The 144179-nt window shown below is 49.8% G+C and overlaps 1 protein-coding gene across 1 annotated transcript; it reads left to right on the top strand.

The window, feature by feature from the left end:
- Positions 1–31029: 31029 nt before the first annotated feature.
- LOC126531927 (glutamate receptor ionotropic, kainate glr-3-like) lies at positions 31030–142092 on the top strand. The gene is made up of 8 exons (XM_072287675.1): positions 31030–31157; positions 120473–120563; positions 134305–134466; positions 134955–135072; positions 136307–136524; positions 138534–138823; positions 141409–141608; positions 142088–142092. The coding sequence occupies exons 1-8, from the start codon at positions 31030–31032 to the stop codon at positions 142090–142092; spliced, it is 1212 nt and encodes a 403-aa protein (XP_072143776.1).
- The last annotated feature ends 2087 nt before the right edge of the window (positions 142093–144179 follow it).

Below are 144179 nucleotides of genomic sequence, written 5' to 3'. Positions count from 1 at the left end.
AGCGTCCCACTGGCGTCCACAGAACCAGTGCAAGATCTCCCACAGGCAATATTACACTACACACTCGTTTGTTCTGGGTCTGTATACAGCTACTCCCCAGTGTCGCAGATTGGGCATTGCATAGGGGGGGGGGGGGGGGGGGGCGGAAACAATTGATAATTGAGATACAATATACAATGATATACAACATACATTGTAAGTCAAATATTCTTATATGAAGTAGTACATGCAATGCAACCTTTACATCACTTCGAATTTGGACAACATCATACGCCAATAATTCTTACATTATACAAACAATAATCTGACTTCTAAAGAAATGCAGGAAGAAATGTTAATGTTATTAATTTACAAATGTTTCATTAAGTGCTTGTTTGAATATAATGTGGTCAGTTATTTCACCTATATTACTTGGTATATGATTCCATTCCGAAATGGCTATGAAAACTGCAATAGTTTGGTACGTGCAAATGGTTGTTCGACCTTAAATTCGTGATTGATTCGTGAGAATTTCCTTTTGGCTGGTAAGATGTGTGCCTGAGAGAATATATTTGGTTGATGAAAAAGCTGATGGAAGAAAGTTAGCCGAGATATCTTCCTTCTAGTCTGCAATGGGATGAGTCCTAGGTCATGTTTTATTTTGGTGATACTTGAATGTTGTGAATAGTTACCTGTAATAAATCGCGCTGCCTTGTGCTGAAAAGATTCTTATTTGTTAATAAGATGCGTTTGGTGCGGGTTCCGTATAAACGAGGCATACTCAAGCTTTGAACGAAGTACGGTGGTATATGCAAGAAGCTTGGTATCACTATTAGCCTGACGAAGCGTTCGATGAATGAAGCCGAGAGATTTGCATGCAGCGGAAACAATACTACCCACATGATTATGCCAAGACAAAGTCGGAGAAAGATGAACACCTAGATATTTAAATGATTCTGCATTTTCTAGAGCCTCACCATTAAGAAAGTATGTGTGTTTCGTAATTTCACTCCAAGTAGTAAATCTCATAAGTTTAGTTTTCGAATTATTTACGCTCATTTGCCAGTCTGAGCACCATCTTGCAATCTTGTTCAAGTCATTTTGTAATTTATCACAATCACCCTTACATTTTAATGGCCGATACAAAACGCAATCGTCGGCATATAACCGGATTTCTGAGTCTATACCCTGATGAATGTCATTTATATAAATTAAAACTAGAGTGGGTCCCAAAACGGAACCTTGAGGGACACCGGACTGAACAGGTTGAAATGACGAACGGACATTATTTATTACGACAGCTTGTCGTCTGTTACTTAAATATTCTTTAACCCAGTTTATTACTTTTTCGTCAACATTATACAGCTTCATTTTATATATGAGGCGGTTATGAGCCACACGGTCAAAGGCTTTAGCAAAATCTATAAATATGGCGTCAGTTTGTGTAAGTTCGTGAAGGTTAAGGTGAATGTCTGTAGTTAGTTCAAGAAGCTGGGATTCACATCACCGGGCTCGTTGAAAACCATGCTGGTTTGCAAATAGAATGTGGTTGCTAGCCATGTACTGCATGATTTGAGAAGATAATACGTGTTCAAACAGTTTGCATACAACAGACGTAAGGGATATAGGCCTATAGTTTGTCAGCTTGTTTCCATCGCCGGTTTTATATATTGGTATGACATGTGCCAATTTCCAGTCGTCTGAAATTTCGCCGGTGTCGAGTGACTGTTGAAACAATAGTGTAAGTATAAGAGCAGAATTGTGCTTTGTTATTTTAGTAGCTTAGTACAAATACCGTCAGGACCTGGACTAGAAAACGATGGTAAGGGCTCAATAGCTTTCACAATACTGTCCCTTGTCACAGTTATACATTCCATAAATGGAGAACTATCAGAAAACTGTGTTGACTTATCTAGGGGCTTTTCTTCACTAAATACACTACAAAAGAATAAATTAAACCGTTCAGCAACATCCATGACATCAATTGCAGCACCAGACTCAGTGTCAAAATATTTTGCAGGTGCGGGAGAAATGAGTATCCAAAATTTCTTTGCATCTGTTTTTAGAAATTGCGAAATATCCTGGTTGAAAAACTTATATTTGTCAGCCTCAATATGTAATGCACTTTCTTTAGAAAACGATAAATATTCTGCCTTAGTGTCAACAAATTTTGCGCTTCTTGCCTTTCGAAACAAACGTTTCTTTTTATTCAGATATCGCTTACTCTCGCGGGTAAACCATGGCATGTCTGCTGTTTGATAGATGCATTTTTTTGGAATGTAGTTCTCCCGGAGTCTTAACAACTCGTCGCGAAAACGAATCCAGTTATCTTGCAGCGAACAGTTTTCATACGTTTGCATGAATGAAAGGTAAAATTCAAAAAGCTCAGAGTTGAAGCTTTCGGGATCTGCTTTAGGATAGTCATAAATCTTTTTTTGTCGCGGTTTCTTCATGGTCTGCGTTTTAAAGGTACAATGTATGACACGATGGTCACTGATATACTCTAGTAAATCCACGGTAACACGTTCGGAGTGTGTTGTTAGAAGCAGATCAAGAATAGCATTGTGCTGCGTAGGGATTTCGATAAGTTGAGACAACTGAAAATATTCTAAAAGATCAACAAAATCTGCACAATCGCGTGTCTGGCGCGTGCTAGGGGATTTCAAAGAAGACCACTCTATGCTTGGAAAGTTAAAATCGCCGGCCAAAATTATGGGAGGGTTATTATATTCGGATTGAATGGAGCCTAATACAGACTGCAGTTCCTCAGAAAAATCTTGTCGAAAGTCAGGTAGCCTATAGCATGCTCGAATAAGCAAAGTTACAGCTGGTAAATAGCATGCAACCCAAATAGTTTCAAGAATGCTGTCAGTAGGTATGTGTTTTACCTTTATATGCTTTCTGATGGCTATTACGATACCGCCTCTTTTTCTATCCAAACGGTCTTTACGAAAAACAGTGAATGAATTTGAAATTTGTAACTCAGAATTGCTAAATTCAGGAGTTAACCACGTTTCCGTTCCGATTATAACATCTGCATTACAAGCGTGAATGAGGGAAGTAAGCTGATCTTGTTTGTTTAGGATGCTACGAAAGTTGGCTCAAATTATAGAAAATGTAGGTGTTCCACTGTCTTTCTGCACGTGGCGACTGCGTCATGGGTTTGCATTTCGCTGGAAACTTTCCACGACCCTGCCCTCGGAATGCTGGTACCGATATAATTTCCTGCCTATCTTTAGCTTATCCAAAGATAGCTTAAACCTTTTATCGGGTTGACAATTCGCTCGTGCAAAGTCGCGAAGCTGCTTGCGCACCAATTGTATTCGAGGTGAAAAGTCCTCATCTATCCAAACCTTTAATTTCAAATTTTTTAGCTTGAACACATTAGCCAGAATACTGCACTTTGTCTTGTAGTGCAGAAACTTCACTATTACTGACCGGTGCTGCCCTTGCCTGCGAGATCCAATGTGACGTGCACGTTCAATATCCGTTAACTCGAGGCCAAGGTGATCTCTGCAGAAGCTTCCAATGACAACTTGATAAGCCTCGTAGTCTTCTTTCTCTGCCTCGGGCAAGCCTTTCAATATCAATTTCTTTCTGCGCATGCGATTGTTGATGTCATCAACGATTTCAACTATGTTAGGTTCAGAATCCCGCCTATCAGAAAAGGATGAAAGATCGCTTTTGATGTCATCGACACATTTTTTGACTTCGGATAACGCTGTGGCATTTCCCAAAAAATCGTCTAGCGAAGCTTCCACTTTCGAAAGGCGTTTCCTAAGGTCAGGTATACCTGATAAAATGTTCTTCATCTTACTGCTAATTTCCTTTTGAAATTTTTCACGCGCAGACTCGGCATACTTTAGCGCATCAAGAACCTCGTCTATCTTGTCAGGGCCGGGATTGACTTCAATGTCACAGCAGCAGATTAGGAGGTGAGCCGCAGAAAACTTAAGAACAATTAGTCGCCCTCTCGGGCACCATGTAGCAAAGAAACCAGCAGCGGCATGAAAACGAAGCCCTTCACTACAGCTACACTGTAGTCGTTGGCTATGGCTACCTATCCACGCTCAATATGTGACAATGTCAACACCCATACTGTACACATATAATCATAGGCACTGGGCTAGGGATTTGCGGCGTGCACTGAGGTACAGTTTACAACGCTATGAACCTGTACTCACCTATAAAAGGCAGAAGAACGATATGGTGTCTTTAGGATGCATGCATCGTTACCCGTTTCCCTTTAGGCAGCAGTGAGAGAACTGAATTATTGTGATCTCTGACCGCGCTTTGGAAATTAACGGGGAATGGTACGTAGCCGCTTTGGCACGTGGATAAAATTAAAATGATGTCTGAGTCAAACGCAACATTTCTGCTTCGTAATTCATGTCCCGACATCACAAGTACTGAGAGGAAAAAAAATCGTAAATAGAAGGCTAATCAAAAACATTATAAGTATCCAGCACAGCAATGACACTTTGCTATTTTGCGCGTACCAAATAGACAGAGGGATTATAACGGAGAGCGCCAGTGACACACCTACAACCACGTGACAATATCGCATTGAAGGCTGGCTGTATCACCTATGATAGTTCGCTTTAGAGATGACCGTTCTCCACAACGCAATGTGAAATCGTCAAAGGTAGGTTAGCTTGAATGACGGATCACTCCTAGATATTGTAGAATACGCAGTATGAAGCATTGCGTCATACTACTGTATTATCAATGTTTCAGTTAGAAAGCATGCCCAAGCTGAATTAATTTTTTATCATCGGGTTCTTGCACTAGTCACTCAGTGATCGTCAAATATACCGGTGAATAAAAAAAAAAACAAGAGAAGAACGTAGAAGAAACATACACAACGCTGTGTAGGTCCATTCCACGTTCGTCGCTTGTTTTTTACGAGCTGATATCTGACGATCATGCATGACCAACTAGCCCGAATTTAAGCTCTAGGGAAGTTACTCGGTGAACAGCAAAAAGTAAGTTGACGACTACTGACCGCTGTTCTGCAGTAGAGAAGGCTTCGTTGTCCACTGTGGGCTTTTTTTTATTGCTTCTGGTAGGCGACTGTTAGAACGGTGCTCTTCCATGTACGATTTATTGATGGAGAGACTAAGAGCCGCATTGCTTTTCGATTAAAAGAAAGACGGAAGTGATTGCCCGGCGCTACCGCAAAGGAGCTATTGAAGGTAAATTCCCCGGGAGAAGTATGCCACCGAGAAAGCATTTTGCCACCGATAGCTTCATCTTAGGAGCATCGCGCTCTGACGATACTGAATATATTATGAACACGCCAAATCGCCGATTAGTCAAATCGTCTCTCGGAAATAATGAACCGCCGGACATTTCAATTGGCCTTCGCATATGCATTCTTCGCACGCGAGTGCGCCATAAGAGAAGGGTACGCCAAGGTTATTGCCAAAAGTGCATGCTATTGCGGCAAGAGGGCATGCCCTGCAGAATTCCAGGAAGAAGTGTCTCTGAGCCTGGGCGTTCTGTGATTTCTTCCTAAGTACGAACACGGAAGACTATGAATGAAAGCGGTGAGTTTTTAAACGTTGTTAAACACATGCCTTAGGACTAAAAAATTTTCCATATTGAGCGTTTAGAATCTTTTAATTATCTCTTGGAAACACAGTTTTGAATGCTCTCGGAGTGAATCTCGACCAATAAATACAAGTGAAGCAATGTTTAAACTGCTTCAAAATCAAGATAATATAAGTTCATCGTCGTGAATGGGCACTAGCTGCTTACAAATAAAGCACAAGCAAGAACACATAGGTTAAGGCATATTGCTGGTCGATGTAACAGGAAACCTCTGGAGGTATAAGTGCGTACGCGACAGTATTTTAGAAAGAAGTCTCTCGAACTCTTTTCATCCTGTTTTTTGCTGCTACTTAGGAATAGATAAAACAATGAATGAAATTTGTGAGTTTTAAATGTTAAAACCATGCACTCGGATAAAACCAGAGGTCGGAGTGGGCATCGTTGTAACGATCCTACGAAATCGATGGTTTGAAATATGACCCAGTAAATCTGCCATAGAAGTAAAAATTAAACAATTCATAAAGCTCCTGCCGGATAAAGAGCACCTGATTGCGTCGATGTAAACGCGCGTCTGTTTCGAACCAAGGAAGAGAACATGAACGCAAAGTGTAATAATAACGCTCACCGTCGCAAACTAAAAATTCAGGAGTTCGAGGTCACTCGGAGTGGAGCGCTGGTGGATGAAGGCTCGTTCTGCGGGATACCAATACTTGTGATCTCGAGGCAGCCAGTTTCTTTAGTTGCTGATGTGAAAGATTTCAAGCACCAAATCTTATAGCTTATTACCTAAAGCGGCTGGGTGCAATATACTGTGGCCTTCTTGAGATAGCACTCCAAATACTGTTCAGACAAAATTCAGTGTTGTAGTTTAAAGCACACATTACACTCACGATAATATTTTTCTGCTACCACCTTGAGAGCGAAGACTGCTGAGGTGTGAGAGGAGTTAGGACAATAATTTGCCACATATTTGTTCCCTGGATAGCACCAGTATCGATAACAAAGATTGCAGGTTTGGGTGCGATGTGGCTTTTTCGTCACAGAAATATACAGAGGACAAGGAAGGAAAACGCCACACCGTTATGCAAATTTAGCAAAAATTATTTGCAGCAATGCGTAAAATCTGTAAAGTTTACAAAACTAAGTGACTATCAGTGCGGCGGGTAACATTAACGGGCCTTATCACAACCTTTCACGTTAGTGACGAAGGGACAATGTGTGTCGACCCGCCGATATTCACTGCCTTTAAGCGACAAGGAACGCAAATAACATGTCAGGATGAGACAGAATGAGCCACTATGAATGAGCTTTTCTAAACACACGCGCTGGTGTTGTGTTTGTGTAACCTTGCTATGACTGCTCGGAGAAATTTTTGTTGATAACTTTGCGCATTATTGCAATATATGTAAATGAACAAAATAGGAAGATATAATGATTACCAGATTAGAAGATACTAGAAGAAGGGTTAGAAACTTTTTTGGCCCCGACAGAAATATTGCAACAATCCTAGGCATGAGTGATGCGCATACAGCGCTAAATATTTACGTCGGTCTTACTCGTTATTTTTCTTTCTCCTTGATTTCATTGGATTGATTCATTTAAATGGATTAGAGATGCCTTGTTGGGTACATATGCGCCTAAATTACATAGTATTATTAGGTTTGTTAAATTTAACATAGTTTTCTATCTTTTCATGTTTCTCTAATGTGACATATATTGAGATATCGCTGTACTATTTAAAAAGACACTAAAGCGAAACAGTAAATCCGTTTAGACTAATGAAGCACTGTTTGAGAACCCTGCAGGCAGTCATTTCAAACAAATAGTTTGATTATTAGACGAGAAAATCAAGGTCCAAGTATCAGTATGTGAGCGCCGGTACGTCAGTGTGACGTCAGGGATTCCAAAGTATGTTTTCGCATTTGGGCGGCGTTGGCTGAATAAAGCTTCCAGAAACTTGCCATGTTTAATATTTAGTTCCTTTAGAACACAATGTAGTCAATCTGTACCGATGTATATAATTAGTAGGCCCTAGAAGATGCCATAAAAATCCATGACGTCACAGCCCCAGGCTCGGCAACTTAACTAGGCGTCGCCACCGTATTTCGTTCTTGCGCTTTGTCTGGCTTACCGAACGTCTTATCGTTGTGAGAGTGGTGTTTTTGGTGTTGTAGAACGGTAATTTACTCATGCAGTAGAAATCATTTTTCACTTTAGTGTCCCTTTAAGGACGTGTTTTCCTCCTGCCATCCTATTATTTTGCCTGAAGCTAAATTTCCATTTTTTTCGGCTTTCATGTTAACAGATTCTTACGGCTCATGATATTTTCAGCTTCTATTGATATTTGCATGAATCATAGTTAGCGGTAACGCAGCGGTACTCGCATAGTGTATTTCTGTATTGAAAGTTTGTGCAGAAATAGAAAACATGCACGTTTTCGTGATATTTTAGTGATATTGAAACTACGCTAAGAACAATTAGGAGAATAATGGGCGAGGAGAAATTTCTTTCCTGCAAACCATGACCTATGTCCAGAAATTACACTTGATTCTCGCCTCTTAGGGTAGGAAAGCTTGGAAAGTAATGAAAGTTCTCGTTTTCATATGAGGCATTTTTTCATTGAAATCAGAATATTGTAATCGCTGTCGCTGGTGTATTCAGCCCTACTCAAACATTCGTTCCAAACGAATAACAAACGTCAAATCGAATAAAACTTGGAAATTCGCACAACATCAGTCATAAAATCAAGCCGATAGATAACAGGAGTGGGAGGCATTGGGTTCGCCTTCACTGAGCATATTAATAGTCTGCCGAAGCTTATTAATGAACTTATTGGAACATCGTCGGCCTGCAATGTGACAATCTTGCATTTCTGCAAGGGAGGCAGTACTGTTCCATTTCTTGGCGCGAGCACAAATACAACACTGAAGGCTGATGAAAAGCTTACTCTACGCCTCTGGCTTCAACATACAATGTCAGATTGAATTTGTAATTAAGGAGATGACAAGGAACCTTTCTGAGACAGTAAAACACAGGGAGAAGCAATCTGATGAAATCTGGAAGTCAGCTGATTCTATCCAACCAGCCATTGCTAAATAGTATAATCGGGCGAATATCGAATTTTGCAATATGAACAGTAAATATCGAATATAGAGTATTCAAACGCAGGCGCATATATCAATCGAAAATCTACCAATCAAAGTTTATTTCACCAGAAAATTCTGCATAGTCTTCAGGGCTAAAAGCTGCTCTAGGCAGCTTGACTGAGTCCCTGAAGACCCTTACATCAGCAGCATACGACGTTCACAGCATTCGCAGCACATATATGCATATCGGATCATAATTATAACATATTTGAGAATTACTGTAAGAAAGTTTACGTAAGGATCACTTGAAGTTAACATACAGAGTTACACTAGGACTTGCATCAAATGTTTATTACAGCATAAACATCATCGTATAAAGACTTTTGACTGCAAAAAATCAAATAGAAGTAAATAAAGAAAAATCCGTTAATTTAACAGGTTTCACAAACAATGAAGAGTAAAAGTAGCACTGATAACAGATATCGTGCAATGATGACAAGACCAAAACAGGATGCAATTGGTACAGGAAAGGCAAAAGCTACGCAAACAAGACACATGCACGCCATTCCAAAGATAACTATGCGACAGCTATTTGCAACATTGGTGTGAAGAACTGACATAGCTGTCGTCATCTAAGAGTAGTTAGTTCAGGAAATTTGTTTAGAATGGATGGTAAATTGAAGTGGAGTGCCTGTGAGTTGTAGGTGGTCTGTTAACGGGGAAGAGACCATGTTAAAGTATGACGCGTAAGCCTATTAGGGTAATTAGGTGTTAGGTTTGATAGAATTACAAGGAATTCTTTATAAGTGTTGGAAAAGAAGAAGCATCGGAAAATACGAAATTTGTATAAGTGCTGTACCCGTATGATACCGTATTCCTGAAACACCGTTTCAGTTCAAGCCTGGTAGGAAATGTTTGCAACATGGCGAAGAATCTTTTTTTTTGCAAAAGCAAGTTTTTATTTAAGGTCTGTTAAGTTGTGGTAGCCCGGACTAGACTACAGAAGGAATGCTTATTTCAGTGTTGCTACGTAAAATGCTTGTACTGACTAGTGAAAAATAGACACCCGGCAATCACGGACGAAGAAGATCAGTTTTAAACAGAAGATTACTATAATTGCCATCAAGGTAACATCAAGGTAACTGCACGAATAGCTGCTTGACATTTTCAGCGACCGGTTGCAAACAAGCGTACGAAGAATGACGGGCTGGTGCACGACTAGCCTTCCGAAAACGCTAAATGAATGGTTATTGAAAAAATATCAAATTCTGTTGTAAAAAGAAAAAAAGAAAAGCGGCTGAAGATTTGTCTGTAGTAAACACAACGAAAGGCACGTTATAAGGAAACGATCACTGGCTGTAGGGTAAAAGATAAAAGCAGCAACATGAATAGACTGCCTAAAACACAAATTGGCAGACCAGCAGTAAAAAGTGACCGGTTGTCATGTAATGGAGCAGAAGATGGGGAACCGAGGGACTCGATTTGTGTTAGGCGCAGCCATATGAAGTTAATAGGTAATGACGAAAAGGAAACCATAGGAGTAATTATTGGCAATTTTTGAGGGAAATGAGTAAATTGAAAGGTAAAGGGAAATAAAAGTGGCGGGACACAGTTTGTTGCTGGTGGCCGCCGAACCCACAACCTCCCGCTTAAGTGCGCGTTGCACTATTAACTGTGCTACGAGGACGGCTGTTCCCACATTCAGGCTCTTGGTATGTGCGTGTACAAGTTTTAACTCAGCGAGTGTTAGCCAGCGCTACACTTCTGCCACGAAATCTAAAACAAGTCCTGCATTACCCATTACGTTTCTGAATCATATCGAAAGATATTGTCGTTTTTTACTTGTGATAAATTGTCATACATGGCTCAGCAAACGGAAGACGGTGACCGTATTTCAGCAGTCAATTGTTCCGAAATATTTGGTTAGTAGCGATAGTACGAAATGCGGAATAGTTCAATTTCTAATAAGAATTGAATATTCCACACTAAATATACGTATTCGTATTCCAAGCTTCGAAATTCACCCACTCCTACTCAATAATTTGGAATTATATATCGTAGTCGCAGAACGAACTTATACAAGTTATCACGAGGCGGTTCTGGGCATTCTGTGACCGAGAAATTGGTAGTTTCTACCAGAACGATGAAGATGTGAGCAAAAATGACTACCTGAAGCGACGACATTTTTTCTTGTGTGTTGTAGCAGACATGTAGAAATATTAAATGTAGGAGGGTATGTGTACGCCTTCGTGGAACTGTGTGCTATCAAGACTTCTTATTCCCCATTAATTGCCTTTGTACAGTTCCGCAAAGGACAAAAGCAGACCATCACTGCATAAACCCGACTATAACGCGAGAAAGAAAGCAAGAGTGCTGCTCATTTTGTGCTCTCAAGGATGGACCATAATAATGTTTTCCAGATCAGTGGTGTAACTTATGTCACTTGCTAAGCCCGCCTAAAGGACAAAAAGCGCACGCAGGCTTTGTTCTTTCTAGTCGCACGCGGACTTCGATGTTTAGGGAGAAAAAAAAAATGCCGCTGAAATAAATGCAAAGCGATTGGGTAAGGGCCATTTTAGCAATTACCACTTTTTATATGTTTGAAAAGTACCAAACATTAACTTCTGCTTCAGCCAAACCTTTCTTGGGAAAGAAGGTTAGAGTTGCGGCAATGCACGTAAGTACACCTAATTTAATAAAATTAACGAGGCCTGAATTTGTGCTTGAGTCGTGCGAACGTTAAGACATTTTACACTGTTTTCTAACATGTAAAAAAACCTTATGAGAACCGTCTTAACAGCGCATGCTGCCTTGTATTAAGTTATATTAGCTGAACAATCTACTTGCAATGCTCGTCTAATGTGGGAATATTCAAATCAAATTCTATAAATACACAAACAATTAGGTTGCAATATTGAGTGAAGCTAGCAAAGTGTAACGAAACTCATTTTCTTAAATTTCCGTAAAATTCGCACGCTCTGATTGAGAAAATGTGAAATTTAAGCATATCCTATTAGATGCTGTTGTAATGTCAACGATAAAAATTAAACTTAATAATCCTTGGTGTACACAGGAAGCTTGGCTCGTTAGGTATATTAATAGAAAACGTAAACCAAGTGGCATTCCAGAAACGCTTGCTGAATGTAGCCCTTACATTTATTCCCGAGAAGAGAAAGTTCTTAAAATCCCGAAGAAGTTATAATTTTTAGTGAATTTAGATTCACACCTTTAGCTCGCAATAACGACCCATTTTTTTACCTTGAGACGATAGGTAGTCCGGAAAACTCACTCTTATGAATGCACGTGAAAGGACATGCACGTGCGAGAAAGGCACTGATGTCATTGGTGTGCGACGCTCTGGCGGAAAATGCGGCCTCCGCTATATCCCTTTGTCATGTTTTGGTTCGTTTTGCGAGCCAAGAGTATACGCGTAATTTTCAATTGAGACCCTTAAGGTGAGTTGGACATACGAGTCCCATTTTTCGAAAGAGCCATCTAGTATCAGCGGAACTAATGCCCTTTTAAAAGTAAAGGGCTCCTTGTATAGAAGTGAAATTAGTTGCAAAGGAAAAGCTCTAAATGCATTGTTTGCTTATACCACATAATACATTGAGGGTGTTTTCGTTCACGAAAGAATCAGTAAGAAATTATTTTGTCCTGAGGCACTAGAGCAAGTCAGTGGGACGTACAAGTTCCATGTTTTGAAATATCATTTAGTATCAGTAGGACAAATACGGACATCTATGTTAAATAAACGGCTTTCTGTAGATAAATATTATCTGTCGTGAAGTGTTTGCAAAGAAACTGTTGTCATACTATTGTCGTGACCACATCGTGGTCATTCTTTCGTCGTGATTCCACCTCCATCGTCGGATTCTTGTCTCCAGTCCCCGCCACGCCATCATCACTTACATTCGTCGTCATCCCATCATACTCACGCTAACGTTGTTATACCATCTTCGCCATTTAACAATCACCATCCCATTGTCGTACGGTCGTCGTCATAGTGCCCTGAGCTATGCCAGTGTGCACTTAAACATCCGGCGAGCGCTCGAGCATCGGTGAGGCTCGTAGTTTTTTTAAACGAGAACGCTATTAGCCCCGATATATTTAAGTGGCGCCCTCGCGCGTGTGATATCAGCGGAGGCGACACCGCGCTCTTGCAACGCGAAGGCAACCTGACGCCGTCGGCCGAGCTACTCTGCTCAAATCTGCACGAGCAAGCGTACGTACCTTATCTACTAGGTCGGCAAGATTAAATCGGACGCCGCGGAGCTTGGAATGGGAAGCGAGCGCTGGAGGAAAGGGGCGCCCAGGTGAAGAGGAGGAGCGCGCGGCTGGGGAGGGTAGGCAGAGTCGCGCATTGCGTGGCAGGGTTCACTACCCGGTACTTGCTACGGACTCTGTGTGCGCTATGGATGTACCGGGTTCGTCTGGCGATCGAGAGGCCGAGTACCGAGCGAGAAAGACGAAGCAGCCATGCAAGCGGCGATAGGCCGAGCGCGAGTAGACCGATCCCGAAGTCGCCGGCAAACGCTGCCTTGTCAATCGTAAGCAGTTTCCCTGCCTTGCCTTCTGCCTAATTGAGCTGCCGTTTTCCTTCCACGTACAAACTACGACTTCTTGGAGAACTCTGCCCACCTGTCATCCCAGGCGACTTCAACGTGCATCCCCAGCTACATGGAGGCACGAAAGTCGACTTCAGAGGCAGGAGTCTTGTCTCCTTTGCCGCCAGCCACGATACGTGCCGCTTAAATACCGGCAGCTCCACACATCGGCAGCACACGGCATATAACAGCTGCTTTGACTTAGGGGTCACGGCACTTCGCCGCACGCACTGCAGCGTGCTGACACAGTGTTCAATCTCTGTCTCTTTCCTCGTTGTACGCACGCTTTCCCTTACTCCCCAGTGTAGGGAAGCAAACCGCACGCTTATCTGGATGACATCCCTGCCATTCCTGTCCTTGCTTTCTCTTTCTTTCTGCCCGTCTGCTATTAAAGGGACCCTGAATTATCCCTCCGGTTTGGCAAAAAGAAACAGTGCGCGGAGAGCATAGGCTACTGTGAGCATCTCAGACAAATTTTGGAGTCGTGCGCGACGCGTGGCGCTTAGAAGCGCTAATGTGACCTTTTTGTAAAACACTTACATCTTAACAGAAGCCCCCTCCTGACTCTTTTCGGGCTGCTTTATTTCCTAATATCGCAGATTCTCATACGCGGCTGCTATTGGCAAATAGCTGACAGCAGTCATGAAGGGTGATTAGATTAGGACGTTTCTTCACCCTTTTATTCTACATATATATATGTGAAGTTTAATAAACCAGCTGAATTAAGCGAAAATCTACTTTCGAATTTCAATAACTATTCATTACTTCCGAAAAAAGGAGTCGACTATCGTCTGCTTACACTCGGCCATGACTGCTCGGTATGAATTACGCTTTGGCCACCCTGCTTATCGGTGTCGTAGTCGTTGGTTCTCGCTAATTTAGACTAGTTCTGAACACTCAACTAGCCTCTAACAACGCGAACCTATGGTCAGACCACACGAACATTTGCCAGTGCGCGCTCACTCCTGGCCGCTGCTGGTTAGACGCTTTCGCAGACTTCGCATCGTATTGAGCTTTAGCTAACGCTTCGAAATGCTGAATTCGGATGCAGATACTATCTGTCGGTCAAGCTGGGGCAGGACAAAGCCGGTCTGCGGCTAGTATAACGCGCACTCTAGCCTTGTCCTGTGTGTACTTGCGCTCTGCTAAGTAGCGCGGCCGCTGCGTGGTGCCGCCACTAGCCCGCTGGCTGAGTGCACTGCTGCTCGCTGAGGACAACCGCGTTTGGCGCACCGTAGGCACCAAAATCGGACGCAGTGGCGTTGACGTGAACATGCAAAATCATATTTGAACTTCGCGCCACGGTGACGTTCAACAGGTGGAGCACTATGGGCACGCCCCGCTACGAGACGTCAATTTGAGGCACGGAGGAAGGAAACTAAGGAGAGGCCCTGACGTCACTCTTTGTGAAGCAAAAGTGAAGCCGGAATTTGGCGTTGCTCATGGCGATGCTCCGCCTTTTGGGCCACCCTCCTCTCTTGTTTACATCTTTCGCGAAACCACGCCGCGCTGCGCGTGGTGTCGCGCGCTCGCGCAACATCTGGCAGAGCACGGTGCAGGTAACAAAGCGCAACAAGACACGGTGACTAACGCAAACCCGCCCACTCAGCGCCTTTGCCACGGCCCGAAACCTACCAGAGCAACACGTGTGAGCGCTCAAAACCATAACAACGCCGCCATTGTGGCCCAAAAGGCGTGGCCATACAACAAAAAAAAATAAAAAAGCAGCAAAAAAAAATGAGAACCTACTACGTCATTTCCGCCACACTTTTCTCCTAGCGCGCGGAGGGGGTAGGGCCTCTCCTTAGTTTCCTTCCTCCGTGATTTGAGGGATCGCCAGCCGTTTGTGCGCAGGCGCGAGTAAAAGCGGGCGCTGGAGAGAAAATCTGGGGGCTTTTGCTCGTTGGACATATGACTCTGCCTAAGCACTACCGAGCAAGTTTGCTAGAGCGTGTTTTTGGTGTTTGTCCCTAGGCGTGCCGGCATTGCGTAGTAGGGTGGAGTTTGTTTACCCTCGGACGCTGGCGGCCGGCGCTGTAAAATAGGTGAAGTAGCGGGTACTGATGCCTGATATTGGCGCCCGCTGTGTCGGACAGAGTGTTTTGCACATGCCGCGCTCGTGCTAAGTCAGTCGTGGCGGATCATAGCTTTCTCGCGCCTTACGGTGACGTACCTTGTAAATAACATCACAGATGTTTCTGTGGGAGCAGTAGCGACCGTATATATAGTAGAGCTCGGGCCGCATATATTGAAAAACTTCGTGGGGTGCGGTAGCGCTGAACTTAGGGTCACAAGTTGGCGGCTGAACGTTATTATAATTATTCAATCGGGATTTTTACTAATTGTAACAACGTGTCATTATTTCGCATTATTGACAGCGCCTCCAGAGCGGAGGCGCTGTCGCCGAGGCCTGAGTCTGCCAGGGGTGTATAAGATCGTTTAGTCCGCGAGAACGGAACGCCAATTTTTTTATGCGAACACCCCCAGGCCCGCTTCGGCCTACGCGGCTACAACCCACGGGCCGCCCTGCTTTCAGCTTTGATGGCCCCGATAGCCCTTGGGTGGTGCCCTGGAGATCCTGCGGCGCCTGCTTTATTATAAGTACAGGCGCTCTCCTGAGGCCTCTGTTTGCCGGTCACATTTCCCCTCCTGGAGCAGTGCTTGTAAAAAAATCCAATCTATTGTCGCGACGCAAAAAGCAGCCCGCGACTTATACAACACCAGTCAGAACACTGCCCCTTCAGACACAGCGTTCGCCAAATGGGGTGTCCGCGCCCACTGCCTCACCGCGCTGGCAGCCAGCGGCTGAGCGTAAACAAACTCGACCGCATTCCGCAATGCCGGCATGTCTGGGGACAAACGAATACAACGTGTGCCAAGAAACCTGCTCTGTAGTGCCCAGGCAGAGTCCTATATTTAAGGAGTAGAAACTCCCAGATTTTCTCTCTCGCGCCCTGCTGTTACTCGCGCCTGCGCACAAACGTCTGGCGATCCCTCAAATGACCGTCTCGTGGCCCCGCTCCGCCGTAGCCTTCGCAATGCAAGCCTTCCAAGAAGGAGTCAAAGCACCGTGAAATGTTTGTTTCATTGTCATTACCTCAGCTTGAGCTGAACGCATGGAAGTACATCTTGTAGCAGAGCATTTATGAAATAGTGTATTTTTATTTCAAATGCATGCATCGACTGCTGTAAAGAGTGGTTTAGGGCCCCTTTAAGAAGAAGCTTTAGCTCTAGAGCTCGTATCAAATTCGTAAATGGGAACGGAGAAATTGTTTTTTTTTTCTGCAATCACTGCACTGATTTTTATAGCCTTGTTGCATTTAAAAACAAATAGCTTTAAACGTTGTAAATGTAGGAAGCAGATCTTTATTTACGCCGTCAGTGTTTACAAAAGTTTTAAGAATTGCATTATTTAGGAGAATCTCAAGTACCACGTTTTAAACACTCTAACTGCGTAATAAATAGCAATACCACAATTACGCAACCTGCACCCATTAATTGCTATAGAGAGGACAAAATTCATGTTCTATATACCGCTTTATAAAATTCCAATTTCATTGTATGACTTTGACGATACCTTTGTAAACATTGTAACTACTTCCCTAAGCTGTAATGTATTTGTCTAACGCTTATTACACTACTGCCATAATTGTTTTTGGTGCGAGGCTACGGATTTGTTAACATTAAGCTTGATTTCTGTTAAACATGCCAATTTATGGTAATTACAATAATTCCAGAACCTAAATAAAACTCCTACTTCCTAGAATCCCTAGAATTGAACGTATTGTCTCAAATGCAGCAAACGACTTTCATATAATGGTCCGGCAGTCGTGTCATGAAAGAATTCTGCTTTATACATGTATTTTGAAAAGAGGAATCGAGGTTGGTCCGAGCTGAAGGTTCCTCTTAACTCCAAACGTGGACTTCAAACCTGAGAGTATGCTCGCTGCTGCTGCCTTTCGTGGAGCTTGCAGCAAAACATCGGTCAATAGTGCGCTTGTATTGTCCTTTACAGGGTATTTCCTTTTTTTCCCTGCCTCTGTTGCAAAATGAATCTCCCCCGTCTACCTCTGCACACAACCGTGCCTAATATAAGGAGGCCTTTTCGCAGTGGATTCCTTGGCTGCGTTTGAATTTCACCGGTGACACGCACGCCGAGGATGACGTGCAGATGTCTGGACCAATGGCCAACCTCTTGGACCAGCTGGCTGGCAATCTCGGATTCACGTGAGGCTCATATCTGTGTATGCTTTCGCGTACCGAAGCCATGTTGTGGGCTAAACGCCGAAATGAATAGAAGTTGAGTCTGTTCGCTACTTGTACATAGTAATATGCATATATATGAGAAACATTACATTTAAAATAAATATTATTAAGGGGGAAGATGAGTGCAGAAAAGAAGTCGTCATGAATTATTCGCCTTATATGAGTAAAAGAGGGCGTAAAGGAGGTGTGCGCAGCCGAAAGAACTGAGAAGCTTCGCTAAATATGTCCCGAATCATCTGAGCGAATACTTCGCTATACAGGGTGATCATATATAAGCTTTATAAAATCTTTGAAAATTGACTGCGGCCAAAAGCATATTTATTGTTCTTGAGCTGGACTATTCCTTCCTATAGCACCACAAAAATAAACACGTTGTTGCGGCTCCATATGATAGCTTTGCGGAGCCATCGGATCCAAGAAATCAGAAACTCAGAAGTTGGGAAATCAATAACCAAGAGGTTTACTGGCGCTCGAAGAAAACTCATTTGCATAGCTGAATAAAATAAACAATAAAGAAGTCAAGTGTTCATCAACGAGCGCCTGGATGAGCCTCGTTCCCATGGGCCAGAGCAGCTTCTTTTTTCTCCGCACCGTCATCATGACACATCTGTTCAAACATTCCCTCCTGTCAGTAGCGAATCACACAGGTCACATCCCAACAGGCCGACACCAATTGAAGAAGCAGATACAAAACTTCACAGACGGAATAACCAACTGGCAACCCGTTCCTCCCCCCCCCCCCCCCCTAATTTCCAGCGGGCACAAAGGCGCAGAGAGGATCTGGCCGTGGGAATGGGAGAAAAGATATTTTGCTCTCAACTGGTCTTCTCCACTGCTTCTCGCTAGAGGGCAGGCACCAGTTCGTGGCGCTCTGTAGGGTGGGCAACACAGCAACAAAGAACGTTAAGCGGAAAGTCAGAGAGGCCAACATAATCTCATGGTTGCCGGCAATGGAAAGGAAACCTGCCATGAGTAACTATATAAGAAGAAAAAACGAAATCAGGAAAGAAACAATTTACGATGACTCAAAGGGAAGCTCATTACTTTTCGAAGCGAGATCGGCGTGCCATAGAACATGCACCTATACAGCGAGATATAAGAAGGAAGAAGAAGCATTTGCTTGGCTGCGGTAAAGCGCGCGTGTTCCATCGGTGCCTGCTCTGCGCTTAGGAATTGCGTTCCTCGGTTCTGGCTTCTCCTGCTTTGGGGGCTTAGGTCACGCATCGGGTGGTATTTTCTTTGCTCAGCTTGTAGTTTTACATTACCTTGCTTGATGTCTGTAGCATCACCTGGCTACGGGGCTTACCCGTGGTCAGTCTTGGTAGCTCCTCAGGAGCTGCCGCTTGAGTTTTTCTTCGCAGTGGAGCCGGTACTGTTCCTGTGGACACGGTGCCGACCGACGGCAGTACGATCAATATGAAAAACCCAAAAACAATTCAGGGCGAATTCCAGAAGGCCTCACCGCAATTCCGACATATCCGAGAGGTCCGTCAGTTCGGCAGAGGTGGTATACTATGCTGCACGCCAGATTACACCTGTGTCAAAGAACTGCTGAATTGTTCCACATTTACTTCCCATCCGGTGAGCTGTTTCGTACCACCACATCTCGCATGCTCTAGAGGCATTGTTCGAGGGTTGGACGTCACTTTAACCCCTGAGGAGATTTTAGAAATGTTCTCGGTGGCTGGCGTCATCTCCGTTTACCGGTGCAGTCGGGTGATTGAGAATAAGAAGATACCGACATAGTCAGTCATAGTTACATGTGCTAGGACGATGCGGCCAACAGAAATGAAGGTCTGGCCCCTAATTTACAAGGTAGAAGCTCTAGCAACACCCATTCTACAATGTAAGAAATGTTGGCGATTTGGTCACAGCGTCAGGGGCTGAATATCTACACCCCACTGCCGTGCTTGCGGAGACAGCCACAGTTTTAGTGATTGTTCCTCCAAACAACAGAAATGTTGTCTCTGGGGTGGTGGTCATTCCGCCAACTAATCGAACTGTTCTGCAAGATCACAGGAAATGCAAAGTGTAGATGTAATTGAAAGGAGACGTTGCTCACGCCGTGATGCTGTAGTTGAGGTCCAGGGGAGGTCTAAGGTATATGCAGGAGGGACAGCCCGTCAGCAAAGGGTTGCAGACTCAGCCCTTTCCGATTCTCTTGCGACAGCCGTCGAAAAGGTGTTGTCAAAAGCTATGGAACGATTAACATCAAACCTGTCGGAGACTCTAGCTCAAGTGTTGACATCACAAATGATTCAGCTTTTCAGTCCATTAGCGAGTGCTAATGCTAGCTCGCAGATTATTACATAGACCCTAATATCGAATGCTGAAGAACTAATGGATCCTTCGTAAGTTATTGCACAAGACGCAGACAATGCGAGGCCATCTACTTCAACTCAGCAGACCAACAACGGATGCTTCTCTGGATCAGTGTCGGAAAACAACCAGGATGTAGAAATGAACCTCCCGACTCTTAAACGCACAAGATCACCTAACGATAACTCATCGATCTCTGTCCCGCACTCAAAAAGCAAAAAATATGTGAAAGATATTCTTTCCAAGTCGGATTGCATTCTTAGCTCTTCCAGCTGTGACCCTCAATCAAAACCAAAAAAGTACGGTAAAGACAGTCTTTCGAAGAAAGTTTTTTTAAAAGACTATATTAGAGCAAGCGGTGTCTAAAGTAGGCAATAATTCATCATACGTTATTTGACGGCATTACAGTGGAACTGCCGTTCCATTATTTCTGCAGCTACCGATTTATTATATTTTTGCTCACAACTTCCTCCTGACATTAATCTTTTGCAGCAAACTTGGCTCTACAATGGCTAATATTTTCATATAAGAATTATGATTTATTTCGATTGGACCGTCCATCGAAAGGCGGAGGACTTGTTTTCTTGATAACAACTAAAATATGCCACAAAGTAAAAATTTTCTAACAGTATATGTCTGCGGAGTGTGAAATACTAGCAATAGATGTAACTATTCCTGGTTGTTCCCCATTTTCCTTAATTAATGCATACTTTCCCACAGGTGTGCTTCATACTTGTTTCCCCAATACAGTTGTCAAATCTTGTAGGAAAGAAATTGTGATAGCCGCAGACTTTAATTCGCATCATGTGTCTTGGTGTTTCAAAACGGACTCACGTGCAAAGCGATTGTCGGACTGGGCAATTATTCATAATTTTTGTTGTTTAAACACGAAGTCAGCTACCTTTATTCAGGGTCTTTCTAAATCGGCATTGGATCTAACATTTGCCAGTTCAGGAATTTCCGTAACTTCCGGGTCTACTGTCGACTCAGCCTCCAACAGTGACCATCTACCTATTAGGTTTAATATTATCTGCCCTGTTATTCCCCGGAAGTCTCCAATGCGTACTTTTGTCAATTAACAGAAATTTCAGAGCATCTTGAAAACGGTCCTCAATTCCCAGAAAACAGTACCCAATGACATCAAAGCCATGAGGCTTTGCGCTGTAGTAAAAAGTTCCTTCAAAAAGTCTCAATTTATAGTTAAAATAAACAAAAGTATACCCCTCCTTGGTGGAATTCGGATTGCACGCGGGATTATAGAAGACGAAAAGCCGCGTGGAAGAAATTACTTTACAATCAGTGTCCGAGTAACTAGAGTGATTATAAATTCGCAGTTGCTGCGTTCAAGAGAACAGTATCGAATGCCAAACACGAGTATGACGAAATACATCATGAATTCCTCTCTAAGCCCCTCAACAAAAAAGCTCTGTTCAGATTCCTTCAATATAGAAAATTCATACCAACACCAGCGAATACTGAATCGCTAATACTTTCACCACGCGAGTTATCTGCTTCTTTAGAATTAATAGGAAAGGGCTTAGCGCAACGCTTAACATCACGTTTGCCGAACGGGCCACTAATGCCTCCCATCGCTGACGACTTTGTGGAAGTAACAGTGTCAGAGCTCTCTAATGACCTTAGATCTCTGCCTGCCTCAGCTCCAGGTCCAGACGGCATTTCCAATGCCATGCTAAAAATGTTGTTTGAAATGTCTTCTGATGACATTCTGAACACAGTAAATTATTCCCTAGAAAATGCTTGGATTCCACCAGAATGGAGGACAGCCAAAATTCTTCCGCTGCTTAAAAAATAAGGAGCTGGCTACAACCATGACAACATTAGGCCTATCTCTCTTACGTCAAATATGGTAAAACTAATTGAGAGTTGTATATGATCGTATGATGGATCATATATCTGAAAATTCGTTACTGAGCCCAAGTCAAACAGGTTTCCGGCCCGGTCTCTTCATTTAGTGTGTACATGTAGATTTGGAAAGCCGCGCCCAACTTGCTCAGCATAGAAAAGAAGTTAGTGCTTTAGTGACATTGACATAGCAAAAGCTTATGGCAGCGTTGAGTACTGTCTACTGCTGGACAGATTACAGTCCTACAATTTTTCAAGATATATAACGGCATGAATTTTTGAATTTCTAAGAAACAGAAAATTTCATTGTTTTCAAAACGGCTTTTCTTCAACACTGTTCAATGAAACGAGAGGGGTGCCCCAGGGGGCTGTTCTGTCTTGTATACTATTTAACCTGTTGATGTGTTCAGTACCACTGCACCAGGATGTGAATCTGTATGTCTATGCAGATGACATTGCATTTTTCGCGACAGCTAGAGACATCAATTCCCTTCACCTGTCTTTGCAAACGTACCTCTGTACTCTACAGACGTGGCTTCATAACCTGCACCTGTCACTAAACGTAAACAAAAGTGCAGTCCTTGTTTTCCCGCTTTCCGGGCCGTTACAGTTATCATTAGTATATGAACAGAGAACCATTCCTCTGGTAGAGTCGCTTAAATACTTGGGTATCATATATTACGGAAAACATTACTGGCGTTCTCACATAGAAAATATTGGAACGAAGGCGACACGAGCGGTAGGTTTACTACGTAGAATCAGTAACTGACGTTCTGGTATGCGAAGTGACACATTAATTATGATTTATCGTATGTATGTACGACCGATTCTAGAATTTGGCTGTGTTTTCTCTGGAAGTGCAAAATATAAATTAAGACCCCTTCTGTTAGAAAGAGAAGCTCTTCGACTATGTTTAGGTCTTCCTAAATTCGTTGCTAATAATGTATTATACCAGGAAGCGCGTCTACCTACTCTTCACACACGATTCCGCATGCTTACAGTTCAGACCTACTTAAGAGCTTATGATTCCTCGCTACGAAGTGGACATTATGCATTTATTAGTGAACCAATTACATTTTTTGAGACCACGTGGTCACGGTTCCATACCCCACAAGTTGTATTTGTGCAAGCAGAATTAGCAGCTTTAAATGTTCCCCTTAGAGAAATAATTCTGTTTCATAAGTCTCCGGGGTCGCTGAAAATTGAATCTGCAGAAATTTTTCCGCACAATGCGAAATTTCTGCCCACAACAAATTTGAATGACCGTTTAGAAGATTATTTGGCCCGTTTCAAAATAAACGGAATAGCGACTGATGCTTCTTCATATGAAGAGAAGGCAGGCGTGGGTATCTACTCACCATCCCTCGATTGGTCTTTTTCACTTCGCCTACCAGATTACACATCAGTTTTTCATGCCGAACTTCTGGCAATAGTTCTTGCCGAGCGGAAATTACCCGTTCATATTACAAGAGTTATTATCGTCACAGATTCTCTATCTGTATGTAGCGCACTTACTGCGTCTACAAAGTCGACAACCGGGAACACGTTTTATTCATTAGCTCCGCCTCACTTAAGTTTAGTGCATATAGTATGGGTCCCTGGCCACCGAGACACTCATATTAATGAAATAGCCGATTCCTTAGCACGAGCTTCTTTAGCAGGTCCTGTGCTATTTGTACTGTCGGCAATTGCGCACGTAACTGCAGCCAGATATAGGCAATTTTTTTTGAGCTAGGACAAAAAAGCTCTGTGATTAGCAAAATCTTCAGATTTTTTGCACCTAAATTATTCTTGGAACCGGCAATGGTGTCCTAGCCGGAAACTTGAAGTTTCATTTACTAGGCTGCGTTGCCGTATTCCAACACTTCATTTTTACTTGCACAGATGTGGTCTGGCGGTATCCCCTCTATGCTACTTCTGCAATGAACCGGAATCTATAGATCATTTTTATTATCATGTCGGCGGTTTTCTACTCATCGAAAACCACGTCTAGAAATGCCACTTCAAAATTTAGGATTAAACTTAAGCAGTACTTTTAGGATTAAATTTAAGCAGAGCAACAGTTTTGGGATATAGCCACATGAACGTTTGCCTAGCCCTTTACAATTTTCTATGGGGCACAAAAATAATGCCTTGTTATAGTTTTTAGTTTCAAGAATTGATTTATTTCTACTTCAAGCTAGAAAAGTCAAAACAGTAAAAGCACGAATTCACATTTAAATCTTACTATTATTATTCATAATTTACCTTACTCAAGCATAAATATATCCTTTTTTATCGCTTCTTTTCTTTTAACAGTCCTATCAACGCAAGGCTTATTTATTTTCCGTTTTGTTTCGTGTGTTAATTATTTATTAACCAATTTATTTTATTTATGGAATCATATTACCACCCGATTCATGGCCTATACCCCAGAGTGGTTTTGTGCCATTAACTGAGGCTTGATCATCATCATCATGGAGCATGTTTTATTAGAATGTGAAGACGTCTACCCAGCGGTCGATTTAGGCACCACTGGCCTCCTTAAAGCCCTTGGGTTCAGCGAGAGCTGTGGAAAAGTAAACATATCCACAGTAGGGATTAGTAAGTGGCGATTGGAGGATTGGTGGAATAAAAGTAGGCAAACGACAAAAAATGGGCACGTACAAAAGCACACTCCGCAATGGGGGATCAGAAAATGTGGTTGTGGGAGTTCATAGTGTTTTTTTCATTGTTTAACCTAGGTAGGACATTAGAGAGTATAATAGCAGGAGTTTGGAGGCGCAACCCACCGCCCCGTTCCAAAGGGGACGCTCATAACAACCATCCATCTATCGATCCATCCATCCGGCTTTCTTCCAGGAAACGACCACGAGTCATTAGCGTCGTCTCAGCCTCTCCTGGAGTGGCAACTCTTTCTTCCCTTTGTGGCGCTTCTTCTCTCGCGTGGGGAGCTCGTCACGGGAAAATTAGCAACGCCGACCATCGCGTGGGAACTATCCTCCGGTTATCTTCCCACCATGGCTCTCGCATTCTATTCTTGCGCATGACAAACAGCATGTTGTCTACTGCAGTCGTAACAAGATATTTAACTATTTACCAAAATTCACTACGTAACTTTTTAAGTATTTACTGTACGGCAGATATTACAATTTAGGAATTAACCGATTCCAAAATCGTGAGCGCCACCAGCACGGAAAACAAAGAACGTCGCGCCACGCCGTTTCGTTGAAAAATCGGGCCTGCGCCGGCATGCAGTCCGGGCTCCGCGTATCGATACAACCTGCTTCGTGCGTTTTTTCGGTGCTTCCTTGAATTGGTTTCAATGTGTGGGTTATAATTGAAGAAAACAATATACCCCTCCCGTTTGCGCACACGGGATGGAGACTGGACTTCTCGAAGTGCTCGGTAACCAACGACGGCGTTTGGCAGTATCTGTCCTCGAACACTTCGACCCTTCGTCAGGCGCATAGAGGCTGGGCGCTACATGACGATGGCTACGTGGCAAACCATATGACACACTTCACCACAGATGATCCAGAATTTCGACTGGTACGAGCCGCGTGCAAGAATTCCTTGAAGATGGGCATCGTGTATGTGGTGTCGGCGTGGCACGCGAAAGATGCGGGCGAAATCATCGGAGCTTATTGCCGGTGCATCGCCGGCTAAGGTAATTTTTTTGTACGACGAATATTTTTTTTCTTTACGTAATAACAGAATGCGTTAAGCGGCAACGTGCTCCCCTATTGTAAGCATGTTTATTTTTGTAATGTAGTGATGTCATCTTGACTTCGAGCTTTTACGAAAGCTGTATGTCGAATGTTTCATCCGTTCAAGAGACAAGCGGTAACTGTCGCCGTATTTTCGTGCCAGCACCATCGTGCATCTTATAGATAAAAAAAGGCTCTGAATTCTGGCCACACTGTACGTTGCGCGTACTACGTTTGTTTAGTTTGAGACGTTTGCGGAAGAGGCATCCCGATGGCGTAAACAGCGCATGCCGTTCCTTTGTAGATAATAGGCACATGTTAAGCACATGAAAGTTTACCTACGTTGGCTTAATCCACATGGTGTCGTGCTTCCTTAGGAAGGCGAGTTGATCAAGTTAAAAGTTTGAGTCGTGCCTCGTGCGTTTGTTTTATATTGCGTTGGTGTGCCAAATTCTAAAACAATTAAAACAAGCCCTCTCTACGCGTTAAGGCCACAGAGGCTCGACGGCGTAAATGTTCCGAGGCAGGTGCGATATATTTACGTTAGGGTAAGCTGCGCAATTTTGTCGTATAGGCGCAGCGAGACATGACAGCACGTCGCAGGGTTGCATCTGAGCACTGCTAACCTGGAGACTAATGAACGCAACAAACAGCCATTGTGCAAGGACATGCCATGCAAATGGATAATACCGCCAGACGGTACGACAATCCTTATCAATTAGTGCAAATAGTTGCATGATAAAGCCCTCTCGTCATAATGCAAATGCATCGAGCTTTAGCATGGCGAACATCAGTGAAACCACAGAGTCAAAAGTCATGTTCACATAAGCAGTTTATTTTTGAAGCATCAGAAACAACGAAACTAGGAAGACGCGTTGAACTTTCTGGCTTGCGAATATGAACATTTTGTACATATTAGACGCGTACCTCTTCATTTTGCACTGCAAACGGGCTAAAGTTAATTTCTTTGAAGAAACCAAAAGCAACAGTGGCTTCGCATTTGGTTTCCTGCATAAGTGAAATCGTCAAAAAGCTACTGGTTTTAACCCGCCGTGGTTGCTCAGTGGCTATGGTGTCGGGCTGCTGAGCACGAGGTCGCGGGATCGAATCCCGGCCACGGCGGCCGCATTTCGATGGGGGCGAAAACACCCGTGTACTTAGATTTAGGTGCACGTTAAAGAACACCAGGTGGTCGAAATTTCCGGAGTCCTCCACTACGGCGTGCCTTATAATCAGAAAGTGGTTTTGGCACGTAAAACCCCATAATTTTTTAAGCTACTGGGTTTGTTGCGAAGCTTACCACGCATGTTTTTTTTTTAATGTAGAGAGGAAGCCAGCACCACAAATGCGGCTGACGGAGATCGTGTTCCAGAAGCATGGAATAAACAGACCACTCAGTCAAAAGAGCAAGAGGGAGTTCAAGCTGTGCAGTTCTGTCGTACCACCACATCATCAAGATGACATATCATTAAAGCAGAACCTGTTGGCCTGCTACCTAGCGCTTCAAGTACTACGGTACATGAAACCAGGAGATGAGAACCCACGGAGTTCAAGAACCACCATTCGAGGTCTTAATTGGAGACAATGAAAAAGTTTGGCGCAATAGTTCATTGGCATCGGTTAATTCACACATGGCGTCAATCATGCCCCTTTTTCAATAGGAGAGGTATGCAATATGTGTAAAAACAGCAGTGAAAACAGACAAGAAATCCTGGCATGGTGCTAGAATTGGTCGTCTCACTGCATTCCTCTTTAAGAGGATGAGCCGATGCCTAAAGCGTGAAGGTATCTTGAAGACACTGATCTATCCTAGTGATAGGGCAATGTCTGAAACATTGGTGTATGGGCGAGCGCATGAGAAGGAAGATCTTAACGAGCACACAGTCTTGTCGAAGCTCTGAGACAACAGCATCAATATCCATGAAACAGGACTTCCCATGTATAAGGGGTACCAGTTCCTGGCGGCCTGACCAGACAGGATTATCAGAGTGAATGGGGAAGAAGGCCATCTTGAGGTGAAATGCCCCTTTTCTAAGCGAGGACTGACAACAGAGGAAGCCTGTCCAGACAAGAAGTTCTGCTCCGCCTTCCAGAAAGGCGAGGCAGTTAAAAAGAGAGATCACCACTACTTTTATCAAGTGCAGACCCAAATGGCTGTTACAGGATATAAGTCGTGTGATTTTGCTGCGTGGATTGAGTTACGTGATCCAATGAAGCCACATAAAATCAATGTCGAGTGCATTGACTTGGACCCCGACTTCTGGGAGCTGTGAAGTGCTTCCTAGATTGCTCCACTTTATGAAAGATGCACTTGTGCCAGGGCTCCTCTCAGGACGTGTAAAGCGCCTAGGGAATCTGTGCACTTCAGGCCAGTATGTATGGCACAAGCTGGTTAAGAATGAGTTTTATGCGTGCGAACCCCAAGGCATGCTACGAATGAAAGTCAGAAAACTAAAGTGTTCTCCAAAACAAGTCTGGCATAAGCTGGTGGTGGTCAGTGCTGCATTCCAAATAAAAGTGTACAAATACCAAGTGGCTAAAAGAATGATGAGAAGTGCTAGAAGTTTTTATTATAGTGGTAAATACAGAAAATTTGTCAGGGCTAACTACAACAGGACAAACAAATTCTGTAAAAATCAGACTACCAATGGAGCAAGTAAAACATACTACTCTTCTTCCAGCTATGTTTATGAAAATTTAATTTACACTTTTTATTAGAGGCTACTTGAAGTTGCTTAAGAAGCAAACCATCCTGAAAACTTGCTCTGCTATGTTAGTCACAGAGATTCGGAATGCCTCATCAAGAATATGGAAACATTTAATGCGTGCTATAACCCGCACCACATGCACCCTTGCACATGTAATGCGACGAGCTTCTTCTACAGCTTGAGGTGGCATCTGTGCCTCATATGGGTCACGAAATGGTGGCTTTTAGATATTTATCCCCTGGGCTAAATAATGGAATGTAAAATCTTTCTCAACCATTACAGCATTTCCAGGCTGTGAGCTATCAAGAAACCCTTGATCTCTGCAGAAATGTCTTGTCCGACGCTGATCCTCCCCAAATTAATGAAGCATAGGCAATATAGGCCTCTGGAGTGCAGTCTATTAGTACTGTATAAGTATTATAGTGCTTGTACGTTGAAAATGTTTGCCGCTGGGCTTGAAAAGAAGAGGGACGTCTATTCGAACTTATGTGGCACCCAAGACCAGCCTAGTATTATCAAACCCTTTGAATGATTTTGGAACATACTGGGCAACATCTTGTCCTTCGAAGTCCCTGGAAAGGGAAATGAAATGGGGGGACAAGAATGCAGTACAAGCTTGACAAAAGTATATGTGGGTCGAGCTTTATGATGCAGTATGGTGTTCTAAAGAATTTCGATATGAATAACACGAAGTTTACAAAACTGCAATGTGCACTTTCCTAAAATCACAGGAGTTACTGTACAATATTGACACATCCGTTTCTAATTTTCTTTTCTTTATTTTTCTTTATTCATATATTTCTCCGCTTTGCCCGAAGGCGCTAAAGTAGGGTAGTTACAATCTTGCAAAAAAAACAAAAGAAAACATCATCATTCACACTGAACACTCGCAGTGTGCAGTGGGATTTTCATTGTTTTCATTATTTATTTACCGTGATATGTGATTTAATGTTAAATAACCCCCTATGCAATGCCTGTAGAAGGCCTTTAGGGTACATGAATAAAAAAAAAAGATCTTTCAAGATTACACTTGTTTCGAACTATTTCCCAGAGTGGAGAACGAAATACATGGGCGTTCAACTTATTTTTGTGCTTCAATGCATAAAAAAGCGTTTCGTTAAAACAGTAAGTGGAACAACAACGCATCTTTACGGCAAGTTTGGTGGCGCGTATCTCGAAACTGCCGTCATTCTGGAAATTCATTACAAGTGGAAACGGCTTGTACGCTCACCGGCTACATTTCGTTAATTGAGATATGTGACATAAAGTAATTTATTCAAAAGGTAATTACTGGATTTTTGTTAATCACTAAATATGTGTTTCGATTTATCGTGGAAGTAATGTCCGCCTCTCTGAATGTTTCAAAACAAATTACTGAAGGAAGGAAAAAGACCGCAATGGGGCCAACTCAGCGGAGTTGTTCCACATGAGCTCCCGATTCAACCTGAACTTCCTGCAGACTGCCAAATGGGAGCGGCAGAATGTCTGCCTCATTCGACGCAGCTCGGGAAGCAGCATTCAGAGAGACCATCCGCAGCGCCATGAGTTCATTTTTCACAGATTCACACACTTTGACAACAGCAAAGCGGCGGCCTCAAACGAAGCCTACGGAGGATTGACAAGCTTTGCTCCCCGAGGCCACGCGCCTCGCGCCTAGGACACGCGCCTCCTGCCCGTACCAGAGCTTTGAGACCGAGCTTCTCGCCTCGTGAAACACCATACCGGCCCTTTGAAGACGAAGTACGCTTAATTGCTTACTCAAGAGGGAGTATCAAGCGGAGGGAGGGGATATCTCCCCGGAAGTAGTTACTCAAGATCAAGGTTAGCAATCCGCGGGGGCCAGTAGAGTTGGCGCCAAAAGGCGCACGGCGGACACTAATGTGCCATCGCCGCAGCTGGCAGCGCGGCCGCGGCAAATCAGGCGGTGCGGCGCTAAAATCCAAGGTACTACGAGCGGGATGGATGCCGTCAGTACCTCGAGATATCAAGATTGTGATCAGGCCTCGAGGTATAATCAATATCTCCAAGATTGGCGCTGTTACGCTGGCTGATGCAATACTAGCCGCCACTGGCATCAGTCAAGAAGATCTATGTAACTCTATGTCGGAATGTGCAGCAAAATATGGCCGGCAGTACTCCCAAGCGCGAGAATGCGAGCCGCTGCTTCCGGATGAGTCAGCTACTCATCTCGCGCAAGGTATATGAGCTCAGTGCCTACGACACGGCCCCGCACTCCACGTGCAAGGGGGTGATCCGCAACAACCCCCTTCAAGGCGACCCTGACATCATCGAGGCCAATATTGTTAATAGCACTGCTCCACTCGCTTTAGCTGCGAAGAGAACAGCCACAACCGGCACGCTCATTGTCCCGTTCGACGGGAATTGTGTACCGAGCTTTGTCAGGTATGGGCCGTTACTCATGCAGTGCTCGCTTTACCGCAAGCAAATTGACGTGTGCTATACGTGCGGCCGCCTCGGTCATCGCGCTGACCTGTGCCCCACTCCCGGTGACACGATTTGCCACGGCTGTGGTGGCCCTAGTCCCGATGAGCAACATCAGTGTACCGCCAAGTGTAAACTCTGTGGTGGCCAGCGTATCACGGCTAGTAAGGACTGTGCTCAAAGGTTCAAAATCCCGTACATCGTGCGTCGTCGTCGGAGCAAGCGTGCCACGATGGCCGGTGCCCCTTCGCCGTCCCCTAAGCGGCACTCCGACACTGCGAACGAGTTCAAGACTTCATCCACCCCAGGTGCTCACCGCAGAGGACGCTCCCGTTCCAGGGACCGCTCGAGAGGCCGTTCCGTATCCAGGGGCCACTCTGCCTCCAGGGCCCATTCCGGCTCCCGCCGCCGTTGGTCCAGAGTATAGGCCTGTTCCCGGGGACCCTCCGGTTCTCGGCCTCGCTCCAGCTCCTGGCCGGGGCACGACACGTCGCGGGTGACGAGGTCCCACTCCCGCATGCCCACGGCCCTTAGAAGCAAGAAGATGACGCTCTCCTGGGCCAACAAGGTTCGAGGTGGACGTGTGGCCCCAAGAGGTGACAACCTGCGTCGCGATTCGCACCACGAAAACGAGCTCGAAGATTTGTGACGAGTTAACGAGCAGTTGGCAAAAGTAAAAGCGCAGGTTAAGCAAGAAATGAGCAGGCTAGCGGCAGAGATGGCGGAGATTAGGAAACTCGCGCTTTCACCATCCACGGTTGCGGCGAGGAATGTTACCGGAATTGATGTGGTGCTTATAAAACCAACTATTATAAAAAGCAATATGCCTGCTAATGTATCAAAATTTATTCTTAGTGTGGCCACAGTCAGCCCATCTATACCTGTTTGTTTATTATGCCGAAAACTGAAAATTATTCTCCTCAGATCTTCTTTCGACAACGTGGGCAAAAATGCAAATGCTTGAAAGTTAGTTTGAGTGAGCAAGGGTTTCTTTGCGACTTCGCATTGTTAGAAAAATGCGCGAAAAATGATAGAAATTATCTACCACTATATCTGGCTTCTCTGAAAAATGTTCTAAGAAATTTGCAGGTGCCGCAGTATTGCCTCGGAGCGTATTTATTAAAGCCGAAGTTTTTGCTTAATTTTTGTGTGCTTGATTAATTATCTCTAAGAAATACCGCCGTTTTGTTGTTCTCAAGAGAGCAACTACTCTATTCCTTGCAACCTTTTATACCGTTTTCAAGCCTTGATTTTTCGGCGAACGCCTGCTCCTTTTCCACAACCAGTCTCTGTAGGAAATAGCTCTCATTATGTTGGCCGTAAACCAGGGGTAACCTTTCGTTTGTTTTTAGTTATTGTGTACATACCAGAAAACAGCTGCTCACAAAATTTTTCATAAACTTTACCATAATTAGAATCATTAATCATTTCCACCCAGTCAAGCTGTGCAGTCAAATAATGTGATGTTTTCCTGTTGAAAATCTGCACTTATACTTGATTATTATCATGTTTTTCTTCTGATTTGTCGTTTTCGGGCAGGAGTAAAAGTGCATGAAGGTGACAAGGGACAAACTTGTGATCTGCTATCTTTTGCCTAATGATACATGCCGCTAAAGAATAATTCGGTGCTCTTATAGGTTTGTGGTCTAGACAGGAGGATACTAGTGTATTTTGTAAGGGTTGATTTCTAGTCGCTTGTGAGCCAAATGTTGATAAAATGGAGAGGTAATCCACAGAGTAGTCGAACTGGTGTTCAATATAATAATGTTTAGACCACCCACCAACCAAATCTGAGCTGCGGCTTCGTGGTCTTCCAAAATTTCTTCAAGCTTACGCAAGGATCGTGTGAGACTGTTGTTAGGCGGAAGATAAATAGCTAGCAACAATATTTCCGTGTTCGTAAGTGTGATTTTACTGCCGAACTTTCGACGTGTTTTAAATAAGTGCCCGTAACCACAGTGTCATATCTTCTCTTAACAAACAACGCTAAGCCACCTCCTCAAGTTTCCTGTCGTGACATAAAATGGGCTTTGTAACCCTTTCATTTGTATATGTTAGTGCAATCCTCTGGTACATTTGTTTGCACTATTATAAATGCATCTACTACATATGCGACTGATTCCGCTACCTCTCTGAATTCCTGCCAATATTTTCTTAGACCTGATATTAATACTAATTACTGTGAAACCGTGTTCACGGCTGGTAGCAACTATATATTTGAACACATTGAAATATGAGACAAAAAATTCGTTGCCATGTTGTTTATGAAATTTTTAAGAATATCTGCTAGATTCTTAACTCGGATCAGGGTGCATCTTCGTCCTTCTTCACGAAAATATTTCCGCCCTTAGCCCGCAAAAATGTGTAGTTTTTTCTTTTGCTTTAGTTTTAGCTCAACAGAGCAGATTTCGGTTCATTCTTGTCAGATTATCATTGATGAAAAGCCTCGCACCTCTCAAATTGATGCAAGCGTCTTAATTTCCCCCGCGCATGAAACCGCGCATCGCTTGTGGTCACGGAAGAATAACGTACTAGTACTGTCGGCTTTGTCTTATATTTGTTTGGTAAGTGATGCACCACCTCGATATCAGTGCTACAGAGTTCTGATAGTTCCAGTTTACTGGCTATGTTCGATAAGACTTCCTTTAGGTTTTCCTCGTGTTTGACAGGTAGCCCTCCGATTTCCATATTAACGTTTCTGCCATACTGTTCGGTTTCATTTAGATCCCGTTGCAGCTACTGCAGCTGCTCCGCCTGTGTTTCGAGTTGCGTTTTCAGTTGAGCAATTTGTGCTTCACGCGCAGCTTCCCGCTCTTTACTGGCTGAAAAGGAGACTGTTTCTTCTAGGTCTTTCATTGCCATGCTAAAATTTGTGAATTCTGCTTTCAGGAGGAGCAGAGATTCCACTTTTCCATGTAAAGTCAGCAAAGGGGTTACAGTTTGCTTAATACCTGCCAGCTCTGACGTTACCGTAGTTTCTGAAGTGTCTTCTTCTGGTCGAGTCGTACTCGTAGACTGTGAGCCCGCCCCCCCTCCTTGCTTTACCGCGCGACACATTTTGCACACCCATGATTCACGTGTACTTTGACTCTTCGTTGCTAAAGCATTTTGAGCTAGACCAGAGCATTGAGGACCCAAATAATAATAATAATAATAATAATAATAATAATAATAATAATAATAATAATAATAATAATATTATTATTATTATTATTATTATTATTATTATTATTATTATTATTATTATTATGCAGTCGGCGGCAATTCTTTGCCACAAACTGACGTTTGTCTTTGCCCAGGAAATCCGAAGGATCATGCGTCGTCCAGCCCGGTTCACGCAGCCATCTTCCGCTAGCACCCAAGTGCGATAATCGTGGTATCAAGCCTGCGCAGCAAGATTGCCTCCCCCCCCCCGACAAGCCAGGACACCAGAGGGCCGCTAATCGTCTCACCGTCACCTATAAAAGCACGGACTGATCCACAGCCTTCTGCAGTCGGCGGCAATTCTTTGCCACAAACTGACGTTTGTCTTTGCCCAGGAAATCCGAAGGATCATGCGTCGTCCAGCCCGGTTCACGCAGCCATCTTCCGCTAGCACCCAAGTGCGATAATCGTGGTATCAAGCATGCGCAGCAAGATTGCCTCCTCCCCCCAACCGACAAGCCAGGACACCAGAGGGCCGCTAATCGTCTCACCGTCACCTATAAAAGCACGGACTGATCCACAGCCTTCTGCAGTCGGCGGCAACTCTTTGCCACAAACTGACGTTTGTATTTGCCCAGGAAATCCGAAGGATCATGCGTCGTCCAGCCCGGTTCACGCAGCCATCTTCCGCCAGCACCCAAGTGCGATAATCGTGGTATCAAGCCTGCGCAGCAAGATTGCCTCCCCCCCCCCGACAAGCCAGGACACCAGAGGGCCGCTAATCGTCTCACCGTCACGTATAAAAGCACGGACTGATCCACAGCCTTCTGCAGTCGGCGGCAATTCTTTGCCACAAACTGACGTTTGTCTTTGCCCAGGAAATCCGAAGGATCATGCGTCGTCCAGCCCGGTTCACGCAGCCATCTTCCGCTAGCACCCAAGTGCGATAATCGTGGTATCAAGCCTGCGCAGCAAGATTGCCTCCCCCCCCCCCCCCGACAAGCCAGGACACCAGAGGGCCGCTAATCGTCTCACCGTCACCTATAAAAGCACGGACTGATCCACAGCCTTCTGCAGTCGGCGGCAATTCTTTGCCACAAACTGACGTTTGTCTTTGCCCAGGAAATCCGAAGGATCATGCGTCGTCCAGCCCGGTTCACGCAGCCATCTTCCGCCAGCACCCAAGTGCGATATTCGTGGTATCAAGCCTGCGCAGCAAGATTGCCTCCCCCCCCCCGACAAGCCAGGACACCAGAGGGCCGCTAATCGTCTCACCGTCACCTATAAAAGCACGGACTGATCCACAGCCTTCTGCAGTCGGCGGCAATTCTTTGCCACAAACTGACGTTTTTCTTTGCCCAGGAAATCCGAACGATCATGCGTCGTCCAGCCCGGTTCACGCAGCCATCTTCCGCCAGCACCCAAGTGCGATAATCGTGGTATCAAGCCTGCGCAGCAAGATTGCCTCCCCCCCCCCCCCCCGACAAGCCAGGACACCAGAGGGCCGCTAATCGTCTCACCGTCACCTATAAAAGCACGGACTGATCCACAGCCTTCTGCAGTCGGCGGCAATTCTATGCCACAAACTGACGTTTGTCTTTGCCCAGGAAATCCGAAGGATCATGCGTCGTCCAGCCCGGTTCACGCAGCCATCTTCCGCCAGCACCCAAGTGCGATAATCGTAGTATGAAGCCTGCGCAGCAAGATTGCCTCCCCCCTCCCCGACAAGCCAGGACACCAGAGGGCCGCTAATCGTCTCACCGTCACCTATAAAAGCACGGACTGATCCACAGCCTTCTGCAGTCGGCGGCAATTCTTTGCCACAAACTGACGTTTGTCTTTGCCCAGGAAATCCGAAGGATCATGCGTCGTCCAGCCCGGTTCACGCAGCCATCTTCCGCCAGCACCCAAGTGCGATAATCGTGGTATCAAGCCTGCGCAGCAAGATTGCCTCCCCCCCCCTCCCGACAAGCCAGGACACCAGAGGGCCGCTAATCGTCTCACCGTCACCTATAAAAGCACGGACTGATCCACAGCCTTCTGCAGTCGGCGGCAATTCTTTGCCACAAACTGACGTTTGTCTTTGCCCAGGAAATCCGAAGGATCATGCGTCGTCCAGCCCGGTTCACGCAGCCATCTTCCGCTAGCACCCAAGTGCGATAATCGTGGTATCAAGCCTGCGCAGCAAGATTGCCTCCCCCCCCCGACAAGCCAGGACACCAGAGGGCCGCTAATCGTCTCACCGTCACCTATAAAAGCACGGACTGATCCACAGCCTTCTGCAGTCGGCGGCAATTCTTTGCCACAAACTGACGTTTGTCTTTGCCCCGGAAATCCGAAGGATCATGCGTCGTCCAGCACGGTTCACGCAGCCATCTTCCGCTAGCACCCAAGAGCGATAATCGTGGTATCAAGCCTGCGCAGCAAGATTGCCTCCCCCCCCCCCGACAAGCCAGGACACCAGAGGGCCGCTAATCGTCTCACCGTCACCTATAAAAGCACGGACTGATCCACAGCCTTCTGCAGTCGGCGGCAATTCTTTGCCACAAACTGACGTTTGTCTTTGCCCAGGAAATCCGAAGCATCATACGTCGTCCAGCCCGGTTCACGCAGCCATCTTCCGCCAGCACCCAAGTGCGATAATCGTGGTATCAAGCCTGCGCAGCAAGATTGCCTCCCCCCCCCCCGACAAGCCAGGACACCAGAGGGCCACTAATCGTCTCACCGTCACCTATAAAAGCACGGACTGATCCACAGCCTTCTGCAGTCGGCGGCAATTCTTTGCCACAAACTGTCGTTTGTCTTTGCCCAGGAAATCCGAAGGATCAAGCGTCGTCCACCCCGGTTCACGCAGCCATCTTCCGCCAGCACCCAAGTGCGATAATCGTGGTATCAAGCCTGCGCAGCAAGATTGCCTCCCCCCCCCCCCGACAAGCCAGGACACCAGAGGGCCGCTAATCGTCTCACCGTCACCTATAAAAGCACGGACTGATCCACAGCCTTCTGCAGTCGGCGGCAATTCTTTGCCACAAACTGACGTTTGTCTTTGCCCAGGAAATCCGAAGGATCATGCGTCGTCCAGCCCGGTTCACGCAGCCATCTTCCGCCAGCACCCAAGTGCGATCATCGTGGTATCAAGCCTGCGCAGCAAGATTGCCTCCCCCCCCCCCGACAAGCCAGGACACCAGAGGGCCGCTAATCGTCTCACCGTCACCTATAAAAGCACGGACTGATCCACAGCCTTCTGCAGTCGGCGGCAATTCTTTGCCACAAACTGACGTTTGTCTTTGCCCAGGAAATCCGAAGGATCATGCGTCGTCCAGCCCGGTTCACGCAGCCATCTTCCGCCAGCACCCAAGTGCGATAATCGTGGTATCAAGCCTGCGCAGCAAGATTGCCTCCCCCCCCCCCCTCCCGACAAGCCAGGACACCAGAGGGCCGCTAATCGTCTCACCGTCACCTATAAAAGCACAGACTGATCTACAGCCTTCTGCAGTCGGCGGCAATTCTTTGCCACAAACTGACGTTTTTCTTTGCCCAGGAAATCCGAAGGATCATGCGTCGTCCAGCCCGGTTCACGCAGCCATCTTCCGCTAGCACCCAAGTGCGATAATCGTGGTATCAAGCCTGCGCAGCAAGATTGCCTCCCCCCCCCCCCCGACAAGCCAGGACACCAGAGGGCCGCTAATCGGCTCACCGTCACCTATAAAAGCACGGACTGATCCACAGCCTTCTGCAGTCGGCGGCAATTCTTTGCCACAAACTGACGTTTGTCTTTGCCCAGGAAATCCGAAGGATCATGCGTCGTCCAGCCCGGTTCACGCAGCCATCTTCCGCCAGCACCCAAGTGCGATAATCGTGGTATCAAGCCTGCGCAGCAAGATTGCCTCCCCCTCCCCCCCCCCCCGACAAGCCAGGACACCAGAGGGCCGCTAATCGTCTCACCGTCACCTATAAAAGCACGGACTGATCCACAGCCTTCTGCAGTCGGCGGCAATTCTTTGCCACAAACTGACGTTTGTCTTTGCCCAGGAAATCCGAAGGATCATGCGTCGTCCAGCCCGGTTCACGCAGCCATCTTCCGCCAGCACCCAAGTGCGATAATCGTGCTATCAAGCCTGCGCAGCAAGATTGCCTCCCCCCCCCCCGACAAACCAGGACACCAGAGGGCCGCTAATCGTCTCACCGTCACCTATAAAAGCACGGACTGATCCACAGCCTTCTGCAGTCGGCGGCAATTCTTTGCCACAAACTGACGTTTGTCTTTGCCCAGGAAATCCGAAGGATCATACGTCGTCCAGCCCGGTTCACGCAGCCATCTTCCGCCAGCACCCAAGTGCGATAATCGTGGTATCAAGCCTGCGCAGCAAGATTGCCTCCCCCCCCCCCGACAAGCCAGGACACCAGAGGGCCACTAATCGTCTCACCGTCACCTATAAAAGCACGGACTGATCCACAGCCTTCTGCAGTCGGCGGCAATTCTTTGCCACAAACTGACGTTTGTCTTTGCCCAGGAAATCCGAAGGATCAAGCGTCGTCCACCCCGGTTCACGCAGCCATCTTCCGCCAGCACCCAAGTGCGATAATCGTGGTATCAAGCCTGCGCAGCAAGATTGCCTCCCCCCCCCCGACAAGCCAGGACACCAGAGGGCCGCTAATCGTCTCACCGTCACCTATAAAAGCACGGACTGATCCACAGCCTTCTGCAGTCGGCGGCAATTCTTTGCCACAAACTGACGTTTGTCTTTGCCCAGGAAATCCGAAGGATCATGCGTCGTCCAGCCCGGTTCACGCAGCCATCTTCCGCCAGCACCCAAGTGCGATCATCGTGGTATCAAGCCTGCGCAGCAAGATTGCCTCCCCCCCCCCCCCGACAAGCCAGGACACCAGAGGGCCGCTAATCGTCTCACCGTCACCTATAAAAGCACGGACTGATCCACAGCCTTCTGCAGTCGGCGGCAATTCTTTGCCACAAACTGACGTTTGTCTTTGCCCAGGAAATCCGAAGGATCATGCGTCGTCCAGCCCGGTTCACGCAGCCATCTTCCGCCAGCACCCAAGTGCGATAATCGTGGTATCAAGCCTGCGCAGCAAGATTGCCTCCCCCCCCCCCTCCCGACAAGCCAGGACACCAGAGGGCCGCTAATCGTCTCACCGTCACCTATAAAAGCACGGACTGATCTACAGCCTTCTGCAGTCGGCGGCAATTCTTTGCCACAAACTGACGTTTTTCTTTGCCCAGGAAATCCGAAGGATCATGCGTCGTCCAGCCCGGTTCACGCAGCCATCTTCCGCTAGCACCCAAGTGCGATAATCGTGGTATCAAGCCTGCGCAGCAAGATTGCCTCCCCCCCCCCCGACAAGCCAGGACACCAGAGGGCCGCTAATCGTCTCACCGTCACCTATAAAAGCACGGACTGATCCACAGCCTTCTGCAGTCGGCGGCAATTCTTTGCCACAAACTGACGTTTGTCTTTGCCCAGGAAATCCGAAGGATCATGCGTCGTCCAGCCCGGTTCACGCAGCCATCTTCCGCCAGCACCCAAGTGCGATAATCGTGGTATCAAGCCTGCGCAGCAAGATTGCCTCCCCCCCCCCCCCCGACAAGCCAGGACACCAGAGGGCCGCTAATCGTCTCACCGTCACCTATAAAAGCACGGACTGATCCACAGCCTTCTGCAGTCGGCGGCAATTCTATGCCACAAACTGACGTTTGTCTTTGCCCAGGAAATCCGAAGGATCATGCGTCGTCCAGCCCGGTTCACGCAGCCATCTTCCGCCAGCACCCAAGTGCGATAATCGTAGTATGAAGCCTGCGCAGCAAGATTGCCTCCCCCCTCCCCGACAAGCCAGGACACCAGAGGGCCGCTAATCGTCTCACCGTCACCTATAAAAGCACGGACTGATCCACAGCCTTCTGCAGTCGGCGGCAATTCTTTGCCACAAACTGACGTTTGTCTTTGCCCAGGAAATCCGAAGGATCATGCGTCGTCCAGCCCGGTTCACGCAGCCATCTTCCGCCAGCACCCAAGTGCGATAATCGTGGTATCAAGCCTGCGCAGCAAGATTGCCTCCCCCCCCCTCCCGACAAGCCAGGACACCAGAGGGCCGCTAATCGTCTCACCGTCACCTATAAAAGCACGGACTGATCCACAGCCTTCTGCAGTCGGCGGCAATTCTTTGCCACAAACTGACGTTTGTCTTTGCCCAGGAAATCCGAAGGATCATGCGTCGTCCAGCCCGGTTCACGCAGCCATCTTCCGCTAGCACCCAAGTGCGATAATCGTGGTATCAAGCCTGCGCAGCAAGATTGCCTCCTCCCCCCCCCCCCCCCCGACAAGCCAGGACACCAGAGGGCCGCTAATCGTCTCACCGTCACCTATAAAAGCACGGACTGATCCACAGCCTTCTGCAGTCGGCGGCAATTCTTTGCCACAAACTGACGTTTGTCTTTGCCCAGGAAATCCGAAGGATCATGCGTCGTCCAGCCCGGTTCACGCAGCCATCTTCCGCCAGCACCCAAGTGCGATAATCGTGGTATCAAGCCTGCGCAGCAAGATTGCCTCCCCCCCCCCCCGACAAGCCAGGACACCAGAGGGCCGCTAATCGTCTCACCGTCACCTATAAAAGCACGGACTGATCCACAGCCTTCTGCAGTCGGCGGCAATTCTTTGCCACAAACTGACGTTTGTCTTTGCCCAGGAAATCCGAAGCATCATACGTCGTCCAGCCCGGTTCACGCAGCCATCTTCCGCCAGCACCCAAGTGCGATAATCGTGGTATCAAGCCTGCGCAGCAAGATTGCCTCCCCCCCCCCCCGACAAGCCAGGACACCAGAGGGCCACTAATCGTCTCACCGTCACCTATAAAAGCACGGACTGACCCACAGCCTTCTGCAGTCGGCGGCAATTCTTTGCCACAAACTGTCGTTTGTCTTTGCCCAGGAAATCCGAAGGATCAAGCGTCGTCCACCCCGGTTCACGCAGCCATCTTCCGCCAGCACCCAAGTGCGATAATCGTGGTATCAAGCCTGCGCAGCAAGATTGCCTCCCCCCCCCCCCCGACAAGCCAGGACACCAGAGGGCCGCTAATCGTCTCACCGTCACCTATAAAAGCACGGACTGATCCACAGCCTTCTGCAGTCGGCGGCAATTCTTTGCCACAAACTGACGTTTGTCTTTGCCCAGGAAATCCGAAGGATCATGCGTCGTCCAGCCCGGTTCACGCAGCCATCTTCCGCCAGCACCCAAGTGCGATCATCGTGGTATCAAGCCTGCGCAGCAAGATTGCCTCCCCCCCCCCCGACAAGCCAGGACACCAGAGGGCCGCTAATCGTCTCACCGTCACCTATAAAAGCACGGACTGATCCACAGCCTTCTGCAGTCGGCGGCAATTCTTTGCCACAAACTGACGTTTGTCTTTGCCCAGGAAATCCGAAGGATCATGCGTCGTCCAGCCCGGTTCACGCAGCCATCTTCCGCCAGCACCCAAGTGCGATAATCGTGGTATCAAGCCTGCGCAGCAAGATTGCCTCCCCCCCCCCCCTCCCGACAAGCCAGGACACCAGAGGGCCGCTAATCGTCTCACCGTCACCTATAAAAGCACGGACTGATCTACAGCCTTCTGCAGTCGGCGGCAATTCTTTGCCACAAACTGACGTTTTTCTTTGCCCAGGAAATCCGAAGGATCATGCGTCGCCCAGCCCGGTTCACGCAGCCATCTTCCGCTAGCACCCAAGTGCGATAATCGTGGTATCAAGCCTGCGCAGCAAGATTGCCTCCCCCCCCCCCCCGACAAGCCAGGACACCAGAGGGCCGCTAATCGGCTCACCGTCACCTATAAAAGCACGGACTGATCCACAGCCTTCTGCAGTCGGCGGCAATTCTTTGCCACAAACTGACGTTTGTCTTTGCCCAGGAAATCCGAAGGATCATGCGTCGTCCAGCCCGGTTCACGCAGCCATCTTCCGCCAGCACCCAAGTGCGATAATCGTGGTATCAAGCCTGCGCAGCAAGATTGCCTCCCCCTCCCCCCCCCCCGACAAGCCAGGACACCAGAGGGCCGCTAATCGTCTCACCGTCACCTATAAAAGCACGGACTGATCCACAGCCTTCTGCAGTCGGCGGCAATTCTTTGCCACAAACTGACGTTTGTCTTTGCCCAGGAAATCCGAAGGATCATGCGTCGTCCAGCCCGGTTCACGCAGCCATCTTCCGCCAGCACCCAAGTGCGATAATCGTGCTATCAAGCCTGCGCAGCAAGATTGCCTCCCCCCCCCCCCGACAAACCAGGACACCAGAGGGCCGCTAATCGTCTCACCGTCACCTATAAAAGCACGGACTGATCCACAGCCTTCTGCAGTCGGCGGCAATTCTTTGCCACAAACTGACGTTTGTCTTTGCCCAGGAAATCCGAAGGATCATACGTCGTCCAGCCCGGTTCACGCAGCCATCTTCCGCCAGCACCCAAGTGCGATAATCGTGGTATCAAGCCTGCGCAGCAAGATTGCCTCCCCCCCCCCCGACAAGCCAGGACACCAGAGGGCCACTAATCGTCTCACCGTCACCTATAAAAGCACGGACTGATCCACAGCCTTCTGCAGTCGGCGGCAATTCTTTGCCACAAACTGACGTTTGTCTTTGCCCAGGAAATCCGAAGGATCAAGCGTCGTCCACCCCGGTTCACGCAGCCATCTTCCGCCAGCACCCAAGTGCGATAATCGTGGTATCAAGCCTGCGCAGCAAGATTGCCTCCCCCCCCCCCCGACAAGCCAGGACACCAGAGGGCCGCTAATCGTCTCACCGTCACCTATAAAAGCACGGACTGATCCACAGCCTTCTGCAGTCGGCGGCAATTCTTTGCCACAAACTGACGTTTGTCTTTGCCCAGGAAATCCGAAGGATCATGCGTCGTCCAGCCCGGTTCACGCAGCCATCTTCCGCCAGCACCCAAGTGCGATCATCGTGGTATCAAGCCTGCGCAGCAAGATTGCCTCCCCCCCCCCCCCGACAAGCCAGGACACCAGAGGGCCGCTAATCGTCTCACCGTCACCTATAAAAGCACGGACTGATCCACAGCCTTCTGCAGTCGGCGGCAATTCTTTGCCACAAACTGACGTTTGTCTTTGCCCAGGAAATCCGAAGGATCATGCGTCGTCCAGGCCGGTTCACGCAGCCATCTTCCGCCAGCACCCAAGTGCGATAATCGTGGTATCAAGCCTGCGCAGCAAGATTGCCTCCCCCCCCCCCCTCCCGACAAGCCAGGACACCAGAGGGCCGCTAATCGTCTCACCGTCACCTATAAAAGCACGGACTGATCTACAGCCTTCTGCAGTCGGCGGCAATTCTTTGCCACAAACTGACGTTTTTCTTTGCCCAGGAAATCCGAAGGATCATGCGTCGTCCAGCCCGGTTCACGCAGCCATCTTCCGCTAGCACCCAAGTGCGATAATCGTGGTATCAAGCCTGCGCAGCAAGATTGCCTCCCCCCCCCCCGACAAGCCAGGACACCAGAGGGCCGCTAATCGTCTCACCGTCACCTATAAAAGCACGGACTGATCCACAGCCTTCTGCAGTCGGCGGCAATTCTTTGCCACAAACTGACGTTTGTCTTTGCCCAGGAAATCCGAAGGATCATGCGTCGTCCAGCCCGGTTCACGCAGCCATCTTCCGCCAGCACCCAAGTGCGATAATCGTGGTATCAAGCCTGCGCAGCAAGATTGCCTCCCCCTCCCCCCCCCCCCGACAAGCCAGGACACCAGAGGGCCGCTAATCGTCTCACCGTCACCTATAAAAGCACGGACTGATCCACAGCCTTCTGCAGTCGGCGGCAATTCTTTGCCACAAACTGACGTTTGTCTTTGCCCAGGAAATCCGAAGGATCATGCGTCGTCCAGCCCGGTTCACGCAGCCATCTTCCGCCAGCACCCAAGTGCGATAATCGTGCTATCAAGCCTGCGCAGCAAGATTGCCTCCCCCCCCCGACAAACCAGGACACCAGAGGGCCGCTAATCGTCTCACCGTCACCTATAAAAGCACGGACTGATCCACAGCCTTCTGCAGTCGGCGGCAATTCTTTGCCACAAACTGACGTTTGTCTTTGCCCAGGAAATCCGAAGGATCATGCGTCGTCCAGCCCGGTTCACGCAGCCATCTTCCGCCAGCACCCAAGTGCGATAATCGTGGTATCAAGCCTGCGCAGCAAGATTGCCTCCCCCCCCCCCGACAAGCCAGGACACCAGAGGGCCGCTAATCGTCTCACCGTCACCTATAAAAGCACGGACTGATCCACAGCCTTCTGCAGTCGGCGGCAATTCTTTCCCACAAACTGACGTTTGTCTTTGCCCAGGAAATCCGAAGGATCATGCGTCGTCCAGCCCGGTTCACGCAGCCATCTTCCGCTAGCACCCAAGTGCGATAATCGTGGTATCAAGCCTGCGCAGCAAGATTGCCTCCTCCCCCCCCCCCCCCCCCCCCCGACAAGCCAGGACACCAGAGGGCCGCTAATCGTCTCACCGTCACCTATAAAAGCACGGACTGATCCACAGCCTTCTGCAGTCGGCGGCAATTCTTTGCCACAAACTGACGTTTGTCTTTGCCCAGGAAATCCGAAGGATCATGCGTCGTCCAGCCCGGTTCACGCAGCCATCTTCCGCCAGCACCCAAGTGCGATAATCGTGGTATCAAGCCTGCGCAGCTAGATTGCCTCCCCCCCCCCCCCCCCGACAAGCCAGGACACCAGAGGGCCGCTAATCGTCTCACCGTCACCTATAAAAGCACGGACTGATCCACAGCCTTCTGCAGTCGGCGGCAATTCTTTGCCACAAACTGACGTTTGTCTTTGCCCAGGAAATCCGAAGGATCATGCGTCGTCCAGCCCGGTTCACGCAGCCATCTTCCGCCAGCACCCAAGTGCGATCATCGTGGTATCAAGCCTGCGCAGCAAGATGGCCTCCCCCCCCCCCCCCCGACAAGCCAGGACACCAGAGGGCCGCCAATCGTCTCACCGTCACCTATAAAAGCACGGACTGACCCACAGCCTTCTGCAGTCGGCGGCAATTCTTTGCCACAAACTGACGTTTGTCTTTGCCCAGGAAATCCGAAGGATCATGCGTCGTCCAGCCCGGTTCACGCAGCCATCTTCCGCTAGCACCCAGGTGCGATAATCGTGGTATCAAGCCTGCGCAGCAAGATTGCCTCCCCCCCCCCCTCCCGACAAGCCAGGACACCAGAGGGCCGCTAATCGTCTCACCGTCACCTATAAAAGCACGGACTGATCTACAGCCTTCTGCAGTCGGCGGCAATTCTTTGCCACAAACTGACGTTTTTCTTTGCCCAGGAAATCCGAAGGATCATGCGTCGTCCAGCCCGGTTCACGCAGCCATCTTCCGCTAGCACCCAAGTGCGATAATCGTGGTATCAAGCCTGCGCTGCAAGATTGCCTCCCCCCCCCCCCCGACAAGCCAGGATACCAGAGGGCCGCTAATCGTCTCACCGTCACCTATAAAAGCACGGACTGATCCACAGCCTTCTCCAGTCGGCGGCAATTCTTTGCCACAAACTGACGTTTGTCTTTGCCCAGGTAATCCGAAGGATCATGCGTCGTCCAGCCCGGTTCACGCAGCAATCTTCCGCCAGCACCCAAGTGCGATAATCGTGGTATCAAGCCTGCGCAGCAAGATTGCCTCCCCCCCCCCCCCCCCCCGACAAGCCAGGACACCAGAGGGCCGCTAATCGTCTCACCGTCACCTATTAAAGCACGGACTGATCCACAGCCTTCTGCAGTCGGCGGCAATTCTTTGCCACAAACTGACGTTTGTCTTTGCCCAGGAAATCCGAAGGATCATGCGTCGTCCAGCCCGGTTCACGCAGCCATCTTCCGCTAGCACCCAGGTGCGATAATCGTGGTATCAAGCCTGCGCAGCAAGATTGCCTCCCCCCCCCCCCCCCGACAAGCCAGGACACCAGAGGGCCGCTAATCGTCTCACCGTCACCTATAAAAGCACGGACTGATCCACAGCCTTCTGCAGTCGGCGGCAGTTCTTTGCCACAAACTGACGTTTGTCTTTGCCCAGGAAATCCGAAGGATCATGCGTCGTCCAGCCCGGTTCACGCAGCCATCTTCCGCCAGCACCCAAGTGCGATAATCGTGGTATCAAGCCTGCGCAGCAAGATTGCCTCCCCCCCCCCCCCTCCCGACAAGCCAGGACACCAGAGGGCCGCTAATCGTCTCACCGTCACCTATAAAAGCACGGACTGATCCACAGCCTTCTCCAGTCGGCGGCAATTCTTTGCCACAAACTGACGTTTGTCTTTGCCCAGGAAATCCGAAGGATCATGCGTCGTCCAGCCCGGTTCACGCAGCCATCTTCCGCCAGCACCCAAGTGCGATAATCGTGGTATCAAGCCTGCGCTGAAAGATTGCCTCCCCCCCCCCTCCCGACAAGCCAGGACACCAGAGGGCCGCTAATCGTCTCACCGTCACCTATAAAAGCACGGACTGATCTACAGCCTTCTGCAGTCGGCGGCAATTCTTTGCCACATCATCATCATCATCATCATCATCATCAGCCTGATTACGCCCACTGCAGGGCAAAGGCCTCTCCCATACTTCTCCAACTACCCCGGTCATGTGCTAATTGTGGCCATGTTGACCCTCCAAACTTCCTAATCTCATCTGCCCACCTAACTTTCTGTCGCCCCCTGCTACGCTTCCCTTCCCTCGGAATCCAGTCTGTAACCCTTAATGACCATCGGTTATCTTCCCTCCTCATTACATGTCCTGCCCATGCCCATTTCTTTTTCTTGATTTCAACTAAGATGTCATTAACGCGCGTTTGTTCCCTCACCCAATCTGCTCTTTTCTTATCCCTTAACGTTACACCTATCATTCTTCTTTCCATAGCTCGTTGCGTCGTCCTCAATTTAAGTAGAACCTTTTTCGTAAGCCTCCAGGTTTCTGCTCCGTACGTAAGTACTGGTAAGACACAGCTGTTATACACTTTTCTCTTGAGGGATAATGGCAACCTGCTGTTCATGATCTGCGAATGCCTGCCAAACGCACCCCAGCCCATTCTTATTCTTCTGATTATTTCACTCTCATGATCTGGATCAGCAGTCACTACCTGTCCTAAGTAGATATATTCTCTTACCATTTCCAGTGCCTCGCTACCTATCGTAAACTGCTGTTCCCTTCCGAGACTGTTAAACATTACTTTAGTTTTCTGCAGATTCATTTTTAGTCCCACCCTTCTGCTCTGCCTCTCCAGATCAGTGAGCATGCATTGCAGTTGGTCCCCTGAGTTACTAAGCAAGGCAATATCATCAGCGAAGCGCAAGTTACTAAGGTATTCTCCATTTACTCTTATCCCCAATTCTTCCCAATCCAGGTCTCTGAATACCTCCTGTAAACACGCTGTGAATAGCATTGGAGAGATCGTATCTCCCTGCCTGACGCCTTTCTTTATTGGGATTTTGTTGCTTTCTTTATGGAGGAGTACAGTGGCTGTGGAGCCGCTATAGATATCTTTCAGTATTTTTACATACGGCTCGTCTACACCCTGATTCCGCAATGCCTCCATGACTGCCGAGGTTTCGACTGAATCAAACGCTTTCTCGTAATCAATGAAAGCTATATATAATGGTTGGTTATATTCCGCACATTTCTCTATCACCTGATTGATAGTGTGAATGTGATCTATTGTTGAGTAGCCTTTACGGAATCCTGCCTGGTCCTTTGGTTGACGGAAGTCTAAGGTGTTCCGGATTCTATTTGCAATTACCTTAGTAAATACTTTGTAGGCAACGGACAGTAAGCTGATCGGTCTATAATTTTTCAGGTCTTTGGCGTCGCCTTTCTTATGGATTAGGATTATGTTAGCGTTCTTCCAAGATTCCGGTACGGTCGAGGTCTTGAGGCATTGTGTATACAGGGTGGCCAGTTTTTCTAGAACAATCTGCCCACCATCCTTCAGCAAATCTGCTGTTACCTGATCCTCCCCAGCTGCCTTCCCCCTTTGCATAGCTCCCAAGGCTTTCTTTACTTCTTCCGGCGTTACTTCTGGGATATCGAATTCTTCTAGATTATTCTCTCTTCCATTATCATCGTGGGTGCCACTCGTACTGTACAAATCTCTATAGAACTCCTCAGCCACTTGAACTATCTCATCCATATTAGTAATGATATTGCCGGCTTTGTCTCTTAACGCATACATCTGATTCTTGCCAATTCCTAGTTTCTTCTTCACTGCTTTTAGGCTTCCTCCGTTCCTGAGTGCTTGTTCAATTCTGTCCATGTTATACTTCCTTATGTCCGCTGTCTTACGCTTGTTGATTAACTTCGAAAGTTCTGCCAGTTCTATTCTAGCTGTAGGGTTAGAGGCTTTCATACATTGGCGTTTCTTGATCAGATCTTTCGTCTCCTGCGATAGCTTACTGGTATCCTGTCTAACGGAGTTACCACCGACTTCTATTGCACACTCCTTAATGATGCCCACAATATTGTCGTTCATTGCTTCAACACTAAGGTCCTCTTCGTGACTTAAAGCCGAATACCTGTTCGATAGCTTGATCTGGAATTCCTCTATTTTCCCTCTTAGCGCTAACTCATTGATGGGCTTCTTATGTACCAGTTTCCTCCGTTCCCTCCTCAGGTCTAGGCTAATTCGAGTTCTTACCATCCTGTGGTCACTGCAGCGCACTTTACCGAGCACGTCCACATCTTGTATGATGCCAGGGTTAGCGCAGAGTATGAAATCTATTTCATTTCTAGTCTCGCCGTTCGGGCTCCTCCATGTCCACTTTCGGTTATTCCGCTTGCGGAAGAAGGTATTCATTATCCTCATATTATTCTGTTCTGCAAACTCCACTAATAACTCGCCCCTGCTATTCCTAGTGCCTATGCCATATTCCCCCACTGCCTTGTCTCCAGCATGCTTCTTGCCTACCTTGGCATTGAAATCGCCCATCAGTATAGTGTATTTTGTTTTCACTCTACCCATCGCCGATTCCACGTCTTCATAGAAGCTTTCGACTTCCTGGTCATCATGACTGGACGTAGGGGCGTAGACCTGTACAACCTTCATTTTGTACCTCTTATTAAGTTTCACAACAAGACATGCCACCCTCTCGTTAATGCTATAGAATTCCTGTATGTTACCAGCTATATTCTTATTAATCAGGAATCCGACTCCTAGTTCTCTTCTCTCCGCTAAGCCCCGGTAGCACAGGACGTGCCCGCTCCTTAACACTGTATATGCTTCTTTTGGCCTCCTAACTTCACTGAGCCCTATTATATCCCATTTACTGCCCTCTAATTCTTCCAATAGCACTGCTAGACTCGCCTCACTAGATAATGTTCTTGCGTTAAACGTTGCCAGGTTCATATTCCAATGGCGGCCTGCCACAAACTGACGTTTTTCTTTGCCCAGGAAATCCGAAGGATCATGCGTCGTCCAGCCCGGTTCACGCAGCCATCTTCCGCTAGCACCCAAGTGCGATAATCGTGGTATCAAGCCTGCGCAGCAAGATTGCCTCCCCCCCCCCCCGACAAGCCAGGATACCAGAGGGCCGCTAATCGTCTCACCGTCACCTATAAAAGCACGGACTGATCCACAGCCTTCTCCAGTCGGCGGCAATTCTTTGCCACAAACTGACGTTTGTCTTTGCCCAGGTAATCCGAAGGATCATGCGTCGTCCAGCCCGGTTCACGCAGCCATCTTCCGCCAGCACCCAAGTGCGATAATCGTGGTATCAAGCCTGCGCAGCAAGATTGCCTCCCCCCCCCCCGACAAGCCAGGACACCAGAGGGCCGCTAATCGTCTCACCGTCACCTATAAAAGCACGGACTGATCCACAGCCTTCTGCAGTCGGCGGCAATTCTTTGCCACAAATTGACGTTTGTCTTTGCCCAGGAAATCCGAAGGATCATGCGTCGTCCAGCCCGGTTCACGCAGCCATCTTCCGCTAGCACCCAAGTGCGATAATCGTGGTATCAAGCCTGCGCACCAAGATTGCCTCCCCCCCCCCGACAAGCCAGGACACCAGAGGGCCGCTAATCGTCTCACCGTCACCTATAAAAGCACGGACTGATCCACAGCCTTCTGCAGTCGGCGGCAATTCTTTGCCACAAACTGACGTTTGTCTTTGCCCAGGAAATCCGAAGGATCATGCGTCGTCCAGCCCGGTTCACGCAGCCATCTTCCGCCAGCACCCAAGTGCGATAATCGTGGTATCAAGCCTGCGCAGCAAGATTGCCTCCCCCTCCCCCCCCCGACAAGCCAGGACACCAGAGGGCCGCTAATCGTCTCACCGTCACCTATAAAAGCACGGACTGATCCACAGCCTTCTGCAGTCGGCGGCAATTCTTTGCCACAAACTGACGTTTGTCTTTGCCCAGGAAATCCGAAGGATCATGCGTCGTCCAGCCCGGTTCACGCAGCCATCTTCCGCCAGCACCCAAGTGCGATAATCGTGGTATCAAGCCTGCGCAGCAAGATTGCCTCCCCCCCCCCGACAAGCCAGGACACCAGAGGGCCGCTAATCGTCTCACCGTCACCTATAAAAGCACGGACTGATCCACAGCCTTCTGCAGTCGGCGGCAATTCTTTGCCACAAACTGACGTTTGTCTTTGCCCAGGAAATCCGAAGGATCATGCGTCGTCCAGCCCGGTTCACGCAGCCATCTTCCGCCAGCACCCAAGTGCGATATTCGTGGTATCAAGCCTGCGCAGCAAGATTGCCTCCCCCCCCCCCCCGACAAGCCAGGACACCAGAGGGCCGCTAATCGTCTCACCGTCACCTATAAAAGCACGGACTGATCCACAGCCTTCTGCAGTCGGCGGCAATTCTTTGCCACAAACTGACGTTTGTCTTTGCCCAGGAAATCCGAAGGATCATGCGTCGTCCAGCCCGGTTCACGCAGCCATCTTCCGCCAGCACCCAAGTGCGATAATCGTGGTATCAAGCCTGCGCAGCAAGATTGCCTCCCCCCCCCCCCCGACAAGCCAGGACACCAGAGGGCCGCTAATCGTCTCACCGTCACCTATAAAAGCACGGACTGATCCACAGCCTTCTGCAGTCGGCGGCAATTCTTTGCCACAAACTGACGTTTGTCTTTGCCCAGGAAATCCGAAGGATCATGCGTCGTCCAGCCCGGTTCACGCAGCCATCTTCCGCTAGCACCCAAGTGCGATAATCGTGGTATCAAGCCTGCGCAGCAAGATTGCCTCCCCTCCCCCCCCCCGACAAGCCAGGACACCAGAGGGCCGCTAATCGTCTCACCGTCACCTATAAAAGCACGGACTGATCCACAGCCTTCTGCAGTCGGCGGCAATTCTTTGCCACAAACTGACGTTTGTCTTTGCCCAGGAAATCCGAAGGATCATGCGTCGTCCAGCCCGGTTCACGCAGCCATCTTCCGCCAGCACCCAAGTGCGATAATCGTGGTATCAAGCCTGCGCAGCAAGATTGCCTCCCCCCCCCCCCCGACAAGCCAGGACACCAGAGGGCCGCTAATCGTCTCACCGTCACCTATAAAAGCACGGACTGATCCACAGCCTTCTGCAGTCGGCGGCAATCCTTTGCCACAAACTGACGTTTGTCTTTGCCCAGGAAATCCGAAGGATCATGCGTCGTCCAGCCCGGTTCACGCAGCCATCTTCCGCCAGCACCCAAGTGCGATAATCGTGGTATCAAGCCTGCGCAGCAAGATTGCCTCCCCCCCCCCCGACAAGCCAGGACACCAGAGGGCCGCTAATCGTCTCACCGTCACCTATAAAAGCACGGACGGATCCACAGCCTTCTGCAGTCGGCGGCAATTCTTTGCCACAAACTGACGTTTGTCTTTGCCCAGGAAATTCGAAGGATCATGCGTCGTCCAGCCCGGTTCACGCAGCCATCTTCCGCTAGCACCCAAGTGCGATAATCGTGGTATCAAGCCTGCGTAGCAAGATTGCCTCCCCCCCCCCCGACAAGCCAGGACACCAGAGGGCCGCTAATCGTCTCACCGTCACCTATAAAAGCACGGACTGATCCACAGCCTTCTGCAGTCGGCGGCAATTCTTTGCCACAAACTGACGTTTGTCTTTGCCCAGGAAATCCGAAGGATCATGCGTCGTCCAGCCCGGTTCACGCAGCCATCTTCCGCTAGCACCCAGGTGCGATAATCGTGGTATCAAGCCTGCGCAGCAAGATTGCCTCCCCCCCCCCCCCCGACAAGCCAGGACACCAGAGGGCCGCTAATCGTCTCACCGTCACCTATAAAAGCACGGACTGATCCACAGCCTTCTGCAGTCGGCGGCAATTCTTTGCCACAAACTGACGTTTGTCTTTGCCCAGGAAATCCGAAGGATCATGCGTCGTCCAGCCCGGTTCACGCAGCCATCTTCCGCCAGCACCCAAGTGCGATAATCGTGGTATCAAGCCTGCGCAGCAAGATTGCCTCCCCCCCCCCCCCTCCCGACAAGCCAGGACACCAGAGGGCCGCTAATCGTCTCACCGTCACCTATAAAAGCACGGACTGATCCACAGCCTTCTCCAGTCGGCGGCAATTCTTTGCCACAAACTGACGTTTGTCTTTGCCCAGGAAATCCGAAGGATCATGCGTCGTCCAGCCCGGTTCACGCAGCCATCTTCCGCCAGCACCCAAGTGCGATAATCGTGGTATCAAGCCTGCGCTGAAAGATTGCCTCCCCCCCCCCCTCCCGACAAGCCAGGACACCAGAGGGCCGCTAATCGTCTCACCGTCACCTATAAAAGCACGGACTGATCTACAGCCTTCTGCAGTCGGCGGCAATTCTTTGCCACATCATCATCATCATCATCATCATCATCATCAGCCTGATTACGCCCACTGCAGGGCAAAGGCCTCTCCCATACTTCTCCAACTACCCCGGTCATGTGCTAATTGTGGCCATGTTGACCCTCCAAACTTCCTAATCTCATCTGCCCACCTAACTTTCTGTCGCCCCCTGCTACGCTTCCCTTCCCTCGGAATCCAGTCTGTAACCCTTAATGACCATCGGTTATCTTCCCTCCTCATTACATGTCCTGCCCATGCCCATTTCTTTTTCTTGATTTCAACTAAGATGTCATTAACGCGCGTTTGTTCCCTCACCCAATCTGCTCTTTTCTTATCCCTTAACGTTACACCTATCATTCTTCTTTCCATAGCTCGTTGCGTCGTCCTCAATTTAAGTAGAACCTTTTTCGTAAGCCTCCAGGTTTCTGCTCCGTACGTAAGTACTGGTAAGACACAGCTGTTATACACTTTTCTCTTGAGGGATAATGGCAACCTGCTGTTCATGATCTGCGAATGCCTGCCAAACGCACCCCAGCCCATTCTTATTCTTCTGATTATTTCACTCTCATGATCTGGATCAGCAGTCACTACCTGTCCTAAGTAGATATATTCTCTTACCATTTCCAGTGCCTCGCTACCTATCGTAAACTGCTGTTCCCTTCCGAGACTGTTAAACATTACTTTAGTTTTCTGCAGATTCATTTTTAGTCCCACCCTTCTGCTCTGCCTCTCCAGATCAGTGAGCATGCATTGCAGTTGGTCCCCTGAGTTACTAAGCAAGGCAATATCATCAGCGAAGCGCAAGTTACTAAGGTATTCTCCATTTACTCTTATCCCCAATTCTTCCCAATCCAGGTCTCTGAATACCTCCTGTAAACACGCTGTGAATAGCATTGGAGAGATCGTATCTCCCTGCCTGACGCCTTTCTTTATTGGGATTTTGTTGCTTTCTTTATGGAGGAGTACAGTGGCTGTGGAGCCGCTATAGATATCTTTCAGTATTTTTACATACGGCTCGTCTACACCCTGATTCCGCAATTCCTCCATGACTGCCGAGGTTTCGACTGAATCAAACGCTTTCTCGTAATCAATGAAAGCTATATATAATGGTTGGTTATATTCCGCACATTTCTCTATCACCTGATTGATAGTGTGAATGTGATCTATTGTTGAGTAGCCTTTACGGAATCCTGCCTGGTCCTTTGGTTGACGGAAGTCTAAGGTGTTCCGGATTCTATTTGCAATTACCTTAGTAAATACTTTGTAGGCAACGGACAGTAAGCTGATCGGTCTATAATTTTTCAGGTCTTTGGCGTCGCCTTTCTTATGGATTAGGATTATGTTAGCGTTCTTCCAAGATTCCGGTACGGTCGAGGTCTTGAGGCATTGTGTATACAGGGTGGCCAGTTTTTCTAGAACAATCTGCCCACCATCCTTCAGCAAATCTGCTGTTACCTGATCCTCCCCAGCTGCCTTCCCCCTTTGCATAGCTCCCAAGGCTTTCTTTACTTCTTCCGGCGTTACTTCTGGGATATCGAATTCTTCTAGATTATTCTCTCTTCCATTATCATCGTGGGTGCCACTCGTACTGTACAAATCTCTATAGAACTCCTCAGCCACTTGAACTATCTCATCCATATTAGTAATGATATTGCCGGCTTTGTCTCTTAACGCATACATCTGATTCTTGCCAATTCCTAGTTTCTTCTTCACTGCTTTTAGGCTTCCTCCGTTCCTGAGTGCTTGTTCAATTCTGTCCATGTTATACTTCCTTATGTCCGCTGTCTTACGCTTGTTGATTAACTTCGAAAGTTCTGCCAGTTCTATTCTAGCTGTAGGGTTAGAGGCTTTCATACATTGGCGTTTCTTGATCAGATCTTTCGTCTCCTGCGATAGCTTACTGGTATCCTGTCTAACGGAGTTACCACCGACTTCTATTGCACACTCCTTAATGATGCCCACAATATTGTCGTTCATTGCTTCAACACTAAGGTCCTCTTCGTGACTTAAAGCCGAATACCTGTTCGATAGCTTGATCTGGAATTCCTCTATTTTCCCTCTTAGCGCTAACTCATTGATGGGCTTCTTATGTACCAGTTTCCTCCGTTCCCTCCTCAGGTCTAGGCTAATTCGAGTTCTTACCATCCTGTGGTCACTGCAGCGCACTTTACCGAGCACGTCCACATCTTGTATGATGCCAGGGTTAGCGCAGAGTATGAAATCTATTTCATTTCTAGTCTCGCCGTTCGGGCTCCTCCATGTCCACTTTCGGTTATTCCGCTTGCGGAAGAAGGTATTCATTATCCTCATATTATTCTGTTCTGCAAACTCCACTAATAACTCGCCCCTGCTATTCCTAGTGCCTATGCCATATTCCCCCACTGCCTTGTCTCCAGCATGCTTCTTGCCTACCTTGGCATTGAAATCGCCCATCAGTATAGTGTATTTTGTTTTCACTCTACCCATCGCCGATTCCACGTCTTCATAGAAGCTTTCGACTTCCTGGTCATCATGACTGGACGTAGGGGCGTAGACCTGTACAACCTTCATTTTGTACCTCTTATTAAGTTTCACAACAAGACATGCCACCCTCTCGTTAATGCTATAGAATTCCTGTATGTTACCAGCTATATTCTTATTAATCAGGAATCCGACTCCTAGTTCTCTTCTCTCCGCTAAGCCCCGGTAGCACAGGACGTGCCCGCTCCTTAACACTGTATATGCTTCTTTTGGCCTCCTAACTTCACTGAGCCCTATTATATCCCATTTACTGCCCTCTAATTCTTCCAATAGCACTGCTAGACTCGCCTCACTAGATAATGTTCTTGCGTTAAACGTTGCCAGGTTCATATTCCAATGGCGGCCTGCCACAAACTGACGTTTTTCTTTGCCCAGGAAATCCGAAGGATCATGCGTCGTCCAGCCCGGTTCACGCAGCCATCTTCCGCTAGCACCCAAGTGCGATAATCGTGGTATCAAGCCTGCGCAGCAAGATTGCCTCCCCCCCCCCCCCGACAAGCCAGGATACCAGAGGGCCGCTAATCGTCTCACCGTCACCTATAAAAGCACGGACTGATCCACAGCCTTCTCCAGTCGGCGGCAATTCTTTGCCACAAACTGACGTTTGTCTTTGCCCAGGTAATCCGAAGGATCATGCGTCGTCCAGCCCGGTTCACGCAGCCATCTTCCGCCAGCACCCAAGTGCGATAATCGTGGTATCAAGCCTGCGCAGCAAGATTGCCTCCCCCCCCCCCCGACAAGCCAGGACACCAGAGGGCCGCTAATCGTCTCACCGTCACCTATAAAAGCACGGACTGATCCACAGCCTTCTGCAGTCGGCGGCAATTCTTTGCCACAAACTGACGTTTGTCTTTGCTCAGGAAATCCGAAGGATCATGCGTCGTCCAGCGCGGTTCACGCAGCCATCTTCCGCTAGCACCCAAGTGCGATAATCGTGGTATCAAGCCTGCGCACCAAGATTGCCTCCCCCCCCCCCGACAAGCCAGGACACCAGAGGGCCGCTAATCGTCTCACCGTCACCTATAAAAGCACGGACGGATCCACAGCCTTCTGCAGTCGGCGGCAATTCTTTGCCACAAACTGACGTTTGTCTTTGCCCAGGAAATTCGAAGGATCATGCGTCGTCCAGCCCGGTTCACGCAGCCATCTTCCGCTAGCACCCAAGTGCGATAATCGTGGTATCAAGCCTGCGTAGCAAGATTGCCTCCCCCCCCCCCCGACAAGCCAGGACACCAGAGGGCCGCTAATCGTCTCACCGTCACCTATAAAAGCACGGACTGATCCACAGCCTTCTGCAGTCGGCGGCAATTCTTTGCCACAAACTGACGTTTGTCTTTGCCCAGGAAATCCGAAGGATCATGCGTCGTCCAGCCCGGTTCACGCAGCCATCTTCCGCCAGCACCCAAGTGCGATAATCGTGGTATCAAGCCTGCGCAGCAAGATTGCCTCCCCCCCCCACCCCCGACAAGCCAGGACACCAGAGGGCCGCTAATCGTCTCACCGTCACCTATAAAAGCACGGACTGATCCACAGCCTTCTGCAGTCGGCGGCAATTGTTTGCCACAAACTGACGTTTGTCTTTGCCCAGGAAATCCGAAGGATCATGCGTCGTCCAGCCCGGTTCACGCAGCCATCTTCCGCTAGCACCCAAGTGCGATAATCGTGGTATCAAGCCTGCGCAGCAAGATTGCCTCCCCCCCCCCGAAAGCCAGGACACCAGAGGGCCGCTAATCGTCTCACCGTCACCTATAAAAGCACGGACTGATCCACAGCCTTCTGCAGTCGGCGGCAATTCTTTGCCACAAACTGACGTTTGTCTTTGCGCAGGAAATCCGAAGGATCATGCGTCGTCCAGCCCGGTTCACGCAGCCATCTTCCGCCAGCACCCAAGTGCGATAATCGTGGTATCAAGCCTGCGCAGCAAGATTGCCTCCCCCCCCCCCCCCTCCCGACAAGCCAGGACACCAGAGGGCCGCTAATCGTCTCACCGTCACCTATAAAAGCACGGACTGATCCACAGCCTTCTCCAGTCGGCGGCAATTCTTTGCCACAAACTGACGTTTGTCTTTGCCCAGGAAATCCGAAGGATCATGCGTCGTCCAGCCCGGTTCACGCAGCCATCTTCCGCCAGCACCCAAGTGCGATAATCGTGGTATCAAGCCTGCGCTGAAAGATTGCCTCCCCCCCCCCTCCCGACAAGCCAGGACACCAGAGGGCCGCTAATCGTCTCACCGTCACCTATAAAAGCACGGACTGATCTACAGCCTTCTGCAGTCGGCGGCAATTCTTTGCCACATCATCATCATCATCATCATCATCATCAGCCTGATTACGCCCACTGCAGGGCAAAGGCCTCTCCCATACTTCTCCAACTACCCCGGTCATGTGCTAATTGTGGCCATGTTGACCCTCCAAACTTCCTAATCTCATCTGCCCACCTAACTTTCTGTCGCCCCCTGCTACGCTTCCCTTCCCTCGGAATCCAGTCTGTAACCCTTAATGACCATCGGTTATCTTCCCTCCTCATTACATGTCCTGCCCATGCCCATTTCTTTTTCTTGATTTCAACTAAGATGTCATTAACGCGCGTTTGTTCCCTCACCCAATCTGCTCTTTTCTTATCCCTTAACGTTACACCTATCATTCTTCTTTCCATAGCTCGTTGCGTCGTCCTCAATTTAAGTAGAACCTTTTTCGTAAGCCTCCAGGTTTCTGCTCCGTACGTAAGTACTGGTAAGACACAGCTGTTATACACTTTTCTCTTGAGGGATAATGGCAACCTGCTGTTCATGATCTGCGAATGCCTGCCAAACGCACCCCAGCCCATTCTTATTCTTCTGATTATTTCACTCTCATGATCTGGATCAGCAGTCACTACCTGTCCTAAGTAGATATATTCTCTTACCATTTCCAGTGCCTCGCTACCTATCGTAAACTGCTGTTCCCTTCCGAGACTGTTAAACATTACTTTAGTTTTCTGCAGATTCATTTTTAGTCCCACCCTTCTGCTCTGCCTCTCCAGATCAGTGAGCATGCATTGCAGTTGGTCCCCTGAGTTACTAAGCAAGGCAATATCATCAGCGAAGCGCAAGTTACTAAGGTATTCTCCATTTACTCTTATCCCCAATTCTTCCCAATCCAGGTCTCTGAATACCTCCTGTAAACACGCTGTGAATAGCATTGGAGAGATCGTATCTCCCTGCCTGACGCCTTTCTTTATTGGGATTTTGTTGCTTTCTTTATGGAGGAGTACAGTGGCTGTGGAGCCGCTATAGATATCTTTCAGTATTTTTACATACGGCTCGTCTACACCCTGATTCCGCAATTCCTCCATGACTGCCGAGGTTTCGACTGAATCAAACGCTTTCTCGTAATCAATGAAAGCTATATATAATGGTTGGTTATATTCCGCACATTTCTCTATCACCTGATTGATAGTGTGAATGTGATCTATTGTTGAGTAGCCTTTACGGAATCCTGCCTGGTCCTTTGGTTGACGGAAGTCTAAGGTGTTCCGGATTCTATTTGCAATTACCTTAGTAAATACTTTGTAGGCAACGGACAGTAAGCTGATCGGTCTATAATTTTTCAGGTCTTTGGCGTCGCCTTTCTTATGGATTAGGATTATGTTAGCGTTCTTCCAAGATTCCGGTACGGTCGAGGTCTTGAGGCATTGTGTATACAGGGTGGCCAGTTTTTCTAGAACAATCTGCCCACCATCCTTCAGCAAATCTGCTGTTACCTGATCCTCCCCAGCTGCCTTCCCCCTTTGCATAGCTCCCAAGGCTTTCTTTACTTCTTCCGGCGTTACTTCTGGGATATCGAATTCTTCTAGATTATTCTCTCTTCCATTATCATCGTGGGTGCCACTCGTACTGTACAAATCTCTATAGAACTCCTCAGCCACTTGAACTATCTCATCCATATTAGTAATGATATTGCCGGCTTTGTCTCTTAACGCATACATCTGATTCTTGCCAATTCCTAGTTTCTTCTTCACTGCTTTTAGGCTTCCTCCGTTCCTGAGTGCTTGTTCAATTCTGTCCATGTTATACTTCCTTATGTCCGCTGTCTTACGCTTGTTGATTAACTTCGAAAGTTCTGCCAGTTCTATTCTAGCTGTAGGGTTAGAGGCTTTCATACATTGGCGTTTCTTGATCAGATCTTTCGTCTCCTGCGATAGCTTACTGGTATCCTGTCTAACGGAGTTACCACCGACTTCTATTGCACACTCCTTAATGATGCCCACAATATTGTCGTTCATTGCTTCAACACTAAGGTCCTCTTCGTGACTTAAAGCCGAATACCTGTTCGATAGCTTGATCTGGAATTCCTCTATTTTCCCTCTTAGCGCTAACTCATTGATGGGCTTCTTATGTACCAGTTTCCTCCGTTCCCTCCTCAGGTCTAGGCTAATTCGAGTTCTTACCATCCTGTGGTCACTGCAGCGCACTTTACCGAGCACGTCCACATCTTGTATGATGCCAGGGTTAGCGCAGAGTATGAAATCTATTTCATTTCTAGTCTCGCCGTTCGGGCTCCTCCATGTCCACTTTCGGTTATTCCGCTTGCGGAAGAAGGTATTCATTATCCTCATATTATTCTGTTCTGCAAACTCCACTAATAACTCGCCCCTGCTATTCCTAGTGCCTATGCCATATTCCCCCACTGCCTTGTCTCCAGCATGCTTCTTGCCTACCTTGGCATTGAAATCGCCCATCAGTATAGTGTATTTTGTTTTCACTCTACCCATCGCCGATTCCACGTCTTCATAGAAGCTTTCGACTTCCTGGTCATCATGACTGGACGTAGGGGCGTAGACCTGTACAACCTTCATTTTGTACCTCTTATTAAGTTTCACAACAAGACATGCCACCCTCTCGTTAATGCTATAGAATTCCTGTATGTTACCAGCTATATTCTTATTAATCAGGAATCCGACTCCTAGTTCTCTTCTCTCCGCTAAGCCCCGGTAGCACAGGACGTGCCCGCTCCTTAACACTGTATATGCTTCTTTTGGCCTCCTAACTTCACTGAGCCCTATTATATCCCATTTACTGCCCTCTAATTCTTCCAATAGCACTGCTAGACTCGCCTCACTAGATAATGTTCTTGCGTTAAACGTTGCCAGGTTCATATTCCAATGGCGGCCTGCCACAAACTGACGTTTTTCTTTGCCCAGGAAATCCGAAGGATCATGCGTCGTCCAGCCCGGTTCACGCAGCCATCTTCCGCTAGCACCCAAGTGCGATAATCGTGGTATCAAGCCTGCGCAGCAAGATTGCCTCCCCCCCCCCCCCGACAAGCCAGGATACCAGAGGGCCGCTAATCGTCTCACCGTCACCTATAAAAGCACGGACTGATCCACAGCCTTCTCCAGTCGGCGGCAATTCTTTGCCACAAACTGACGTTTGTCTTTGCCCAGGTAATCCGAAGGATCATGCGTCGTCCAGCCCGGTTCACGCAGCCATCTTCCGCCAGCACCCAAGTGCGATAATCGTGGTATCAAGCCTGCGCAGCAAGATTGCCTCCCCCCCCCCCGACAAGCCAGGACACCAGAGGGCCGCTAATCGTCTCACCGTCACCTATAAAAGCACGGACTGATCCACAGCCTTCTGCAGTCGGCGGCAATTCTTTGCCACAAACTGACGTTTGTCTTTGCTCAGGAAATCCGAAGGATCATGCGTCGTCCAGCGCGGTTCACGCAGCCATCTTCCGCTAGCACCCAAGTGCGATAATCGTGGTATCAAGCCTGCGCACCAAGATTGCCTCCCCCCCCCCCGACAAGCCAGGACACCAGAGGGCCGCTAATCGTCTCACCGTCACCTATAAAAGCACGGACTGATCCACAGCCTTCTGCAGTCGGCGGCAATTCTTTGCCACAAACTGACGTTTGTCTTTGCCCAGGAAATCCGAAGGATCATGCGTCGTCCAGCCCGGTTCACGCAGCCATCATCCGCCAGCACCCAAGTGCGATAATCGTGGTATCAAGCCTGCGCAGCAAGATTGCCTCCCCCTCCCCCCCCCCGACAAGCCAGGACACCAGAGGGCCGCTAATCGTCTCACCGTCACCTATAAAAGCACGGACTGATCCACAGCCTTCTGCAGTCGGCGGCAATTCTTTGCCACAAACTGACGTTTGTCTTTGCCCAGGAAATCCGAAGGATCATGCGTCGTCCAGCCCGGTTCACGCAGCCATCTTCCGCCAGCACCCAAGTGCGATAATCGTGGTATCAAGCCTGCGCAGCAAGATTGCCTCCCCCCCCCCGACAAGCCAGGACACCAGAGGGCCGCTAATCGTCTCACCGTCACCTATAAAAGCACGGACTGATCCACAGCCTTCTGCAGTCGGCGGCAATTCTTTGCCACAAACTGACGTTTGTCTTTGCCCAGGAAATCCGAAGGATCATGCGTCGTCCAGCCCGGTTCACGCAGCCATCTTCCGCCAGCACCCAAGTGCGATATTCGTGGTATCAAGCCTGCGCAGCAAGATTGCCTCCCCCCCCCCCCCCCCCCCGACAAGCCAGGACACCAGAGGGCCGCTAATCGTCTCACCGTCACCTATAAAAGCACGGACTGATCCACAGCCTTCTGCAGTCGGCGGCAATTCTTTGCCACAAACTGACGTTTGTCTTTGCCCAGGAAATCCGAAGGATCATGCGTCGTCCAGCCCGGTTCACGCAGCCATCTTCCGCCAGCACCCAAGTGCGATAATCGTGGTATCAAGCCTGCGCAGCAAGATTGCCTCCCCCCCCCCCCCCGACAAGCCAGGACACCAGAGGGCCGCTAATCGTCTCACCGTCACCTATAAAAGCACGGACTGATCCACAGCCTTCTGCAGTCGGCGGCAATTCTTTGCCACAAACTGACGTTTGTCTTTGCCCAGGAAATCCGAAGGATCATGCGTCGTCCAGCCCGGTTCACGCAGCCATCTTCCGCTAGCACCCAAGTGCGATAATCGTGGTATCAAGCCTGCGCAGCAAGATTGCCTCCCCCCCCCCCGACAAGCCAGGACACCAGAGGGCCGCTAATCGTCTCACCGTCACCTATAAAAGCACGGACGGATCCACAGCCTTCTGCAGTCGGCGGCAATTCTTTGCCACAAACTGACGTTTGTCTTTGCCCAGGAAATTCGAAGGATCATGCGTCGTCCAGCCCGGTTCACGCAGCCATCTTCCGCTAGCACCCAAGTGCGATAATCGTGGTATCAAGCCTGCGTAGCAAGATTGCCTCCCCCCCCCCCCCGACAAGCCAGGACACCAGAGGGCCGCTAATCGTCTCACCGTCACCTATAAAAGCACGGACTGATCCACAGCCTTCTGCAGTCGGCGGCAATTCTTTGCCACAAACTGACGTTTGTCTTTGCCCAGGAAATCCGAAGGATCATGCGTCGTCCAGCCCGGTTCACGCAGCCATCTTCCGCCAGCACCCAAGTGCGATAATCGTGGTATCAAGCCTGCGCAGCAAGATTGCCTCCCCCCCCCACCCCCGACAAGCCAGGACACCAGAGGGCCGCTAATCGTCTCACCGTCACCTATAAAAGCACGGACTGATCCACAGCCTTCTGCAGTCGGCGGCAATTGTTTGCCACAAACTGACGTTTGTCTTTGCCCAGGAAATCCGAAGGATCATGCGTCGTCCAGCCCGGTTCACGCAGCCATCTTCCGCTAGCACCCAAGTGCGATAATCGTGGTATCAAGCCTGCGCAGCAAGATTGCCTCCCCCCCCCCGACAAGCCAGGACACCAGAGGGCCGCTAATCGTCTCACCGTCACCTATAAAAGCACGGACTGATCCACAGCCTTCTGCAGTCGGCGGCAATTCTTTGCCACAAACTGACGTTTGTCTTTGCGCAGGAAATCCGAAGGATCATGCGTCGTCCAGCCCGGTTCACGCAGCCATCTTCCGCCAGCACCCAAGTGCGATAATCGTGGTATCAAGCCTGCGCAGCAAGATTGCCTCCCCCCCCCCCGACAAGCCAGGACACCAGAGGGCCGCTAATCGTCTCACCGTCACCTATAAAAGCACGGACTGATCCACAGCCTTCTGCAGTCGGCGGCAATTCTTTGCCACAAACTGACGTTTGTCTTTGCCCAGGAAATCCGAAGGATCATGCGTCGTCCAGCCCGGTTCACGCAGCCATCTTCCGCCAGCACCCAAGTGCGATAATCGTGGTATCAAGCCTGCGCAGCAAGATTGCCTCCCCCCCCCCCCCGACAAGCCAGGACACCAGAGGGCCGCTAATCGTCTCACCGTCACCTATAAAAGCACGGACTGATCCACAGCCTTCTGCAGTCGGCGGCAATTCTTTGCCACAAACTGACGTTTGTCTTTGCCCAGGAAATCCGAAGGATCATGCGTCGTCCAGCCCGGTTCACGCAGCCATCTTCCGCCAGCACCCAAGTGCGATAATCGTGGTATCAAGCCTGCGCAGCAAGATTGCCTCCCCCCCCCCCCCTCCCGACAAGCCAGGACACCAGAGGGCCGCTAATCGTCTCACCGTCACCTATAAAAGCACGGACTGATCCACAGCCTTCTCCAGTCGGCGGCAATTCTTTGCCACAAACTGACGTTTGTCTTTGCCCAGGAAATCCGAAGGATCATGCGTCGTCCAGCCCGGTTCACGCAGCCATCTTCCGCCAGCACCCAAGTGCGATAATCGTGGTATCAAGCCTGCGCTGAAAGATTGCCTCCCCCCCCCCTCCCGACAAGCCAGGACACCAGAGGGCCGCTAATCGTCTCACCGTCACCTATAAAAGCACGGACTGATCTACAGCCTTCTGCAGTCGGCGGCAATTCTTTGCCACATCATCATCATCATCATCATCATCATCATCAGCCTGATTACGCCCACTGCAGGGCAAAGGCCTCTCCCATACTTCTCCAACTACCCCGGTCATGTGCTAATTGTGGCCATGTTGACCCTCCAAACTTCCTAATCTCATCTGCCCACCTAACTTTCTGTCGCCCCCTGCTACGCTTCCCTTCCCTCGGAATCCAGTCTGTAACCCTTAATGACCATCGGTTATCTTCCCTCCTCATTACATGTCCTGCCCATGCCCATTTCTTTTTCTTGATTTCAACTAAGATGTCATTAACGCGCGTTTGTTCCCTCACCCAATCTGCTCTTTTCTTATCCCTTAACGTTACACCTATCATTCTTCTTTCCATAGCTCGTTGCGTCGTCCTCAATTTAAGTAGAACCTTTTTCGTAAGCCTCCAGGTTTCTGCTCCGTACGTAAGTACTGGTAAGACACAGCTGTTATACACTTTTCTCTTGAGGGATAATGGCAACCTGCTGTTCATGATCTGCGAATGCCTGCCAAACGCACCCCAGCCCATTCTTATTCTTCTGATTATTTCACTCTCATGATCTGGATCAGCAGTCACTACCTGTCCTAAGTAGATATATTCTCTTACCATTTCCAGTGCCTCGCTACCTATCGTAAACTGCTGTTCCCTTCCGAGACTGTTAAACATTACTTTAGTTTTCTGCAGATTCATTTTTAGTCCCACCCTTCTGCTCTGCCTCTCCAGATCAGTGAGCATGCATTGCAGTTGGTCCCCTGAGTTACTAAGCAAGGCAATATCATCAGCGAAGCGCAAGTTACTAAGGTATTCTCCATTTACTCTTATCCCCAATTCTTCCCAATCCAGGTCTCTGAATACCTCCTGTAAACACGCTGTGAATAGCATTGGAGAGATCGTATCTCCCTGCCTGACGCCTTTCTTTATTGGGATTTTGTTGCTTTCTTTATGGAGGAGTACAGTGGCTGTGGAGCCGCTATAGATATCTTTCAGTATTTTTACATACGGCTCGTCTACACCCTGATTCCGCAATGCCTCCATGACTGCCGAGGTTTCGACTGAATCAAACGCTTTCTCGTAATCAATGAAAGCTATATATAATGGTTGGTTATATTCCGCACATTTCTCTATCACCTGATTGATAGTGTGAATGTGATCTATTGTTGAGTAGCCTTTACGGAATCCTGCCTGGTCCTTTGGTTGACGGAAGTCTAAGGTGTTCCGGATTCTATTTGCAATTACCTTAGTAAATACTTTGTAGGCAACGGACAGTAAGCTGATCGGTCTATAATTTTTCAGGTCTTTGGCGTCGCCTTTCTTATGGATTAGGATTATGTTAGCGTTCTTCCAAGATTCCGGTACGGTCGAGGTCTTGAGGCATTGTGTATACAGGGTGGCCAGTTTTTCTAGAACAATCTGCCCACCATCCTTCAGCAAATCTGCTGTTACCTGATCCTCCCCAGCTGCCTTCCCCCTTTGCATAGCTCCCAAGGCTTTCTTTACTTCTTCCGGCGTTACTTCTGGGATATCGAATTCTTCTAGATTATTCTCTCTTCCATTATCATCGTGGGTGCCACTCGTACTGTACAAATCTCTATAGAACTCCTCAGCCACTTGAACTATCTCATCCATATTAGTAATGATATTGCCGGCTTTGTCTCTTAACGCATACATCTGATTCTTGCCAATTCCTAGTTTCTTCTTCACTGCTTTTAGGCTTCCTCCGTTCCTGAGTGCTTGTTCAATTCTGTCCATGTTATACTTCCTTATGTCCGCTGTCTTACGCTTGTTGATTAACTTCGAAAGTTCTGCCAGTTCTATTCTAGCTGTAGGGTTAGAGGCTTTCATACATTGGCGTTTCTTGATCAGATCTTTCGTCTCCTGCGATAGCTTACTGGTATCCTGTCTAACGGAGTTACCACCGACTTCTATTGCACACTCCTTAATGATGCCCACAATATTGTCGTTCATTGCTTCAACACTAAGGTCCTCTTCGTGACTTAAAGCCGAATACCTGTTCGATAGCTTGATCTGGAATTCCTCTATTTTCCCTCTTAGCGCTAACTCATTGATGGGCTTCTTATGTACCAGTTTCCTCCGTTCCCTCCTCAGGTCTAGGCTAATTCGAGTTCTTACCATCCTGTGGTCACTGCAGCGCACTTTACCGAGCACGTCCACATCTTGTATGATGCCAGGGTTAGCGCAGAGTATGAAATCTATTTCATTTCTAGTCTCGCCGTTCGGGCTCCTCCATGTCCACTTTCGGTTATTCCGCTTGCGGAAGAAGGTATTCATTATCCTCATATTATTCTGTTCTGCAAACTCCACTAATAACTCGCCCCTGCTATTCCTAGTGCCTATGCCATATTCCCCCACTGCCTTGTCTCCAGCATGCTTCTTGCCTACCTTGGCATTGAAATCGCCCATCAGTATAGTGTATTTTGTTTTCACTCTACCCATCGCCGATTCCACGTCTTCATAGAAGCTTTCGACTTCCTGGTCATCATGACTGGACGTAGGGGCGTAGACCTGTACAACCTTCATTTTGTACCTCTTATTAAGTTTCACAACAAGACATGCCACCCTCTCGTTAATGCTATAGAATTCCTGTATGTTACCAGCTATATTCTTATTAATCAGGAATCCGACTCCTAGTTCTCTTCTCTCCGCTAAGCCCCGGTAGCACAGGACGTGCCCGCTCCTTAACACTGTATATGCTTCTTTTGGCCTCCTAACTTCACTGAGCCCTATTATATCCCATTTACTGCCCTCTAATTCTTCCAATAGCACTGCTAGACTCGCCTCACTAGATAATGTTCTTGCGTTAAACGTTGCCAGGTTCATATTCCAATGGCGGCCTGCCACAAACTGACGTTTTTCTTTGCCCAGGAAATCCGAAGGATCATGCGTCGTCCAGCCCGGTTCACGCAGCCATCTTCCGCTAGCACCCAAGTGCGATAATCGTGGTATCAAGCCTGCGCAGCAAGATTGCCTCCCCCCCCCCCCCGACAAGCCAGGATACCAGAGGGCCGCTAATCGTCTCACCGTCACCTATAAAAGCACGGACTGATCCACAGCCTTCTCCAGTCGGCGGCAATTCTTTGCCACAAACTGACGTTTGTCTTTGCCCAGGTAATCCGAAGGATCATGCGTCGTCCAGCCCGGTTCACGCAGCCATCTTCCGCCAGCACCCAAGTGCGATAATCGTGGTATCAAGCCTGCGCAGCAAGATTGCCTCCCCCCCCCCCCCGACAAGCCAGGACACCAGAGGGCCGCTAATCGTCTCACCGTCACCTATAAAAGCACGGACTGATCCACAGCCTTCTGCAGTCGGCGGCAATTCTTTGCCACAAACTGACGTTTGTCTTTGCTCAGGAAATCCGAAGGATCATGCGTCGTCCAGCGCGGTTCACGCAGCCATCTTCCGCTAGCACCCAAGTGCGATAATCGTGGTATCAAGCCTGCGCACCAAGATTGCCTCCCCCCCCCCCGACAAGCCAGGACACCAGAGGGCCGCTAATCGTCTCACCGTCACCTATAAAAGCACGGACTGATCCACAGCCTTCTGCAGTCGGCGGCAATTCTTTGCCACAAACTGACGTTTGTCTTTGCCCAGGAAATCCGAAGGATCATGCGTCGTCCAGCCCGGTTCACGCAGCCATCATCCGCCAGCACCCAAGTGCGATAATCGTGGTATCAAGCCTGCGCAGCAAGATTGCCTCCCCCTCCCCCCCCCCGACAAGCCAGGACACCAGAGGGCCGCTAATCGTCTCACCGTCACCTATAAAAGCACGGACTGATCCACAGCCTTCTGCAGTCGGCGGCAATTCTTTGCCACAAACTGACGTTTGTCTTTGCCCAGGAAATCCGAAGGATCATGCGTCGTCCAGCCCGGTTCACGCAGCCATCTTCCGCCAGCACCCAAGTGCGATAATCGTGGTATCAAGCCTGCGCAGCAAGATTGCCTCCCCCCCCCCGACAAGCCAGGACACCAGAGGGCCGCTAATCGTCTCACCGTCACCTATAAAAGCACGGACTGATCCACAGCCTTCTGCAGTCGGCGGCAATTCTTTGCCACAAACTGACGTTTGTCTTTGCCCAGGAAATCCGAAGGATCATGCGTCGTCCAGCCCGGTTCACGCAGCCATCTTCCGCCAGCACCCAAGTGCGATATTCGTGGTATCAAGCCTGCGCAGCAAGATTGCCTCCCCCCCCCCCCCCCCGACAAGCCAGGACACCAGAGGGCCGCTAATCGTCTCACCGTCACCTATAAAAGCACGGACTGATCCACAGCCTTCTGCAGTCGGCGGCAATTCTTTGCCACAAACTGACGTTTGTCTTTGCCCAGGAAATCCGAAGGATCATGCGTCGTCCAGCCCGGTTCACGCAGCCATCTTCCGCCAGCACCCAAGTGCGATAATCGTGGTATCAAGCCTGCGCAGCAAGATTGCCTCCCCCCCCCCCCCCCCCGACAAGCCAGGACACCAGAGGGCCGCTAATCGTCTCACCGTCACCTATAAAAGCACGGACTGATCCACAGCCTTCTGCAGTCGGCGGCAATTCTTTGCCACAAACTGACGTTTGTCTTTGCCCAGGAAATCCGAAGGATCATGCGTCGTCCAGCCCGGTTCACGCAGCCATCTTCCGCTAGCACCCAAGTGCGATAATCGTGGTATCAAGCCTGCGCAGCAAGATTGCCTCCCCCCCCCCCGACAAGCCAGGACACCAGAGGGCCGCTAATCGTCTCACCGTCACCTATAAAAGCACGGACGGATCCACAGCCTTCTGCAGTCGGCGGCAATTCTTTGCCACAAACTGACGTTTGTCTTTGCCCAGGAAATTCGAAGGATCATGCGTCGTCCAGCCCGGTTCACGCAGCCATCTTCCGCTAGCACCCAAGTGCGATAATCGTGGTATCAAGCCTGCGTAGCAAGATTGCCTCCCCCCCCCCCCGACAAGCCAGGACACCAGAGGGCCGCTAATCGTCTCACCGTCACCTATAAAAGCACGGACTGATCCACAGCCTTCTGCAGTCGGCGGCAATTCTTTGCCACAAACTGACGTTTGTCTTTGCCCAGGAAATCCGAAGGATCATGCGTCGTCCAGCCCGGTTCACGCAGCCATCTTCCGCCAGCACCCAAGTGCGATAATCGTGGTATCAAGCCTGCGCAGCAAGATTGCCTCCCCCCCCCACCCCCGACAAGCCAGGACACCAGAGGGCCGCTAATCGTCTCACCGTCACCTATAAAAGCACGGACTGATCCACAGCCTTCTGCAGTCGGCGGCAATTGTTTGCCACAAACTGACGTTTGTCTTTGCCCAGGAAATCCGAAGGATCATGCGTCGTCCAGCCCGGTTCACGCAGCCATCTTCCGCTAGCACCCAAGTGCGATAATCGTGGTATCAAGCCTGCGCAGCAAGATTGCCTCCCCCCCCCCGAAAGCCAGGACACCAGAGGGCCGCTAATCGTCTCACCGTCACCTATAAAAGCACGGACTGATCCACAGCCTTCTGCAGTCGGCGGCAATTCTTTGCCACAAACTGACGTTTGTCTTTGCGCAGGAAATCCGAAGGATCATGCGTCGTCCAGCCCGGTTCACGCAGCCATCTTCCGCCAGCACCCAAGTGCGATAATCGTGGTATCAAGCCTGCGCAGCAAGATTGCCTCCCCCCCCCCCCCTCCCGACAAGCCAGGACACCAGAGGGCCGCTAATCGTCTCACCGTCACCTATAAAAGCACGGACTGATCCACAGCCTTCTCCAGTCGGCGGCAATTCTTTGCCACAAACTGACGTTTGTCTTTGCCCAGGAAATCCGAAGGATCATGCGTCGTCCAGCCCGGTTCACGCAGCCATCTTCCGCCAGCACCCAAGTGCGATAATCGTGGTATCAAGCCTGCGCTGAAAGATTGCCTCCCCCCCCCCTCCCGACAAGCCAGGACACCAGAGGGCCGCTAATCGTCTCACCGTCACCTATAAAAGCACGGACTGATCTACAGCCTTCTGCAGTCGGCGGCAATTCTTTGCCACATCATCATCATCATCATCATCATCATCAGCCTGATTACGCCCACTGCAGGGCAAAGGCCTCTCCCATACTTCTCCAACTACCCCGGTCATGTGCTAATTGTGGCCATGTTGACCCTCCAAACTTCCTAATCTCATCTGCCCACCTAACTTTCTGTCGCCCCCTGCTACGCTTCCCTTCCCTCGGAATCCAGTCTGTAACCCTTAATGACCATCGGTTATCTTCCCTCCTCATTACATGTCCTGCCCATGCCCATTTCTTTTTCTTGATTTCAACTAAGATGTCATTAACGCGCGTTTGTTCCCTCACCCAATCTGCTCTTTTCTTATCCCTTAACGTTACACCTATCATTCTTCTTTCCATAGCTCGTTGCGTCGTCCTCAATTTAAGTAGAACCTTTTTCGTAAGCCTCCAGGTTTCTGCTCCGTACGTAAGTACTGGTAAGACACAGCTGTTATACACTTTTCTCTTGAGGGATAATGGCAACCTGCTGTTCATGATCTGCGAATGCCTGCCAAACGCACCCCAGCCCATTCTTATTCTTCTGATTATTTCACTCTCATGATCTGGATCAGCAGTCACTACCTGTCCTAAGTAGATATATTCTCTTACCATTTCCAGTGCCTCGCTACCTATCGTAAACTGCTGTTCCCTTCCGAGACTGTTAAACATTACTTTAGTTTTCTGCAGATTCATTTTTAGTCCCACCCTTCTGCTCTGCCTCTCCAGATCAGTGAGCATGCATTGCAGTTGGTCCCCTGAGTTACTAAGCAAGGCAATATCATCAGCGAAGCGCAAGTTACTAAGGTATTCTCCATTTACTCTTATCCCCAATTCTTCCCAATCCAGGTCTCTGAATACCTCCTGTAAACACGCTGTGAATAGCATTGGAGAGATCGTATCTCCCTGCCTGACGCCTTTCTTTATTGGGATTTTGTTGCTTTCTTTATGGAGGAGTACAGTGGCTGTGGAGCCGCTATAGATATCTTTCAGTATTTTTACATACGGCTCGTCTACACCCTGATTCCGCAATGCCTCCATGACTGCCGAGGTTTCGACTGAATCAAACGCTTTCTCGTAATCAATGAAAGCTATATATAATGGTTGGTTATATTCCGCACATTTCTCTATCACCTGATTGATAGTGTGAATGTGATCTATTGTTGAGTAGCCTTTACGGAATCCTGCCTGGTCCTTTGGTTGACGGAAGTCTAAGGTGTTCCGGATTCTATTTGCAATTACCTTAGTAAATACTTTGTAGGCAACGGACAGTAAGCTGATCGGTCTATAATTTTTCAGGTCTTTGGCGTCGCCTTTCTTATGGATTAGGATTATGTTAGCGTTCTTCCAAGATTCCGGTACGGTCGAGGTCTTGAGGCATTGTGTATACAGGGTGGCCAGTTTTTCTAGAACAATCTGCCCACCATCCTTCAGCAAATCTGCTGTTACCTGATCCTCCCCAGCTGCCTTCCCCCTTTGCATAGCTCCCAAGGCTTTCTTTACTTCTTCCGGCGTTACTTCTGGGATATCGAATTCTTCTAGATTATTCTCTCTTCCATTATCATCGTGGGTGCCACTCGTACTGTACAAATCTCTATAGAACTCCTCAGCCACTTGAACTATCTCATCCATATTAGTAATGATATTGCCGGCTTTGTCTCTTAACGCATACATCTGATTCTTGCCAATTCCTAGTTTCTTCTTCACTGCTTTTAGGCTTCCTCCGTTCCTGAGTGCTTGTTCAATTCTGTCCATGTTATACTTCCTTATGTCCGCTGTCTTACGCTTGTTGATTAACTTCGAAAGTTCTGCCAGTTCTATTCTAGCTGTAGGGTTAGAGGCTTTCATACATTGGCGTTTCTTGATCAGATCTTTCGTCTCCTGCGATAGCTTACTGGTATCCTGTCTAACGGAGTTACCACCGACTTCTATTGCACACTCCTTAATGATGCCCACAATATTGTCGTTCATTGCTTCAACACTAAGGTCCTCTTCGTGACTTAAAGCCGAATACCTGTTCGATAGCTTGATCTGGAATTCCTCTATTTTCCCTCTTAGCGCTAACTCATTGATGGGCTTCTTATGTACCAGTTTCCTCCGTTCCCTCCTCAGGTCTAGGCTAATTCGAGTTCTTACCATCCTGTGGTCACTGCAGCGCACTTTACCGAGCACGTCCACATCTTGTATGATGCCAGGGTTAGCGCAGAGTATGAAATCTATTTCATTTCTAGTCTCGCCGTTCGGGCTCCTCCATGTCCACTTTCGGTTATTCCGCTTGCGGAAGAAGGTATTCATTATCCTCATATTATTCTGTTCTGCAAACTCCACTAATAACTCGCCCCTGCTATTCCTAGTGCCTATGCCATATTCCCCCACTGCCTTGTCTCCAGCATGCTTCTTGCCTACCTTGGCATTGAAATCGCCCATCAGTATAGTGTATTTTGTTTTCACTCTACCCATCGCCGATTCCACGTCTTCATAGAAGCTTTCGACTTCCTGGTCATCATGACTGGACGTAGGGGCGTAGACCTGTACAACCTTCATTTTGTACCTCTTATTAAGTTTCACAACAAGACATGCCACCCTCTCGTTAATGCTATAGAATTCCTGTATGTTACCAGCTATATTCTTATTAATCAGGAATCCGACTCCTAGTTCTCTTCTCTCCGCTAAGCCCCGGTAGCACAGGACGTGCCCGCTCCTTAACACTGTATATGCTTCTTTTGGCCTCCTAACTTCACTGAGCCCTATTATATCCCATTTACTGCCCTCTAATTCTTCCAATAGCACTGCTAGACTCGCCTCACTAGATAATGTTCTTGCGTTAAACGTTGCCAGGTTCATATTCCAATGGCGGCCTGCCACAAACTGACGTTTTTCTTTGCCCAGGAAATCCGAAGGATCATGCGTCGTCCAGCCCGGTTCACGCAGCCATCTTCCGCTAGCACCCAAGTGCGATAATCGTGGTATCAAGCCTGCGCAGCAAGATTGCCTCCCCCCCCCCCCGACAAGCCAGGATACCAGAGGGCCGCTAATCGTCTCACCGTCACCTATAAAAGCACGGACTGATCCACAGCCTTCTCCAGTCGGCGGCAATTCTTTGCCACAAACTGACGTTTGTCTTTGCCCAGGTAATCCGAAGGATCATGCGTCGTCCAGCCCGGTTCACGCAGCCATCTTCCGCCAGCACCCAAGTGCGATAATCGTGGTATCAAGCCTGCGCAGCAAGATTGCCTCCCCCCCCCCCGACAAGCCAGGACACCAGAGGGCCGCTAATCGTCTCACCGTCACCTATAAAAGCACGGACTGATCCACAGCCTTCTGCAGTCGGCGGCAATTCTTTGCCACAAATTGACGTTTGTCTTTGCCCAGGAAATCCGAAGGATCATGCGTCGTCCAGCCCGGTTCACGCAGCCATCTTCCGCTAGCACCCAAGTGCGATAATCGTGGTATCAAGCCTGCGCACCAAGATTGCCTCCCCCCCCCCGACAAGCCAGGACACCAGAGGGCCGCTAATCGTCTCACCGTCACCTATAAAAGCACGGACTGATCCACAGCCTTCTGCAGTCGGCGGCAATTCTTTGCCACAAACTGACGTTTGTCTTTGCCCAGGAAATCCGAAGGATCATGCGTCGTCCAGCCCGGTTCACGCAGCCATCTTCCGCCAGCACCCAAGTGCGATAATCGTGGTATCAAGCCTGCGCAGCAAGATTGCCTCCCCCTCCCCCCCCCGACAAGCCAGGACACCAGAGGGCCGCTAATCGTCTCACCGTCACCTATAAAAGCACGGACTGATCCACAGCCTTCTGCAGTCGGCGGCAATTCTTTGCCACAAACTGACGTTTGTCTTTGCCCAGGAAATCCGAAGGATCATGCGTCGTCCAGCCCGGTTCACGCAGCCATCTTCCGCCAGCACCCAAGTGCGATAATCGTGGTATCAAGCCTGCGCAGCAAGATTGCCTCCCCCCCCCCGACAAGCCAGGACACCAGAGGGCCGCTAATCGTCTCACCGTCACCTATAAAAGCACGGACTGATCCACAGCCTTCTGCAGTCGGCGGCAATTCTTTGCCACAAACTGACGTTTGTCTTTGCCCAGGAAATCCGAAGGATCATGCGTCGTCCAGCCCGGTTCACGCAGCCATCTTCCGCCAGCACCCAAGTGCGATATTCGTGGTATCAAGCCTGCGCAGCAAGATTGCCTCCCCCCCCCCCCCCCGACAAGCCAGGACACCAGAGGGCCGCTAATCGTCTCACCGTCACCTATAAAAGCACGGACTGATCCACAGCCTTCTGCAGTCGGCGGCAATTCTTTGCCACAAACTGACGTTTGTCTTTGCCCAGGAAATCCGAAGGATCATGCGTCGTCCAGCCCGGTTCACGCAGCCATCTTCCGCCAGCACCCAAGTGCGATAATCGTGGTATCAAGCCTGCGCAGCAAGATTGCCTCCCCCCCCCCCCCGACAAGCCAGGACACCAGAGGGCCGCTAATCGTCTCACCGTCACCTATAAAAGCACGGACTGATCCACAGCCTTCTGCAGTCGGCGGCAATTCTTTGCCACAAACTGACGTTTGTCTTTGCCCAGGAAATCCGAAGGATCATGCGTCGTCCAGCCCGGTTCACGCAGCCATCTTCCGCTAGCACCCAAGTGCGATAATCGTGGTATCAAGCCTGCGCAGCAAGATTGCCTCCCCTCCCCCCCCCGACAAGCCAGGACACCAGAGGGCCGCTAATCGTCTCACCGTCACCTATAAAAGCACGGACTGATCCACAGCCTTCTGCAGTCGGCGGCAATTCTTTGCCACAAACTGACGTTTGTCTTTGCCCAGGAAATCCGAAGGATCATGCGTCGTCCAGCCCGGTTCACGCAGCCATCTTCCGCCAGCACCCAAGTGCGATAATCGTGGTATCAAGCCTGCGCAGCAAGATTGCCTCCCCCCCCCCCCCCCGACAAGCCAGGACACCAGAGGGCCGCTAATCGTCTCACCGTCACCTATAAAAGCACGGACTGATCCACAGCCTTCTGCAGTCGGCGGCAATCCTTTGCCACAAACTGACGTTTGTCTTTGCCCAGGAAATCCGAAGGATCATGCGTCGTCCAGCCCGGTTCACGCAGCCATCTTCCGCCAGCACCCAAGTGCGATAATCGTGGTATCAAGCCTGCGCAGCAAGATTGCCTCCCCCCCCCCCGACAAGCCAGGACACCAGAGGGCCGCTAATCGTCTCACCGTCACCTATAAAAGCACGGACGGATCCACAGCCTTCTGCAGTCGGCGGCAATTCTTTGCCACAAACTGACGTTTGTCTTTGCCCAGGAAATTCGAAGGATCATGCGTCGTCCAGCCCGGTTCACGCAGCCATCTTCCGCTAGCACCCAAGTGCGATAATCGTGGTATCAAGCCTGCGTAGCAAGATTGCCTCCCCCCCCCCCGACAAGCCAGGACACCAGAGGGCCGCTAATCGTCTCACCGTCACCTATAAAAGCACGGACTGATCCACAGCCTTCTGCAGTCGGCGGCAATTCTTTGCCACAAACTGACGTTTGTCTTTGCCCAGGAAATCCGAAGGATCATGCGTCGTCCAGCCCGGTTCACGCAGCCATCTTCCGCTAGCACCCAGGTGCGATAATCGTGGTATCAAGCCTGCGCAGCAAGATTGCCTCCCCCCCCCCCCCCCCGACAAGCCAGGACACCAGAGGGCCGCTAATCGTCTCACCGTCACCTATAAAAGCACGGACTGATCCACAGCCTTCTGCAGTCGGCGGCAATTCTTTGCCACAAACTGACGTTTGTCTTTGCCCAGGAAATCCGAAGGATCATGCGTCGTCCAGCCCGGTTCACGCAGCCATCTTCCGCTAGCACCCAAGTGCGATAATCGTGGTATCAAGCCTGCGCAGCAAGATTGCCTCCCCCCCCCCCGACAAGCCAGGACACCAGAGGGCCGCTAATCGTCTCACCGTCACCTATAAAAGCACGGACTGATCCACAGCCTTCTGCAGTCGGCGGCAATTCTTTGCCACAAACTGACGTTTGTCTTTGCGCAGGAAATCCGAAGGATCATGCGTCGTCCAGCCCGGTTCACGCAGCCATCTTCCGCCAGCACCCAAGTGCGATAATCGTGGTATCAAGCCTGCGCAGCAAGATTGCCTCCCCCCCCCCCGACAAGCCAGGACACCAGAGGGCCGCTAATCGTCTCACCGTCACCTATAAAAGCACGGACTGATCCACAGCCTTCTGCAGTCGGCGGCAATTCTTTGCCACAAACTGACGTTTGTCTTTGCCCAGGAAATCCGAAGGATCATGCGTCGTCCAGCCCGGTTCACGCAGCCATCTTCCGCCAGCACCCAAGTGCGATAATCGTGGTATCAAGCCTGCGCAGCAAGATTGCCTCCCCCCCCCCCCGACAAGCCAGGACACCAGAGGGCCGCTAATCGTCTCACCGTCACCTATAAAAGCACGGACTGATCCACAGCCTTCTGCAGTCGGCGGCAATTCTTTGCCACAAACTGACGTTTGTCTTTGCCCAGGAAATCCGAACGATCATGCGTCGTCCAGCCCGGTTCACGCAGCCATCTTCCGCCAGCACCCAAGTGCGATATTCGTGGTATCAAGCCTGCGCAGCAAGATTGCCTCCCCCCCCCCCCCCCGACAAGCCAGGACACCAGAGGGCCGCTAATCGTCTCACCGTCACCTATAAAAGCACGGACTGATCCACAGCCTTCTGCAGTCGGCGGCAATTCTTTGCCACAAACTGACGTTTGTCTTTGCCCAGGAAATCCGAAGGATCATGCGTCGTCCAGCCCGGTTCACGCAGCCATCTTCCGCCAGCACCCAAGTGCGATAATCGTGGTATCAAGCCTGCGCAGCAAGATTGCCTCCCCCCCCCCCCCGACAAGCCAGGACACCAGAGGGCCGCTAATCGTCTCACCGTCACCTATAAAAGCACGGACTGATCCACAGCCTTCTGCAGTCGGCGGCAATTCTTTGCCACAAACTGACGTTTGTCTTTGCCCAGGAAATCCGAAGGATCATGCGTCGTCCAGCCCGGTTCACGCAGCCATCTTCCGCTAGCACCCAAGTGCGATAATCGTGGTATCAAGCCTGCGTAGCAAGATTGCCTCCCCCCCCCCCCGACAAGCCAGGACACCAGAGGGCCGCTAATCGTCTCACCGTCACCTATAAAAGCACGGACTGATCCACAGCCTTCTGCAGTCGGCGGCAATTCTTTGCCACAAACTGACGTTTGTCTTTGCCCAGGAAATCCGAAGGATCATGCGTCGTCCAGCCCGGTTCACGCAGCCATCTTCCGCCAGCACCCAAGGGCGATAATCGTGGTATCAAGCCTGCGCAGCAAGATTGCCTCCCCCCCCCACCCCCGACAAGCCAGGACACCAGAGGGCCGCTAATCGTCTCACCGTCACCTATAAAAGCACGGACTGATCCACAGCCTTCTGCAGTCGGCGGCAATTGTTTGCCACAAACTGACGTTTGTCTTTGCCCAGGAAATCCGAAGGATCATGCGTCGTCCAGCCCGGTTCACGCAGCCATCTTCCGCTAGCACCCAAGTGTGATAATCGTGGTAACAAGCCTGCGCAGCAAGATTGCCTCCCCCCCCCCCGACAAGCCAGGACACCAGAGGGCCGCTAATCGTCTCACCGTCACCTATAAAAGCACGGACTGATCCACAGCCTTCTGCAGTCGGCGGCAATTCTTTGCCACAAACTGACGTTTGTCTTTGCCCAGGAAATCCGAAGGATCATGCGTCGTCCAGCCCGGTTCACGCAGCCATCTTCCGCCAGCACCCAAGTGCCATAATCGTGGTATCAAGCCTGCGCAGCAAGATTGCCTCCCCCCCCCCCGACAAGCCAGGACACCAGAGGGCCGCTAATCGTCTCACCGTCACCTATAAAAGCACGGACTGATCCACAGCCTTCTGCAGTCGGCGGCAATTCTTTGCCACAAACTGACGTTTGTCTTTGCCCAGGAAATCCGAAGGATCATGCGTCGTCCAGCCCGGTTCACGCAGCCATCTTCCGCTAGCACCCAAGTGCGATAATCGTGGTATCAAGCCTGCGCAGCAAGATTGCCTCCCCCCCCCCCCCGACAAGCCAGGACACCAGAGGGCCGCTAATCGTCTCACCGTCACCTATAAAAGCACGGACTGATCCACAGCCTTCTGCAGTCGGCGGCAATTCTTTGCCACAAACTGACGTTTGTCTTTGCCCAGGAAATCCGAAGGATCATGCGTCGTCCAGCCCGGTTCACGCAGCCATCTTCCGCTAGCACCCAAGTGCGATAATCGTGGTATCAAGCCTGCGCAGCAAGATTGCCTCCCCTCCCCCCCCCCCCGACAAGCCAGGACACCAGAGGGCCGCTAATCGTCTCACCGTCACCTATAAAAGCACGGACTGATCCACAGCCTTCTGCAGTCGGCGGCAATTCTTTGCCACAAACTGACGTTTGTCTTTGCCCAGGAAATCCGAAGGATCATGCGTCGTCCAGCCCGGTTCACGCAGCCATCTTCCGCCAGCACCCAAGTGCGATAATCGTGGTATCAAGCCTGCGCAGCAAGATTGCCTCCCCCCCCCCCCGACAAGCCAGGACACCAGAGGGCCGCTAATCGTCTCACCGTCACCTATAAAAGCACGGACTGATCCACAGCCTTCTGCAGTCGGCGGCAATTCTTTGCCACAAACTGACGTTTGTCTTTGCCCAGGAAATCCGAAGGATCATGCGTCGTCCAGCCCGGTTCACGCAGCCATCTTCCGCCAGCACCCACGTGCGATAATCGTGGTATCAAGCCTGCGCAGCAAGATTGCCTCCCCCCCCCCCCGACAAGCCAGGACACCAGAGGGCCGCTAATCGTCTCACCGTCACCTATAAAAGCACGGACTGATCCACAGCCTTCTGCAGTCGGCGGCAATTCTTTGCCACAAACTGACGTTTGTCTTTGCCCAGGAAATCCGAAGGATCATGCGTCGTCCAGCCCGGTTCACGCAGCCATCTTCCGCTAGCACCCAAGTGCGATAATCGTGGTATCAAGCCTGCGCAGCAAGATTGCCTCCCCCCCCCCCCCCCCGACAAGCCAGGACACCAGAGGGCCGCTAATCGTCTCACCGTCACCTATAAAAGCACGGACTGATCCACAGCCTTCTGCAGTCGGCGGCAATTCTTTGCCACAAACTGACGTTTGTCTTTGCCCAGGAAATCCGAAGGATCATGCGTCGTCGAGCCCGGTTCACGCAGCCATCTTCCGCCAGCCCCCAAGTGCGATAATCGTGGTATCAAGCCTGCGCAGCAAGATTGCCTCCCCCCCCCCCCGACAAGCCAGGACACCAGAGGGCCGCTAATCGTCTCACCGTCACCTATAAAAGCACGGACTGATCCACAGCCTTCTGCAGTCGGCGGCAATTCTTTGCCACAAACTGACGTTTGTCTTTGCCCAGGAAATCCGAAGGATCATGCGTCGTCCAGCCCGGTTCACGCAGCCATCTTCCGCCAGCACCCAAGTGCGATAATCGTGGTATCAAGCCTGCGCAGCAAGATTGCCTCCCCCCCCCCCCGACAAGCCAGGACACCAGAGGGCCGCTAATCGTCTCACCGTCACCTATAAAAGCACGGACTGATCCACAGCCTTCTGCAGTCGGCGGCAATTCTTTGCCACAAACTGACGTTTGTCTTTGCCCAGGAAATCCGAAGGATCATGCGTCGTCCAGCCCGGTTCACGCAGCCATCTTCCGCCAGCACCCAAGTGTGATAATCGTGGTATCAAGCCTGCGCAGCAAGATTGCCTCCCCCCCCCCCCCCCGACAAACCAGGACACCAGAGGGCCGCTAATCGTCTCACCGTCACCTATAAAAGCACGGACTGATCCACAGCCTTCTGCAGTCGGCGGCAATTCTTTGCCACAAACTCACGTTTGTCTTTGCCCAGGAAATCCGAAGGGTCATGCGTCGTCCAGCCCGGTTCACGCAGCCATCTTCCGCCAGCACCCAAGTGCGATAATCGTGGTATCAAGCCTGCGCAGCAAGATTGCCTACCCCCCCCCCCCCCGACAAGCCAGGACACCAGAGGGCCGCTAATCGTCTCATCGTCACCTATAAAAGCACGGACGGATCCACAGCCTTCTGCAGTCGGCGGCAATTCTTTGCCACAAACTCACGTTTGTCTTTGCCCAGGAAATCCGAAGGGTCATGCGTCGTCCAGCCCGGTTCACGCAGCCATCTTCCGCCAGCACCCAAGTGCGATAATCGTGGTATCAAGCCTGCGCAGCAAGATTGCCTACCCCCCCCCCCCGACAAGCCAGGACACCAGAGGGCCGCTAATCGTCTCATCGTCACCTATAAAAGCACGGACGGATCCACAGCCTTCTGCAGTCGGCGGCAATTCTTTGCCACAAACTGACGTTTGTCTTTGCCCAGGAAATCCGAAGAATCATGCGTCGTCCAGCCCGGTTCACGCAGCCATCTTGCGCTAGCACCCAAGTGCGATAATCGTGGTATCAAGCCTGCGCAGCAAGATTGCCTCCCCCCCCCCCCCCCCCCGACAAGCCAGGACACCAGAGGGCCGCTAATCGTCTCACCGTCACCTATAAAAGCACGGACTGATCCACAGCCTTCTGCAGTCGGCGGCAATTCTTTGCCACAAAGTGACGTTTGTCTTTGCCCAGGAAATCCGAAGGATCATGCGTCGTCGAGCCCGGTTCACGCAGCCATCTTCCGCCAGCCCCCAAGTGCGATAATCGTGGTATCAAGCCTGCGCAGCAAGATTGCCTCCCCCCCCCCCCGACAAGCCAGGACACCAGAGGGCCGCTAATCGTCTCACCGTCACCTATAAAAGCACGGACTGATCCACAGCCTTCTGCAGTCGGCGGCAATTCTTTGCCACAAACTGACGTTTGTCTTTGCCCAGGAAATCCGAAGGATCATGCGTCGTCCAGCCCGGTTCACGCAGCCATCTTCCGCCAGCACCCAAGTGCGATAATCGTGGTATCAAGCCTGCGCAGCAAGATTGCCTCCCCCCCCCCCCCCCCCGACAAGCCAGGACACAAGAGGGCCGCTAATCGTCTCACCGTCACCTATAAAAGCACGGACTGATCCACAGCCTTCTGCAGTCGGCGGCAATTCTGTGCCACAAACTGACGTTTGTCTTTGCCCAGGAAATCCGAAGGATCATGCGTCGTCCAGCCCGGTTCACGCAGCCATCTTCCGCCAGCACCCAAGTGCGATAATCGTGGTATCAAGCCTGCGCAGCAAGATTGCCTCCCCCCCCCCCCCGACAAGCCAGGACACCAGAGGGCCGCTAATCGTCTCACCGTCACCTATAAAAGCACGGACGGATCCACAGCCTTCTGCAGTCGGCGGCAATTCTTTGCCACAAACTGACGTTTGTCTTTGCCCAGGAAATTCGAAGGATCATGCGTCGTCCAGCCCGGTTCACGCAGCCATCTTCCGCTAGCACCCAAGTGCGATAATCGTGGTATCAAGCCTGCGTAGCAAGATTGCCTCCCCCCCCCCCCCCCGACAAGCCAGGACACCAGAGGGCCGCTAATCGTCTCACCGTCACCTATAAAAGCACGGACTGATCCACAGCCTTCTGCAGTCGGCGGCAATTCTTTGCCACAAACTGACGTTTGTCTTTGCCCAGGAAATCCGAAGGATCATGCGTCGTCCAGCCCGGTTCACGCAGCCATCTTCCGCCAGCACCCAAGTGCGATAATCGTGGTATCAAGCCTGCGCAGCAAGATTGCCTCCCCCCCCCCACCCCCGACAAGCCAGGACACCAGAGGGCCGCTAATCGTCTCACCGTCACCTATAAAAGCACGGACTGATCCACAGCCTTCTGCAGTCGGCGGCAATTCTTTGCCACAAACTGACGTTTGTCTTTGCCCAGGAAATCCGAAGGATCATGCGTCGTCCAGCCCGGTTCACGCAGCCATCTTCCGCTAGCACCCAAGTGCGATAATCGTGGTATCAAGCCTGCGCAGCAAGATTGCCTCCCCCCCCCCCCGACAAGCCAGGACACCAGAGGGCCGCTAATCGTCTCACCGTCACCTATAAAAGCACGGACTGATCCACAGCCTTCTGCAGTCGGCGGCAATTCTTTGCCACAAACTGACGTTTGTCTTTGCGCAGGAAATCCGAAGGATCATGCGTCGTCCAGCCCGGTTCACGCAGCCATCTTCCGCCAGCACCCAAGTGCGATAATCGTGGTATCAAGCCTGCGCAGCAAGATTGCCTCCCCCCCCCCCGACAAGCCAGGACACCAGAGGGCCGCTAATCGTCTCACCGTCACCTATAAAAGCACGGACTGATCCACAGCCTTCTACAGTCGGCGGCAATTATTTGCCACAAACTGACGTTTGTCTTTGCCCAGGAAATCCGAAGGATCATGCGTCGTCCAGCCCGGTTCACGCAGCCATCTTCCGCCAGCACCCAAGTGCGATAATCGTGGTATCAAGCCTGCGCAGCAAGATTGCCTCCCCCCCCCCCCGACAAGCCAGGACACCAGAGGGCCGCTAATCGTCTCACCGTCACCTATAAAAGCACGGACTGATCCACAGCCTTCTGCAGTCGGCGGCAATTCTTTGCCACAAACTGACGTTTGTCTTTGCCCAGGAAATCCGAAGGATCATGCGTCGTCCAGCCCGGTTCACGCAGCCATCTTCCGCCAGCACCCAAGTGCGATAATCGTGGTATCAAGCCTGCGCAGCAAGATTGCCTCCCCCCCCCCCCCCCCCGACAAGCCAGGACACCAGAGGGCCGCTAATCGTCTCACCGTCACCTATAAAAGCACGGACTGATCCACAGCCTTCTGCAGTCGGCGGCAATTCTTTGCCACAAACTGACGTTTGTCTTTGCCCAGGAAATCCGAAGGATCATGCGTCGTCCAGCCCGGTTCACGCAGCCATCTTCCGCCAGCACCCAAGTGCCATAATCGTGGTATCAAGCCTGCGCAGCAAGATTGCCTCCCCCCCCCCCCCGACAAGCCAGGACACCAGAGGGCCGCTAATCGTCTCACCGTCACCTATAAAAGCACGGACTGATCCACAGCCTTCTGCAGTCGGCGGCAATTCTTTGCCACAAACTGACGTTTGTCTTTGCCCAGGAAATCCGAAGGATCATGCGTCGTCCAGCCCGGTTCACGCAGCCATCTTCCGCTAGCACCCAAGTGCGATAATCGTGGTATCAAGCCTGCGCAGCAAGATTGCCTCCCCCCCCCCCCGACAAGCCAGGACACCAGAGGGCCGCTAATCGTCTCACCGTCACCTATAAAAGCACGGACTGATCCACAGCCTTCTGCAGTCGGCGGCAATTCTTTGCCACAAACTGACGTTTGTCTTTGCCCAGGAAATCCGAAGGATCATGCGTCGTCGAGCCCGGTTCACGCAGCCATCTTCCGCCAGCCCCCAAGTGCGATAATCGTGGTATCAAGCCTGCGCAGCAAGATTGCCTCCCCCCCCCCCCGACAAGCCAGGACACCAGAGGGCCGCTAATCGTCTCACCGTCACCTATAAAAGCACGGACTGATCCACAGCCTTCTGCAGTCGGCGGCAATTCTTTGCCACAAACTGACGTTTGTCTTTGCCCAGGAAATCCGAAGGATCATGCGTCGTCCAGCCCGGTTCACGCAGCCATCTTCCGCCAGCACCCAAGTGCGATAATCGTGGTATCAAGCCTGCGCAGCAAGATTGCCTCCCCCCCCCCCCGACAAGCCAGGACACCAGAGGGCCGCTAATCGTCTCACCGTCACCTATAAAAGCACGGACTGATCCACAGCCTTCTGCAGTCGGCGGCAATTCTTTGCCACAAACTGACGTTTGTCTTTGCCCAGGAAATCCGAAGGATCATGCGTCGTCCAGCCCGGTTCACGCAGCCATCTTCCGCCAGCACCCAAGTGTGATAATCGTGGTATCAAGCCTGCGCAGCAAGATTGCCTCCCCCCCCCCCCCCCGACAAACCAGGACACCAGAGGGCCGCTAATCGTCTCACCGTCACCTATAAAAGCACGGACTGATCCACAGCCTTCTGCAGTCGGCGGCAATTCTTTGCCACAAACTCACGTTTGTCTTTGCCCAGGAAATCCGAAGGGTCATGCGTCGTCCAGCCCGGTTCACGCAGCCATCTTCCGCCAGCACCCAAGTGCGATAATCGTGGTATCAAGCCTGCGCAGCAAGATTGCCTACCCCCCCCCCCCCCGACAAGCCAGGACACCAGAGGGCCGCTAATCGTCTCACCGTCACCTATAAAAGCACGGACGGATCCACAGCCTTCTGCAGTCGGCGGCAATTCTTTGCCACAAACTGACATTTGTCTTTGCCCAGGAAATCCGAAGGATCATGCGTCGTCCAGCCCGGTTCACGCAGCCATCTTCCGCTAGCACCCAAGTGCGATAATCGTGGTATCAAGCCTGCGCAGCAAGATTGCCTCCCCCCCCCCCGACAAGCCAGGACACCAGAGGGCCGCTAATCGTCTCACCGTCACCTATAAAAGCACGGACTGATCCACAGCCTTCTGCAGTCGGCGGCAATTCTTTGCCACAAACTGACGTTTGTCTTTGCCCAGGAAATCCGAAGGATCATGCGTCGTCGAGCCCGGTTCACGCAGCCATCTTCCGCCAGCCCCCAAGTGCGATAATCGTGGTATCAAGCCTGCGCAGCAAGATTGCCTCCCCCCCCCCCCCCGACAAGCCAGGACACCAGAGGGCCGCTAATCGTCTCACCGTCACCTATAAAAGCACGGACTGATCCACAGCCTTCTGCAGTCGGCGGCAATTCTTTGCCACAAACTGACGTTTGTCTTTGCCCAGGAAATCCGAAGGATCATGCGTCCTCCAGCCCGGTTCACGCAGCCATCTTCCGCCAGCACCCAAGTGCGATAATCGTGGTATCAAGCCTGCGCAGCAAGATTGCCTCCCCCCCCCCGACAAGCCAGGACACCAGAGGGCCGCTAATCGTCTCACCGTCACCTATAAAAGCACGGACTGATCCACAGCCTTCTGCAGTCGGCGGCAATTCTTTGCCACAAACTGACGTTTGTCTTTGCCCAGGAAATCCGAAGGATCATGCGTCGTCCAGCCCGGTTCACGCAGCCATCTTCCGCCAGCACCCAAGTGTGATAATCGTGGTATCAAGCCTGCGCAGCAAGATTGCCTCCCCCCCCCCCCCGACAAACCAGGACACCAGAGGGCCGCTAATCGTCTCACCGTCACCTATAAAAGCACGGACTGATCCACAGCCTTCTGCAGTCGGCGGCAATTCTTTGCCACAAACTCACGTTTGTCTTTGCCCAGGAAATCCGAAGGGTCATGCGTCGTCCAGCCCGGTTCACGCAGCCATCTTCCGCCAGCACCCAAGTGCGATAATCGTGGTATCAAGCCTGCGCAGCAAGATTGCCTACCCCCCCCCCCCCCCCCGACAAGCCAGGACACCAGAGGGCCGCTAATCGTCTCATCGTCACCTATAAAAGCACGGACGGATCCACAGCCTTCTGCAGTCGGCGGCAATTCTTTGCCACAAACTCACGTTTGTCTTTGCCCAGGAAATCCGAAGGGTCATGCGTCGTCCAGCCCGGTTCACGCAGCCATCTTCCGCCAGCACCCAAGTGCGATAATCGTGGTATCAAGCCTGCGCAGCAAGATTGCCTACCCCCCCCCCCCGACAAGCCAGGACACCAGAGGGCCGCTAATCGTCTCACCGTCACCTATAAAAGCACGGACGGATCCACAGCCTTCTGCAGTCGGCGGCAATTCTTTGCCACAAACTGACGTTTGTCTTTGCCCAGGAAATCCGAAGGATCATGCGTCGTCCAGCCCGGTTCACGCAGCCATCTTCCGCTAGCACCCAAGTGCGATAATCGTGGTATCAAGCCTGCGCAGCAAGATTGCCTCCCCCCCCCCCCCCGACAAGCCAGGACACCAGAGGGCCGCTAATCGTCTCACCGTCACCTATAAAAGCACGGACTGATCCACAGCCTTCTGCAGTCGGCGGCAATTCTTTGCCACAAACTGACGTTTGTCTTTGCCCAGGAAATCCGAAGGATCATGCGTCGTCGAGCCCGGTTCACGCAGCCATCTTCCGCCAGCCCCCAAGTGGGATAATCGTGGTATCAAGCCTGCGCAGCAAGATTGCCCCCCCCCCCGACAAGCCAGGACACCAGAGGGCCGCTAATCGTCTCACCGTCACCTATAAAAGCACGGACTGATCCACAGCCTTCTGCAGTCGGCGGCAATTCTTTGCCACAAACTGACGTTTGTCTTTGCCCAGGAAATCCGAAGGATCATGCGTCGTCCAGCCCGGTTCACGCAGCCATCTTCCGCCAGCACCCAAGTGCGATAATCGTGGTATCAAGCCTGCGCAGCCAGATTGCCTCCCCCCCCCCGACAAGCCAGGACACCAGAGGGCCGCTAATCGTCTCACCGTCACCTATAAAAGCACGGACTGATCCACAGCCTTCTGCAGTCGGCGGCAATTCTTTGCCACAAACTGACGTTTGTCTTTGCCCAGGAAATCCGAAGGATCATGCGTCGTCCAGCCCGGTTCACGCAGCCATCTTCCGCCAGCACCCAAGTGTGATAATCGTGGTATCAAGCCTGCGCAGCAAGATTGCCTCCCCCCCCCCCCCGACAAACCAGGACACCAGAGGGCCGCTAATCGTCTCACCGTCACCTATAAAAGCACGGACTGATCCACAGCCTTCTGCAGTCGGCGGCAATTCTTTGCCACAAACTCACGTTTGTCTTTGCCCAGGAAATCCGAAGGGTCATGCGTCGTCCAGCCCGGTTCACGCAGCCATCTTCCGCCAGCACCCAAGTGCGATAATCGTGGTATCAAGCCTGCGCAGCAAGATTGCCTACCCCCCCCCCCCGACAAGCCAGGACACCAGAGGGCCGCTAATCGTGTCATCGTCACCTATAAAAGCACGGACGGATCCACAGCCTTCTGCAGTCGGCGGCAATTCTTTGCCACAAACTGACGTTTGTCTTTGCCCAGGAAATCCGAAGGATCATGCGTCGTCCAGCCCGGTTCACGCAGCCATCTTCCGCTAGCACCCAAGTGCGATAATCGTGGTATCAAGCCTGCGCAGCAACATTGCCTCCCCCCCCCCGACAAGCCAGGACACCACAGGGCCGCTAATCGTCTCACCGTCACCTATAAAAGCACGGACTGATCCACAGCCTTCTGCAGTCGGCGGCAATTCTTTGCCACAAACTGACGTTTGTCTTTGCCCAGGAAATCCGAAGGATCATGCGTCGTCGAGCCCGGTTCACGCAGCCATCTTCCGCCAGCCCCCAAGTGCGATAATCGTGGTGTCAAGCCTGCGCAGCAAGATTGCCTCCCCCCCCCCGACAAGCCAGGACACCAGAGGGCCGCTAATCGTCTCACCGTCACCTATAAAAGCACGGACTGATCCACAGCCTTCTGCAGTCGGCGGCAATTCTTTGCCACAAACTGACGTTTGTCTTTGCCCAGGAAATCCGAAGGATCATGCGTCGTCCAGCCCGGTTCACGCAGCCATCTTCCGCCAGCACCCAAGTGCGATAATCGTGGTATCAAGCCTGCGCAGCAAGATTGCCTCCCCCCCCCCCCCCGACAAGCCAGGACACCAGAGGGCCGCTAATCGTCTCACCGTCACCTATAAAAGCACGGACTGATCCACAGCCTTCTGCAGTCGGCGGCAATTCTTTGCCACAAACTGACGTTTGTCTTTGCCCAGGAAATCCGAAGGATCATGCGTCGTCCAGCCCGGTTCACGCAGCCATCTTCCGCCAGCACCCAAGTGCGATAATCGTGGTATCAAGCCTGCGCAGCAAGATTGCCTCCCCCCCCCCCCCGACAAGCCAGGACACCAGAGGGCCGCTAATCGTCTCACCGTCACCTATAAAAGCACGGACGGATCCACAGCCTTCTGCAGTCGGCGGCAATTCTTTGCCACAAACTGACGTTTGTCTTTGCCCAGGAAATTCGAAGGATCATGCGTCGTCCAGCCCGGTTCACGCAGCCATCTTCCGCTAGCACCCAAGTGCGATAATCGTGGTATCAAGCCTGCGTAGCAAGATTGCCTCCCCCCCCCCCCCCGACAAGCCAGGACACCAGAGGGCCGCTAATCGTCTCACCGTCACCTATAAAAGCACGGACTGATCCACAGCCTTCTGCAGTCGGCGGCAATTCTTTGCCACAAACTGACGTTTGTCTTTGCCCAGGAAATCCGAAGGATCATGCGTCGTCCAGCCCGGTTCACGCAGCCATCTTCCGCCAGCACCCAAGTGCGATAATCGTGGTATCAAGCCTGCGCAGCAAGATTGCCTCCCCCCCCCACCCCCGACAAGCCAGGACACCAGAGGGCCGCTAATCGTCTCACCGTCACCTATAAAAGCACGGACTGATCCACAGCCTTCTGCAGTCGGCGGCAATTCTTTGCCACAAACTGACGTTTGTCTTTGCCCAGGAAATCCGAAGGATCATGCGTCGTCCAGCCCGGTTCACGCAGCCATCTTCCGCTAGCACCCAAGTGCGATAATCGTGGTATCAAGCCTGCGCAGCAAGATTGCCTCCCCCCCCCCCCGACAAGCCAGGACACCAGAGGGCCGCTAATCGTCTCACCGTCACCTATAAAAGCACGGACTGATCCACAGCCTTCTGCAGTCGGCGGCAATTCTTTGCCACAAACTGACGTTTGTCTTTGCGCAGGAAATCCGAAGGATCATGCGTCGTCCAGCCCGGTTCACGCAGCCATCTTCCGCCAGCACCCAAGTGCGATAATCGTGGTATCAAGCCTGCGCAGCAAGATTGCCTCCCCCCCCCCCCGACAAGCCAGGACACCAGAGGGCCGCTAATCGTCTCACCGTCACCTATAAAAGCACGGACTGATCCACAGCCTTCTACAGTCGGCGGCAATTATTTGCCACAAACTGACGTTTGTCTTTGCCCAGGAAATCCGAAGGATCATGCGTCGTCCAGCCCGGTTCACGCAGCCATCTTCCGCCAGCACCCAAGTGCGATAATCGTGGTATCAAGCCTGCGCAGCAAGATTGCCTCCCCCCCCCCCGACAAGCCAGGACACCAGAGGGCCGCTAATCGTCTCACCGTCACCTATAAAAGCACGGACTGATCCACAGCCTTCTGCAGTCGGCGGCAATTCTTTGCCACAAACTGACGTTTGTCTTTGCCCAGGAAATCCGAAGGATCATGCGTCGTCGAGCCCGGTTCACGCAGCCATCTTCCGCCAGCCCCCAAGTGCGATAATCGTGGTATCAAGCCTGCGCAGCAAGATTGCCTCCCCCCCCCCCCGACAAGCCAGGACACCAGAGGGCCGCTAATCGTCTCACCGTCACCTATAAAAGCACGGACTGATCCACAGCCTTCTGCAGTCGGCGGCAATTCTTTGCCACAAACTGACGTTTGTCTTTGCCCAGGAAATCCGAAGGATCATGCGTCCTCCAGCCCGGTTCACGCAGCCATCTTCCGCCAGCACCCAAGTGCGATAATCGTGGTATCAAGCCTGCGCAGCAAGATTGCCTCCCCCCCCCCCGACAAGCCAGGACACCAGAGGGCCGCTAATCGTCTCACCGTCACCTATAAAAGCACGGACTGATCCACAGCCTTCTGCAGTCGGCGGCAATTCTTTGCCACAAACTGACGTTTGTCTTTGCCCAGGAAATCCGAAGGATCATGCGTCGTCCAGCCCGGTTCACGCAGCCATCTTCCGCCAGCACCCAAGTGTGATAATCGTGGTATCAAGCCTGCGCAGCAAGATTGCCTCCCCCCCCCCCCCCCGACAAACCAGGACACCAGAGGGCCGCTAATCGTCTCACCGTCACCTATAAAAGCACGGACTGATCCACAGCCTTCTGCAGTCGGCGGCAATTCTTTGCCACAAACTCACGTTTGTCTTTGCCCAGGAAATCCGAAGGGTCATGCGTCGTCCAGCCCGGTTCACGCAGCCATCTTCCGCCAGCACCCAAGTGCGATAATCGTGGTATCAAGCCTGCGCAGCAAGATTGCCTACCCCCCCCCCCCCCCCGACAAGCCAGGACACCAGAGGGCCGCTAATCGTCTCATCGTCACCTATAAAAGCACGGACGGATCCACAGCCTTCTGCAGTCGGCGGCAATTCTTTGCCACAAACTCACGTTTGTCTTTGCCCAGGAAATCCGAAGGGTCATGCGTCGTCCAGCCCGGTTCACGCAGCCATCTTCCGCCAGCACCCAAGTGCGATAATCGTGGTATCAAGCCTGCGCAGCAAGATTGCCTACCCCCCCCCCCCCCGACAAGCCAGGACACCAGAGGGCCGCTAATCGTCTCACCGTCACCTATAAAAGCACGGACGGATCCACAGCCTTCTGCAGTCGGCGGCAATTCTTTGCCACAAACTGACGTTTGTCTTTGCCCAGGAAATCCGAAGGATCATGCGTCGTCCAGCCCGGTTCACGCAGCCATCTTCCGCTAGCACCCAAGTGCGATAATCGTGGTATCAAGCCTGCGCAGCAAGATTGCCTCCCCCCCCCCCCCCCCCGACAAGCCAGGACACCAGAGGGCCGCTAATCGTCTCACCGTCACCTATAAAAGCACGGACTGATCCACAGCCTTCTGCAGTCGGCGGCAATTCTTTGCCACAAACTGACGTTTGTCTTTGCCCAGGAAATCCGAAGGATCATGCGTCGTCGAGCCCGGTTCACGCAGCCATCTTCCGCCAGCCCCCAAGTGCGATAATCGTGGTATCAAGCCTGCGCAGCAAGATTGCCTCCCCCCCCCCGACAAGCCAGGACACCAGAGGGCCGCTAATCGTCTCACCGTCACCTATAAAAGCACGGACTGATCCACAGCCTTCTGCAGTCGGCGGCAATTCTTTGCCACAAACTGACGTTTGTCTTTGCCCAGGAAATCCGAAGGATCATGCGTCGTCCAGCCCGGTTCACGCAGCCATCTTCCGCCAGCACCCAAGTGCGATAATCGTGGTATCAAGCCTGCGCAGCCAGATTGCCTCCCCCCCCCCCGACAAGCCAGGACACCAGAGGGCCGCTAATCGTCTCACCGTCACCTATAAAAGCACGGACTGATCCACAGCCGTCTGCAGTCGGCGGCAATTCTTTGCCACAAACTGACGTTTGTCTTTGCCCAGGAAATCCGAAGGATCATGCGTCGTCCAGCCCGGTTCACGCAGCCATCTTCCGCCAGCACCCAAGTGTGATAATCGTGGTATCAAGCCTGCGCAGCAAGATTGCCTCCCCCCCCCCCCGACAAACCAGGACACCAGAGGGCCGCTAATCGTCTCACCGTCACCTATAAAAGCACGGACTGATCCACAGCCTTCTGCAGTCGGCGGCAATTCTTTGCCACAAACTCACGTTTGTCTTTGCCCAGGAAATCCGAAGGGTCATGCGTCGTCCAGCCCGGTTCACGCAGCCATCTTCCGCCAGCACCCAAGTGCGATAATCGTGGTATCAAGCCTGCGCAGCAAGATTGCCTACCCCCCCCCCCCGACAAGCCAGGACACCAGAGGGCCGCTAATCGTGTCATCGTCACCTATAAAAGCACGGACGGATCCACAGCCTTCTGCAGTCGGCGGCAATTCTTTGCCACAAACTGACGTTTGTCTTTGCCCAGGAAATCCGAAGGATCATGCGTCGTCCAGCCCGGTTCACGCAGCCATCTTCCGCTAGCACCCAAGTGCGATAATCGTGGTATCAAGCCTGCGCAGCAAGATTGCCTCCCCCCCCCCCCGACAAGCCAGGACACCAGAGGGCCGCTAATCGTCTCACCGTCACCTATAAAAGCACGGACGGATCCACAGCCTTCTGCAGTCGGCGGCAATTCTTTGCCACAAACTGACGTTTGTCTTTGCCCAGGAAATTCGAAGGATCATGCGTCGTCCAGCCCGGTTCACGCAGCCATCTTCCGCTAGCACCCAAGTGCGATAATCGTGGTATCAAGCCTGCGTAGCAAGATTGCCTCCCCCCCCCCCGACAAGCCAGGACACCAGAGGGCCGCTAATCGTCTCACCGTCACCTATAAAAGCACGGACTGATCCACAGCCTTCTGCAGTCGGCGGCAATTCTTTGCCACAAACTGACGTTTGTCTTTGCCCAGGAAATCCGAAGGATCATGCGTCGTCCAGCCCGGTTCACGCAGCCATCTTCCGCCAGCACCCAAGTGCGATAATCGTGGTATCAAGCCTGCGCAGCAAGATTGCCTCCCCCCCCCACCCCCGACAAGCCAGGACACCAGAGGGCCGCTAATCGTCTCACCGTCACCTATAAAAGCACGGACTGATCCACAGCCTTCTGCAGTCGGCGGCAATTCTTTGCCACAAACTGACGTTTGTCTTTGCCCAGGAAATCCGAAGGATCATGCGTCGTCCAGCCCGGTTCACGCAGCCATCTTCCGCTAGCACCCAAGTGCGATAATCGTGGTATCAAGCCTGCGCAGCAAGATTGCCTCCCCCCCCCCCCCCGACAAGCCAGGACACCAGAGGGCCGCTAATCGTCTCACCGTCACCTATAAAAGCACGGACTGATCCACAGCCTTCTGCAGTCGGCGGCAATTCTTTGCCACAAACTGACGTTTGTCTTTGCGCAGGAAATCCGAAGGATCATGCGTCGTCCAGCCCGGTTCACGCAGCCATCTTCCGCCAGCACCCAAGTGCGATAATCGTGGTATCAAGCCTGCGCAGCAAGATTGCCTCCCCCCCCCCCCCGACAAGCCAGGACACCAGAGGGCCGCTAATCGTCTCACCGTCACCTATAAAAGCACGGACTGATCCACAGCCTTCTACAGTCGGCGGCAATTATTTGCCACAAACTGACGTTTGTCTTTGCCCAGGAAATCCGAAGGATCATGCGTCGTCCAGCCCGGTTCACGCAGCCATCTTCCGCCAGCACCCAAGTGCGATAATCGTGGTATCAAGCCTGCGCAGCAAGATTGCCTCCCCCCCCCCCCCGACAAGCCAGGACACCAGAGGGCCGCTAATCGTCTCACCGTCACCTATAAAAGCACGGACTGATCCACAGCCTTCTGCAGTCGGCGGCAATTCTTTGCCACAAACTGACGTTTGTCTTTGCCCAGGAAATCCGAAGGATCATGCGTCGTCCAGCCCGGTTCACGCAGCCATCTTCCGCCAGCACCCAAGTGCGATAATCGTGGTATCAAGCCTGCGCAGCAAGATTGCCTCCCCCCCCCCGACAAGCCAGGACACCAGAGGGCCGCTAATCGTCTCACCGTCACCTATAAAAGCACGGACTGATCCACAGCCTTCTGCAGTCGGCGGCAATTCTTTGCCACAAACTGACGTTTGTCTTTGCCCAGGAAATCCGAAGGATCATGCGTCGTCCAGCCCGGTTCACGCAGCCATCTTCCGCCAGTACCCAAGTGCGATGATCGTGGTATCAAGCCTGCGCAGCAAGATTGCCTCCCCCCCCCCCGACAAGCCAGGACACCAGAGGGCCGCTAATCGTCTCACCGTCACCTATAAAAGCACGGACTGATCCACAGCCTTCTGCAGTCGGCGGCAATTCTTTGCCACAAACTGACGTTTGTCTTTGCCCAGGAAATCCGAAGGATCATGCGTCGTCCAGCCCGGTTCACGCAGCCATCTTCCGCTAGCACCCAAGTGCGATAATCGTGGTATCAAGCCTGCGCAGCAAGATTGCCTCCCCCCCCCCCCGACAAGCCAGGACACCAGAGGGCCGCTAATCGTCTCACCGTCACCTATAAAAGCACGGACTGATCCACAGCCTTCTGCAGTCGGCGGCAATTCTTTGCCACAAACTGACGTTTGTCTTTGCCCAGGAAATCCGAAGGATCATGCGTCGTCGAGCCCGGTTCACGCAGCCATCTTCCGCCAGCCCCCAAGTGCGATAATCGTGGTATCAAGCCTGCGCAGCAAGATTGCCTCCCCCCCCCCCCCCGACAAGCCAGGACACCAGAGGGCCGCTAATCGTCTCACCGTCACCTATAAAAGCACGGACTGATCCACAGCCTTCTGCAGTCGGCGGCAATTCTTTGCCACAAACTGACGTTTGTCTTTGCCCAGGAAATCCGAAGGATCATGCGTCGTCCAGCCCGGTTCACGCAGCCATCTTCCGCCAGCACCCAAGTGCGATAATCGTGGTATCAAGCCTGCGCAGCAAGATTGCCTCCCCCCCCCCCCCCCGACAAGCCAGGACACCAGAGGGCCGCTAATCGTCTCACCGTCACCTATAAAAGCACGGACTGATCCACAGCCTTCTGCAGTCGGCGGCAATTCTTTGCCACAAACTGACGTTTGTCTTTGCCCAGGAAATCCGAAGGATCATGCGTCGTCGAGCCCGGTTCACGCAGCCATCTTCCGCCAGCCCCCAAGTGCGATAATCGTGGTATCAAGCCTGCGCAGCAAGATTGCCTCCCCCCCCCCCCCCCGACAAGCCAGGACACCAGAGGGCCGCTAATCGTCTCACCGTCACCTATAAAAGCACGGACTGATCCACAGCCTTCTGCAGTCGGCGGCAATTCTTTGCCACAAACTGACGTTTGTCTTTGCCCAGGAAATCCGAAGGATCATGCGTCGTCCAGCCCGGTTCACGCAGCCATCTTCCGCCAGCACCCAAGTGCGATAATCGTGGTATCAAGCCTGCGCAGCAAGATTGCCTCCCCCCCCCCCCGACAAGCCAGGACACCAGAGGGCCGCTAATCGTCTCACCGTCACCTATAAAAGCACGGACTGATCCACAGCCTTCTGCAGTCGGCGGCAATTCTTTGCCACAAACTGACGTTTGTCTTTGCCCAGGAAATCCGAAGGATCATGCGTCGTCCAGCCCGGTTCACGCAGCCATCTTCCGCCAGCACCCAAGTGCGATAATCGTGGTATCAAGCCTGCGCAGCAAGATTGCCTCCCCCCCCCCCCGACAAGCCAGGACACCAGAGGGCTGCTAATCGTCTCACCGTCACCTATAAAAGCACGGACGGATCCACAGCCTTCTGCAGTCGGCGGCAATTCTTTGCCACAAACTGACGTTTGTCTTTGCCCAGGAAATTCGAAGGATCATGCGTCGTCCAGCCCGGTTCACGCAGCCATCTTCCGCTAGCACCCAAGTGCGATAATCGTGGTATCAAGCCTGCGTAGCAAGATTGCCTCCCCCCCCCCCCCGACAAGCCAGGACACCAGAGGGCCGCTAATCGTCTCACCGTCACCTATAAAAGCACGGACTGATCCACAGCCTTCTGCAGTCGGCGGCAATTCTTTGCCACAAACTGACGTTTGTCTTTGCCCAGGAAATCCGAAGGATCATGCGTCGTCCAGCCCGGTTCACGCAGCCATCTTCCGCCAGCACCCAAGTGCGATAATCGTGGTATCAAGCCTGCGCAGCAAGATTGCCTCCCCCCCCCCCCCGACAAGCCAGGACACCAGAGGGCCGCTAATCGTCTCACCGTCACCTATAAAAGCACGGACTGATCCACAGCCTTCTGCAGTCGGCGGCAATTCTTTGCCGCAAACTGACGTTTGTCTTTGCCCAGGAAATCCGAAGGATCATGCGTCGTCCAGCCCGGTTCACGCAGCCATCTTCCGCCAGCACCCAAGTGTGATAATCGTGGTATCAAGCCTGCGCAGCAAGATTGCCTCCCCCCCCCCCCCCCCGACAAACCAGGACACCAGAGGGCCGCTAATCGTCTCACCGTCACCTATAAAAGCACGGACTGATCCACAGCCTTCTGCAGTCGGCGGCAATTCTTTGCCACAAACTCACGTTTGTCTTTGCCCAGGAAATCCGAAGGGTCATGCGTCGTCCAGCCCGGTTCACGCAGCCATCTTCCGCCAGCACCCAAGTGCGATAATCGTGGTATCAAGCCTGCGCAGCAAGATTGCCTACCCCCCCCCCCCGACAAGCCAGGACACCAGAGGGCCGCTAATCGTCTCACCGTCACCTATAAAAGCACGGACTGATCCACAGCCTTCTGCAGTCGGCGGCAATTCTTTGCCACAAACTGACGTTTGTCTTTGCCCAGGAAATCCGAAGGATCATGCGTCGTCGAGCCCGGTTCACGCAGCCATCTTCCGCCAGCCCCCAAGTGCGATATTCGTGGTATCAAGCCTGCGCAGCAAGATTGCCTCCCCCCCCCCCCCGACAAGCCAGGACACCAGAGGGCCGCTAATCGTCTCACCGTCACCTATAAAAGCACGGACTGATCCACAGCCTTCTGCAGTCGGCGGCAATTCTTTGCCACAAACTGACGTTTGTCTTTGCCCAGGAAATCCGAAGGATCATGCGTCGTCCAGCCCGGTTCACGCAGCCATCTTCCGCCAGCACCCAAGTGCGATAATCGTGGTATCAAGCCTGCGCAGCAAGATTGCCTCCCCCCCCCCGACAAGCCAGGACACCAGAGGGCCGCTAATCGTCTCACCGTCACCTATAAAAGCACGGACTGATCCACAGCCTTCTGCAGTCGGCGGCAATTCTTTGCCACAAACTGACGTTTGTCTTTGCCCAGGAAATCCGAAGGATCATGCGTCGTCCAGCCCGGTTCACGCAGCCATCTTCCGCCAGCACCCAAGTGTGATAATCGTGGTATCAAGCCTGCGCAGCAAGATTGCCTCCCCCCCCCCCCGACAAACCAGGACACCAGAGGGCCGCTAATCGTCTCACCGTCACCTATAAAAGCACGGACTGATCCACAGCCTTCTGCAGTCGGCGGCAATTCTTTGCCACAAACTCACGTTTGTCTTTGCCCAGGAAATCCGAAGGGTCATGCGTCGTCCAGCCCGGTTCACGCAGCCATCTTCCGCCAGCACCCAAGTGCGATAATCGTGGTATCAAGCCTGCGCAGCAAGATTGCCTACCCCCCCCCCCCGACAAGCCAGGACACCAGAGGGCCGCTAATCGTCTCATCGTCACCTATAAAAGCACGGACGGATCCACAGCCTTCTGCAGTCGGCGGCAATTCTTTGCCACAAACTGACGTTTGTCTTTGCCCAGGAAATCCGAAGGATCATGCGTCGTCCAGCCCGGTTCACGCAGCCATCTTCCGCTAGCACCCAAGTGCGATAATCGTGGTATCAAGCCTGCGCAGCAAGATTGCCTCCCCCCCCCCCCGACAAGCCAGGACACCAGAGGGCCGCTAATCGTCTCACCGTCACCTATAAAAGCACGGACTGATCCACAGCCTTCTGCAGTCGGCGGCAATTCTTTGCCACAAACTGACGTTTGTCTTTGCCCAGGAAATCCGAAGGATCATGCGTCGTCGAGCCCGGTTCACGCAGCCATCTTCCGCCAGCCCCCAAGTGCGATAATCGTGGTATCAAGCCTGCGCAGCAAGATTGCCTCCCCCCCCCCCGACAAGCCAGGACACCAGAGGGCCGCTAATCGTCTCACCGGCACCTATAAAAGCACGCACTGATCCACAGCCTTCTGCAGTCGGCGGCAATTCTTTGCCACAAACTGACGTTTGCCTTTGCCCAGGAAATCCGAAGGATCATGCGTCGTCCAGCCCGGTTCACGCAGCCATCTTCCGCAAGCACCCAAGTGCGATAATCGTGGTATCAAGCCTGCGCAGCAAGATTACCTCCCCCCCCCCCCCCGACAAGCCAGGACACCAGAGGGCCGCTAATCGTCTCACCGTCACCTATAAAAGCACGGACTGATCCAAAGCCTTCTGCAGTCGGCGGCAATTCTTTGCCACAAACTGACGTTTGTCTTTGCCCAGGAAATCCGAAGGATCATGCGTCGTCCAGCCCGGTTCACGCAGCCATCTTCCGCCAGCACCCAAGTGCGATAATCGTGGTATCAAGCCTGCGCAGCAAGATTGCCTCCCCCCCCCCCCGACAAGCCAGGACACCAGAGGGCCGCTAATCGTCTCACCGTCACCTATAAAAGCACGGACGGATCCACAGCCTTCTGCAGTCGGCGGCAATTCTTTGCCACAAACTGACGTTTGTCTTTGCCCAGGAAATTCGAAGGATCATGCGTCGTCCAGCCCGGTTCACGCAGCCATCTTCCGCTAGCACCCAAGTGCGATAATCGTGGTATCAAGCCTGCGTAGCAAGATTGCCTCCCCCCCCCCCGACAAGCCAGGACACCAGAGGGCCGCTAATCGTCTCACCGTCACCTATAAAAGCACGGACTGATCCACAGCCTTCTGCAGTCGGCGGCAATTCTTTGCCACAAACTGACGTTTGTCTTTGCCCAGGAAATCCGAAGGATCATGCGTCGTCCAGCCCGGTTCACGCAGCCATCTTCCGCCAGCACCCAAGTGCGATAATCGTGGTATCAAGCCTGCGCAGCAAGATTGCCTCCCCCCCCCACCCCCGACAAGCCAGGACACCAGAGGGCCGCTAATCGTCTCACCGTCACCTATAAAAGCACGGACTGATCCACAGCCTTCTGCAGTCGGCGGCAATTCTTTGCCACAAACTGACGTTTGTCTTTGCCCAGGAAATCCGAAGGATCATGCGTCGTCCAGCCCGGTTCACGCAGCCATCTTCCGCTAGCACCCAAGTGCGATAATCGTGGTATCAAGCCTGCGCAGCAAGATTGCCTCCCCCCCCCCCGACAAGCCAGGACACCAGAGGGCCGCTAATCGTCTCACCGTCACCTATAAAAGCACGGACTGATCCACAGCCTTCTGCAGTCGGCGGCAATTCTTTGCCACAAACTGACGTTTGTCTTTGCGCAGGAAATCCGAAGGATCATGCGTCGTCCAGCCCGGTTCACGCAGCCATCTTCCGCCAGCACCCAAGTGCGATAATCGTGGTATCAAGCCTGCGCAGCAAGATTGCCTCCACCCCCCCCGACAAGCCAGGACACCAGAGGGCCGCTAATCGTCTCACCGTCACCTATAAAAGCACGGACTGATCCACAGCCTTCTACAGTCGGCGGCAATTATTTGCCACAAACTGACGTTTGTCTTTGCCCAGGAAATCCGAAGGATCATGCGTCGTCCAGCCCGGTTCACGCAGCCATCTTCCGCCAGCACCCAAGTGCGATAATCGTGGTATCAAGCCTGCGCAGCAAGATTGCCTCCCCCCCCCCCCCCCCCGACAAGCCAGGACACCAGAGGGCCGCTAATCGTCTCACCGTCACCTATAAAAGCACGGACTGATCCACAGCCTTCTGCAGTCGGCGGCAATTCTTTGCCACAAACTGACGTTTGTCTTTGCCCAGGAAATCCGAAGGATCATGCGTCGTCCAGCCCGGTTCACGCAGCCATCTTCCGCCAGCACCCAAGTGCGATAATCGTGGTATCAAGCCTGCGCAGCAAGATTGCCTCCCCCCCCCCCGACAAGCCAGGACACCAGAGGGCCGCTAATCGTCTCACCGTCACCTATAAAAGCACGGACTGATCCACAGCCTTCTGCAGTCGGCGGCAATTCTTTGCCACAAACTGACGTTTGCCTTTGCCCAGGAAATCCGAAGGATCATGCGTCGTCCAGCCCGGTTCACGCAGCCATCTTCCGCCAGCACCCAAGTGTGATAATCGTGGTATCAAGCCTGCGCAGCAAGATTGCCTCCCCCCCCCCCCCCGACAAACCAGGACACCAGAGGGCCGCTAATCGTCTCACCGTCACCTATAAAAGCACGGACTGATCCACAGCCTTCTGCAGTCGGCGGCAATTCTTTGCCACAAACTCACGTTTGTCTTTGCCCAGGAAATCCGAAGGGTCATGCGTCGTCCAGCCCGGTTCACGCAGCCATCTTCCGCCAGCACCCAAGTGCGATAATCGTGGTATCAAGCCTGCGCAGCAAGATTGCCTACCCCCCCCCCCGACAAGCCAGGACACCAGAGGGCCGCTAATCGTCTCATCGTCACCTATAAAAGCACGGACGGATCCACAGCCTTCTGCAGTCGGCGGCAATTCTTTGCCACAAACTGACGTTTGTCTTTGCCCAGGAAATCCGAAGGATCATGCGTCGTCCAGCCCGGTTCGCGCAGCCATCTTCCGCCAGCACCCAAGTGCGATAATCGTGGTATCAAGCCTGCGCAGCAAGATTGCCTCCCCCCCCCCGACAAGCCAGGACACCAGAGGGCCGCTAATCATCTCACCGTCACCTATAAAAGCACGGACTGATCCACAGCCTTCTGCAGTCGGCGGCAATTCTTTGCCACAAACTGACGTTTGTCTTTGCCCAGGAAATCCGAAGGATCATGCGTCGTCCAGCCCGGTTCACGCAGCCATCTTCCGCCAGCACCCAAGTGCGATAATCGTGGTATCAAGCCTGCGCAGCAAGATTGCCTCCCCCCCCCGACAAGCCAGGACACCAGAGGGCCGCTAATCGTCTCACCGTCACCTATAAAAGCACGGACGGATCCACAGCCTTCTGCAGTCGGCGGCAATTCTTTGCCACAAACTGACGTTTGTCCTTGCCCAGGAAATTCGAAGGATCATGCGTCGTCCAGCCCGGTTCACGCAGCCATCTTCCGCTAGCACCCAAGTGCGATAATCGTGGTATCAAGCCTGCGTAGCAAGATTGCCTCCCCCCCCCCCCCCCCCGACAAGCCAGGACACCAGAGGGCCGCTAATCGTCTCACCGTCACCTATAAAAGCACGGACTGATCCACAGCCTTCTGCAGTCGGCGGCAATTCTTTGCCACAAACTGACGTTTGTCTTTGCCCAGGAAATCCGAAGGATCATGCGTCGTCCAGCCCGGTTCACGCAGCCATCTTCCGCCAGCACCCAAGTGCGATAATCGTGGTATCAAGCCTGCGCAGCAAGATTGCCTCCCCCCCCACCCCCGACAAGCCAGGACACCAGAGGGCCGCTAATCGTCTCACCGTCACCTATAAAAGCACGGACTGATCCACAGCCTTCTGCAGTCGGCGGCAATTCTTTGCCACAAACTGACGTTTGTCTTTGCCCAGGAAATCCGAAGGATCATGCGTCGTCCAGCCCGGTTCACGCAGCCATCTTCCGCTAGCACCCAAGTGCGATAATCGTGGTATCAAGCCTGCGCAGCAAGATTGCCTCCCCCCCCCCGACAAGCCAGGACACCAGAGGGCCGCTAATCGTCTCACCGTCACCTATAAAAGCACGGACTGATCCACAGCCTTCTGCAGTCGGCGGCAATTCTTTGCCACAAACTGACGTTTGTCTTTGCCCAGGAAATCCGAAGGATCATGCGTCGTCCAGCCCGGTTCACGCAGCCATCTTCCGCCAGCACCCAAGTGCGATAATCGTGGTATCAAGCCTGCGCAGCAAGATTGCCTCCCCCCCCCCGACAAGCCAGGACACCAGAGGGCCGCTAATCGTCTCACCGTCACCTATAAAAGCACGGACTGATCCACAGCCTTCTGCAGTCGGCGGCAATTCTTTGCCACAAACTGACGTTTGTCTTTGCCTAGGAAATCCGAAGGATCATGCGTCGTCCAGCCCGGTTCACGCAGCCATCTTCCGCCAGCACCCAAGTGCGATAATCGTGGTATCAAGCCTGCGCAGCAAGATTGCCTCCCCCCCCCCCCCCGACAAGCCAGGACACCAGAGGGCCGCTAATCGTCTCACCGTCACCTATAAAAGCACGGACTGATCCACAGCCTTCTGCAGTCGGCGGCAATTCTTTGCCACAAACTGACGTTTGTCTTTGCCCAGGAAATCCGAAGGATCATGCGTCGTCCAGCCCGGTTCACGCAGCCATCTTCCGCCAGCACCCAAGTGCGATAATCGTGGTATCAAGCCTGCGCAGCAAGATTGCCTCCCCCCCCCCGACAAGCCAGGACACCAGAGGGCCGCTAATCGTCTCACCGTCACCTATAAAAGCACGGACTGATCCACAGCCTTCTGCAGTCGGCGGCAATTCTTTGCCACAAACTGACGTTTGTCTTTGCCCAGGAAATCCGAAGGATCATGCGTCGTCCAGCCCGGTTCACGCAGCCATCTTCCGCTAGCACCCAAGTGCGATAATCGTGGTATCAAGCCTGCGCAGCAAGATTGCCTCCCCCCCCCCCCCCCCCGACAAGCCAGGACACCAGAGGGCCGCTAATCGTCTCACCGTCACCTATAAAAGCACGGACTGATCCACAGCCTTCTGCAGTCGGCGGCAATTCTTTGCCACAAACTGACGTTTGTCTTTGCCCAGGAAATCCGAAGGATCATGCGTCGTCGAGCCCGGTTCACGCAGCCATCTTCCGCCAGCCCCCAAGTGCGATAATCGTGGTATCAAGCCTGCGCAGCAAGATTGCCTCCCCCCCCCCCCCGACAAGCCAGGACACCAGAGGGCCGCTAATCGTCTCACCGTCACCTATAAAAGCACGGACTGATCCACAGCCTTCTGCAGTCGGCGGCAATTCTTTGCCACAAACTGACGTTTGTCTTTGCCCAGGAAATCCGAAGGATCATGCGTCGTCCAGCCCGGTTCACGCAGCCATCTTCCGCCAGCACCCAAGTGCGATAATCGTGGTATCAAGCCTGCGCAGCAAGATTGCCTCCCCCCCCCCCCCGACAAGCCAGGACACCAGAGGGCCGCTAATCGTCTCACCGTCACCTATAAAAGCACGGACTGATCCACAGCCTTCTGCAGTCGGCGGCAATTCTTTGCCACAAACTGACGTTTGTCTTTGCCCAGGAAATCCGAAGGATCATGCGTCGTCCAGCCCGGTTCACGCAGCCATCTTCCGCCAGCACCCAAGTGCGATAATCGTGGTATCAAGCCTGCGCAGCAAGATTGCCTCCCCCCCCCGACAAGCCAGGACACCAGAGGGCCGCTAATCGTCTCACCGTCACCTATAAAAGCACGGACTGATCCACAGCCTTCTGCAGTCGGCGGCAATTCTTTGCCACAAACTGACGTTTGTCTTTGCCCAGGAAATCCGAAGGATCATGCGTCGTCCAGCCCGGTTCACGCAGCCATCTTCCGCTAGCACCCAAGTGCGATAATCGTGGTATCAAGCCTGCGCAGCAAGATTGCCTCCCCCCCCCCCCCCCGACAAGCCAGGACACCAGAGGGCCGCTAATCGTCTCACCGTCACCTATAAAAGCACGGACTGATCCACAGCCTTCTGCAGTCGGCGGCAATTCTTTGCCACAAACTGACGTTTGTCTTTGCCCAGGAAATCCGAAGGATCATGCGTCGTCGAGCCCGGTTCACGCAGCCATCTTCCGCCAGCCCCCAAGTGCGATAATCGTGGTATCAAGCCTGCGCAGCAAGATTGCCTCCCCCCCCCCCCCCGACAAGCCAGGACACCAGAGGGCCGCTAATCGTCTCACCGTCACCTATAAAAGCACGGACTGATCCACAGCCTTCTGCAGTCGGCGGCAATTCTTTGCCACAAACTGACGTTTGTCTTTGCCCAGGAAATCCGAAGGATCATGCGTCGTCCAGCCCGGTTCACGCAGCCATCTTCCGCCAGCACCCAAGTGCGATAATCGTGGTATCAAGCCTGCGCAGCAAGATTGCCTCCCCCCCCCGACAAGCCAGGACACCAGAGGGCCGCTAATCGTCTCACCGTCACCTATAAAAGCACGGACGGATCCACAGCCTTCTGCAGTCGGCGGCAATTCTTTGCCACAAACTGACGTTTGTCCTTGCCCAGGAAATTCGAAGGATCATGCGTCGTCCAGCCCGGTTCACGCAGCCATCTTCCGCTAGCACCCAAGTGCGATAATCGTGGTATCAAGCCTGCGTAGCAAGATTGCCTCCCCCCCCCCCCCCCCCGACAAGCCAGGACACCAGAGGGCCGCTAATCGTCTCACCGTCACCTATAAAAGCACGGACTGATCCACAGCCTTCTGCAGTCGGCGGCAATTCTTTGCCACAAACTGACGTTTGTCTTTGCCCAGGAAATCCGAAGGATCATGCGTCGTCCAGCCCGGTTCACGCAGCCATCTTCCGCCAGCACCCAAGTGCGATAATCGTGGTATCAAGCCTGCGCAGCAAGATTGCCTCCCCCCCCACCCCCGACAAGCCAGGACACCAGAGGGCCGCTAATCGTCTCACCGTCACCTATAAAAGCACGGACTGATCCACAGCCTTCTGCAGTCGGCGGCAATTCTTTGCCACAAACTGACGTTTGTCTTTGCCCAGGAAATCCGAAGGATCATGCGTCGTCCAGCCCGGTTCACGCAGCCATCTTCCGCTAGCACCCAAGTGCGATAATCGTGGTATCAAGCCTGCGCAGCAAGATTGCCTCCCCCCCCCCCGACAAGCCAGGACACCAGAGGGCCGCTAATCGTCTCACCGTCACCTATAAAAGCACGGACTGATCCACAGCCTTCTGCAGTCGGCGGCAATTCTTTGCCACAAACTGACGTTTGTCTTTGCCCAGGAAATCCGAAGGATCATGCGTCGTCCAGCCCGGTTCACGCAGCCATCTTCCGCCAGCACCCAAGTGCGATAATCGTGGTATCAAGCCTGCGCAGCAAGATTGCCTCCCCCCCCCCGACAAGCCAGGACACCAGAGGGCCGCTAATCGTCTCACCGTCACCTATAAAAGCACGGACTGATCCACAGCCTTCTGCAGTCGGCGGCAATTCTTTGCCACAAACTGACGTTTGTCTTTGCCTAGGAAATCCGAAGGATCATGCGTCGTCCAGCCCGGTTCACGCAGCCATCTTCCGCCAGCACCCAAGTGCGATAATCGTGGTATCAAGCCTGCGCAGCAAGATTGCCTCCCCCCCCCCCCCCCGACAAGCCAGGACACCAGAGGGCCGCTAATCGTCTCACCGTCACCTATAAAAGCACGGACTGATCCACAGCCTTCTGCAGTCGGCGGCAATTCTTTGCCACAAACTGACGTTTGTCTTTGCCCAGGAAATCCGAAGGATCATGCGTCGTCCAGCCCGGTTCACGCAGCCATCTTCCGCCAGCACCCAAGTGCGATAATCGTGGTATCAAGCCTGCGCAGCAAGATTGCCTCCCCCCCCCCGACAAGCCAGGACACCAGAGGGCCGCTAATCGTCTCACCGTCACCTATAAAAGCACGGACTGATCCACAGCCTTCTGCAGTCGGCGGCAATTCTTTGCCACAAACTGACGTTTGTCTTTGCCCAGGAAATCCGAAGGATCATGCGTCGTCCAGCCCGGTTCACGCAGCCATCTTCCGCTAGCACCCAAGTGCGATAATCGTGGTATCAAGCCTGCGCAGCAAGATTGCCTCCCCCCCCCCCCCCCGACAAGCCAGGACACCAGAGGGCCGCTAATCGTCTCACCGTCACCTATAAAAGCACGGACTGATCCACAGCCTTCTGCAGTCGGCGGCAATTCTTTGCCACAAACTGACGTTTGTCTTTGCCCAGGAAATCCGAAGGATCATGCGTCGTCGAGCCCGGTTCACGCAGCCATCTTCCGCCAGCCCCCAAGTGCGATAATCGTGGTATCAAGCCTGCGCAGCAAGATTGCCTCCCCCCCCCCCCCCCGACAAGCCAGGACACCAGAGGGCCGCTAATCGTCTCACCGTCACCTATAAAAGCACGGACTGATCCACAGCCTTCTGCAGTCGGCGGCAATTCTTTGCCACAAACTGACGTTTGTCTTTGCCCAGGAAATCCGAAGGATCATGCGTCGTCCAGCCCGGTTCACGCAGCCATCTTCCGCCAGCACCCAAGTGCGATAATCGTGGTATCAAGCCTGCGCAGCAAGATTGCCTCCCCCCCCCCCCCCGACAAGCCAGGACACCAGAGGGCCGCTAATCGTCTCACCGTCACCTATAAAAGCACGGACTGATCCACAGCCTTCTGCAGTCGGCGGCAATTCTTTGCCACAAACTGACGTTTGTCTTTGCCCAGGAAATCCGAAGGATCATGCGTCGTCCAGCCCGGTTCACGCAGCCATCTTCCGCCAGCACCCAAGTGCGATAATCGTGGTATCAAGCCTGCGCAGCAAGATTGCCTCCCCCCCCCGACAAGCCAGGACACCAGAGGGCCGCTAATCGTCTCACCGTCACCTATAAAAGCACGGACTGATCCACAGCCTTCTGCAGTCGGCGGCAATTCTTTGCCACAAACTGACGTTTGTCTTTGCCCAGGAAATCCGAAGGATCATGCGTCGTCCAGCCCGGTTCACGCAGCCATCTTCCGCTAGCACCCAAGTGCGATAATCGTGGTATCAAGCCTGCGCAGCAAGATTGCCTCCCCCCCCCCCCCCCGACAAGCCAGGACACCAGAGGGCCGCTAATCGTCTCACCGTCACCTATAAAAGCACGGACTGATCCACAGCCTTCTGCAGTCGGCGGCAATTCTTTGCCACAAACTGACGTTTGTCTTTGCCCAGGAAATCCGAAGGATCATGCGTCGTCGAGCCCGGTTCACGCAGCCATCTTCCGCCAGCCCCCAAGTGCGATAATCGTGGTATCAAGCCTGCGCAGCAAGATTGCCTCCCCCCCCCCCCCCCCGACAAGCCAGGACACCAGAGGGCCGCTAATCGTCTCACCGTCACCTATAAAAGCACGGACTGATCCACAGCCTTCTGCAGTCGGCGGCAATTCTTTGCCACAAACTGACGTTTGTCTTTGCCCAGGAAATCCGAAGGATCATGCGTCGTCCAGCCCGGTTCACGCAGCCATCTTCCGCCACCACCCAAGTGCGATAATCGTGGTATCAAGCCTGCGCAGCAAGATTGCCTCCCCCCCCCCCCCCCCGACAAGCCAGGACACCAGAGGGCCGCTAATCGTCTCACCGTCACCTATAAAAGCACGGACTGATCCACAGCCTTCTGCAGTCGGCGGCAATTCTTTGCCACAAACTGACGTTTGTCTTTGCCCAGGAAATCCGAAGGATCATGCGTCGTCCAGCCCGGTTCACGCAGCCATCTTCCGCCAGCACCCAAGTGTGATAATCGTGGTATCAAGCCTGCGCAGCAAGATTGCCTCCCCCCCCCCCGACAAACCAGGACACCAGAGGGCCGCTAATCGTCTCACCGTCACCTATAAAAGCACGGACTGATCCACAGCCTTCTGCAGTCGGCGGCAATTCTTTGCCACAAACTCACGTTTGTCTTTGCCCAGGAAATCCGAAGGGTCATGCGTCGTCCAGCCCGGTTCACGCAGCCATCTTCCGCCAGCACCCAAGTGCGATAATCGTGGTATCAAGCCTGCGCAGCAAGATTGCCTACCCCCCCCCCCCCCCGACAAGCCAGGACACCAGAGGGCCGCTAATCGTCTCACCGTCACCTATAAAAGCACGGACGGATCCACAGCCTTCTGCAGTCGGCGGCAATTCTTTGCCACAAACTGACGTTTGTCTTTGCCCAGGAAATCCGAAGGATCATGCGTCGTCCAGCCCGGTTCACGCAGCCATCTTCCGCTAGCACCCAAGTGCGATAATCGTGGTATCAAGCCTGCGCAGCAAGCTGTAAAGGAAACTTGGATGGCTTGTCGCCATAAACTGCAGAACTTATGCGAAACTGATATTGATCTCAAACTTTATTTTAATGAGAACCTTACAGCAGCAAACCGGGAACTGTTCTGGCTTGCCAGGAAAAAGAGAAAGGAAAAGAAATATAAGTATGTTTGGACAAAGGATGGGAACGTGTTTGCTAAGAAGGAGGAGGGTGCCTCTTTAATCCGTGTGAACGACGTGAATGATCTGTTGCACCTAACGTAATTGGTTCAAATCGGTCTATCATTCACTACGGCTATCTTTTTCAAAACAAGCTCATGGCTCTGTGCGAGAGTTTGGTTGACTTTGAAGCACTTGTTCGTCAGTTTTCCTTTCCATCAACAGTTACCACAGTTCACGGTAATGTCCGCAGCTTGCGAAAGCATTGGGACACATTTTGTACTTACGTTGATAGCATTTTACATAAAGTGGACGTTTTTGTTCTTACTGAAATAAATATATGCTCGGCCGAGACTATCCTTTTCACCCTTCCAGGATTCGTTTCCTTTTGGTTCACTCGAGACACTCAAAGAGGCGGAGGGATAGCAATTTTCGTACAGGATACTTGGAGTGTGGAACAGGTAGCGACTAATTTTTCTAGTGCGGAATCTTTGGCACTGAACATTTCAAACCAACTTAGTCATATTTCACTCTTGGCAATATATAGACCACCCTGAAGTAACTTGTCCTTGTTTCTCAATGAGCTGGAGGCTCATTTACAAAGAACGACGCTAGTTCCTAACATATGCCTAGTAGGCGATTTCAATATAGATATTCTTAATCGCATTGCAACCTCGGTATGCGATTACTTAGATATCATTGCAAAACATGGCCTTGAAAGTATTATTGATCTTCCAACTAGGGAAGAATTGCTTCTTAATAATTTAGTAAAGTCAAACGCTTTAATCAGACGATTTATAAAGACTGCACTAGGACTTCCCATCAGCACGGCCAATGATAGCTTATTGCGCCTAGGGCTGCATAACACACTAGAGGAGATAGCTGAGGCTCAACAGGTGGCCCACCAGGAGAGACTAATAGGGACACGCCCTGGGAGGGCGCTACTTGAAGAAATTGGCGTAGAAATTAACAACCACACCTACGAAGGAGAATTATTAACACAATTGCAAGCGGGACTACGAGAAACAATAAAGACGACCCCGTTCCCTAGGAACATGCACCCGACACATAACCTCGAGAGACGGAAGGCAAGGGCGAAGGCACTCCTTCAAGACATAGATCAACATAAGCAGCAGGCGGTGTTCGTTGACGCTGCCTGGGTTAAAAATAAGGATGCGTATACCTCCGTTGTCGTAGACACTCAAGGTAACATACAGGATGCCATCACCGTCTATACCAAGGACCCAGCAGTAGCAGAACAAGTAGCAATCGCCTTAGCCATCCGGGCTAATCGGTGGACACATATTTACAGCGACTCTAGAACAGCCATACGCAACTTTACCAACGGATATGTGACACGGATAGCAAACAAAATTATTAGAGAAGGTCAAGAGTGAGAGGATCGAAATCCGCTGGTTTCCTGCACATCTGGGGGTGGTGGACGGAGCTCGGAGAAACCTCAATGAGGTGGCAAATGAAGCAGCACGAGGACTTTCTAGCCGTGCTCTTCAAGACCGAGCAACTTACACTTCACCCGGGGAACACAGGGATCGATTATTAACATATAACGAAATCACGAAGCATTATTATTTAAGCAGAAGGGAATACCCATTGCCACATGGTAAGCTTTGCAGAGCCCAAGCGGTCACATTACGTTTGCTACAGACAAGAACATACCCAAGTCCATATTTTATTAACAGGATCTATCCGGAGAGGGAAATTCAAACCAACTGTAATAAGTGCAATGGCATCATTACTCTTGACCACATGCTTTGGCAGTGCCCCGCGGTCTTCACAGACCGTGACAAGGAACAAGAATGGTGGCGGCAAATGCTACATAGTGAATCACTCTCTGACCAATTACAGGCAGTCCAGAAGGCCCGCGATGTGGCTGAAGGGCTCGGCCTGACAGTCCCAACGTGGGAGCGGCCCGCGTCAACGTATGGTTGACCTTCAGGACCCAATAAAGTTCTCCATACCATACCATATGTATTGATCACTTCAACATCCGCACGGAGTCTGCTTCAGTTCATGGTGCAGTGTTACAACAGAAAGTTGCCGACCATTACTTCATAGCTTGTCAGTTACGCTTTCCTTCTTGGTCGTTATCATGTTCTAGCCCCAACACATGCCACGCTGTTACGGACACGGCTACTTTTGATAAACTGGTCGCCTTGTTCGATTGGCCAGGCCTGCTTGAAAATACCGACAGGCTCGAGCTATATAATGAATTTTCACGTTCGATGGACATTATATATTATTACGATATGATTCCGCGAGAGACGAGCCGCTGCGAGAACGACGAAGAAGTTGGTCGGTGCCCCCGGCACGAGCGAGTGTCAGCCTGGCTGCCTGGCTCCAGTGTAAATAGCGTGTAAATAGCATCTCTCGTCTGTGTCTTTCCACACGTAACATTTCTGGTGGAGGTCAGCGATCCCCGTCCTCACCACGGAACTCCGAAGTGGTCGGCACACCGAGCTTGTCACCATGCCTCCCGGTGACGAACCCGCCTCCGCAACGGCTTCGGCTTGTCCGACTGCTCCAGTCGTCACGGTTGCCCCACATCGTGACCCAGGTGTGTTCTCTGGCCTGGAGGGACAGGATGTCGACGACTGGATCAAGCTCTATGAACATGCCAGCGCTAATACCAGGTGGGACCCAACGATTATGCTCGCCAATGTCATCTTTTGTCTCGGCGACCAATACGTGGCAGCGTTATCGACCGATGGTTCTCGCGAACTTAGCATGCCCATCACGCCATCCTCGGGCGTCGATCCCAACATAAAGAAAATGGTTGCGACGGACCTGTCCTCTACGCAGGCTGAAGACCTTTGTGAAGTATTAAAGTCCTACCGCGACATTTCCGACTTCGACGATCGCCCTTTAGGCCAGACGCTCGCGGTCAAGCATCGCATTCTTACTGGCGATGCTGTGCCTATTCACCGACGACCGTATCGAGTTTCTGTGTCGGAACGCCGAGTAATTCAAGATGAAGTGAACAAAATGCTCGATAAAAACATCATTGAGCCTTCATCGAGTCCCTGGGCGTCACCTGTGGTGTTGGTTAAGAAGAAGGACGGCACGTGGCGCTTCTGTGTTGATTACCGTCACCTGAACCGCATTACAAAAAAGGACGTCTACCCGTTCCCACGTATAGATGACGCCCTTGATTGCCTGCACGGTTCCAGATATTTCTCGTCTATTGATCTTCGTTCGGGATATTGGGAGATTGCTGTTGACGATATGGACAAAGAAAAAACCGCGTTCATCACACCTGATGACCTATACCAATTTAAAGTAATGCCGTTTGGATTATGTAACGCCCCTGCCACCTTTGAGCGTATGATGGACTCCTTGCTCCAAGGTTTCAAATGGTCCACATGCCTCTGCTACCTCGACGACGTCATCGTCTTCTCGCCCACTTCGACCCTGATGCCCCTACAGAATTACGTACAGATGCCAGCGGTCATGGCGTAGGTGCCGTCTTAGCCCAGCGTCAGCGTCGCAAGGATCGCGTTATTGCTTATGCGAGCCGCCTCCTAGCACCATCGGAGCGCAACTATTCCATTACGGAACGCGAATGCCTTGCTGTTGTCTGGGCGGTTGCAAAGTTCCGTCCTTACCTTTACGGTCGCCCTTTTTCCGTAGTCACTGACCATCATGCTCTTTGCTGGCTCTCATCGCTAAATGATCCTACAGGCCGGCTTGGTCGATGGGCTTTGAGGCTACAGGAATTTTCATATTCCGTGGTGTACAAGTCTGGCCGCCTGCACCAAGACGCTGACAGTTTGTCGCGTTACCCTGTTGACGACTCTGACTCCTCCTATATTGCCAGTGCTTCTTGCGTATTCTCGGTATCCCAGCTGCTTCATTTCGTCGACGAGCAACGCCGTGACGCCTACATCAGAGCACTCATCGACCGTTTTGAACACTCTCCGGCCGATGCTACTCTACGCCTCTTCGTCCTCCGCGACGGTACTCTGTACCGTCGTAACCTTCATCCAGACGGCTCTGAGTTCCTGCTTGTAGTACCTAAACACCTCCGCTCCGCCGTTCTAGAAGAGCTTCACGACGCACCAACGGCAGGACACCTCGGCGTATCTCGAACCTATGACCGTGTACGTCACCGTTTTTTCTGGCCGGGCCTTGCCCGTTCCGTACGACGTTACGTCGCCGCTTGTGAACTTTGCCAACGATGCAAGAAGCCTTCCCAGTTCCCCGCTGGTTACCTACAGCCGCTCGACATCCCTGCCGAGCCCTTCCATCGTGTCGGCTTGGACCTTCTAGGCCCATTTCCGGAATCTACATCAGGAAACAAGTGGATTGCAGTCGCGGTGGACTACGCGACCCGCTATGCCGTAACCCGTGCTCTTCCGACCAGTTGTGCAACTGATGTCGCGGACTTCCTGCTACATGATATCATATTGATGCATGGTACTCCGCGTCAATTGCTTACAGACCGCGGCCGCACCTTTTTGGCCAAAGTCATTGACGACATCATGCGTGCCTGCTCAATACAGCATAAATTTACCACCTCCTACCACCCCCAAACGAACGGCCTCACTGAGCGTTTGAACCGCACCCTTACAGACATGCTATCCAAATACGTTTCAGACGACCACCGTGACTGGGACCTGGCTCTACCTTACATTACCTTTGCATATAATTCTTCCCGTCTCGAAACTGCTGGCTTTTCCCCGTTTTACCTCTTGTATGGCCACGAACCGACGCTACCACTGGACACTGTACTTCCGTCCGCCACAGCTTCAACTAGCGATTATGCCCGTGATGCAATCGCCCATGCTGACCATGCTCGCCAACTTGCGCGCGCTCGTCTACAAGTGTCTCAAGACAAGCAGAAACAACGCTACGACCTCCGTCACCGTGATGTCCATTTTGTGCCCGGAGCCCTCGTGTTGCTTTGGTCACCATCCCGTAAAGTCGGCCTTTGTGAAAAACTGCTTTTCTGTTACACAGGCCCATATCGCGTGATACGCAAAGTGACCGATGTCACCTATGAAATCGTTCTAGCCACGCCCACGACGACCTCCGCTGTGACAACCAGTGACTTTGTCGACGTTGCCCGACTCAAGCCCTACAACTCTCCATGCCCCTTGGATGTTTAACAGCACCGTGACGGTGCTTTTGCCGCCGGGGTTAATATTACGATATGATTCCGCGAGAGACGAGCTGCCGCGAGAACGACGAAGTTGGTCGGTGCCCCCGGCACGAGCGAGTGTCAGCCTGGCTGCCTGGCTCCAGTGTAAATAGCGTGTAAATAGCATCTCTCGTCTGTGTCTTTCCACACGTAACAATATAAATCCAGTGAAAGGACAATTTACATTCGCCAACGCCGCCCGAACCAGCCCTGGTTGAACAGCATGATATTATCCGCTATCAAAGAAAAAGACCTGCTTTGGCAACGGTGCAGACGTTCGCCTAGTAATTGCATGCTGCGTACACAATTCAAAACTTCTCGAAATAAAGTAAATGTCCTTATTCGTGCAGCCAAGCGTTCGTACAACAGAAACCGCTTTCATGAATCTCGTAGAAATCCTAAGAAAACATGGTCTCTGTTAAACGAGGTGAGAGGACTACCTTCAAATTCGGCTAAAGATATTCAGAATCATTTTGATTCAGATTTATCAACAGTCGTCGACAATTTAAACCAATTTTTCTCTCAGTTTTCTGGGGTGTCTAAGCAACCGTGCTACACTTGTAGCACTGGTACTCCTGTAATTGAATCCGCTTTCCTGCCCACTATGACGGAAAAAGAGCTTTACTCGTTATTGGGCAGATTTGGCAGACATCAGTCACCAGGTATCGATAAAATTCGCATGTTTGATCTATACAGGAACTTCGGCTTCCTGAAAAATGTCTTGCTAGAAATCCTAAATGGGATAATTACAAGCGGAAGTATTCCTACGCGGTTAAAAACGGCCGTAGTTCGACCACTTCTAAAAGGTGGTAAAGCTAAGTGTGTGCATAATTATCGCCCCATTTCTATCCTGCCTAGTATAGCAAAAGTTCTAGAAAAACATGTCTTCTTAGTAATGAACAGCTTTATTAACAAAGTGGGGGGGTTTCCCGACTGTCAATACGGTTTTATTGAAAAAAGGGGCACTCAGGCTTTGTTAGAAGAATTGAGTGACCATTTATTTTCTTCACTTGAAAAAAATCTTGTATGTTGCGCACTTTTTTTAGATGTGGCAAAAGCCTTTGACACGGTATGCCATTCGATTATGCTAGAGAAACTCTACAATTCAGGTTTTCGAGGACCTTTCTTCCGATTGCTATGCAATTTCCTTACAGATCGCTCCCAGATTGTTTCCATTTCAGACATATGCAGTTCCCGTGTTTTTCTGAAGGCCGGTGTGCCACAAGGTTCCATACTGTCTCCCTTACTCTTTAATATATACGTCAAGGACATGTGCAACGTGCTATCTGTCTGCAAGTTATTTCAATATGCAGACGATACTGCAATTTTAGCCACACATGTGAATTTTCCAGACGCATTCTCAATCCTTCAAAATGACGTCGGGAAATTAATGGATTATCTTGGTGCAAATGTAATTGACATCAATCATTCTAAATCAAAGTTGGTTTGCTTCCATAGCCCTCTGAAACGTGTTTCACTTTCTTCTTCACTTTATCTGCACAGATCTCGATGTATTAATTGTTCCTGCCCTCCAATAAAATTTTCGGACTCTGTGAAATATTTGGGCATATGGTTTGATTCTAGTCTTCTTTTTTCTACTCAGTTGTCTTACATATGTGCCAAACTTCGTAAAATCGTCTGTTTACTGTACCGCATCAAAGTGTTTTTACCCTTGTCTGTTAGGAAACTTTTGGTCCACTCGTTAGCCTACAGTGTGCTCAGATATGGTATTACAACATTTGTACATTGTTCTAGTACCTGGCATCACCGTGTAAATAGGTTGCTAAAGTGTATGTTAAAAAGTGTTACTTATGGCGTATACAGACCACAAGGGATGAACCTTTTTCAGATGCTAAAAATGCCGAACATGCGCTCACTGTTTGTTTAAACAGTGGTACTGAAACACTTCTGGACGGATACCTTTAAAATGCCCGCTGTGCCTTGCCGTCCTTTACGGCGTGCACCTGCTTTTTCAGTTCCTTACTCACGAACCAGATTTGGCAGATATACTCGAGCCTTTTATGTTCCAGATATATTCAATGCACTTCCTTCTGAAATTTCTTCATGTAAGTCTGTACGCGACATTCGCAAAACTTTAAGGGCATTGTACACAGAATGATTGTAGGCGTCGTATTTTTATTTCTCCTGTCATTGTTGAAGCATGTCTTCGCTCTGGTCGTTTCTTCGCATTTTTTTTGCTGCTTTTTCGTGATTCTTTTTTTTTTTTTGCCTTGTACTTTATCACTCGCTACCTTAAGTTGTCAATGCCTTTTGGTTTTCATTTTCTTGCAAAAGAAAGAAAAGTCAGTTTCTGGCTGAGTCTTGTTATTGACTGCCGGGTTTCGCGTGACAAGCCACTGTGATGGCTTAGGCGAACCCGATTTCTGTACATATACTTGCAGATTTGATAATTAATTATTATTATTATTATTATTATTATTAATGTTAGCAAATATGATAGTTCCTTCACTGTAATTTATAGTAATCATCCATGTTTCTTAAGCTAGTCATGTATTGAACCTGTATTAGATCAACATCGTTACATGCTAATGGGAATCATTTCAAACTTAATGACTCATTCAAAGAAAGTACAGAGGAGAGCCTCAATATTCATTCATATCTGGTATTCCTAAACATTCTATTTGCAGAATTGTATGCCTGCTTGTACTGCCTGCAATTCAATGCTCTAAGCTGGAAAAACGGATGCCTTTTCTTGCTGTCAAAATGGTGCTTCAAAGTCGATAGCAAGCTATAATTACTTAGTTCGAAAGTGTTAACTAATGCCTATATCTCGAAACTTGTCGATGCGACTATGTTCCATGAACACAGTTAAGTTTTCTTTCTCCCTCTTATTAACACCCATGGAAGGAAACTGTTCAATTATCTCAGGATCCAAATATTCTGCACTTGGTCCTGATTATTTGTCCGCATTCTATAGTGTGTGTGTTTGCATCATGTTCTGGTGCTGCCATTGCAGTGGGACATGCATGTTTGTAAATATATTGCAACAAAGCAATTTATTGAACTTTGTTTGCAAATCTACAAGATGTGGGCGCACAGTAACGACCAGATTAATTAGCAAAAAAAAAAGAGAAGAAATACTGCAGATTCAGTGCGCTTCCAAGAATGTATGCGGAGTGAAGTATTTATCAAGTCGTCAGCCAAATGCTGTTAAACTGCAATATATACACTTGTCCTTATTTTCAACAATCGAACGTGTCATCTTTTGCACGGTTTGTTTATGCACCGCGTAGGTCACAACATTACATCATGAAATGTTTATGCACTACACTGTTCACAATCTATACCAGAATGAAAACGGTAGCTAATGTGGATGCGCACTGTGAGACATGGAGATATGGATATAGAGACAGAGAGGTATGGTGAAAGGTGCATGCAGAGAAATTAATAAGCTGTGCTTATGTATTTATTTATTTCTTTAATGCCTTGTAGGCTGCAAGGTAGGAGCATTAGGTGAGGGGCAATAAAGAAGCAGTTACAAAAGGAAGGGCACAACGTTATACAATACTTAACAAATAATAAGAGAAAAGAGAATCAACGCCGTTCTGCTAGTGACCAAGACGATCATAAGGCACACTAACAAATGAAAGTTTTTGAACGCGCCGAGTAAATGCTGGTGACCAGGAATAAATGGAAGTTGCACAAAAAGGAGAAGCAACAACTGATGTGTGCCCGTACGGATACCGACAGGATACGCATCCATATCTTAACGCCTAACAGAGGCCATGCTTACAGAAGATTCTCAAACCATTTTTACATCTACAGCTTCCATAATTTCTCTTGGCAGCCGATCTGCACAGAATGCTAGCTTATTCCTCTACAATTCGTGCTCAGACGTCTGGACATACGAGCGTGCAGTGTGGAAGAAGCTGGCATTCAGTGCAAATCTGATCAGCTGCCCAGTGAAATTGTCGAAGCTGTTGAGCTAAAAACGCTGAGAGAATCTTGTGTCAGCATGAGCTGGCATTAGAGACAAATGGATTTCCTGTCAGGAAATTTACGTCAGTTTTTGCTTCTCCTTTTTGTGTATGTTCGGTTATTTGCTTGTCAGCGAGCATTTACTCGTCATGCACATAAAATTTTCTGTTGTTAGGTCAACTCGGCTTTCTTTTCGTCGTATCCGTTCTCTTGTGCCATCTGCAGCCAGGCTGTTCTTTGTTTTTTTTTTATACTGCAACAAGTCACTTTGATGATCCTTATGATACTTCTGTGTACCTTATAAAATATTTTATTTGGGCAATGTTGCAAGAGTGTATACCGTGAAGCAGTAAGAACAGGGTACTATAACTTCTAATGAAAACGTTTATTGTGAGAATGGAAGGATTTATTAGGGCTACCCATAAGTAGTACAGCAAGAAACCTGATAAATACCAGCGCTTGATGAAACCAAACGTAAAAACATGAAATAGAGAAAATACAAACTTAGTAGCTATGGTGTTGGGCTGCTAAGCACAAGGTCGCGGGATCGAATCCCGGCCACGGTGGCCGCGTTCCGATAGGGGCGAAATGCGAAAACACCCGTGCGCACGTTAAAGAACCCCAGGTGGTCTAATTTATCGGAGTCGCCACTATGGTGTGCCTCATAATGAGATTGGGGTTTGGCACTTAAACCCTCAAAATTTAATAATATTCAGAAAATGCAAAGAAATATACAACTCCAGGGGAAAAAAGCATGGTGATCACCAACTGCACATGTGACTACTATCCAAGAAACAAGTTTTTTTTTTTTCAATGGTATGGAACAGGAAAATGTGCTTGCATAAGGAAGCTGTCAGTCTGCCTATTGGTAAAAGAAGCGTTTCTTGAAAGGTGCTGGCATCAACGATTGGCCATTGTAATGATTAGTTTTTTCCTTCACTCGGAATTATTATCGGCATTTTCTTTCTGTAACGTTTTTATTTATACTTGGTTGCATGAAGCACCAATCCTTTCCTTTTGCTGTTTTTCATTTGCGGCAAACTGTGTAAATTGCCTAATTTTCACAATAGAGTTTGTTGATAAGTTACTCCTCATCCCTCACTAATGTCACCCTGTGGATACTGCTTCATGCTATTAGCCTTTGCAACGTTTGTGTGTGTGTGTTCTGTGTGTGTGCGTGCCAGCGCGTGTGTGTGTGAGTGTGCGTGTGTGTATGTGTGTGTCCGCGCGCACGTAGATTTGGATGGGAAAACGGGGCCTTGGGTGGGGGGCATCGTTCTCCTGTGCAGCCTCCTGAATTCATTAAATACAGCGCAACAGAAAGACAATAGACAAGAACTAAGTGAACACACAGAGTGCTTCGATCTTGTCCGTTGTCTATCTTTTGCGCTGTATAACGAATACAATACATATAACGAATAACGAATACATGCCAACTTCTTCACTTCAACCGAGCGGAGCGTCTGCTTAACAGATATTGCTGCAAAACGGAACTCAGTATCTGCATGCACATATGAAAAACATCTTTGCCCTGAAGGATAAAGTGTTACGCAACAGACAATTCTGCCTCTTACATCTTTCCAGAAACTAAGAGACCAAAAATAACGAAAAACCGAAACAGGCGATTGGCCAATGCCTGATAGCTGCCTATCGCTGTGAGTTGTTTCCAGTATTAGGCTTTCTGTGGTAAGGGTGCTACCGAGAAGCCAATTCGATTTTAGCATGACGATTCCTTTTTACTTCAAGGAAGTGCCTTCAGAAAAAAGTTCTTTCTTTGGAGCATCTCTGAAGACCTGTGCATTCATTCAGACATCTGGTTCCATATATGTACATTGACCAAGTGCGTAGAAACATTGTAGTGACTAATGCGTCTTGAAAAACAATAAATATTTAAGAATGCAACACATAATACCTTTGAAGCAGGTGCCTCAATTTTTCCCATGGTTATTAAAGCGAAAGTTTTACTGGCCGCGAACTTGCGATTTCGCCGTGGCGGTGCTCCGAGGAGGCATATGACGTCACAACACGCGCCTCGCCGCAGATATTTCTCTCTGTCGTTCCCAAGTCACTAATGCGCATGCGCGACTAATAGCACCGAGCCACCGGTGTTCCGGCGCTGCGCAGCGCCGCGCGTTTCCCCCGCCGGCATTTGGTATGACGCCTCACTGCGTTCCTCGTCGTTGCGCTCGCCTACGCTCTCTTCGCCAGCGGTGTCGCATGCCTGATAACATGTCGGAGGATTGAAAAGGAGAGCTCGCGTGCGCCGAAACCACGGTTTAGACGGCAGTATGGACGGCGACAATTCTGATAAGCAGGAGGAGGCCTGGAATCGACATCGGAAGGAGATGAAGAGGAAACTAATCGCCCAGGAAAGAGACGAACAGCGCGCCGAACGGCTGGCTAAACGCCGCAACATAGCAAGACAACCAGACTAACCTGTACTTGCAATCAAGATTAATCAAGGCTCACCATGCTATGCCTTAGCTTTCACTACGTATATCTTGGCATAGCGGAGGTAAGCCACTGCCATTTTTTGTGTGTAATTTCTCACTTTCTGATGAATATGTAAACTTGAAAGTTTTTAGATTGACTGACCTGGCCCTGTGAAAGAAAAGTCAGGAAACGGCGATTAATAAAAGCTATTGAATTCAACCCAACCTGCTAACGCATAATTTTCGATTACGTAATAACCATTCATTAATATTTTTTTTATGTTATTCATGGGGTTGTGTATATTATGAGACGATGTCGGTAGCTTGTCTGTTCACTCCCTTCAACTATGTGGTGACGCCTAGGGAGGCTGATTATGTGGGCCTTTTGAGTTATTGAAATTGATTTATTAAGTTAATTGAAAAATGAAAGGGAAAGTTGCGCGCGCGCTTCTTTTCTTACACTATATCCAAGCAAATCTGCTAAGTTCGGTATGAATTAAACTTTGCACGCAATATGTACGAGCCTACATCTCCGGGTAGAAATAGGAATCATTGCTGCCTGTTTTTCAATGCGTCTTATGCGAGTACAGAAGTGTATACTGGTACGAAGCCTGAAGTGCGACACGAACAGGTATGAATTCGTGAAAACAATCAAATAAAAACAAATCGCTTTGCGCTGGTTTTTAATCCCGAGGTTTCTCCTAATTGCCCAAATTTTTTATTCCAAGTCTTCGCATAGAGACCCTGCAGGCATTGGCAATGGTACACGAAGATATACACAAAGGCAATAATTCCACCGGGATGTCGTACTTCAGTGTAGCCTTTCTACGTGACGTTGAAATGCATTGTGTTGGTATAACCTGCGTTGTCATGTGTGTGCTAGAGCAAATTCCTTCAAGTGGAAGAACACCTAAAGCAAGGCATGCTGAACTTGCATGGTTGTTGACGCACATTATGTACGTGTGTATTGAAAGATAAACAGCTGCCAGCACTCGCCATGCGCCTGCTCGTGTTTGATCATTTCTTGAGCTAAAGCTAACGTAAAATAATAAGTAACAGTTCAGTGGTATTCAAGGGAACGCATGCTGGCTCGAAACGTTTCAAGCCAATAACATTTGCTTACTGTCTCGGAAGAAGCATATAACAGAGGTTTTTTTATGCGCGCCCGCCGTGGTTGCTTAGTGGCTATGGTGTTAGGGCTGCTAAGAACGAGGTCACGGGATCAAACCCCTGCCACGGCAGCCGCGTTTCGACGGGAGCGAAATGCGAAAACACCCGTGTACTTAGGTTTAGGTGCACGTTAAATAACTCCAGGTGGTCCTAATTATTCCGGAGTCCGTCAGTACGACGTGCCTCATAATCGGATCGTGCTTTTGGTACCTATAGTCCCATTATTTAATTTTTAAATTATTTTGGGGGACTTGATAAAAAGTACTCCGGATGATCGTTAGCAACAACCATGCATGTTCTTGGTTAACAATTCCTGCGCTTCGTCCACTAGATTTGTTTATGTCTTTTCTAGCTGCTTCGAATGTTCACACGCGTGTTTGTGGGTAGGTAGGGACAAAACATACAACACTGCAAGCGGCTGAGTTTATGAGAGTACGCGTGGCAAAGTGCAGGACAGCTCTTTTCTTCCGCGGGTTTGTAATGAGTGGTCATTCTGATGGAGTGTCATTACAAGAAATTATTTTCCAAGACACCGGAAAGTGAGTTTAAGCAAGACATCTCGCAATATGCGCAGCTACACCGTGGATTCACCCGAAGATGGCCAGTGGGGCGTACCCTTGCCGAATGGGGACTGGAGTGGTATGGTCGGCATGGTCTATAACAATGTGAGTTTTCGCAAACACAACCTTCGCTTTCGGGGTCGGGAATAATTATTTCTGCGAGCGTCTGCCGTTTTATTGGTGTGTACCATGCTGCGTTAAATACTGGGGAGCCTTTCTTTTCAGATCTAGTCCCACACCGATCGCTTTCGTTAACCCAAAAGACAATTCCAGGCACCTATTCCATCACGTTGCTAGCGCTGTTTGATGTTTATCGCAGTCATGTAGATGCCTGAGCAACTCATAAGCACCTTGCATTGTTACATTTGCTTCTTAAGGAGGCTTAACGCAGAAACGGGCAATTTTTGAAGACGGATTTGCCGACTCAGACTCGGGCGTATTCATTGCATGGTTCGTTCCTTCCTAAAAAAGAAATACCATCAGTATAACGTCACAGCACATAACTTGCTGCAAATAAACGAAGTAGTAATCTTGCAAAAGACGACTAATTGCGATAATTTAGCGTATGCAATGAAAGGGTATGGCCTTGGCCCAAAATTTATATATTCATGTTTCCTTGACATTCATAAAAGTTTATTTTTTAACATTCGAAACATCAAATGAATATAAGAATTTGTTTATAGGTTTTAACGTACCAGAAATTCATAGTGTTAAAGGGAGGTATCGTAGTCCAGGACTCTATATCAATTTTTCCCACGTGTTTTTCTTTAATGCGCCATCAAAGCATTGTAAAAGTTTTGCATTTTACACCTATTCAAACGGGGATGCGGCGACGAAAAAAGAATGGAAAGTAGGCGCAATAATGCATATTGATGCTGCACTCGCAGATATATCATAAATGACACAGAAAGTGTCATACTTTCTCGCGCATACCTGCAACTATGCGATTCCGTAGGATATAAAGCTCCAGCTAAGCAACCTCTTTTTGAGCTAACCATGCGCAACCAGTGGTTATGACTACCATTGTGCGTAACTAATCCATACATATCATTACATAGAATCACTAGTGTGCAACATAGAAAGAAGCGTCGTCTTACAAGAAAACTCTAAAAGGTATGAATGGAACATGGATAACATTAGCTTTAGGCCTAGACGAACAAATTATTCGAAAAAAAATAATGCGTCAAGGAAAAAAAAAGCAACTACGCACACTTGAAAATTGAATTATTACATGCAAGATAAGGCCTGAGATTCCTAAAGAAGACGAACTTTCAAAGTATGCTAACAATGGAAAGTATTCCTTGCAACATGTGGTACTGGATCCTTTCTGTTATTCGTTGTTTGGTAGCCTGAAATTATTTTTAGATCGCAAGATGACTAGCTATATTAGCTCATTATTTAGGTATTACGGCCTACATAGCAACTTCCATGACAGAAATTTCAAATGCAGGCTTAGGGCACTCATCACAGATCCTATAATGTAATTTTTCGGACACAAACATGCATGCACTATTGTTTGCAGGTAAAAACGTTTCATTACTGCATGTACTCTCAGCAGATACAAAAATACTAGGGTTGGATTCAATTAGCCAGGGAACACGCCATGCAAGGCACTGAAAATGCGGTGATGGAAGGTTGAGGAAAAATTATGTGACACAGTAATACCAAGAGTGCGATGGTGTTACTACTACTGCCAAGTCTAGGCATTCCGAGACTGAAAAGAATATGTAAAACGACGAATTAGAAAGGAAAATGGGACAGCCTGGTTGCGAATATCAACAGTAATAGTACTTGCAATATTATTCAAGCTTTGTCTTTCACTTGCATGGAGTTTATTACGTCCCTCTAATAATGTTTCAACAGGCAGTATGCACCAGCTTGTCATTTCTACCTTTAGTTTTTATTTATATGTCCCTTGCTTGCGAACAATAGTGTAAAGCCACCTGAATATAGGCTGGAATTCTGGCACTCGAGGGGGCCATAAAACGTTGATCGAGCAGGCTGTAGTTTAGATGTATTGATTTGCCCCATGGAAGAAGGCAGGAGAACAGGTCGATCAACTCGTACGTTGAAGAGCTTCTGACAGAGCCATGGTGGCTCCTGAGCTCTCGTTATAAGCGGCGTTGCCAGCTGACACGAAATCCAAAAACTTCAATGGAGCAAACATTTACAGGATGAAGCGCAAAACAACGAATATGCCACTCAACTATGAAGGTGGGTGCATGTACTGCTACCACGATTGATCATAAATAGAAAGAAAGTTAGTAGGCGACTCAACTTCCAATTGAATTAGATGAAAGACTAAGCGTTGCTGATCTAGTTGGGGATGAGACAGGGGCGGCGTCACCGCGCGTCACATTAATCTCGGGTGAGAGGAGCAGAAGCGGCGTCGGACTGGCATTTTATTTTGCAGCACTATCTCTTTTGGTGTGTGATGAGGTGCTAATGAATTTCAAATAAGTTTCGTGGTTTAACGTGTCATAACCACGATTTGATTATGCGGCACGCTTTTCTGCAGGAAAAGCGTTCGTAAAATAACGGTTACAATATCATGCTTCTGTGCCAGATGTGTCCGGTTCGAATCCGGCCATTGGACAATTTTATTGATTTATTCGTTTAAGAAATGGCAATTTCGCCCTAAGGGCTAAACGATCAGTATGATTGCAACATTGAGAATATTACATGTTGTAACGATCATAGCTCCAGTATGAATTGCCACAAACATAAGCTTGTTAAACAAGCGTGGCTTGACGTGCGCAGACCGCTCATGGATAAAAAATCCGACAGAGTCCACGCCAGGTGGGAATCGATGGTATACGAGGCAGTGTGCGGGGAGCCTACCCAAGTTAACGAAATCACCATGAGAGCACCAAGACGAAGGTGGCTGTTTCATGATTTACAGGACAAACATGTCATAATAGTCATTTCATGACCTATCATTTTTGTTCGTGATACACTCTTGTCATACTATGCCAGTTTTAGTACATGCCAAGACGTAGGCGGTTGTTCCATGACCTACATAACATGCATGCTATGAGATTGATGTCATGAACTGTCATTTATGTTGGTCATACACCCTTGATATACTATTCGAGTTTTGGTGTATATCAAGTTAACGAAATGACCATAAAAGCACAAAGACACATGCGGCTGTGTGATGGCCTACATGGCACGCATGTCATGACATTCATGTCATGACCTATCATTTATGTTTTTCATAAACTCTGGCAATACTATGTCAACTTTCATACATATCAAGATGTAGGCGGTTGTTTCATAAACTACCTGATAGGCATGTCATAACATTCATGCCATTCATGGTATGACCTATCACTGATGGTCGCCATACACTCTTGTCATACTAAGGCACTTTTGGTACATACCAAGTTAACGGAACGGCCATGAGAGTATCAAGACGTAGGCGGCTGATTCATCACCTACATGAAATACATTTCATGATATTCAAGTCATAATAGATCATTTATGTTCATTATATACCCTTGTCATACTATGCCAGTTTTGGTACCTGCCAAGTTAATGAAAGACCCTGAGAGCAGAAAGATGATACGGCTGTATTATGACCTACATGACGCACATGTCATAATATTCATGTCATTACCGATCATTTATGTTCGTCATACACTCTCATCATACCATGCCAATTTTGCTACATACCAAGTTAACAAAACGACCATGACAGAACCAAAACGCAGGCCTGGGTAAAGAGACACTAGCCAGTTTTAGACTAGCGTTTGTCGCCTTATGTACGTCAAACGTAAGCACCTTTGTGGGACATTACGGTGCGCGTCCTTTCAATACTGTTAGTTTACCGTGCGGTAACGAAAACGCACGTAATATGTTAAAAAAGCACGCGCCGCTGGTACCTAGTGCCAGACGTATCCAAACCAAGGCAATCTATCCTGCTCTTGCTCTCAGGACGCGTCTCGTTTAGACCTACGGACGCCGGAATCACTGAATGATCACAAAAACTGGACGCACAAAGCGCTCATAAGTAGCGTTTGAAGTGAGTTTAATGGAAGCGAAAGCTGATTTCAATAGTTACTCGCGAGTCATCACGAGAATTCACGGTGAAGCGAAAGCCATGGGTGCCACCATGTTTGACAACGCTATTTATTAGCGCCCGTAAACATTAGGAACGTTAAAGTCGCGAAATGACGTAGGTTATCGCCGCCCACGTAGACTGCTGAAAGCTAATAATGTTCGGAGCATGCGCAGTGAAGACGACGCTATTTCTTCACGTACGTAATGCATTTACGTTCGGTTGCGAACGCTATACTAATGCCGAATTCCATTGGGAGAAGAGGAGCACTCAAAAGCACACTAAAAGTGCTTTTTTCAGGCGCGGCGTGTTTCAGTGGTCGAACAGGAGTGCGAGCGCCGTCATACAGCGGTAGAGCAAGAGCAGTTTTTCAGCAGCGCCGAGAGCAGCCCGGAGCAGTCCGCACTGCTCTCCCCTGAAAAGTATAGTACGGAGAAAGTCACGTGATTCAAGGCGTCGTCGTCGTCGTCATCGTCATCATCATCATCATCATCATCATCATCATCATCCTAGTTACACCCACTGCTGGGCAAAGGCCTCTGACATGCTTCTCCAATTACCCCGGCCATTTACTAATTGTGGCAATGATGTCCCTGCACACTTCTTAATCTCATCAGCCAACCTAACTTCCTTACGCCCCCTGCTACGCTTCCCTTCCCTTTGGATCCAGCGCGTTATCCTTAATGACCATCGGTTATCTTCTCTCATGATTACATGCCCTGCCCACGCCCATTTCTTTTTCTTCATTTCAACCGAGATGTCATTCACTCGCGTTTGTTCCTAACAAATCTGCTTTCTTCTTATCCTTTAACGTTACACTCATCATTCTTTCCATAGCTCGTGGCGTCGTCTTCAATTTATGTACAACCCCTTTCGTAACCCTCCAGGTTTCTGCCCCGTACGTGAGTACTGGTAAGATTCAGCTGTTAAACACTTTTCTCTTCAGGAATAATGGCAACCTGCTGTTCATGATCTGAGAATGCCTGCCAGACGCACCCCAGCCCATTCTTATTCTTCTGATTATTTCAGTTTCATGATCCGCATCCGTGCGCACTACCTGTAGATGTATTCCCTTACCATTTCCAGTGCTTCGCTACCTATCGTAAATTGCTGTTCTCTTCCGAGACTGTCAAACATTTCTTTAGTTTTCTGCAGATTATTTTTTAGACCCACCCTTCTGCTTTGCCTCTACAGGTCAGTGAGCATGCATTGCAATTGGTCCCCTGAGTTACTAAGCAAGGCAATATCATCAGCGAATTGCAAGGTACTAAGGTATTCCCCATTAACTCTTACCCCAATTCTTCCCAATACAGGTCTCTGAATACCTCCTGTAAACACGCTGTGAATAGCATTGGAGAGATCGTATCTCCGTGCCTGATGCCTTTCTTTATTGGGATTTTGTTGCTTTTTTTATGGAAGACTACGGTGACTGTGGAGCCGTTATAGATATTTTTCAGTATTTTTACATATGGCTCGTCTACAGCCTGATTCCGTAATGCCTCCATGATTGCTGTGGTTTCGACTGAATCAAACGCTTTCTCGTAATCAATGAAAGCTATATCTAAGGGTTCGTTATATTCCGCACATTTATCTATCACCTGATTGATAGTGTGAGTATTGTCTATTGTTGAGTAGCCTTTACGGAATCCTGCCTGGTCCTTTGGTTGATAGGAGTCTAAGGTGTTCCTGATTCTATTTGCGATTACCTTAGTAAATATTTTGTAAGCAACGGACAGTAAGCTGATCAGTCTATAATTTTTCAAGTCTTTGGCGTCCCCTTTCTTATGGATTAGGATTATGTTAGCGTCCTTCCAAGATTCCGGTATGCTCGAAGTCATGAGGCATTGCGTATACAGGGTATACAGGATGGCCAGGTTTTCTAGAACAATCTGCCCACCATCCTTCAACAAATCGGCTGTTACCTAATCCTCCCCACTGCCTACTCCCTTTGCATAGCTCCCAAGGCTTTCTTTACTTCTTCCGGCGTTACTTGTAGGATTTCAAATTCTTCCTGACTATGCTCTCTTCCATTATCACCGTGGGTGCCACCGGTACTGTATAAATCTCTATAGAACTCCTCAGCCGCTTGAACTATCTCATCCACGTTAGTAACGAACTTACCGACTTTGTCTCTTAACGCATGCATCTGATCCTTGCCTATTCCTAGTTTCTTCTTCACTGCTTTTAGGCTTCCTGCGTTCCTGAGGGCATGTTCAATTCTATTCATATTATACTTCCTTATGTCAGCTGTCTTACGCTTCTTGATTAACCTAAAAAGTTCTGCAAGTTTTATTCTAGCTGTAGGGTTAGATGCTTTCATACATTGGCGTTTCTTGATGCGATCTTTCATCTCCTTCGATAGATTACTGGCATCCTGTCAAACGGCGTTACCACCGACTTCTATTGCGCACTCCTCAATGATGCCCATAAGATTGTCGCTCATATCTGCCCCACTAAGGTCCTCTTCATGAGTCAAAGCCGAATACCTGTTCTTGATCAGGAAGTCCTCTATTTTCCCTCTTACCCCTAACTCATTGATCGGCTTTTTATCTACCAGTTTCTTCCGTTCCCTCATCAAGTCTAGGCTAATTGGAGTTCTTACCATCCTATGGTCACTGCACCGCACATTGCCGTGTTCGTCCACATATTGTATGATGCCAGGGTTAGCGCAGAGTATAAGGTCTATTTCATTTCTAGTCGCACCAATCGGACTGCTCCACGTGCACTTTCGGCTATCCCGCTTGCGGAAGAAGGTATTCATTATCCGGATATTATTCTGTTCTGCGAACTCTACTAACTCTCCCCTGCTATTCCTAGTGCCTATGCCATATTCCCCCACTGACTTTTCTCCAGCTCGCTTCTTGCCTACCCTGGCATTGAAGTCGCCCTTCATTATAGTGTGTTTTGTTCTGACTTTACCCACCACCGATTCCGCGTCTTCATAGAAGCTTTCGACTTCCTGGTGATCATGAATGGATGTAGGGCGTAGACCTGTACGACCTTCAATTTGTACCTCTAAATAAGTTTCACAACCAGACCTGCCACTCACTCGTTAATGCTATAGAATTCCGTTATGTTACCAGCTATATCCTTATTAATCAGGATTCCGACTCCTAGTTCTTGTCTCTCCGCTGAGACGTCATATCCTCCTAATTTGTATTTATAATGCGTCAGCCGGCGAGCACGGCGGAAATGGCGGCAGCCAAGCCTTGTTACTGTTTTGGCCCCAGTTACTTTGACGCCGTTGTTATTGTTACGCGAACGAAGGAATAAGAACTGGAGACCATTTACAAAGTGTATTTGCAATGTTAATGAAGCGCTAGCCAGTTCAGCCGACAGCTCGAGAGCGAGAGAGCGTTCGTCGTTTTGACATTGTCCGACCACGATCAATGTCCGTCCACGGTCAGTGAGCGGTTAGCGTGGAGCGCCATGCTGCGGAATGACGCCCCCTGAAAGAAAATTGGCGACATCTGTGGCGCAGCTTGTTGGAAATGCTCCTGACATGACGCCCGACCGGTGCCGACACCTACGCCTCAAAGCGACCGGTATTCCCCTCCCAGATACTGCAACCCTACCGAGTGGACAACTCCGTATGACAAGCTCATTTGCTTCCGTTGCCTACGCATTGACCAATTCGCTCGCGACTGTCGCGCCTTCTGGACGTCGCCGTATTCGGGCTTCTTATCCCCGCGTCTCCTCGCCCATATGTCGACCCGTGCCGTTACTCGCCTCGCCGTATGCCTCCTACCACAGTCGTATCCGTCGATGACAGTCGTCCTGCTCGCTCGCTCGCCGTCACCTCAACGCCGTCGAACACGTCGCCCCAGCCACGCTGCTATTCGGCGCCGACCAATTATGGACCCTCCCGAGTGGAAAACAAGACCATGCAGCTCCTGGCAGTGCTGCGTTATCGTCGTCGTGTAGAAATCCTCCAATGACGCTTCCAAGGAACCAGTAACTGATGTTCACGTCCATGGTGTCCCTTTGACGGCGTGAATAGATACTGGAGCCAGGTGACCCTAATGAGTTGTAACCTCCGTCGTCGACTAAGGAAGGTTCGCACGCCTCCTACTACTCCAACCGTACGTATGGCCGATGGTAGCACTGTTGACGTCACCGGAATGTGTACTTTCCGTATCAGTATCGCCGACCGCCACGTTCGTGTTCATGTACAGTGCTCACCAATTGTCCCCATGACCTAATCCTCGGACTCGACTTTGTTCCGGCGCATTCAGCTTTGGTCGACTGTTCTGCCGGTACCCTTTGCCTGGAACTTCCTGTACTCGCGCATATTCGTACCGAACTGCCGAACAACTGTAGTATGACCGCCTTCCTCCGCCTGCAGCCTAAAGTCTTTACTTTCCACGATTTGCTTTCATCTATTCCTCTGCCCGATGTTGATTACGGCGCCACACTTATTCCTGATGTCCTTTTAATTCGCAATATCACTGTGCCCCACTCCGTCGTTACCATCGTCAATAACCGGACATGCCTCCCCGTCGTCAGTTTCGGCAAGGCATATCGGCTGCAACTCTGCGTGCTATAGAATATGACCACGTCAAGACGTTTTCAGTTGACGTCTGCTCAGGTTCTTCACCACGTCCACAGGATACTATTTGTCCTGGCGCAACATTTTACCCACGATTGCTGCATACCTATTGCCTGAACATGCAGCAGCTATGTGTTGCCTTTTGGGTTCCTACCACAACATCTTCGACCTCTCCAATTAGGCCACACTTCAATTGTTAAGATTCACATAAATACTGGTGATGCCAGTCCTATTCATCGCCGGTCATGTCGAGTTTCTGCTTCCGATTGTAAGTTTATTCTAGATAAAGTGAACAAAATCGGGGGGGGGGGGGGGGGTTCCAAAGGTATTGTTGAACCTTCGTCGAGCTCTCGGTACTTGTTATAAAGAAAGATGACGCATGGCATTTCTGCGTAGATTATCGGCACCTAAACCGCATTACCAAGAAAGACGTCTACCCCTTGCCTCGCATTGACGACGCCCTCGATTGTTTCCACGGTGCCAAATACTTCTCATAACTAGACCTTCAGTCTGGTCATTTGCACATTTCTGTGCATGAAAAGAACCAAGAGAAGACCGCTTTCGTCACCCCTGATGACCTATATCAATTCAAGGTTACGCCATTCGGTCTATGCAACGCCCCAGCAAAGTTCGAACGTATGATGCAGTCTTTACTTGAAGGGTTCCAATGGTCAACATGCCTCTGCTACCTAGACAACTTCCTTGTACTTTCACCTACATTTGAGACACACTTTGAGCGCCTATCAAATGTTCTTCAAGTGTTCCGCGAGGCTGGGCTCCAGCTAAATTCATCGAAGTGTCACTTCGGTCGTCGGAAGATTACAGTGCTGGGTCACCTCGTTGACGCTTCCGGTATTCAACCAGACCCGGAGAACATTCGTGCTGTCACGTTTTTTCTTGTACCTCAGTCTGTCAAAGACCTCCGAAGTCTTGTAGGACTATGCTTCTACTTCTGACGCTTCGTTAAAGACTTCGCAGCGATTGTCCGACCGCTTACTGATCTTCTGAAGAAGGACGTACCGTTTACGTGGGGCCCCGCTCGAACTTCCGTGTTAACCCTGCACTTCCACGAAAATGTTAAGTGAACGAAGGAATAAGAACTGGAGACTGTTTAAAAAGTGCATTTACAAATGATAATGCAGCGCTAGCCTGATCAACCGATAGCCCGAGAGCCAGAGAGCGGTCGTGGCCTTCGTTGGGGCGGGCGCCTGCATCGGCCATCATATAGTGACGCATGGCATATACATACACCTTAATACATAGGACAATTTTCGCTCAGTGACAGCTCCGCCGACACTGACACCGGCATTTCTGCGACACGGGGCCCTTCATGCTATCGCGTTAAAAGGCGCCAAGTACCTCAATGCACAGGTTTGCACGCGGGAAATTCTTGAGAATGGCTACATTCGCCCTGCATCGCATGCACCCGTGATTAGAGAATTCCGCTGCTGTGCTAGAGGTGGGCTGCTTGAATACTGTCATCGGACACTTTTATTTATGTTTGTTTAATAAATACAACTTATATACATATATTCGGAACATCCCTTGGCCAGTAGTCCCCGGGAGAAAAACCTAGTAGCACATATCGGCCCTGATTTTTAAATTGCTTGCACAGTCTCCAGGATCAGGCTACGATAACAGGCTAGGCACACACCCCGTGCCTAAATATGGTGGTAACTCACTAAGAAATACTTAGTGTCCAGAAAAGAGAACAAGGCAGTGACCCAGGATTACTGCAATAAGAAAACGAAAAACAGGAACTCGCTTGACGCTTATTGTGCTGGGGAGCGCTTTGAAGGCGAGGACAGAGTTAGACCGCGCAGAGAAGTATAAACGATACTCTGTCTTTGTCTTTAAAGCACACCCACACACAGTGCTGGTGTGCGCTTTTAAGGCGAGGACAATGTGGTCTTTATGTTTATCTGTGTGCTCTTACTCTGTCCTCATCTTCAACGCGTGCCCCAGCACAGTGTGCATTTACAACTCGCCCAAGAAGCACAACTTTCAGCAATACCCGTATGAATATTTGGCATAACAGAATTCTTGATCTCAAGAGCGTTTGTTCCGTTAGATGTTTTTTAAACTGCAGCAATTACACTACGAGCGCATACACGTAGATCCGTGACCTGTAAATAAATAAAATGTTTCTAGGTTGTGCTTCAAGTAACTGCATGTGCGCCTCATTTTGGTTTACTGAATTTGGGTTGGTCACGCATCACAACCTACGCTCAATGTTGTAGAGTGACTGGCTGACCGGCTCACTTTTCAAGTATGTAACTGCATTCCAGAGAATACATACGATACTACAAAACAAGTCATTCTTGTACCTTGACCAATGTCAATCGCAAGTATTAGAACATCCTGTATTTTTATAAGAGTATACAAGGTTTTTCTCATTAAAAAGGTTGTGACTTCTGTGCATCGAAGATAGACTTCATGTGGAGGGAGAAAAAAAAACAATTACCATAGGCTGGTACGACCTCACAGAATCATTGCCCAAATTTTAGAGAAGCTGTTTCATTGGAGCAGTCGCATTAAGTATTTCTATCACCTGTAAAAAAACTACGTAATATAGAACGTTGCCCGCATATTTCGCTTTGGAACACTTGCATTAATTTTTTTACAAAGGCCACACTTCATCCGCTCATATCTAAGTTTGCATTCACGTCAGCAACGATGTGCTCCTTTTTTATATTTAACATTGTCCTTGGCGGCAGGTAATATCCTTCGAGTACAGTTAGCTGAATGCTGTGCCATTGATAACCGACGCTTGGCAAAATCCTGGAACACTTGTATAATAACTGACTACAAACACTATAGTTACACCACATAGTTTCAACTTTGTCTACGTATCCCCATTGGCCTGCCTCTTTTACCCACAGAAAATATACAAATTGCCCATTTAATTTTCGTAAAATACTTCGGGCGCCTCCTACGATGCCTGAAAGAGGGCGAAGAGGAGATTTGAAGAATTATTTTAAGCGCCCAAAGTGAGGCCGCTAATGTTGAGCTTTTGCAGAAATTACGAATAACATGGCCCACACTTGCACCTGTTGTGAAATAAGTGCAACACGCACTTCTTTAAGGACACCAGGAAGCCTTTCCGATAATGACCGTATAACGTTTTCGATCACTTGCTTATGTAATTTTTAGGAAAAGCTGTTTTAACCGAGGCTTTTGTAAACTTGCCCATGCATCAGCCACAAAATTTCCGTTTTAACTTTGAAATTTACGCGCCGTAGTTGCTCAGTGGCTATGGTGTTGAGCTGCTGAGCACGAGGTTGGGGAATCGAATCCCGTCCACGGCGGCCGCATTTCGATGGGGGCGAAATGCAAAAACACCCGTGCACTTAGATTTAGGTGCACATTCAAAAACCCCAGGCGGTCAAAATTTCCGGAGTTCGCCTTTTGTATCAGACAGGAAATTAGATAGGCAACAAATGTTCAGTAATTATTTACCAAGTCTGTGATACATCTGCACACTTGCAGCTTTCGACACACGCGTTTCCATACATGATCCCCAACTTCTCTAAATATGATATCACCCCCTGAAGCCTATATGCACCATAACTCCCATTATTGAATATTACGATGTCATGCATATAGGATACCATATAAAATCCCGTTTTTCGCACATGCCATAAGTCGTTATTGGTGTAGTAATTACGGGGGTCTATTTCAGTACGGATTGGTAAATACACGGTGATGTTCCAAAATCTTTATTTCTGAAAACTATTCACCAGAACTTTTCTCTCCGTTTCTATATGATGCCAGTGAAGCTAAATGCGCGCGTCTTGCCATTAATATGAAACCAAAGTAACAAGAGCGAAGCCATTTCTTGTCTCTCTCCAAAATATCGACTCCCCTTTGTATTAGGTACGACTTCTTCTATGAGAAAGCAATGTCGTTTTTTTTACCGTTTCCAGAAGAGTCGCACCAGTTCCCTTATTCGTGCTACGGTCCAGAATTGGAACTGCGACTTCTTTACGCTACTGACGGTAAAAAGTAAATTGCTTTGGCATAGTATAAGGTGTAGTTAAGATATTGGAGGCGATTTTTAAGTAGGTGTAAAATAAACATTGTATCACGGCCGTCTATAGGAAGCAATAAAAGTACCGGTGAATAATTTTCAGAAAGAAAGATTTCCCGAGCATGAGTCTCATACTTTATATAACGAAGTCTCGTAATATATCTGCCACTTTTCGTTCTTTCGGATCAATGGTGAAACGTGGTAAACGTTTCATCCAAGCTTTTAAAGAGGAAGTACAAGAGTGTGTAGCAAATTTATTTAGCCCGTAATGAAGCCAAACACTCGAAAATATGCCTTCGGAGCATCTCTAACGTAAATGTCTCACTTATTTTTCTAAATATGAACTCATTCAAGCATCCAGTTTGCCAAGTACACTGTGAAAACACGCATACACTTTTTTCGAACATTTCTATTCACACTAACAGCTTCATTGCAAAATGTTCCTAAATCAGCCATGGGTGACTCAACTCAATTGTATTGCTCTTACTGTTTTGATGTGTTTTGTTCCGCATATCCCCTGCCCACTGATTATTTGCGTATTTAACGTTTATCTCAATGTGTTGCATGCCGTCATCTATTTTTTTAAGCCGAGCTGTTTCCTTTCGGTGCCTTATCAAGCAAGAAAGCCACAACATTTCTTCATGCAGAGATCACAATACCAAGGTATTTGGGGATAGTAATATTTGGTCTTGTAGGACATCAAACTGCAACCCCTAGCTCACCGATGGTGCAGCGAACCGGTAGAACGCTTACCAAAAAAGCATGAAGCAAACATCAACGGAAATAAAAATAGCCGCACGCATGTAATTGTGAAATTTTGTGATATATCATTGTTTTTTCATACGGAAGCATGAAGCAGTGGTAGATGAAACCACGATTAGCTTGTAAATTATTCGTCAACTACTCGTTGGATCACATTTTGCAAGTCTTAAAGCTACGTTATTTACCTGCAATAAATTATTGCATTTTATTCCCAAAACCTAAACCAGAGCTACGATGGACGTCGTCCCTGTGCGCACTGCGTCAATTCCAACCCGGCGGTGTTCTATATCCTACAAAAATGCAGGAGTGTAAACTACACTACCGGCAGGATTCTGCCGCGCTGTTCGAAACTGAACGTGTGTCATAATGTTCTGCCGCAGTGTGCTAGAGCCCGTGTCTATATAAGGCGTGATAAAGCACCCCTGAATTCTTCGTTTAATTTCAGAAATCCGATCTGGCTCTGGGTCCTTTAGTGATGACGTACGGTCGCTCGCAAGTGATCACATTCAGCTCCCAAGTGACTACGAACTACCTGACCATCCTGGCCGGCTTTCCCAACGTCATTCACGGAAGCATCTTCGGCACGTTGATGGCGTTCAATTTGGAGGTAAACGGAGCAGTCTCGTCTGTTTATCGAGAGCGAATAGGCTCATTTCTCGTCGGACACACATGTCGCGCATGTGCATCGAGAGTTCAGGGGTGCACGGCTCTACATTCAAGATAAGCATACACGAGGCCCACTCTCCGGCAAATCTCTGTGCATCTTAGTGATCACTCGTGCGTAAATATTGCGGAATTTGCGGAAACTCAAAAATTTTGTTGTGAATAATACGTAAAACTATCAAATATGGATTACCCTCTGGAGTACGTCAGAAGTTATTTCTTTGTGGTTTCTCGCGAGATAGGGGACAGCCATCGCTAAATTAGAAATTTTGGTTCCCGTCAACTGACAGCGGGTAGTGTACCTCTTGTGTTATCAGGAGCGTTGCTTAAAAATGTAGTTGGCGTGCACAGTACGACGAGAATTACGTGCTGCTCTATTACCGGTACGTGGGTTGTTGGTAGGTGTGGATAGCCCTGCTGGTCTCCCTGCAGCTCTGTGTGCTCACAGCCGTGATGCTGGAAGTATTCAAGAAAAAGAAGGGGGGCCCTTCCGTCCAAGACATGCTGTCGGCAAACTGGTGGATGTATTTCTTTATGTTATTCTGCGAAGGTGAGAACCCCTTCGGAGTGATGAAGTACATGTGCACAAAAATCAACAGCGATAGCATTGCTCGTATTACCGTTTGCACGGATGTCACCTTGCAACAGTGGTTTTATTTTCTAACGTAAATAACTAAAACGTCCTAAAATAAAGGTTTTTCACAAACGAATGAGAAATATGGGCTGTGCTAACAAAGACAACCCTGTGCATGAAACACATATTAAGCTAAAGTCACCAGAATAGCATATTTATTTGAATATCGAAAAATTAATGCAAATTTAACTCACAGTGGAAGTAAATGTTTTAAGTGGAGCACCTGAGTGCAGAATCTGTATATATGATGCAGAGCGCATCACGATGAGTGCGGTACTATTTTCATAGCACAGCACTGTTTGGACGCAGGATTGCAAGGGGTTGTATCTATGTTCAAGCATATGATGGCTAAGTGGTTGTAATTTATACACGTAGATTGTTGTGCGAATCATTATATTGGTGTTTACGGCGCCTTATTGCGGAAACATAGCTGGGATACATGCTTTAGCACGCCATGACAGCCAATGGGGCACTGTGTCTACGAATTTAGGAGCCCTTGGCTCAGGAAATGTAGTCAATTTGAATCGGCGTACTCGGACGATTAACTTTATCCTAACGAATGAATATATGACTAGGCCAATGTAGAAGCCAGTTAGCAAGACCGATAAAAAATAAGTAATCAAAGTCGCAGAGACAATATACGGATCCTAAGCGGGTGATTGATGCAAACTATACTTCGCAATAAAAGAAAATTGTAAGCGCTTCAGGGAAGAAAACAGGCTTCTCAATTAGATATTGCAGAATACTGGATAGTACTTAATTAATATGTTCTAATTGCAACACAGTGCGATATACCCTCAAAAGCTTAATCCAGGGTCCAGCCTTTCGGCAATGTAGGGATATAATGAATCTTTAATTAAAGCAGATTATATGGGTAAGCTTCCTGTTTCGTGTCCCATATTTCCCACATGGTGTACATGCACTGAGCGTTACAAAACACCCAAAGGGAGTGATTCTTGGTTCTGCAATGCTTTATTGGGCTTGATATTGGACAGTTTGGTGAATATTGGCTGGAATCTGTACCACAAGAAAAATAGTTGCTATGTGTACCTTCCGAATCACCACAGTGCATGGAAGACATGATGCTTAGCGGGCCAATGTGAAATCCGCGACCACTGACTATCGAGTCCATGTCGCTTCTTCCACACAGCTTCGCCACGGCCGCCACGTGGTACGCCATCCAGGATCGTATTTGCCATGTGGTGGCTGACGGTGCTGGTGCTTATGAACGCTTTTACGGGTCATATGAAGGCTACAATGATGGTGCGAACCGAACCTGATCGCATTGAATCCATGAAGGAGCTCGCCGAGCGCGGGAACATGAAGACCTTCATATGGGAGGGCACCGCCTATGAATCCCTGCTGAGGGTACGTATTGAATAGACGGCGCCTTTAGTATTGTCAGCATTTTCCAAATTAGAACAACTGCGGAAGAAACGGAAGTTACTCGGAAGAAAAGACTTGGCGTTCATTGTGCAAAGACGCCGGAACAATGCATACGTACTTGCTCAAAATGCAGGAACATGAATTTCAACGTTAACCTAATCAAAACTTGGCATAACCAAGCACAGAAACTCAGTGACTATATCGTATTGTTGCCGAGCGACCAAGTCGCGGCTTCTATGCCCGACCACTGCGGTCACACTTCGAAGGGGGCGAAAAGCAATGATCAAGCGCAGCGAATTCACGAAATTCGTTAACTTTTGCTGATATTATCTGGAATATTTGACGAAGGAAATGGCACATGGTCATGACGGTGAAGCACCACGACAAAAAAGCAGGAGCAAAGATCGCCAATGAATGTTGAAATGATGTGGGGTCACAGTCACAAAGTCTTTATGTTCGTAAGTGATCTTCGCCATTGGCCAGCCATCTTCGCTAAATATCTGTCCAGCATAGGACTGGACGGAATTTACTCTTACACAAGATTTAGCCCAAGAACGTGTTATTTTTTTTTTGTTACCGGCCCTGTATTTAACGTGGGTGCACAATTTATACTTTGCATTATAATTATACTTGCAGTTCATACCATCCACACGCATGATGCAATAAACAGAAATTTGCATGCCATACTCTATTAAACACGGAGAATTTCTAGGACTAAGCAATCGTCGTTTCAATCTTGCCCGTATGGGAGCCAATCCTCGGCCGCAATTCGTACACGCCTCTATGTAGCCAAATTATGTTATCTATAACGTCAGCGATATGGTAGGCAGACCACAGACACTATTGCAGCTCAGGCCGCGATATTAAAGAGAGGCTGCGCGGCCTCCTGCAGCTTTCTCGAATCTTCGTCTCGAAAGATGATTGCGAAGTTTGGGCGAATGGTCCGTGGCATCATCGATGGGGCTCCGTGTCAGTGAGAGCCGTAACTGATCGCGGCAGGGATTCTAGGCACCGTTCAGATCGTCATCCCGATGTTGCCGCAAGAGCCGCTCACGAGGCCGAACGTGAGGGTGCGGGCCGCGCGAAAATAAAGAAGCGACCACCTGCAATGCGAGCGTGGTGCAGCTGTAGCTAAGCGTTATGCCGAGTGGTCGGACATGAGCACCAGTGAGAGTGCGCCTCGCTAAGGTAGGTGAAAGACGAGCCCTGTCGTGGGCGCAGAAACTTGAGGTGAGGTTGTCTATGCGGTACACGATCCTCGCTTATTTGCTTGCCATGTCTGCGCCTGGCGTGACCAATATGTCCGGCGGCTTTCAGTATTCACCCAGTCGCACCGCACTTGGGGACGACCTTCGGAACTGCACTGAGAGCGCATCCAGCAAAAGCGCCTCACAGATTAGCCATACGATTTGTTTTGGATGACTACAACAGCTGATGCTGCGCTGCATTCGTTTGGATGGGAGGGCATACCATGACTAGGACGCGAAACACTCTAGGCGCTAGGAAATTGAGCGGTGTTCTAAAGGCGCTAATCAATTTGCAGTAACATGTACGTGCGCCTGCTTGTTCTTGCATATTGTAGCTTTCAGAATATTTAAATATCGCAGTGTAGCAAACCAACCATCCCAAACTACAACCTTGTGTGCCAATCTACTGGCTCGGATTTGGGCACGTACGTTGCGCCTGGAACGACTGCCACCAACATTATCTGCCTCTAGGGTCCACAGTTCTGCATACTAGTCAAGTATCGGCTCGTTGGATGGCACTGAACGTTACCGAACAGAAGCGTCCAAAATTGAACAGAATGCAATAATTCAACTGAGCAAAAGGAATACCAAAGGGAAAACAAATTGCCAAGCGGGGCAGCTTAGAAGTTCAACGTGCTCAACACTGGCACTGGTTTCTACTGTTGTCGCAACTGCAAACGCATTTTTGACTCGAGATCACAGACTTGTATAGCGTTTAGCATGAAGCCGTCGGCCTCGTCGCAGGATTCTCGAAATGTACCGGAGTACCAAGCAGTGTGGGAGATGGTTCTTCGCTGCAATGGCATGTTCGACAACAAGTTGCTCTACTCCAGAGCGAACCTCATCGCTGTGCAGAATGGAGACGCCGTCATCGTCAGGGACGCCAGCACAATGCGCTTCCACGTGGCAGCCCGCTGCGGCTTGTTGACACAGGGCTCCTTCAGCTTCTCGCAGGAGCAGTTCTTTCCGCACAAGTATGCGGTGGCGCTCAATCGAACCGAAGACCCAGCGTTCGTGGCCATAGTTAACCAACGGTTAGTAACACAGTTATCAACGCCCAAGGGGTAATTTATTGCGTAAGTTAAATAGAATATTACTTCATTGAACGGGAGAGACAAAAAGAATGGGCGAATAGCAAACTATTATTATGCAACCTTTCATCCGTCCCCTCAGTCTTTCCTATTACATGGGTTTTTACTCTGGCTGTGACATGCGCAGTGCTCAGCGGTTGAAGCGCGATATTAGAAGCGCGTAGCTGCCTGCCCTTTTTGCGCTACCGATGGGTGCTGGGGACACCAAGCTGACGAATTTTTGTATCCCATGGATGCGAGAGCCTAGGTCACGCGTTGTGATGGCATCTGGTTCTTCGGCGGGCACCCAGTGCTCATAGGGGGCGCAAAAAATGCCAGCCGCCACGCGGTCCGAGTACCGTTCTTCAGTCGCTGAGCAATGTGCCTACTAACTGGATCATGTTGGCACTCTTCCTTAGAACTTCATTAGAACATTAGAACTTCCTTACTGTGGAGTGACATACACAATTGGTGGAGTTGGATTCGACGCATAATTTTAAAAGGCGCAATACACGCAGGGTGAAGAGAAAGACCGGAGACAGAAATTCCTGCTACTAACCGAAACATTATTAAAAGCACACACACTCTTAGGTTTATTTCGCAACGCGCAAACACTGCATAAAACACCACCAAGAGAAGGAAAAAGGCAAGATAACTAGTAGAAGGAACAAAAGTTATCATATAGTTTCCTATGCCCACGAATTTTTTAGAAAATCAATTTCACTTTCGTAGAGTGATACGGACGGAGCACTGATACACATATATGACATGCGCTATAGGTGGAATGCCTCAGCAACTTTCCTAATGAACTGATACCTGTGCTGCATCTACACATTGGCATGATTGAGCACACGATGACAGGCGCACTCGCGACAATGTGTTGCAAAGTTTAAATTGTGTGCTAATTACAAAGACGAAAATTAAAGTGACGTTTTACTGGGTGAGCTCGGGTTGCGCGCAAGCGTATGGGTGCTGTTACGTAGTTTCTAAGCTATGTCATCTTGCGTGACACAATCTACTGGTCATGCCTAGCCCGCACATTCTGCCTGTCTTGTTTAGTTTTGGCCCGGCGCTTGCCGACGACTTCGGGGTCGGTCGAGTCACGTTCAGGCTGCCGCAGCTTCCGCCATTCCTCCGTTCTTCTTGCTCGGCGCTTGGCCTCTCGGTCAAGAGCCGAACCCGGTACTTCCATAGCGCACACAGAACTCGTATCAACTGCCAGAGAAGGTCAACCAAGCGCGCCTCCGCCTGCCCTTCTCCAGCGCGACGCTTCTCCTCCTTTCTCCTTTCTCACTTCACTCAACCCAGCGTTGCTTTGCCACGTGTTTAGCGCGCTCCTCCGTATTTTCCCCGCGGCGCAATTCTCTTCTCCACCTCCACGCGCCTTCCTCCTCCGGCGCTTTTGCTTCCCTCGTGGCGATACACATAATCTCGGCGATTTCACAGAAGGGGCATGTACGCTTGACCGTACAATCGTAAATTGGCCGCAGTGGCTCGCATGCCATTTTACGTAAGGCAAAAAATGTAGTGTGGAAAGAACGCGATAGAAACTTAATCGCAAGTATCTTCGCTCCACATTATTTATTTGCAAAAAGGTCGCGCTCAACTCCGCTCTTAACCCGTAGACACAACTGATTAATTTTATTATGGACCGAAACCCGAAGTTCATTGCCATAGAGTGAAACCACTTGTTGCCACCCACGAATTGTGCGTACGAAACTTCAGCATGCACCGTCCCGTGATAGCTCTCCTGGGCACAACAGATGAACTCAACGATGATGGAATTAAGGTTGAATAAAGTGGGTGTGCGAGTCTTAGACTTAGCGTAGCATTACAGATGGGTTCTGCCGGAAAGTTTTGAGTTCCTTATATCAGTAACCTTAGCGAAACTACACTCGTGGAAAAAAAAAGACGTTACATAAAGACGTGAAAAAACTTACTGTTACATTACTACTGCTACTACTATTACTACTGCCGCGTTCTACTGTTATTAACGGGTCTTCGCTACCAATACCAAAGGTACTTCGCGCCACATGATGCAAAAATTCTCACCTCTGCAGCATATATCCGACCAGCTATGGCGCATTCCACAATAGGCACAATGTACGTGTTAAGTAATAGAAACTTTGAATCCGGTAGTTCTCACTGTGTTTGGAATGAGTATCTGAGACTGATTAGTAACAGTGACTACCTTGTTTAGTCAGCTATGTTACTAACTTTACCGTTCCCAGCTGCACTTATACTAAAGTAGCAAACGGACTGACACTAGGTAGTAATTACTATTAAAGTTTTTTAAGATTGTAGGTAATTTAGCCTAAATTAGCGTGATTTGTATTGATAGCTTGAGTACTGAAGGGGCTTCTAATTAAAGAAGCCGGGCCTTGAAAATGTTGAGCAAAGACGCCTGGATCGTTTTTGGCTCTTTGTCGACACCGTACACCTTCTCTTAACTTCACGTTGTGGGAGTTCGTACCGCTTGGCGATCCTGTGGAAATGCGATTCCCGTATTTAGATGTTCGCCACTTCGCCTACCTTTCTTCTGAGAGCAGAATCAGTTGGATGAAGGAGAGCGGCTTGTTGGATGCCTGGATGGAGGAGGAGTACGGCGACTGGCAGAAGTGCGCCTCTGGCTCCGGTGAGGACACGTACAGGCCCCTGTCAATGTTCGACATGCAGTTCATCTTCTTCATCTACTTCATGTTCAGCGCTGCATCAGCCATTGGGTTCCTGTCCGAGCTGCTTGTTGGCGGTACAGCAGTTTCCCATTTCTACATTATGCAAACGGCATGAATCAGATGCAGTATTTGTTGTATAAACATTATTACTAGCGGCGATTTTGCATCCGCCAACGCGTTAGCCGCTTTCTGTTTTCTCTTAGTGCTTGCGCATTGCGTGAATTGTGTTCAACGGAGCAATATCATGCAGATAATGTATATATCTAGCTGTACGTGCATCGTGATGACAAAAGCATGCCGTGCTTCGATGCGCGTGAATGTGGCGCCATGTGGAGACGCTGCCTAAAGCGGCTTGTTGGTCAGCACGTGACACTATGCGCGTCATGAAAAATGGGGAGAAGGCGTGAACGCATCGCTGTTGGGTATGGTAAATGCGGAGGACGGGCTTGGCTGGAGGAGACATAACGAGGTCTTTGCTATAAAAGCTGCTGACCAAGTGTTCTATAATGTTTCCTCACATAAACCACTGCCGTGTCTTCTGTTTTCTCTGCAGCCTGAAAGAACAGTCTCAAAAAACGTCATTGGGCGATTCTTTTCATAATTACAAAATTATGAAACATTGCGGTACTGCTGCGCTCTTTACCAAGTTGTGTGTGCGCCTCATGGCGAAATTTAGGCTCAGGAGTGACAACGAAAGTGTACTTAGAGGTGTGTAGTTGGGAAAGGGTCAAGTTGAAGAATGACACCGATGGTACACAAACAACAAATTTTATATATCGCCTTAGCAGTATTTGCATGAAAGGGGCCTACATGCTTATGTTTATCTACATGCTGAAGTTACGCCGCGTGGCAAACTAAGCAAATTGGATTCCAGCACACAGAAAAAGAAAAAAAGACAGAGAAGTGTTACGAATTGCAGCTACCTTACATTACTCGGGTAACGGTGCTGTACTAAATATCAGTAGACAAGGGGCGCTGTAACAAAAAACTATTCCAATTCTGCTATCAGCCCGCCGCCATTGGTCAAAAACTTTTTTGGACCACTCTCACTTTACCTGTCTGTCACGCGAGGTCCTGAAAACCGCGATACCTCCCCATCTGACATGACGTGTGCACACTGATTATGCATGACTTGACCGAAAAAAGGAAAACAGTTATTTCTGATTCGACGCCTTTTCGCCATTAGCCCCCGGCTATGGATAAAAAGTTTTCGGGCTGCACCCAATTCACCTGCCTGTCAAGTGACGCCACAAAACCGCGAAAACTCACCGCGTCAAAGTGACATGCACGCATTAACGATGCATTGATATGCCGAACAAAACTGAATTTTCTGCTGAATAGCCACAGGCTGCCCCACTCCGAAAGGAATAAGAGATGGCTGCCGCCGAACGCTCAGGCGCTGGCTACTCGCACCTGCCAGAGAGCATGGGTTTATTCGCGTATAATAAAACTTGCGTGGCCACGTAACGTTTTCGAGCACTTTCGGCACGTTTACGACCTCGTTCTGCCAACTCTTCTATGGTGAGGATCCGTTTTAGCGTCATTCTTAAGCTTCCTTTGCATGTCGCCGCGATTGTCGACGAGCCACCACAACCTAAGTAGGGGAAAGCGGACCAGTCACAGATCCCGGCACCACCCTGTTCATCCGGTTATCGATTTTCAGTGCACTGGCTCTGCCCCATCGAAGCCCTCTCCACTTAAGCGTGCTCCTCGCCTCTTGTCAGCCAGTTATATACGACAAGCCATTCATTGTAGAAAATGTTATTCGTTTTTCAAGCAAACAAATGTGACCTCCTATGAACGAGGAGAGCGTTTAATCGGTCTGTTCAGACAACCCTGCGGATGACCGACCGGTGCTTGCGTTGGCGGTCATGCAAATTTGACGTCAGGAGATTGGAATGAAAACATATTGGAATAGTTTTACGTTATAAGGCCCAAGGTGGCACATCAAGTGGAGGGATGTTTAAGTTTAGGGAGGATAATTTGACAACGTTAAATCTGCGCCTGAATTACTGAAGGAGGGCGAATTGTCATTATTATTTATTTATTCAATGAATGAATGAATGAATGAATGAATGAATCAATCAATCAATCAATTAATCAATAGTGCACCGCGTGCCGCACCCATAAATGGCGCAATCGTAAGCTTATGCACGTAACTACCGTAGGTGAGGAGTGTTGAAACATGAATATTCAAATCGCCTTTATTGTTGTTACTTTGCAGGGCTTCCAGTTTCGAACAAGAAGTCACCGATACGGATCTTCATTACGCCTGAGTCAAACGCATGGACCACTGCACGTGGAACCTTCCAATAGGGTCTAGAATTAAGCTGTAAACGAGCTACTCATGAGATAGCCAATCTTGGACGCTCATGCGACTTCGCGAGTAACGTAGGGTTCATGTGCTTATAGTGTGTCTTTGGAATTATGTACTCAGATAGTAGTTTTAGAACAAAGCTGTTAGTGCGACTATATAGAAGCGTTCAGAAGCATTATGTTCCCGTTTTTACGGCGTTCTAGGAGAACTGCACTATTCACCGAGTTTACATTTACATCATAGTGGGGCACGTTAGGAATGTTGTACGCAAAAATAATCCGAAGAAGAATGTCAGATTGGGCGAGTTGGTGGTTTTCCATATTGTTTT

Source organism: Dermacentor andersoni, chromosome 4, assembly GCF_023375885.2.
Source record: "Dermacentor andersoni chromosome 4, qqDerAnde1_hic_scaffold, whole genome shotgun sequence".
Lineage (NCBI taxonomy): Eukaryota > Metazoa > Arthropoda > Arachnida > Ixodida > Ixodidae > Dermacentor > Dermacentor andersoni.
Note: the sequence above shows the minus strand (reverse complement) of the source record. Positions and strands in the feature narration are given on the sequence as shown.

What these genes read in the sequence shown, in the direction of transcription:
- LOC126531927 (XM_072287675.1), top strand. Translation starts at nt 31,030, where the DNA reads ATGCCCACGGCCCTTAGAAGCAAGAAGATGACGCTCTCCTGGGCCAAC. An exon ending in GAAAACGAGCTCGAAGATTT is followed by an intron (nt 31,158 to 120,472) that starts GTGACGAGTTAA and finishes CAATATGCGCAG; the next exon opens with CTACACCGTGGATTCACCCG. An exon ending in CCTATGAATCCCTGCTGAGG is followed by an intron (nt 136,525 to 138,533) that starts GTACGTATTGAA and finishes GCCTCGTCGCAG; the next exon opens with GATTCTCGAAATGTACCGGA.